Source organism: Physella acuta, unplaced genomic scaffold, assembly GCF_028476545.2.
Source record: "Physella acuta isolate Inbredline_101_S28 unplaced genomic scaffold, ASM2847654v3 ptg000519l, whole genome shotgun sequence".
Taxonomy (NCBI): domain Eukaryota; kingdom Metazoa; phylum Mollusca; class Gastropoda; family Physidae; genus Physella; species Physella acuta.
In genome coordinates, this window is record NW_026732038.1 from 476,481 (window position 1) to 589,480 (window position 113,000).

The 113,000-nt window shown below is 36.8% G+C and overlaps 5 protein-coding genes across 11 annotated transcripts; 2 read left to right on the forward strand and 3 right to left on the reverse strand.

The window, feature by feature from the left end:
- The first annotated feature begins 7,050 nt into the window (after window positions 1–7,050).
- On the forward strand, window positions 7,051–10,910 carry LOC131945027 (uncharacterized). The gene is made up of 8 exons (XM_059305993.1): window positions 7,051–7,080; window positions 7,299–7,664; window positions 8,831–8,997; window positions 9,170–9,351; window positions 9,527–9,662; window positions 10,007–10,136; window positions 10,308–10,414; window positions 10,617–10,910. Exons 2-7 carry the CDS (start codon window positions 7,310–7,312, stop codon window positions 10,403–10,405), a joined length of 1,068 nt encoding a protein of 355 aa, XP_059161976.1. The 5' UTR covers window positions 7,051–7,080; window positions 7,299–7,309; the 3' UTR covers window positions 10,406–10,414; window positions 10,617–10,910.
- A 77-nt stretch (window positions 10,911–10,987) lies between these two features.
- On the reverse strand, window positions 10,988–17,604 carry LOC131945030 (NEDD8-conjugating enzyme Ubc12). The gene is made up of 5 exons (XM_059306002.1): window positions 17,358–17,604; window positions 13,474–13,568; window positions 13,239–13,381; window positions 13,052–13,115; window positions 10,988–12,812 (listed from the first exon to the last, which is right to left on the reverse strand). Exons 1-5 carry the CDS (start codon window positions 17,455–17,457, stop codon window positions 12,672–12,674), a joined length of 543 nt encoding a protein of 180 aa, XP_059161985.1. The 5' UTR covers window positions 17,458–17,604; the 3' UTR covers window positions 10,988–12,671.
- A 916-nt stretch (window positions 17,605–18,520) lies between these two features.
- Window positions 18,521–30,295, reverse strand: LOC131945023 (xylosyl- and glucuronyltransferase LARGE1). Of its 2 annotated transcripts, XM_059305979.1 has the most exons (21): window positions 30,213–30,295; window positions 28,877–28,934; window positions 28,610–28,703; window positions 27,954–28,068; window positions 27,727–27,841; window positions 27,431–27,602; window positions 27,300–27,334; window positions 27,029–27,124; window positions 26,822–26,905; window positions 26,460–26,537; window positions 26,046–26,177; window positions 25,421–25,546; window positions 25,112–25,273; window positions 24,738–24,896; window positions 24,419–24,574; window positions 24,096–24,251; window positions 23,785–23,891; window positions 23,620–23,692; window positions 23,392–23,516; window positions 23,132–23,230; window positions 18,521–21,783 (listed from the first exon to the last, which is right to left on the reverse strand). In XM_059305979.1, the coding sequence occupies exons 2-21, from the start codon at window positions 28,886–28,888 to the stop codon at window positions 21,696–21,698; spliced, it is 2,184 nt and encodes a 727-aa protein (XP_059161962.1). In that variant the 5' UTR covers window positions 28,889–28,934; window positions 30,213–30,295; the 3' UTR covers window positions 18,521–21,695. The 2 variants fall into 2 exon arrangements, with proteins under 2 accessions (XP_059161962.1, XP_059161963.1); XM_059305980.1 differs by lacking the exon at window positions 30,213–30,295 and having other exon boundaries at window positions 28,877–28,999.
- Window positions 30,296–31,202: 907 nt separating this feature from the next.
- Window positions 31,203–39,774, forward strand: LOC131945026 (peroxisomal membrane protein PEX16). Its single transcript, XM_059305992.1, has 10 exons — window positions 31,203–31,317; window positions 34,899–35,011; window positions 35,217–35,350; window positions 35,471–35,600; window positions 36,738–36,846; window positions 37,185–37,331; window positions 37,476–37,548; window positions 37,750–37,869; window positions 37,973–38,037; window positions 38,744–39,774. The coding sequence occupies exons 1-10, from the start codon at window positions 31,203–31,205 to the stop codon at window positions 38,803–38,805; spliced, it is 1,068 nt and encodes a 355-aa protein (XP_059161975.1). The 3' UTR covers window positions 38,806–39,774.
- A 1,922-nt stretch (window positions 39,775–41,696) lies between these two features.
- Window positions 41,697–92,683, reverse strand: LOC131945020 (mucin-5AC). Of its 6 annotated transcripts, none has more exons than XM_059305970.1 (10): window positions 92,630–92,683; window positions 64,749–65,126; window positions 55,184–55,301; window positions 52,042–54,459; window positions 51,012–51,065; window positions 50,554–50,624; window positions 50,125–50,265; window positions 49,585–49,864; window positions 46,251–46,391; window positions 41,697–44,115 (listed from the first exon to the last, which is right to left on the reverse strand). In XM_059305970.1, exons 2-10 carry the CDS (start codon window positions 64,791–64,793, stop codon window positions 43,709–43,711), a joined length of 3,675 nt encoding a protein of 1,224 aa, XP_059161953.1. In that variant the 5' UTR covers window positions 64,794–65,126; window positions 92,630–92,683; the 3' UTR covers window positions 41,697–43,708. The 6 variants fall into 6 exon arrangements, with proteins under 6 accessions (XP_059161953.1, XP_059161949.1, XP_059161952.1 ...); XM_059305966.1 differs by lacking the exon at window positions 92,630–92,683 and adding an exon at window positions 81,483–81,604; XM_059305969.1 differs by lacking the exon at window positions 92,630–92,683 and adding an exon at window positions 69,397–69,417.
- Between the last annotated feature and the right edge of the window lie 20,317 nt (window positions 92,684–113,000).

Sequence of the window (113,000 nt, forward strand, 5' to 3'; positions counted from 1 at the left end):
TATATATTTTAATTGTTTTAATTGTAATACCAAGTGTGTTATTTATACTTGACAGGACCCATCAAACACGTGTTGTTAGTCAACACTTGACGTAACGTACCACCTTTATGTTAACCACCACTGGACTTACCTAGCGCGGGCCAACCCCAAAAAGACATCTCATCGCTGTCTCCAGCTGAAGTCGCTATAAATAGGACAAATGTCACTTGTGCTAGAATGTTCATGATTTTGAACTTTCACCTGGAATTATGCATCAGTATTAAATTATGTTAAATCAATATTTATGGTTATCTCCCTATAAGGCAGGGGTCTCCAAACTACGGCCCGCGGGCCGGATGTGGCCCGCGAAGTCCTCTCATCCGGCCCGCGGAGATCTTTTTGTCCAAGGAAAAATCGTCTGTTGGTGATGGCTGAGGAACTTTGCCCAGAAAAATCAAAGACATGCCTTGAAGAAACTGGCCCCCGAACTGAAATTTGATGGGTAATGCGGCCCTCGGACTGAAAAGTTTGGAGACCCCTGCTATAAGGCATAATCAATAGCGTTTACAAAATATTATGTAATTGTCTCCCTTTTAAGACTGATACATATTTATTTTTTGTTTGGACATCTAAAGCTCCCTTTTAATCTAACATACTTGCGCCCATAAAACTTGATAGAAATGCTTTATAAATAAAATTAACGTTGTTTTTTTTTTTTAAGTCGTGGTTAACAGAAAAACATAAATATTTAATTTTCATATTTTTAAAAACTAAGAAAATTATAAGCTTACCTTAAACTCCTTTATCGAATGGAAAAAAAATTTCAAAATAGGAAAAACTATGAAAAATATAGATCTCTGTATTTTTGTTTTAAATCTAAGAAATCTTTCTTCCTCTAAGAAACCACGTTATTTTAAAAGTTTCATTTAACGCGTTTATTTAAAAGTAAAATCTTGAATGAAAATGGATGTCGGTGTGTATAAAAAAAGTTGTCCTCTCCCGTCCAGCGGGGGGTAGCTGTCCTGTCGATTGACCGATATTGTCAGTCACGACTTCTTATAGACCTGTTCGAAACCGACAGGACTAGAATCGTCGAGGAATTCCCCGACCACGTGAGCTTGTCGTTGTCTGAATCTGTACTACCATCAGCTATCAGTAAATAGCGGAAAGTGTTTTAAAACATTTGAAGAGTTTTATTTATGGTTAGAATAACATTGTTTCGTTGTTTTACAACATGGGCTGCTTTAGATCTTCGTGGGCGAGGTTTTTAAGAGAGTAAAAGAAATGTGTATGACGTAACCGAGTTACACCAGACTTAAATTATTAGTAATTAATGGCTTTCTTCTGAAACAAAGGTTGTAGGTTAAGTTGTGACCCAAAGAAGCAGTGCGTCCTGAGTTTATTTTATCTATGGCTTCATCCAAAAATTACGTCACACTTCAGGGGTGGGGGGGACTTTTGTTATGATGTTTGGAGGAATTCGGGGAGGGAGGGAGTGAGCATTTTTTTTTTCAGGAACACTTCCAACCCACTTCCCAAACGCAATAGGGTTTTTTTTTTTTTTAAATTAAAAATCTTTAATTTAACCGGTGTCCCCTTCCCGGTAATTTAAATGTACCCTCCCCCTCCGAAATAAAATTTATTTTATACTAGAATACCCGTCATCCGTTGGATAACTGTGGGTTTCGGGGGTCATCCATCAAAAAACATCACGTCTGTCACTCAGAGGCATAGCGACCCTTCCCGGCGCCCGGGGACAAAGTTTTCGATTTGAACCCCCCCCCCCCCCCTCAAACTTTTGATGTGCACCCCCCCCACTCAAACTTTTGATTTGAACCCCCCTCAACCTATCAATTTATTTTTCCAAACCATTTTGGCGCCCCAACATATGTCCCCCCCCCTTCCCCCCTCGACCTCCCCACCCCCCCTTCCCCCCCCCCCCCCGCCTCCCCTCCCCACCCCCCGCCTCCCCTCCCCACCCCCCGCCTCCCCTCCCCACCCCCCGCCTCCCCTCCCCTACCGTCCCCCCCCCCCCTCCTCGGGACGCTACTGCAGTGTCACTTATCGTCACAAAAAACAGACCCCACATTCAAATATATGTTTTTTATCTTTTAAAAACACCGAAAACACCGATTTCGGACTATCCCTTCATAAACTGACGTCACAGGTGACCTACTCAACTCTACTTCACCTGCCCAGTGTCCTGCCAAGTCTCAGACAACATGTTTTTATCGTTTAAAAAACAATTCCAGCCGAGCATGTATCTGACCACACTATCCTTTCATATGCTTAGGACAAAGAAACAGATGAACTCTACTTCACCTGCCCTGTATCTTGCCAAGTTCAGATAGGCAACGTTATCATTCACATCTAAAAAAAAAAATTGAAAAAAAAAATTTCATTGACATATTGGTCTAGAACCCGTGCCTCCTGCATGAGAGCTGACTACGCTACCATTTTAGCTATTTACTCGTGACGTCACAAGTGAATTTTTATACTATACTATGTGTCTCCTTATGCAACTTGATTTACGCGTATAGATTCTAGATCTAGATCTAAAAATAAGTCTAGTAGTACTAACTTTCAAATTAAATTTTATCTTAAATAAGCCAAACAAAGATTTATATAAAATAATTAAGGCCTGAAATAGATTCTAGATGTAGAATTTACATTGAATCTAGTGACCTACATCTAGGCTAGATCTAGATCTAGGCTAGATTCATAAATTTCCTTCGATAGCTGATCTTTAGATCTAGAGAAATTTATCGTAAAACTAAATGAAAAAGACAGTTGAAAATTGATATAAGTGTTGGAACGTAATAAATACAGCAAACGGACGTATTGTTAAAGTTATGACCGACAGAGAATTAGATTTAGAACGCGTTAAACTTTTGAATGGGAACACAATTTTCTTCAATAGACGCCGCCATTTTATTGTACTAAAGAGTAAACAAAAACCTGTGACGTCACTATTCCCACAAAGTTTAGTCAAGGTTTTAACATTTAAAAAAAAAATGGGTTATTCTGCGTAGGAATAAATCAATAAATTAATTAACGTCTTTGAATAAATTGGTGATCAACAGTCTGTCTGCATTAAAAAATTATTCTCTACCTGCATACCATTTTACAGCTTTCCAGATAGAGTCGAACATATCACAATTTTCGATCAGGCAAACAAATAAATATTCAAACATGTAAACAAAGTTGAGTTTTAGTAGTATACTAGAATACCCGTCATCCCTTGGATAACTGTGGGTTTCGGGGGTCATCCATCAAAAAACATCACGTCTGTCACTCAGAGGCATAGCGAGCCTTCCCGGCGCCCGGGGACAAACTTTTCGATTTTAACCCCCCCCCCCCCCCCAAGATTTCGATTTTCAAACCCCCCCCCCTCAAACTTTTGATGTGCACCCCCTCCCCCCCCCCCCCCACTCAAACTTTCGATTTGAACCCCCCTCAACCTTTCAATTTATTTTTCCAAACCATTTTGGCGCCCCAACATACGTCCCCCCTCCCCCCCCCTTCACCTCCCCCCGCCTCCCCTCCCCCCCCCCCCGCCTCCCCTCCCCCCCCCCCCATCGCCTCCCCACCCGCCCCCCCCCCTCCTCGCTACGCTACTGCAGTGTCACTTATCGTCACAAAAACAGCCCACATTCAAAAATATGTTTCTTATCTTTTAAAAACACCGAAAACACCGATTTCGGACTATCCCTTCATATACTGACGTCACATGTGACCTACTCAACTCTACTTCACCTGCCCAGTGTCCCGCCAAGTCTCAGACAACATGTTTTTATCGTTTAAAAAACGATTCCAGCCGAGCATGTCTCTGACCACACTATCCTTTCATATGGTTAGGACAAAGAAACAGATGAACTCTACTTCACCTGCCCTGTATCCTGCCAAGTTCAGATAGGCAACTTTATCATTAACATCTAAAAAAAAAAAAATTGAAAAAAAAAATCATTTTTTATCATTAACATCTAAAAAAAAAAAAATTGAAAAAAAATATCATTGACATATTGGTCTAGAACCTGTACCACTCGCATGAGAGCGGACTACGCTACAAACTTAGCTATTTACTCCTGACGTCACAAATGAATTTTTATACTATACTTTGATGCAACTTGATTTCGAGCGTCTAGTCTAGAAGTAGTAACTTTCAAATTAAATTTTATCTTAAATTAGCCAAACAAAGATTTATATAAAATAATTAAGGCCTGAAATAGATTCTAGATGTATTAAGGCCTGAAATAGATTCTAGATGTAGAATTTACATTAAGTCTAGATTTAGAATTTACATTGAGTTTAGTGATCTAGATCGAGGCTAGATTCATAAATTTCCTTCGACAGCTGATCTTTAGATCTAGAGAAATTTATTGTAAAACTAAATGAAAAAAGACAGTTGAAAATTGATATAAGTGTTGGAACGTAATAAATACAGCAAACGGACGTATTGTTAAAGTTATGACCGACAGAAAATTAGATTTAGAACGCGTTAAACTTTGGAATGGGAACACAATTTTCTTCGATAGACGCCGCCATTTTATTGTACTAAAGAGTCAACAAAAAACTCTGACGTCACTATCAAGGGACGTCACTATCCCCACAAAGTTTATTCAAAGTATTAACATTTTTAAAAAAAATACGGTTAATTTAACAATGAATAAATCAATAAATTAATTAACGTCTTTAAATAAATTTGTGATTAACAGTCTGTCTGCATTAAAAAATTATTCTCTACCTACATACTATTTTACAGCTGTCCCGGTAGAGTCGAACATATCACAATAGTCAATCAGGCAAACAAACAAAAAAATAAATATTCAAACATGTAAACAAACTTGACTTTTAGTAGTATTAAGATAGATGTCTTAAAGAAACATTTGTGGTATTGGAGTGGGGCGGTTAAAAAGTGTGACGTTCCCGCTCGCATTTAAAAAAAGTGCTTCACTTGTTAGTTTGTATTCGCTGCTTATCTCTTTAGAAAATTTAATTTAATTCTTACATGTAGTGAAAATGTTTTTTATAATTATTATCTAATGTAATAATTCAATTCAGTTTGGGAGGAGGAGGGGGGGAAACAAACAAAAAACAACAACTCAAGACTCTTTAGTTACTCCTTGAGAGGAACGTCTTGTTGGGAAACCTGTAGGATTGGCTGTTCTGTTGCCGACATCACCTCGTGTCGTTTCAATCACAGGTGTTTACATCGACTTGACGGAGTTAGGGAAGGGGGATATCCAATGGGAGATAATCAAAAACCTTTTTTAAGGGGAGATAATTTAGTGGGAAATGAGGGGGGATTTCAATGCTATATTGTCATTACTATTGTCTTTATTATCAATTTCAAAGACTCGTGGATTTATTTCCCCCTGTATAAGATGGGTGTCGCACCAGTCGGTTTGAATACACCCCCCTCCCAGATTGTAGAAAGATCAACTTTTTAAAGACAAATCATTCACCATTAACTTCAAACTTCTGCTCAAGTTTATCATGATCTCGTGTTTTGACGAGTTGAACGTTTCGGACACTTCCATACAGTTGGCGATTGAACTTTGGACTTATTATTTCTAGAAAATTCTGCCTCTGATTTCATCCATTCGTCCCAGCACATAACAGATTTTGAAATTTTCAATTCATTTGTTGATGCTCGAATAAAATGCTGGGATGGTATTAGTAAACGATGGGGATTAGAATCTTAACCCACTTCTTACTTTCACCTACTGAGCAGGACCCAGCAGAATCCCCCCCCCCCCCCCCACACACACACTCACAGCATATGTAGCCCACAACTCATCGCATCAATGAGCACTGTACTTGTCACAGACTATCTCACGTTACAACACAACTCTATTTTTAGTCACAAATCTCTATTTTTAGTCTATCACTGCGAATCTGCTAAGGTATTTCCCCATAAAATACCATTCGAATTGCTTAGCAAACCTAACGAATAAGACGTAGCTGTATTGGGTTGCATTTCTCTGTCCCGTGCCACACCATCCGTGGGACGGCGCGGCCTAGAGGTAGAGCACAAGACTGCTAACCCGAAAGTCTCGAGTTCTAATCCGGGTTCAGATCAGTAGAACGTCTGATGGGCACCTAACTCACTTTTATGAAAGTGTAGGCAGCTGGACATAGTGCTGACCACAATATATCTGCATATGCCAAAGTCACAGAAACAGTTGAACTTGCCCCATGGACGGTCAGGTTCGAAAAGGGAACTTTACTTTTTACTACTTTTTTACCCACTAGAAATAAAAATAAAATAATCATTTTAAAATATTTCCTGAGTAACAAAAACCAATATTTACATTTACGTCTACATTTCTAGAGAATGACGCCACACTAATGCGTTTAAAGATGATTTTTTAAACTCATTCTAAATTTTTAAAGAAAGGAATTATTAGTTGCGTTTTTATAATGGTAATAAAAATGATCAAAGAATCCAATATTGATTCTGATTGGCTAAATGTTCTGTATTAAACATTGATAGTATGTTATCACCAACATCTCATAGCTCTCAGCAGCTTCGTACATTGATAATAAGTTTTTCATGTAAAGGGAAACTACTCATTTAATATTTGTTATAAAATAAACCTTACTTGGTTATATCCCATTAAACTAATTAAAGGGGAGTTTAAAGAGCTTGTGGATGGACTGAAGTGTTGCGAGATTCAATGATAGGCGATTGACTTTTTGTGACGATGTGTATGATGAAGATAGAAGAGAAGTAAATATAATCAAACTAAATGTGGCGTTATTGACGGGATGACCGCATAAATAACAACAACTGCACTTTTTCTACACTTTGAAGTAGGCATACTTCAGTTTTTTTTTTAATTGCACTTTGGGAGATGGCTCTAGGCTGAAGTGTGGCGTCAATTTATGGGGTGGGGCAGCGGGGGCTGTCTTTTTGCAATGGGATATGGACATGGGATATACCACAGAAATTAATTAAAATAGATAAAATAATGAATGCGAAACGAAAAATCTTTCCTAATTTCAACTTTTTTAAGATTGGAGTTAACCGGAAGTGTTAAGGTAAACAACATTAGGCATGATGTTTTTTTAAACACCATCTTCTTTCGTACTGGACTAGTCAGTCTTTTTTTTACTACTTTTTAGAGTACTCGATTAATTGATTTGCTCAACGGTTGGCTTATGTAGTTCAGATATCATTAATTGGTGTTTCAATAAAATGAATGAATTACAAGTTAGATCTAGATCTAAATCCAAAAGCCCCGATTCAATTGAATATCTTTTTGAAGATGTTGATGTGTTTTTTTCATTCTGTCAAACTCGAAAATTTTCCCAAGAAAAACTTGACATGATTATTGAAAAAGCATTGAAAAACGACCCAGATGCGCACAGTAAAGTTTTGAAAGAAGAAGATAAAAACAAAATACAACAGGCGAACTTGGAAAACAAACTTATGAATAAAAAAATTAAAAACAGCACAGGTGTGCTAGTTGTAGGACTGCTAGTTGTCTTCACAATTGGAATTGTATGTGCTGGTTGGGCTTTAAAAAACAGATCTATTTACGATTATGGCATAACTATTGAATCCAGAGTCAGTGCAAATGAGCTTTTTTTAGCAGGCCATGCCAATACATTTCTGTCTTGGATGCAATATATCTCAGAATACTGTGGTGTTTTTTATTGGTGGAGATTGCTTAAAAATGGTAAATAGAAGAAAATATTTCAGTAAAGTACTTGTTCCTGGTAAATCAGCATGTTATTTTCCCCCATATTACCAACTAATGTGTGCACCGTCAAAACGGCCCAGGACAAAACAGCCCCATCAATATGAATCAGTCAAATCAACCTCAGACAAAACGACCCACTCAAAATAGCCCCATCAAAAGGGCCCCAACATATTGGCTCCCGTCAAATGGACTGCTATCATATTGACTCGCGACATATAGGCTCCCGACATTTAGGCTCCCATCAAACGGTTTCCCCACAAATAGGCTCCCGACAAATAGGCTCAGGACATATTGGCTCCCGACAAAACGGCTCCTGACATAAGGGCTCGCAACATATGAGCTCCTGACATATCAGCTCCCGACAAATGGGCTCCGGACATATTGGCTCCCACAAAATGACTTCCGACATATCAGCTCCAGGTTTAATTTACAACAGTAAAAATCTGTTGCTTAAAAGTGAGCACAGAAATTTAAATGTATGATATACATGATGTTTACAGGACATTGGCATTTTGTTGTAATAACCTACAAGCATATTGCAGGTAGTAATGTACAGCTTGGACCTCTTTCCCCACTCACTAAGTTGGAGCAGCCCACAACCAACTTATTTGATGGAAGTCATACTTAGATGACCCTTAAATTTAAAACATTGTATTCATTATACTAGATAAAATAATACAAACATAAGGCTTGCTAAGCTAACTCTAAAGAGTATTGATGAAAGGGTCCCAGTGGCAGGTGTCATATTCAATGAGGATGTTTCGCCTGGATACTTAGTCTCTACGGAAACCGTATTGACAGGGGCCCTTTTGTCAGGAGCCTATTTGTTGGGAGTCGTAATGACAGGAGCTATTTTGTCTTGAGTCGTAATGACGGGGTTGTTTTGTCTGGGCCCAAAATGACGGGAGCCTATGTGATGGGGTCCATTTATCGCTGTCCCTTTTGTCTGGGCCATTTTGTCATTGGCCTATTTGACGCCACATGCACCTCATGTTATATGTATGTGTATAATTTTAATATAACATTTCTGATCAACATTTAGGCCTATTTATTTATGTATTTATGCATGATCACTTAAAGTTTTAAGCATGAACTAGAAAAAATACAGTTGTGAACATTTTATTTTTTAAATTGTATTCCAGGTGCTGATGAATGCACTGTCCCTAATCCTTTCTATTATTACACAAGATTTTACTATAGCTGTACGTCTTGTGAGAATATCACATCTGCACTAACACCTAAAGTTGGAATTGAGGCCCAACCAGTTTCCGTTAATATAGTTTTGGGGACTCAACCAATTATTTGTAAGGTATGAGCTTCTTACAGACATTACAACCTGCAAAATCCTAATATTATTTCTCATAAGAAATCTTTATTAAAATGTATCATATTTACATTTGCTTTTAAACCTCTATATCACTGTCATCAAATTGAATTTTTTAAATTTCTCTTTTATTTGTGACTTCTATCTTTTATTTTAGAAATGGGGAAGAAATGTCAGTCTTGAAGAGATGAGTGATGTCATTTCTCACAATCTGCATATTTTTAAGAGCAGCATTTACACCATGTCATGCAGTGCTAATTACATCACCAGAGTAGAAGATATAACAGATGAAAAGATAATGTCTAGAGTACAAGAGGACACACATATTCACTTATCTTGGTAGCTATATTTTTTTGTTATTATACAGATAACTGTAGCTAATTATATACTATAGTTTTTTAATGTATAAATATTAAATTGTTTAATTGTAACATTTATTTAGTCAGGGCTTTAAAAAATTATTATTTAAAGTTTAAAATTATTTATTTTAATACATTTTAAAAATATGTTTAAGGACCACAGATAGCTATATGTTGTCATATGTAATGCGACAGTTATTTCCTCGTCCTGCATTGATACCAAAAAGTGTAAACATTGGTCTAAAAAAAATACTGCTTATTGATGGAAAAAATGCTCCTTCCTATCCTCTGGTAAGTCATTCTTTTTGTTTCTGGTTGCACTAAACATTATTCCTAATGAAAAATCCACAATAGCAGTCTTTGATTAAAATAATTACAGTTCTGCTCTTAAGAAACAATGAACTATTGTTTTTAAAAAGATTTAAGCTCAGATAGAAAAGGTATGCTTGTGTGGTTTTAATAAACTTTTTAATTTGTTTTTATTAAGTTGTGGAATTAGTCAAATTTTAGCTGAAGTACTAATAATCAATACTAGAATTGATTTTAAAATAATTTATGATTACTTGTAAGTAGACAGGAAGCATAATTTCAATATTAAAGGTCAACAACATATATCTTGCATGTCTACTCACTAGCCTGTATACAAGCAAAACTCTATATGGTATGAACAAGGGGCTGGATCTAGAAAAATTGTAATTACTCCAAGAAAAGGTTGTATGCATATTTGCACTACTTTAACAGTGATTCTCAAGCCAAGTGATGTTAGTAAGTTACCAAGTTACTCTCCAGTAGTTATACTATTTTAATTCACCACATGCTGCAGTTGATAAACAGACAGATTTTTGGAAAATAGTAGTATTTAAGTAAAATCTTAACTTCACAAACATACTTTGATCTAAATTGGGAAAGGGTTAATTAATTTTCTTTTGCCACCAGTTGTTATCAATGTGGAAGTCTGGGATGTGCTTTCTTTACCTCATGGAAATCTTACAAGTTTAGCTTTTATTGGTCATTTTGATGATTCTCTATCATAAAACAAACAGGTGAAGCAATTTTAGTGATAATTTAAAATCAGTGCTCCTTTAAAGCTTACTCAGACTGGTTATAGTTATATTCTCCATATGAATGTTCAAAATTGGTTTCAAAAGTATAGAGGAATAAATAAATATATCATTAGCCCACCATTATTAAAATCAAATTATTGAATTTAACTTTAAAATTGGTTGAAATTTTTGTTTCCCACAGAAATGATGGTATCACAGTTTACAGAGATGAATCTGACATGATTGGAACTTGTCCTAAATTTCATTCCATGGAATTTGAAAGGATACAACTCTCACTAATTTCAATGAATTTAGGATGACTTAAAACAGAAATAAAAGCTCTTACAGCATCATTTACTGTAGTGATTATGGCATGTTTTTTGTTGCTTAATGCTTTGTTTAAAAAATGACCCATTTTCTAAAATTGTTCACTTAATTACACACTATACCAGTACATTGACTTTTTGGGAAAATTATAAAACATATTGCTTGTATACATTATCATATTAATAAGCAGAAATGTGTATTTTTCCAAAAATTGTACATTTTAAAAATAAATATAAAGAAGAAAGATGTAATTATAGCATTTATTGACAGAAAAAAATGGCTTTATAAATACAAACATAAAGAAACATAAATTTTATTTAAGTTTGGTAAATCTTTTCATTGCAACTGTAAGAACTGTCAGTCAGCACATTATCACATTCAAACAAGACATGTAAACAAAGTCTGGTGGTCACTGTTGGTAATGGATTGTTGTAGCTTTATTTGGTTTCTAATAATCAGTACACTTTCTCAGCTTTGAGTGTGGATTTTTTTAAGTTACATAATTTTAGGTTTCAAACCAGTGTCAGAAAATCTCACCCATGCATTTTACAAACATTTTCAATTTTTCTGGTCACTCAACATGTACAATATAATAGGTGGAACTTCAGTTCAAAGTTTTGTGTCAAAAATATAATCTGGATGAATATGTAACTAGACAATTAAGCAAATATACTATATTATATAGGTAGTTGCTTCCTCTCATTAATCACTTGCAACCAGTTGTATAATATTAGATAAAGGTCAGAGACTATGATTAAACTTGCAGACAAACATGAAGGTAAACTGGTGATAAGTTCATGTCAAGATTTACTTTAAAAACAAAAAAAAAAAAAAGGAAAACACAAATTTTCCTCTTTTCAAACTCAACAGTTTGTATGAAAACTTCATGAATAGAAGGCATGATAAAGAAATGACTTTACACAATGGAATATATTTCAACACCCACACACAGCGCACCAGTAAACATTAACTGTTTATGCTAGTATAAGTTTATATGGTACATCAAAATGTATACTTTACTATTTTATTTTTAAAAAATCTAAAAAGCTTATTAGATAGAAATGTCAATGAAACTAGTTAAGTAAATGTACACAGTAACTATTATCCCCCAAAATATTGCATTTACTAAACAATGATTTAAAAGTATGATTGGTTAAAAAAAGTGACAATTTCTTCAGTTTCTCTTAAATTTGATCATAGCTGTCACAAGCATGATCCAGTGTCTGTATATTTTTCTTGTGATGACACTCATTACATACAGCACAGATGTTTGGATAATAAATATGAGTCAATATTATTCACTGTTCATAAACATCACCATTTACACATATCTTATGAAAATAAAAATGCTATCACTTTAATACATTTATGTTTTATTAGCTTTAAAAATAGTTATTTTTATAAAGCATACATTTTTAAAAAGGCAATTATTTTATGCCTCTTCTAATGGTATCAAATAGCTTGTGGCACTGATGTAGTTGTTTTAAAGTCTATTAAGAGTATTTACCACTAGTGAAACAAAATGCATATTTAAATTAATTAAAGCAAACAAAATACTGATATTAAAAACTACTTGAAATATATTTTAATAAAACACTGCAAGAGATTCACAAAATAGAACAGTTAACCACATGATACCTTTTCTCAACAACTGAAATTATGCATCTTTTCTGAACTGATACACATACCCTATTTTAACAAATACATTGGGGAAGGAAATTTTTTTAGAAAGCCCAATGTGGCAGTCACAGCTTGAACGCTTACAGAATTCATTTGAGAAAGTGGTTTTGAAAACTGCAAAAATCACAAAGCATGGTTGAAACACACAGGTGACACCAACATAGGTAGCCTATCAAAACCATGTTCTCAAAGTTTAAAAATGTTTTTCGCATACTATCTTCAATCGAATTAAATTCCAGTTGGGTTATAATCATTTGAGACACCTTTCAAAGTAAACATTTCCTATATGACCACCTCTCATGGATTTGGCTACATTCTGTTCAAAAAGACGGCGGTTGGTCTGTAGGACTTCAGCTGCTTCTTTATTTAATGGGTCTTCTGGATTTGGCTCCTGAAAATAGAGTGTTTAATTTTATAAAACAGTTTTTATGACACAGAAAAAATCCCAACTGTTTGTATGTTTTCTATGACAAAACTAGGCCATTAATGATAACATATTCAACAAATGCTTTATGCAAATAAACCAAAATACATTAATAGTTTATAAACATGGAGTTTAAAATAAGATTAAAAGTGAACCAAGTTACATTAGAAACTTTTATTCTTCTTCATAAAGATTAAGTTACTCACCAAAAATAAATACTGCAAACCATAGACTATAGAATTAATTGTGAGAACAGGTTTCCAATCTTCCCTGGAAGAACAAATTTATTTAATATTAATTTTACTTCCAAAAATAAATTTAAAAAAACTGTAGTTTGCAAAATCAAAGTAATTTATAAATCAATGTTATTTGGTATTTAATAAATGCCTTTACCTGAGAATATTTAAACAAACATTGCCTTCAAGGTCAATGTTGGGATGATATACCATTGTTTCACATTTCACTTTGGGTGGATCATGGGGATAACCCTGACCTACTTTAAAACTAAATACAAAACGGCCACCTCTGTAGAACTCCTGAAAAAATAATGTCAATAAATAAAGGACACTCCCAGCAGTGCTCATAATCTTATGCAAAACTAAAACAACAAATCTGCTGTAGAAGTTACCTCATCGGGAGAAATGATAACTTTAAAGTTTAAAAGATCATCAGGGTCTGGGAAATCAACTTGACAAGTTTTGGGAAGATTAAGCTCATTGATATCTGAAAAGTAATCATGAAAGTTGAGTTTAAAGGGAATAAAATTTACCTTATGAATCTAAGTAGTTAAAGCTACTAATGTTGACAAGGCCTCTTTCTGTAATGTGAGGTAAAAAAAACTAAAAAATTTCTTCTGCCATTGACTGAAATTTTAAAACATCTGTCAGTGATGTATAAAATGTCTAAACAGGAGTTTCTGTAGCAAGCTTAGTAAATTTGTAGGCCTATATGGTTCATATTGATAAACTTAACATCAGGGCAGAGCAAACTTTAGGTTTCTGGTTGTTGTATTACCCATCTGTGAAAAATGTAGGCTATATGCTATTGTTAAAAGTTAGTATTAATAGTATTTAGAACCTACTAAAACATCTTAAGGATGTAAGCCCGATATATTCACTATTACTCATTTACTGTAGGTCTGTATATTTAAAAAAAGATATATTTTGGACACCACTATTATATATACCAAACTAACATCATACATTAATGTGTTAGGTCCAATATAAAAATTGTAAGTATGTTAGCAGCCTGCTACTTAAAACTCCACTAAAAAAACAAGTCTAAATCTGGTTCTTACAGGTGATGATAGATTTAATTTTATCCAACTATTAACCATTTTAGTACTTCTCACTAAATTTTCAGTTCCTGTTCAAATATGAGATGTAGGGCCTATAATATGTAGGCCTAGGTCTTACTTAGGCCTATATATTCACAGTTTATAATAGCCTAGCATATATTCACAGTTTTGGCCAGGTCTGAATAGACACAACCCTGATCTAATAGTCTAGAGAAGTCGACTCTAAGACTAGCTACAGTACAGGGCAGAGTATTAAATTAAGACAGTCGACAGTAGTATTCCCAGTCGACTGAGAAATAGTTACAACTAAGCTATTATTTATGGATGCATCTATTCGGACCCGGGTCCCAATAGCCTCGGCCGCTATTGGGACCAGCCAATAGAATTGTTAAGATTTAGTTAAACAAAAATTCTTTTAAGATACAGATTATATCTTTTCTGTTGTGATTTTTTCCTTGTAATTCTAAATGATATATTGAGATCTTGCTTTAAATACGCGATATCATTACTGACAAATGTTATGATGAGTGGGTGTCGTTAGGTCCATAATATAATTATGGCCTATGGTATAGCTTCTATGGCCGAGCGAATGTTGAGCGCGCATGTAAAAATTAGTTTTATTTTTTTCTTTTCTGTTAAACGTAATTTGATTTCATAGGATATATATATATATATATATATATATATATATATATATATATATATATATATATATAATTTGTATAAGATAGCTCATATAGGCTGCAGACTACAGCTCCCGGGCCCGTCTTCTTGAACACGAATATCTCGCATGCTTTGTAGTACGCTTTAATAGAAGCAATACGTAACATTTGAACTCACAATGCCCCCAAATCCGTTTTTCCCTCTTGCTGGGTTGGTAGGGGAGGGGGGGGGGGGGACTACGGCGACAACAAATCTCGATAAGCTAATGGTCTTGCTATGATGTATGCTTTACTATACGCCTACACTGTTCACATCTAAACCAATCTGAACTCAGTGACCCTGGCTAGACCGTGTCGGTATTTTTCTTGCGCTGACCAGAAAACGCGAGCGGGCGATCAATGGAGCAATGATGTTTTTATAGGGCCTAATTGGCGTGTTTAAAAACCTAAATCTAGAAAAAAAATATAATCTATTTTTAAAAAAAAACAATTACAAAAAGACACTTTTGCAAACAACTCAATGGAATGTTAGACTTAGATAAATACACTTTATTTCACGAAAAAACGAGAGCTTTGCTAGGTTCCGATCCCGTAACTGATCGAGAGGCGGGAGGTACGGCGTTCTCCACTCGACCACGACGTTTTACGATAATAGCTATATATTTAATGATTTTGTATATAGAACTAAATATAGGGTATTTAGTAATAGCAACACAAGAACTAACGCTAGATAATCCGCATAACTAATTATAATAAAAGACAACAAAATACGAGCAGATCCACAAGAAAAATCAAATAAACATAAAAGGTATAAATTTAATACAGGTTGTACAAGTGCTTAACGAACTTAATGCCGGGTCCCAATAGCGGCCGAGGCTATTAGGACCCGGGTCCCAATAGCGGCCGAGGCTATTAGGACCCGGGTCCCAATAGCCACTTTCATTATTTATTTGTATAACTTTAATTCCAGTTAAAAAAGAAAGCACATTAAAAAATATGTAAAATTGTTAGTTAAACCTACCAATTTTACATATTTTTACAGACTTAGGTTAGGTAAAACTCCATTTTAGCGTATTTCATTCGCCGCTTCACGTTCACCTCCGGTTGAGCGTATTTTATTATAAACACAACCAAAACACACAAAAGCGTTAGGAAAACATTGGGCTTATTTCTTTATCACACTTTATGAATTTTTGTTTTAGTTTTTGATAATTTATTTTACAGACTTAAACTTAATGACTAGGCTTTTTGATGAGAATTACAGAATGATTTTTTTTATTAAAAATGTATTAATAATAGCTAGAATACTAGTAAACTAAGCTAATTTAGCATATTTTAACTTTCTGTGCAAAGTCATTATTACTGAAAAAAATTCCAAAGTCAGGTCAGCCTGTGGCACCCTCCACTGAACTTGAAAGAAGGAAAAAAAACTTGACCCGTGACCTTCATTAAAACAGAATTTACTTATGTTTCTTTTTAACTATTAGTAAACATGTGCTTAATATTACCCAATAAGTAATAAAAATTTGACAATTAATTTTAATTACTGTTGTAAAGTGAGATAAACAGCTCAATAAACACGTGTTTTCTTGAGGGGGTGTGACCCGGGTGTGGCACATCGCATGTAACTTTTTATTTCTGTGTCTTATGACTATTTGTTCACAATCAGCATGCTATGCTTTTAAAATTGATAAAGGGTAAGTATACCAAGCTACAAAACCTAAAATCTAACTAATAATTCACACTTTCAGTTTAAAAAATAATAAAAACGATCATCAATGAAGAAAGCGTAAACATTCTATTTTTAGGTGTGACATAAAAAAACAGTCATAAACCTAGCCAAATGATTGGATTCTTGCGCGGCACACATTTTCCCGCGCCTCGTGTTCACCAAAAAAGATTATAATAAAATGGCATTATTACTTGCACGGACCACATCTCATTCCGACCATAAGTTATTACCAGTTAATTGTAATGTGTGTAAAATTGATACTTTCAAGTTTCATATACACATAGTTTGGTGTATTATACACGGGGTATTTTAGAGTTATTTGATTCGAAAGATGAGAATTATATAGAGCTACTTTCACTAAGGCGCCGCTTGCGAGACAAACAAAGAAATTAGGCCAAAAGTAGATCCGACAATTCTTAATTAATAGACTTAAATAGAAACGGATAGTTCCGATTTCTAAAATTAACGATGGCTTCGTAATCATTAGTTTTATCCCTCTACCCATTATTAGTGAAAGCGAAACTGGTCGCCATTTTTGGTAAGCGCATGAGCCGTGAGATGGCTTCAAAACAACAAACCCGGAAGCTGTGAATCGAACGGCCTACTTAATGACTTAACTAACTTATTCATGACAATTCATGTAGCATGATCATGTAGTTGTATTTGTAGGCCTAACTTGTTTTTCTTATTAAATAATTATTAATTAGGCCCTAACTGCTAGAATCTACTACTATCTACGTCATCTAGAATCTAGATCGATCTAGATTCTAGACTAGATCTAGAAATCTAAATCTACTGATCCAACGCCAACACTCACGGACCTTTCTGTATCCTCAACTGAGCAGCAGAAGCTCTCTTTCCTCGTTCGGGTGCATTTTCGCCGTCTTTCTTTTGTTGTTTAAGAGAAAACAGCTTAATCATTTTGATATATTATCAACACTGACAATAATGGTGGTGCTCTTTCAGTACTTTTTTTCACTGATGATTTAATATTCTTAGTGTTTAATATTAGGTATGACAGAAAACGGAAACAATGATCACTATCTTTTCCAATGACGGGGCTTGAAAAAAAAAAGAAGAAAATTTTACTAGAATAACTTCCGCCAACAAAGCTGTCAATGATGCTAGTTTCGAATACAGCAAGATGTAAACACCTGCTATAAATAGTAGGTGGCGCAGAGTCTAGTAATTTGTAAAACGATAGTTGTTTAGTATTTGGAGTTTATTATTCTTTATGAATATCTAGATGTATTATGATTCTATATTATTATGTTCAAAAACTGATTTCTTGTGTAGACCTTTTAGTCTGCGTTCTGATTTTTTTTAAAGAATTAGACATCTAGATTCTAGATCTATAGTCTAATCATGACTAAGGGTGAAAATATTAAAATAAGGAAAAGCTTTTTAAAAAGCCAGGCTTCCCCCTCCTCAATATGAAATAATACCTTGGCTACGACACTCATCCTCAAAAATGGAGTTTTTGTCTTTTAAACATCCATTTCTTTCTCGGGGGGGGGGGGGGGGGGGGGAATGGTGTCACACCTCTGTGGGGGGGGGGATATCTGTGACGAGGGGGAGGAGGCAGAAAGTGTGACGACATAATTTTGCACTTTAAAAAGTTTACTAAAACTTTTCTTAAGCCGTCCTTAAATAAGCCTGATCACAAGGTCTTGGTCTATGTCAACTATATTAATTGTATTACCTCTCGACCCACTGGGTTAATGGCATTAATCCTTAAAGTGGATGTGCGTAACAAGACTTGGAACAGGAGTATTAAATTGTCTTAGTTCAGTAGAATAAATAATGCTTGGATTAAATTATTGGCCAGGCTTTTCTCAGATAAATGGTAAACATGTCTATATAAAATAAGTAAAATATAATAAATGATAACTATTAGCTAAGATACATGTGAATGTCTCAATTTAAGGTGCATAATCTAAATCAACAACCAACCAGAATCTAGTGTTTTTCAGAATGTATTTGGACTTTCAGCTATTAACATTTATGTGAATAATTATATACACATGTATAAAAAAATTGTATTACAATTGCATATAATATATATGCAAGTTAGTTTTAAATGTATGCTAATTTAATGTGATAATGATAATACATTTTCACCTTTAGTCTACTGAGTTAAATATGAAAATATACAAAGTTATGAATAACATTAAATACAACTCAATGCTGCAAGTAAAATTTTCTCATTTATCAAAATTAATTAGATTTTTTTTTTAAGTTGGAAGATCATTAACATTAGTATAAAGAAGATATTGTTTTACAAAGTATTTCCACTTACTAGTAAATCAGAAGAGATTACTAGCATCATCAGAAATATTTGACATAAATTTCATGGCTTTTTTGTGTTCCCAAATATCTAAACATAACAAACATAATGATTGAAATTAAAAATACACAAAATATACAGAAAAATGATGAATTCATATAAATAAAACTCACATTTAAGACTAAAAGCAGTATACCATCAAAAACTTGTACAAATTCAACAAATAAAATACATAATCAGATAAAATAGTGTTTCATTTGATTTTCCCAGAAGAGCTCCAAGTCCTGACTTCTAATGAGCTTAATATTAGGCCTACTTTTGAGCTTGAGCCCTTTGGTCCCATCACTATAGTGATATTAAGCATCTGTTAAAACATCAAAGACCTGATTATAATATTAGTGTAAAGAGCATGAAAAAATAAAACCCCATAGTTGGTCATGTATTTAAAAACCTTTTCAGACACATAAAGTACAAATTATATTCCTCATTGAAAAATCAGGTGATAAATAAAAAATATCTTTTGTCTTTTTTTTTTTGGTAGATAAAAACACATTTGTAACAAGAATTAAAACAAAAAATAAGCAAACAAAGACTTCTAACTTATTTGTTATTCAACTCAAGTAAACCACAAGAAGTCATAAGTATGTACAAAAATCTTAAACTGTTAAGTATTTGTGTTAGCATATTCATATCAATCCTACACATTTAACTAAGCTACATACTTGTCTATAATTTTTTTAATGATTTTTTTTGTTCTATTGTGGGATTAAACAGTAAACGCAACCCTTTTTAGTCAGTCAGTATGAGTCATAAATTAATAAATTCAATCAGCAGTCACAACCTTACAGAACATTCTTATCATAGAAATAACTTTTTTCAACAAAATTATTACTCTAAACCAATTTTAAACCTTTTATCTTAATTTGCTTAAAAATTAAAAGAATAAGTTTACAGTGAATGAAACAAATTAAAATTGTTGTAATTAGATTTAGAAAAATGAGTTATTGATTTTTAGAATGTTTTAAAATTTTGAGGTAAAAATGTTCTTTTTAAGCAAATGCTTTGGGCCGAACTAAGAAATAACAATGTTATTAAATAAACATTGGAATATGAGAAAGAAAAATTAGCGCTGATTAAAATTTTTCTAATGGATTAAAAATTGTACATAAGAAAAATGTTCACAAGTTAAAAATGTCACCCATATATAAGTATTTTATGTCACAGACACCAGGACAAAACCAGTAAAAAGTTATTAGTGTAAAAATGTTCACCCAGTTCATCACAGATGAAAACATACAGCAAAACATTAAGATAATAAGTTACAACAATTTTAGCCTATTTTATGTGTGTGGCTATTGTGATCTGGAAGGCATCAGGGTTAAATCATTTTCACAAAATGTTTTAAATAGAATCAAAAGAACAAACTTTGAACACACAGATATTGTTTATCACACAATTTGCTTTGTTTTAAATATTAAATGCTTCTACGATTGAATAAATGTTTTCTTATTCAGATACCAATAATTTATTCAAATGAGTAAATTATTAAAGTCAAATATAACAGTAATTTGATAAAAGTACTACTTGATCCATTATTATCTTATAATGTGTAATCATCTAAAATAACATTTTAAACATTTCTGTATGAAAGACACCACTGCCTGTAAAATGAAAACTTATATACCTAATCAGAGTTTATCAAACATTGCTAATCTTATGGCAAGTGGTGAAAATGATAGTTAAAAGGTCTGTTTAAAAAAAATTAACCATGTTTGTTGAACAGAAAACAAAATGTAATGTAAATAAACTTTACATGTGAAACAGTGTACATTTTGCAACACCATTAGATTTGTTTAAAGACTGAAAATTGCAAAACCCAACACCTACAAATAAATAGGGTAACCTAAAATTGTTTAACAGACATGAATCAGGTTTTAGGAGATATGTTTTGAAATTCTCTAAATAATACTGTCAAAAAATATTCCTATCACAAACCATAATTTTTACTGAATAACTGCTAAACATTTACCCTGAAATTGTTTTCAAACACATATTTATTAGCAAAGAAAATTGTTTTCCTTATTAAAACAATAATTACATTACTGAACTTGTTTTCTGATATATAAAATTCTGAAAATTTCATTAGATTATTTATACTATTATCAGGCACAATTCAAATACATCACTAATGATAATCATACATTATTTTTTGTAATCATCACTTGCCAGAGGCTGCAACTGACATTTTAAGCAAAAAACTTGACTCAACACCACTGATCTAAACATTTATCTAAGATCATCTTATTGTTATAAAATATAATGCTAAGTGGGCATCTAATACCCTAATATGTATGTAAGTGTAAGGTAGATAGCAACACTTAAACATAACACAAATGCATTAATTGTTAAAATTTTAAAATGCTTAGTTAATTAAATAGACGTGTGTAACACATTAATAAAACTGGTTTTGTAGGAATATATTTTATACAGAGATTCTTAGCAAAGGTATGTTTAAAAATAATGAAAACTAAACTAATTGACTAATCCAATAATGGATGCTTCATTCAAGTCAATAAAACTTGATACAGTTAGTAAAAACAGTGGTAACAATACCAAAACAATCTTTCTGGACAGAAATGATACTGTGGGTGCAGTTAACGTCGTGGAGTATTACAAGAGGTTACCAGTAACATGACTAGGAATAAATTACTTAATCTCACATTAAAAGCAGTGTAAACTTAAAAGAAATATTACTTAAACAATTCTTAAAATGTTGAAGAACAACAACATATATTTAAAATAATAAAAGTAAAGACTTTTAGCTTGAATCAGACAGGGAACCTGGTAAGCCTCAAAACAGTGTAAGAAAATGTTATTCCACAGATAAATATTTTAATGCTCTGATTCCATATTTCTTGGAAAGATCTCTCTGGAATTCTCCTTTAAGCACCTTTAAACATCTGAAAATAGATATTTAAGTTGCACCCACTGATACATTTTTTCAATATGCTGAAATGTAACAACTAATAGCATTAACATTAAACATTTTATATCGAAGACTAATATTTTGGGAACAGTCAATCTACTTATCAATATTTGGAAAACATTTTCAAAATGTAGCCTTAAGTTACTTTGCAAAAAATACAGGCAACATCTTTATAGACTTTAAGAAGGCATTTGACAGCACATGGCATGCTACACTGTGGGCTACAATGCACAAATACAACAGACTTTGTAAAGAATTTGTACGAGAGAGCAACCAGCTCAGTAGTTTTCAACAACACAGGTGATTGGTTTAGAACTATGGTTAATGCTAAATAAGGCTGCTTGATCTCTCCCATACTTATCAACATCTTGATCTACAAGGTAAGGATTATGGCTGACACATTGGAATCATTGCAGACAGATTATTATCAATTTATTCTTTGCTGATGCCATTGTAGGCAGTGAAAGCAATTTGATAGAATTAGTAGACCAGTTAGAGGGAACAAATCATCTGGCATGAAAATCAGCATAGGGTCATGACAAACAACTAAAATGACAAATATACTGATAAGAAGGTCCATGTCTTCAAGTATCTTAGTGCCATCTTATCTTATGATGGAACCAAGCAAAAAGTGCTTGCAAGAATTGCCCAAATGACAATAGCACTTAGCAAGTTAAGGAGCATTTGGTGGACAGAAAGACTTCTCTTGGCCCTTATGTCAAACTTATGCATGAGTAACTAGTCATGTCCATCTACTTTTATGAATGCGAGATAAGGACATGTAATGCAGACCTCCAGAGGTGGATCCAGATCCTATAAATGAGCTGTTTGCACAGACTTTTAGGGATCTCAAGCACTCACACAGGTCATATAATTATAACAGATGAAGAGGTCAGAGGAAGAATCACACATTGATTCACTCAGTGATTGGTCCTTTGAGAACTTAACAATTATCATCAAAAGAAAGAAACAGTGACACCATCCACTGATCTATCAAAGCTAATTATACTGGGCACTGTGCTAGGGGAAGAAGATGGGGGATGGCGATATCAGGGAATTGACTGGCCTGCCTGTAGCAGAATTACTAAAAGTAGTAAAAGCAGAAGAGATGGCAAAAATCATTTAAAACTCAACAGTTGTACCCCAATGATTGGCTGATTGATCAGCTTTCAACAAAAGAGAAACAAATTGTAACAATTTGAATATTTTACTAGCAGTTTTAAAAAACTAGCTCACTTTTAATAAAAAGTTAAGTTACGTTTGGATATTAATTTTGCACTTGGTTTTTTAAAAAAAAAAAAACAGTTTTTTTTATTACTTACTTTCTATACAAAGAACTCGACCTAAATTTGGCAATGTCAAAACTTGGAGCATGAGGCATGTGAATGATAAATGCATTTGGTAACACAACAAATTCATATCTGCAATAAGAAACAATACACCTTACAGACTGCATATAAGTTGGCACTCATATTTTGGCTGACAAAATAAGGTTTTTATTTAACTTTAAAATTTGTATGCTAATACTATTGATACATTTTAAAAGAGGGAAACAAGATTAATGGAGTCAAATAAAACTAACCCTTGAGCATCCAGTTCCATAATGTGAGACACCTTATTCCAACCAAAGCCCAGGAACCTCTGATCATACATTGGAATGTCTTTTCTTACCACTACATATGGTTCAAAATCTTGTTTCCACGACACCTAAACAGATACAAATACAAACTTAATATAACAAAAAATGAATAACTTTTAAGAAAAGTGTGTAAATATGTAATAAAAACTGAAGTATAAACTTTTTGCTTACAGTGTAGGGTGTGGTAGCTGTTCTCCATTTAGCAAAATTGGTTGGTTCATGGCCTTTTGGCCAAACATGATACCTAAAACAGAAAGAAGTTGTAAGTTAGACTACATTACAAGTATGTTTTTATTTTATTTTAATAATCAAATAATTTTCTAAATCTATATGAACCTGAATGTAAACAAAGTCCCCATATCCAACATAGATAAAAGTTCAGTTTTGGACTTGGGAAACTGTAGGCGATAACGCTGTGTCTCAAAAGCTGGAATCACCAAGGCCTGGAGGAAAATTAAAAAATCAAAGTAATAACTAAACACTTTTTTTTAATATAATGTGTAAAAGCTTGACAAATTAAATTTGATAGCTTCAAATCTTAAATTTGAAATAAAAAATATGATGATAGTAAAATAAACAAACTTTGTTTAGACCCAAATTTAAAAAAAAAAATCACATCATCAGTCATCTTTTAGAATATTTTATACCTTTTTCTGAGAGTTAAGATCTGCCATAGGAATAGCTTTCTTCAAATACTCATACAGTCCATACATTGGTAAAAAGTCAATGTCAGAGAGAAACATGTACGGTGTTTTAACTTGTGACATGGCAACATTACGCAAATAATTCACAGGGTAGAATTGCTGAGGAAATATTCAATACAGATGCATTAGGTTATTCAATTTTCTTGGTAAAACATTGAATGGAAAAGAGCTATCCCTCCAGTAAACTAGGATATCGACTGTAAATCACGTTCCGTCTAGTAATCTTTCACAGAAATAACTGGAAAAATATCTTTAAAAAAACTCACTCCTTCTCTATAGACTATATGATAACCTATGTTCTTGCGTGACATTATAGTTTCTGAGCCCATGGCATAGCGTAGAAACTGTTGGGCTTCAGCATCTGACATATAGAGTGCAATAGCTATTGGCCCCTCCCAGTGTTTACAGATCATTTCAAGCATCTGAGGAAAATTATTTAATTGAAATAAAAAGGGCTAAAAGTAATAAGTTTGAAATATGTCCATTACAAAATACAGTACAAATTTCTAACAAATATTGAAATTGTAAACAAGTTTAAAATTTCAGGTTTTAAGAATTAATATTGTTTAGGGGGGGTATAGGCACCTGTAATCTATCCATAGAAAGTTGTAAAACTAGAGTGACATCATCCTCACTGATGCTGCTTGTCTCTTTGTAATCCAAGTAATAAAGATGGGTGCGATGAACCAGTTCCCGCTCTGATCGAAAGTCATAGCAGTCATCATCCTCAAGGCGATCACTTGACTTAAAATAAACAACAAAAAATAAAATCAATTTTGCCTCTACTACATTAACTTCTACATTAAAAGTATTACCTTGTTCCATGAGCTTAACTATATATAATGTATAATACTGAGTGGTTTAGTCATTTGTAAATTAGTAAATCTAAAAAATACTGTAATTCAATTATTAAAATACAATTTAAGTAGTCATGCTTAAGAATAAATTTTTAAACTGACCACAACATCCTGGGTCTGATTTGATGTACCATTTGAACAACCAAACAACTCTTTCCTCAGTAAATTCCCATCATATTCAAGGAATGTAAGGTACATGTTGCGGAAAAACTCCACATGTTTGTTTTTAACTTTTAATTTCATGGGTGAATTCCAGTGGATAATCTGATCACAAATAAGCAAAAGGTTTATAGTTTTAATATCTATAGTTTAAACCTACTTGATAGATTTGTAAGGATATAATCAACTGGAAAACAATGTGTCTGGAACACACAAAATAGAAAAATAAAATGAAATAGACTAAAAACTCACTTTAAGATCTGAAGCTTCACTGTAACACTGTTCACTCTGTGTGTTCATACTCAGCTGAACATTCCACTGACAAGGTAATCTATAAACTAAATAGTCATGTTGCTTGATAACTGCATTAAAAATATCCTAAAAAGATGAGAAATTTTTTTTTTTATTTATTTTTTTTTTTTTTACATATACAAACATTTATAAAAAATAAAAACATGTGATGTGAAACATTTTGCCAATTAGGGTACAGAATTATTAATACAAGTTTAAATGTAAATTTTAATCTTCAATTCATAGGAATAATTAATGTACACTATGGTTTGTTTGATTTTACAATCCAGACGAAAAAAATTTCAATTGAAATCCTATGTAAAATTGATTTTCTAAATGTGAGCTTAACCACAAGGTTGATTTAGATTTAGCTTAAATTATTGTACTACTCTATAAAAAAAATAGTGTTATATGCTCAGTGTTTCTTCCCGACCTTTTTCTCCGGGGGGAGGGGCACTTGAAATTTCCGGGGGGGGGGGGGGGGTAGACTTTCTTCAGGGGGGCGGACACTATTAAAAGTATATATTTTCTATATAAATTATATAAATTTCATTTCGTGGGGCTTTCTCTGTGTGCTAAAAGCTACCTGATCAGCTAGTGAAACTGAAAGTATGCTCATCAATTCTTTCTCTGCAATTAATCTCCACATCTGCATCCACCCTATCTCACGTAACATTTTCAAATCTAGAAGAATAACACCTGTGTTGAATCCTCTTCCCTAATACAATGGAAAAATGTTATCAAATATTAATGATCTTAATCTTTTGATATTATATACACAAAAGTATAACTTACAAATTAATAAGGAATAAAAAAGAATAATTATATCCAAATTTTTAACACAATAAATTAAGAGATACATGTAATTCATGTGCTTAATGGACAAAATAAAAACATGAACAGAATTCATTTAGATTTAAGAAAAAATTTTGATGTATAAAAAATCCTATTCAACACTCATTTTATAAGTAAATATATAATTTAAAATAATATAGCTTGCCAATGCTGGCCAAGGGCGATGATTTTTCCATAACTTTCCCAAGTACCAATCACTTTGATTTTCAACAAGACCAATTGCCTGTATTTGATAGAGTTAAATGAAAATTATTTAAAATATGAAAATAAATAGGTGTAAATAATATTAAACAACATAATTAAAAATAATATAAAAACATAGAAACTTTTATTTTCTTAAAATTATATAACCCAAATTCAAATAAAGTAAATCTGTTTACCACATATATCATTCAAAAGTTTATGCTATTCATTATTTTAAATAAAAGTAAGCAAAAACAACATTTGAGATGAGCAAAGTTGTGCACTAAATCCATTATGACTATTTAGAACAAATTTTATGCACACCTGTTTACCCCTGAGGACTCTAAATATCTTCCACAACTCAGCTATATCTGTGGCAAATGTAACATCAGTATCTAAAACTATGACCTGAAAGTATAAGCATTTGTCTTCGATAAGTTACTTGTTCCTTCTTAATAAAACATGATAAAAACATTCAAAAGAATGAAATGTTACATTACCTTTGAATTAAAAAAAACAACTTGTTCTTACCTTATTCATAGAAGCTGGCAAGGTTTTAGGGAGCGTGAGTTTCATAAGACCATAAACGCCAGAGTAGTGCCGGTTAGGTATCCAGGAAATGTCAGGCTTGAAAATTAAAATTTAAAACGTGAAATATAATTTGTTTGAAAAAGTAGTAGAAGTTAATAGTAAATGTAAATTTCCACCCTCAGATCAGTATCAGTTTATTTAATTAGGTAACCGTAATTATTTTTTGAAAAATAATTGATAGCAAAATAATTGAAGAATAAACTGCCTTTACCTTTACAGAGTCTGCAGGATAAAAACTCACTTGTACTGTGGATACAAATGGGTTTGTTTTATTTTGTTGATTTATATTTCACAGACAGAATCAAAGACAACTATTATGTTCAGGTTCAAGTTAAGTCTCACCTTCTGCAATACTCCATGTCTGAAATAATTTTCTTAGTATTATCTCAGCCACATCATCGGACAAAAAATGAAAATGTAATGGGTTCCTCCGATAAAATAAAACTGATTTAATTAAAGTCACAACATCTCTTGTTGAGTTATGGCCAGCACACACAATGGCCACATGAATAACCTGTATGAAAAAAATGGGGGAAAAAAGGAATTCAGAATTATATTATATATAAATTATAAATCTTTTTAAATGTATTTTGTTCTCTATTCAAAATTTTTTTAAAATTCTGAATGAAAAACATTACCTCACATTTAGGAACATCTGGTTCAGCATTGACACATTTAATTTTACCAGAATTTGTTGAATCATTTGTGGCAGCTAAAGTCATCTGAAGTCTGAGTAATTGATTTTGATTTTGGCTGAATAAAAAGCAAAATATAAATAAAATTGAAGAAAATATTGCACATATTATATTATAAGAAAGTCACTTTAATAATAACCCCGGAAAGCAAATTAAACAACAAAATATACCTCAACTGTTTACGTAGCATCACATTTTGTTCCTCTACCTCATGAACTCTTTCTAGAAATTTCATCTCTACTGGGCTAACAAGCAATTTTTCTCTGTATGATGATGAATATACATCTGGAGAAAATATTAGATCATGGACATATTTACTCAGTATTATTACCTTAAGAGTGGTATTTAAAAATTACAAAAATCATTATGGCAAACAATTTTCTATACAAAAATAATAAAAATGAAGTGATTGCTAAATCTATTGTCAGACGTAGCTAATATTTGGAACGAGCCGGCCCGCGGCACATCATACGCCGCTATTTAGTTGTTGTTTTTTCTACTTTTCAGTAATTCATAATTTGAGAATTTGACGGTACCAATGCTGCCACTGAAAATATTTCTTTAAAACACTATAAGTCGCACGTTAAGGACCATAACCCCCCCGTCCCGTCACCCCTCCCCCCTACGTTTAAAATCGCTTCAAACTAAATTATCTGCCCCTAATAGTCGTCACTAGACCCGACTCTGTTTATAAACATTTAGAGTGAACACAGCTCACTAAGACCATGTAGGGGTGGGGGTGGTAGGGAGCACGTTTACAGCTTGCTTTCTAGCGTCTCCCAGAAGAGAATTATATATATATAGATTTTTGTATTTTGTGACTTACTTTCTTCATTAGCCAGCATGTACAACATGAAGGTAACAGGAAACGCACCTAACACTAATATAGCTATAAGAACTTTCTTCCTTGGCCGAAACATCTGAAAAAGCATTTAAAGATTCAAAACCTTAGCTCTACATGTTTGATTCATAAGCTTTAAAGACTAAATATTTTTTTAAATTCTGAGGAGCTTACAGATGATTTACTCTGAAACTACAGTCTCCGCAAACATAAGCTATCCAATAGATTTATTGTTGAGAAGACAAAGCATACCTTTTGATTCATTGTTTTTCAGCTGTCAGTTAGGGACATCATTAAAATCTCAAAATTGCTCCAATTGAGAATATCCTTTGTTGTGAGTTCTATAAACATGAATAAGCTTACTATACAAGTAATATAGATTTAAAAAATTAAGTAATGTCATAAAAGAGTAAAAGAAAAATAGTAGTTTGGGTCAAGATCAGGCAGACAAATTATTTTAGTACAGCAATACCAGCAACATTTAAAACTGAATGTGTCATTTTAAAGCTAAGTAAATATTCTGATCCTAATCCTACCCTTGTAACTGCAATAGACTATCCCCCTGCCCTATAGGCCTATACTAACAGGCTGGACTAAGATTTGCTAAAACTTATGCATATTGCCATGCCCGATGCCTATAGGCCTAATTTAGTAATTACTAATTAGATCTAGATCTAGTATTAATTAATAATTACATTAGACATCAATTTTTAACTCACAGCAATAGGCTAGGTAGGTAAATAGGGTAATCTATCGTTTTGGGTACGTAAAATCGCCCGCGGCTAGTAATGTACGAAAAAGTTACCTCATTGTCAAGGCTTTTAAAAGTATATTTTCATATATTTGTGTCAAATATTATAGAAATGAATAATAAACCTAAATCAATAGCTAAGTATATCAATATAGGCAAGAAATTAACTTTTAACAGCAGTGTTTGTGAGCAGGATTTCCTATATACTATATAAACAGCAGCCATTTGTAAAATAGAGTTGCCTTCCCCTGAATCTCCCGCTATAAGTTAACGTAGAAAGAACTTAAACAAGATGGCTGCTATAGTAAATGAGCATGGTTGCATCTGTTGGAAACATCGCTCGTCTTCATTTATTACTGAAAAGTTTTAATTCAATTGTTTGAAAACAGGTACATAAATGAAACAAGGAAACATTTCTGTATTTTTCAAAACATAAATCCTCCTCAAAATGTGAAATAATTATTAAAATTTAAGGAGTCACCTGTTTTTCACATTACTAGTCGCGGGCGATTTTACGTACCTAAAACGATAGATTACCGTAAATAGTAACATTAGAGATTATTATCTTGAGATTTAAAAAAAAATGTCTGTTAGTGTTATATAATTTATAGTATAATATATATATATAGTGTTATTGCATCTGATGAAAACATTGCTAGTCTTTATTTTTTACTGAAAAGTGTTAGCCTAATAATAATTTGTAACTTTCAAAAATATAATTTATAAATCCTCCTAAAAATGTGAAGGGTGATCTATTTGGTTTTTGGTTAGATCCCTAGAAACTAGTCTAGATTTCTAGATCTAGATCTATATCTATTCCACAACCGATAGGCTTACCTTCGACAGCAGAAAACAGATAAGAACCAAGGTCTATAACTCAACATTACATTTAGAAGAGTTAAGAGTGACCTTTCTTAATTTTATTAAAGTTTCAGACTTTTGTTAAACCTACATTTAAATTTATAACAAAATCTTTACACGTGAATTTAATTTTAATAATAGGTCTAATTTGAAGCGATTGTAGGTGTATTATTATAATTATTTCTCATAATTTGAGCAAATATATAGATCTATAAACTATATAGATATAGATCTAGATCTAGGGCAATTCTAGGGCCTATAGAATATTGATACGGGTCTACTAGAAATCTTGGTAATCTATCGTTTTGGGTACGTAAAATCGTCCGCGATTTGTAATGTGAAAAACAGGTGACTCCTTAAATTTTAATAATTATTTCACATTTTGAGGAGGATTTATGTTTTAAAAAATTTAAAAATGTTTCCTTGATTCATTTATGTACCTGTTTTTAAACAATTGAATTAAAACTTTTCCGTAATAAATGAAGACTAGCGATGTTTCCAACAGATGCAACCATGCTCATTTACTATAGCAGCCATCTTGTCTAAGTTTTATTTTTATAAGCTTTTAGCGCCAGATTCAGGGGGAAGCCACTCTATTTTACAAATGGCTGCTGTTTATATAGCAAATCTTGCTCTCAGACACTGCTGTTTAAAGTTAATTTCTGGCATATATCGATATATTTAGCCATTGATTTAGGTTTATTATTCATTTATCTATAATATCTGACACAAAAGTATGACAATATACTTCTATTAAAGCCTTGACAATGAGGTAACGTTTTCGTACATAAATAGCCGCGGGCGATTTTACGTACCCAAAACGATAGATTACCGAAATCTTATGTATTGAAAAATACTTTTTCGTGTGCTAACATTTTTTTAGCCAATCGTTTTCTTAGAAAAGTAGATCTAGGGTAAGCTAGTTCATAGCCGTGGCCTATCTGCTATCTGGTGTATCACACTAAAATGACAGACATTCTACAAAACTTGTACCAAGAGTATAAAAATGCAATCAGCAATAACTATACTGCTATTGCCCAGTTTGAGTCAGCATTTCGACTGGTTTCTTATGTCATAGCAGGTAGCCTACATGATTTTACCTTAATACTAGTTAATAGTTAATGGTAATCTATCGTTTTGGGTACGTAAAATCGCCCGCGACTAGTAATGTGAAAAACAGGTGACTCCTTAAATTTTAATAATTATTTCACATTTTGAGGAGGATTTATGTTTTGAAAAATACAAAAATGTTTCCTTCTTTCATTTATGTACCTGTTTTTAAACAATTGAATTAAAACTTTTCAGTAATAAATGAAGACTAGCGATGTTTCCAACAGATGCAACCATGCTCATTTACTATAGCAGCCATCTTGTTTAAGTTTTTTTTATAGCGGATATAGCGCGAGACAGGCGGAAGTCACTCTATTTTACAAATGGCTGCTGTTTATATAGCAAATCTTGCTCGCAAACACTGCTGTTTAAGGATAGGCACCACGGATAAAAATTTTTTTTTTATTTAACACATTTCTGGATGTTTAATAAGTTCATATAATTATAGTTGTTAAACTATAGACAAAAATAATATATAGCCGTCAATAGCAGTACTGGTTGCCATGGAAACAGCGAAAAGGTGTGAAAACTAACACCTTTTCAAATCGCTAAGGCTTTGTTCCCATAAGAGATTTTTAAAAACGGATGAAAGATTTAGATTTCTCAAACCAAACTATACATTTCTACGTTTACTCATTGCGATAGCTTGTACTCAATTTTTTATACAAATTTTTACGTAAATTTATGTACAAAAATTAGGGGGTGGTGTTACAAAAATATCAATATTTCCTTAAGTATTGTAGTAAACTTAATGTACAAACGTAGTTTTGTAGATGGTATAATGCTGAACGCACGTGGAATGTTTTATTCTTGTATGACAAAGGGTTCCAAAGCCTTAGCGATTTGAATGTCGAATTTTGAGTAAAAATGCAAAGTTGAGAAAACGTGAAAAGAAGAGCGGGAAAAGGCGCGGTGCGTTTTCTCTTATAGAAAACAGAAAAAAATGTCTTGTTATGTGTGGAAGAACCATTTGTCTAATAAAATACGCTTTGATTTATGTTGTAAGCTTTAGATAGATTTTTTCTATGTAAGCAGAAAATATGTATACAACAGGTAATGAATGTATGACTATTAAGTATTACACATCCTATCAATCTAGCGGTATTCTCAGAACAGCTATCATCAAACCAGATAAAGTTTTGTTTGTTAGCCGGTCTTCTCACTTCAAAACAATGTCTTTCTCTACTCAAATTGTAGCTTACACAAGTTTATTTCCTTATGATAATAGCCTACAACACAACACTGGGTACAACGCTTGAGGCTAGACACGCCCCTCCACCCCATCCCACCGCTGGATAGTGCGTGAGGAACCGATGAGCCATAGATTACCAATGTTCATTCAACCGTGAATAACACATCTGTGTAGATAGGGTCAAGTACAGGGCCTAAGTGAATGCTTCCCAGCTATCCTATCTACTACTATCTAGTATTTACATTCGTTGCTAGCACACCCTATACGGAGAGATGGGCATACACATTAACACATGTGTCGTATACAGTCCGGTGTAAAGCCTGATGAACGCGTTCAAGCCTATCACAGCATGCCGTAACAAGATTATAAACCGGCCGTTGGTTGAATGGCGAGAAGGGAATGAAGGGGGTAAAGGGGATGGACAGTACATTCTTCAAACTGATAGTCATGTCCATGACGCATTGTTTTAGCTTAGTATAATTTTAAAGCGTACGCAACAGTGTTTAATATTGTTCCAGTGATAATCAACAGTACATTTCTAGGCAAAGTTTCAATTATTAAACTTAATGTTGTTGTATAACTTTAAAACAACAAATAGAAGAGTATACGCAAATGAGGTAAACAAACGAGACAGGCGATTGTTTTGTTTATCTAGAAACAAGATGGCTGCCTAGCACACGTGGTTAGTTGCAGCCTATCGTGAATTATTTTGATTTTCTGTACTATAATATGATTGGTCAAGCGTATCAATGAACCTCTTCCCATTCATAAATTTTACGCGCATGCCCTTATATGGAGTTTAATATAAAAATTTACTTTGTAGAAAACAACTTCTATCCTAATTATTTTTAGAACAAAAGAAAAGGTCACTACACCAGCGGGTACACGAGTGCTTGGCCCTTAGATTGATGTAAAGTTTATGGTGCCTCGCGGGCAATAAATGATGTAATACCCGCTCGAAGATAGCCGCTGTCCGCGTAGTAGTGTGAAAACTTGCCGGGGGGTACCATGTTTCACATCGCAATAAACGGATAACCGTAAGCTGTAGAAGTCCGAAATGTTCGGGTTAGATAGATAAAAGGTATTAGTATCGAATTAAGAAATAAAAATTTTGGGTAGCAAAATTAACATTTTATCGAAAACATGGGTATCTTGTTCCCTTAAAGTTAATTTCTGGCATATATTGATATATTTAGCCATTGATTTAGGTTTATTATTCATTTATCTATAATATTTGACACAAATATATCACAATATACTTCTACTAAAGCCTTGACAATGAGGTAACTTTTTCGTACATTAATAGCCGCGGGCGATTTTACGTACCCAAAACGATAGATTACCTAGTTAATACTTATTACTTTTCAGTACACGACAGCCTCTGCCCCCCCCCCCCCCCCCACTTTTTGCGATAACTTTTACTTTAGTGATTAATTAGGCCCTACTTAGTGTTTAACTGTCTAAAGTCTAAAGAAATCTAGACTAACTTTAGTTTCAGATCTAGATATCTTAATCCTAACACAGTAACAATTAAATAATATGTGAATATAGACTTAACAAAAAGGAGAGAGATAAGCCTACTGAATCACTACTGATAATCATACTTAACTAGATCTAGAATCTAGATCTACTATTCTAGTTCTAGAAATCTAGTACTACACTAGCTTAGACTACTAGATAGTAGAAGTACTACTCAACTAACTACTTACTTGAACTAAAACCAGTCCCCTAACAATCATGAATAAGTACTCTACAACTTATAAGTGGGCTGTGTGTAAGTTAATAGTTTACTCTTTAGATTTAGATGTAATTAGTATTCTAGTAATTAAATTAGATCTAGAATCTAGATTTCTAGACCCCAGATTAGATAAGTACTAATTAAGTTTCTAGTTAGTTATTAGAACTAGTAGCCTAACTGACTGTAACAACTAGATCACCTTTAGGCCCTGCCCTACCTACCCCAATTCTGTGTTTATTTTAATTTTATTTTAAAATTTTTGTGACATTGTATGCATTAATTAGGTGCATCCTATGTACTATGTATGCCTAGCCTATAAGATTTAAATGAGCCTTTAGTTGTTGGTTTCATTCATACCATCTATGCCAGGGGTCGGCAACCTGCGGCTCGCGAGCCGCATGCGGCTCTTTTGATATCAAGATGCGGCTCTCCAGCTCCTTGCACAAATACTGAGAATCTTAATAAAAAATAAAATATTTGAAATAAAAAAAATGTTAGTGGCTCTTTAAAACCAGGGAAATTTTGAAAATTGTAACTTTTGGCTCTTCCGCTTCAAAAGGTTGCCAACCCCTGATCTATGCCATTTCACTCTTAATTTTGACATAATTAATATATATTTTAGGTCGATTTGAAGATTCAACAATCCTCTCAGAACTTTTATATTCAGCTTCAAACCTTCTTATCTTATTTAATGATGCCATCATAAAGAAAGCTTCTGGTATACTTCCTAAAGTTGTAAGTCATAATCATTTGCTTTGTGAAAAGCTATTTACAAGAAACAATATTAACTTAGATTTTAAAAATTTCTTTTTGTGTGTGTGTGACTTGGATATTATAATAGTGTTGTTTTTTTAAATTACTTAGATCTAGATTTAGTGAGTGAAATGTTAAAATACACCCAGATTAAATTTCCTCACCAGTATTTTCTTTTATGTTGCAGTCAGCATCACAGGAGCGACTACAAAGTCTTGTGACAATCCTGGAATATGTTGGTGTATTTATTGAAATAACAGCCCAGAGATTGTATGGTGACATTGGCAAATGGGTAGCCATTACTGTCCTACAAATTGCAAAGTAATTATTTTATTGTCAAAAGTTTTTACCTTTTTTCTATTTATATAATACTCTTGCATGATAAATAAGAAAACTTTATTTTTCTCCTGGAATTAAGAAAGATTTTATGTTTCTCACTAGATCAGTATGCCGTTTTCTGTTGTTTGTTAAACATGAAGTAGGGATTCAAGCAGTGCCGCCTCTCTCGCCTATTGATAGAGAAGCTATTCTTAAAGAGGCTGTAGCGCAGAAACAGAATCAACCCACATTGGTAAATAGTTTATATTTTTAGTGTAAAATTGTACTGGGCTTAACCCTTTGAGCCCGCCAGGCCGGTAAACCGGCTTCAACATTAGGCATATATCTCAGAAAAGCCGGTTTTCCGGCCCGATGATCTAGCGTCATATTCCTAGCGGCCGGTATACCGTCTAATTAAATATAATTAGCGGAAGACTGACTAAAACTGCGCATATGTCTTTTGTGTGCGGGCGTATGATTTTAAAAATTGATTTTTAGGAAAAGTGAAAGTGAAAGTGTTTACATTTCGTAGCAATGCCGCCGAAACGAAAAGCTGAGCTACAGCCGTCGACTTCATCACATAAAGTTGGTGCAAAAGACCGAAATATCAACAAAAGAAGTAGAATGACTGCATCTCAGGCAATACAATTACTTATTGATTCTGATGAAGAAGATAATATTCCTGGTCTATATTGTGATGATAGTGACGGTGAATTTGAGACTGAACACAGTGACATTGAAATTGACTGTGACAATGAAACTGTTCAAGTACGTTCTGATGCACGTGGTGTCAAGGACAAAGACTTGCCGAAACGAAAAAAAAAAAAACATGCGAATTTTTTCTTTGCATCGGGTCCGGCAGTGATAACTGTTTTGAAAGTTATCACACAAAAGTGGACTTCTGGCGATGAACTAGTATGGCCAGGTATCAATAAAAACAAAACAATTACTAAATGTAAATTGATTTCTTCTATCTTTTATCAAAACAATAATTATGTGTTCGTTTTATATACACTGTTCTGTTCAAACATTGTAAAAAAAATAAAGTATTTCAGAATCTTGCTGCATTGTTGTTTGATCCTGAGTCTGGATACCAAATTTGGCTTGATTATCTCAAGCGGTTCAAAAGTTATAGGCAAAGTTAGAAGCAGATTAGTGAAAATCGGTTTGGGCCTGGGAGCTCAGGAAATAGGAGAAATTAGGTCAGGGAGGCCAGGGCTCAAAGGGTTAAACATAGCTGTATGCAAATAATGTAAAATATTTGTTGGATGTTTTTCATTTTTACGTATGTTATTACTGTAAAATTATTTGAGAAGAAAAGCACATAGCATTGCTATACTGTATTTAATTAATTAATTTCTAAAAGTAATTTATTATTTCTTGTTTCAAGGAAGATGAACCTGCCTTACAACAAACTAGTTCAGCAAAAAATGGCTCAGTTCCCTCTGTGACATTCACATTGAAAAGATCAGGAAAATATATGAGGTCATTGACAGCAGGTGTGTTGGTATTTTCTAATGTATTGCTGTGCTGATATGTGTTTCTATATATTCCAGATGTGATTGAATAAAACTGAAGAGGCATAAAACAAAATACTTGACCATACTTTACTTCAGAATATTCAGCTGAGCTTTAAATGAATTCTAATAATCCCAGTAAATTAAAATACTTAATGAGTAATGACAAAAATGAAATATGTTAAATTCATAGATTTAACTTGGAACATGTTATGTGTGATAGAAAAGTCATTGAATTTTTTTTTATGTAAGTAAATAACACTGCTGATTAAATTGTAAGAGATATTTATTTTCTTTTCTGTCAAAATATTTTTTGTTAGCACCTCCAATGAAATTACGAGATTGGAAATTACCAGAGCCTCCTCTTTGTACAACTAAAACCCTTAGAGAAAATCACAAGCCTACAAAGTTATCTCGTTCACAAGCATGGGGAGAATGCCTCTACATATTCAAACCACTTATTCATTGTATCCTTTACCATATCCAAATTAAATGTGTCAAAATCTTATAAATGCTGTTATTCAAGTCTAACAAACTTGTAACTCGTTTCTTGAGGTAAAACAATTCCACTTTTTCCATGTTTGTTCACTTAACACCTTGACCTATTATAGTAACAAGTTTATATCTCTGTGGGATTTCATCTTTCAAGCCATTGCTGCTCTCCTCTGGCCTTGATGTCACTAGGCAAGTTGATTACTCAGAGTATTTAATGCATTAATGTTTAATTTTAGTACAACATGTTTTCTTTTTCTTATATATATTCTTGATTAATGTGTGTTGATCAAATAAAATTTTTGACATATATAACTAAACAAAACGATAAAGTAATCATATTGTACTGTATAAATATATTTGTTCTAAAATTTATTTTGGATTATTCAACAGCTTATATTTGATAGGTGAATCTAGAGATCTTAATAAGCAGGAGCAGGCAGAGTTACGTAGGAGATCATTGATGCTAGTCATGTATTTACTGCGCTCACCTTTATATGACTGCTACACAAAGTAATTATTTAATATTTGAATAGCGCATTAATTTTTGTTGGTGTTAGGTCCTGTGATCTATGCATATACCTTAACTTAATGGATTAAAAATATCTTTTTTCAGAAAAAAACTATTGGGTTTGTTGAGAGGATTGGCCAACACAGTTCCTGGCATTTCCATCATTCTTGGTAAGTTAAACTGCTAGTAGCAAGATAATTATAACTTCTAAAAAACAGCAGTTTTTTTTTTTATTTCGATAATCATCAGAAAAAATATAGTACCTAGTTTCCTTCATTAATTGTACTCGTGGTTTACCTCTTTATTTGAAAATGTTATAATTTGTAGAATTGTTCTTCCCAATTATTTAATATGGTTGGATATTTGCACCCATCAGGGTTTTTTTTCCAGTATGGGTCATCCATTAATGACATCTACAAAATTCCACTTTAGTTGACACATGGGGAAGAGGGAGGGTTGTTTTGGGTCAGTGTGGTATATCTAACATCAAAATACTTATATGTTACAACACTTAAACACTTCTATGATTTACATTTTTTTAAAATTAGCACTGATTGTATTTATATAAATACAGTGAGTAGGTCTAAGTGATGAATGTAAGCATAAATAGAGGTTATGAACTCAATTTTGCCTTACAACATATTATAATGTGTGCTGCTTCATAAAATAATACTTTTGAAGCTTTCCTTTCCATGCAAAAATAAACAAGTTACATTCCAATATTTTGTGTAGATGTCATAAATGGATGCATTAACTTCCCCTGATTTTTAATCAAGTATTTTGCTGTAACATTTGAACTGACATAAAAATTACATTTGTAGTTTTCTTACTTTTAAACAAAAGATTGCTTAGTTTTATATCTTCATTTTAATTCAGTTCCACTGATGGAATATCTACCTGTATGGCAGAAGATCTACTTCTACACATGGTCAACATAACAGCATGCACTTTCAAAGTTTTAATTTTTTATTTTGAAATGAATGCACAAAGTTTTTAGGTATTTAATTAAGAACATAATTATGAAAACATAAATTAGGTTGGTTGGAAACATCTAATGCTTTGATTTTTATTGCATTTGTTAAATTCCAGTGAAAGTCCTTTACATTATATTAATGAATGTCTTGTTGGTGATATGTTTGTGATACCTTAAAGTGTTAAATTTATTTACATTTCATTTACTTACATTTATAAAATAAATATTTTCTTATTTTTTATAGCTATTAAAACCTCAGTACATCTCATCTATAACTAAAACAATAAATGTGCTATGAGATTCAGACATCTAAACTCTTTATGAAATGTAATATGTTTTTGTTTCTTAAACATTTTAAAAGATTTATGTTTCTTAAATATTTTGATCAATACTAATTCCAAAGCCATCTATAAAATTGATACTTTTGTCTTACAAATAATAATAATAAGGTTAATTACTTGGCTTGCAAAGTAATGAGTTTAACTTGTGTCTAAACTAGATAGGTTCAGTGATAAGAATTTTTTATTTATTTATGTGTTTGAATTATTTCTAAATTCTGATTTAAAATGATAAGTTTTTAACTTTGGAACAATCCACTAAATAAAATAGATTTAACTTTAAAAAGTTTGTATTCAGTGATGAAAAAAAAATAACTTTACAAAAACTTGAAATGTGTACATATTTTGTGCCTTTATGTTTTTGTCAGTGTCAAACCATGCTGCTTCAACTGTTGGATTCTGCTAAAGCATTTCAAGTAGAGATAACTGTTTCACTTAAATAAATCTCCATTTTTATGCATTGTAATTAGCTTTTTCTTCTGATATTCTTTCAAAACACTATTCAGAAAAAATTAATTTGTTTGTGTACATTTCTGTAATCATGTTACCATGTTATTTGAATAAAAGCAAATAAATTGTAATACATTTTAAATATGCATATATGTATTTGTGAAGTATATTTCATTTTTTATGTAAATGCAGCCGACTTAAAAAAATTATTTTATATGGAATAATAGTTTGTTTCTCATCCAACAGCACAAAAATTAATACAAAAATTGAATCAGGACTGCATAAAGTAATCACTATGAAATAACTGCTTGAAGAAACTCCAGATTCTCTGTTCGAACACTTGTTTGATAATCCTATTGTGCCACTCAACATTTGTATTTACTAAGTTAAGACTTATAAAACTATTTTATTTGTGAACTGAGTAAATCTAGCAATGGTTGATATAGCATTTACGCTCTTCCTTGTGAGTTACATCAGGGCCTGCTGCTAAATTTTACTACCTGTCACCATGACCCAATGTCACCAGCAGCCATGGGTCAGACTGCAGTTTGTAAACCATCCCTGCTCAGCAATTTAGTGTCCCTATGAGTACTTTGACACACTGCTCTTTTAGCTGAACTGTCAGTGCAGTAATTTCAGGGGAGATAACTGTCATTATCTGCTTTAGAGGAAATCTAAATTGAGGTGTTGTAGACACTGGCTTCATGTATTGTGATTGGAGTATAAAAATACAGTATAAAACTTTCACTATTAAACCATAAGATATATTTAGTGAGGCTTTAAATAGTTATGAAAAACAAACCACATTTAAAGGGTGCAAAAAAAAAACCTCTTGTTGTATTTCTGTTAGTAATAAATTGCTCTAACATTTATTAAAGTAAACCATGTTTTTCTCAAAGTGAGACTTAACACAGATCTAGATCTTTATATTAACTGTAGTATGAGAGCTTAAAATATTTACAGTGAAATTAGTTTTCAAAATGGATAGTAGGAAAATGTTTAGATAGGGCCTTCTCATCGTTACAAGTTTATAGGGTAATTTGATATCAATAAAAGTTGATGTTAAAACTTTGCTCGGATAACTTTCACAGTGATACCAGTACAATAAGATATCTTATATACAGATTACAAAGGAAAATTTTTAATGAATTTTTTCCAATTACCTAAAATGACTTTTAACCGACTTTTTGATTCTCCAAATAATCATTGTTCATGTCCATTTGAGCCTAGCATAGAGAAAAATCAACTTTCCACAATTACAAGGTAAAAAGATATCACTTAATTTTTTATTTATGTAACTAGTTAAAAAAAACAACTGCACATTAAAATCAATTTTATTTTGTAATCAGACAAATGTTTATACAATGCTATTTAATGACTCAAATTTCTTTGTACATATTTTACTATTTATTCAAATTGTTTACATGTTAATAATTAAAGATGATTGTTAATTTTAGTCTTAAACTGCTTAGTTTGACAAAACATCTAAGTTGACAGCAATTAAATGTTCAATGCAAAAATTTAATCAATTGATTTAAAAAATATAATAGTCTTGTTTATTTTGCTGTAGCATATTCATATAGAAAATGAAAGTTAAAATATACAAGAAATGTATACATAGAGCCAACAAAGATTAAATGGCCTCTAATAATAATTAAAGTAATCCTGTTTCATCTATAATTTTACCATAGAATAGCATCCTCACACGCATTTTACAAATTATTAAACATGTAATTATAAATCAACTTGTATCTAGGCACATGTTTTCAAAGCTAAAGAAATATTACTTTCTTTAAAAGGAATATAAACAATCTTTCTTACTATTACAATCCATCAGGATTTAAGAGGTGGAATGCATTCATTCTGGTATTCAGAAAAGTATAGAAAATTCTTACAACACACCCACATATTATATATATATACACATATGTATAGATCTATATATATGTATATATAGACATAAATATATATTTATATGAAAATATATTATAAAGCACAAGACACTATACACATATTTTTGTGGTATATTTAAAGTTGTGTATGTGCATTAAAACATACTTTTAAAAAAAAATTGTGGTCGGTCTCAGCTAAATTCTTTCCAAGCAGTGGCTGTATAAAGATTAATTTTCAACCATGCATATAAAATATAATGTGTATATGACTCCATTTTTGTCATAAACATTAAGTGTGTAGATTATTAGCTCTTTAAAAATATAATTTATAAAAAATACTGGTCCCTTAGAATATATATTTTAGTAACACTACAAAAGTACATGCATTTTAAGCAAAAGTGCATGTATGGCATATTTTAATTAAATAATTGTAATGCTACAAGTAGAATTAAGAACAATTTCCCATGGTAATTTTTGTATAACATTTCTTTACAAAGACAGTAGTAAACAAAGGCCAATAGCTAAAAATGGTTTTTATTAAATTAAGAAAAGATGAACTTACTATTTGAAAGACAATCCAGGCAGGTGGTAAAAATGATAGCTGCTAGGGTTTTTTTTTTTTAGATAGATTTTAAAATTTAAAAACAAAATACTTATTTTATAATTTTATGCTAACAATTGTTTTTTTCATCAAATAAATAAATGAAAACTGTTAAAAAGCATGATTTTTTTTTTCACCAAAAAAAATCACTACCTATCTAATTTTTAAAATAACTGTCATATAAAAAAAATGTTTAAGTTGTATTGCAGAAAATATTTAGCATTAAAATTTTCAGTATTTAATACTTGGCCTACATTTTTATTATGCAACATTACAATGAATTTTCAACAATAAGGCATTTGAGACATGAAGCAGCAAGTAAAAAAAACGTTTAGCATATTTGATTTAACATCAATGCAATGCTTTTGCAAACTATTAGATGTTGAAGTTGAATAAACAAAACATGTTTGGTCGATAAATAAAAATGTAAGCAATTTAAAAAAAAAATATTTTTAACAAAACCATGTTTACAAATATGTGGAAAAAAAACAATTCAGTATATTATAACAAAATTTGGGATACAAAAATGTTCTCAATTTTTTAAATTATTAAGTTTCAATTTTATATTATAAATGAAACCTAGCAACTATCTCAAATATCTTGTACAGCTGGCAAGTCACAAACAAGCCAATCCAGACTATAGATTAAATCTTGTAATGAATTAAATGACTATGATATGACTAGATATGGGTATGATACATTTCATTGGCAATAGTGAAGTTGATGAATAAATCACATAAAGATTAGCATCTCCAAACAAACAAAAAATAATTAACAACTCTTTTACTAAAACAATTATTTCCAATATTATTTCAATAAAACAAATATTTTTTTTAAAAAGCTACGTTTTGTATATTTTTTTAAATTAAAAAACATTATGAGGAATAAAACTAATGAAGAATTATGTATTAAATAAATAAAAAGATTAAAATTAGAGATAATATATTATGTTCTATGTTATAAAAACTTTGTAATACAGTTAGCCTCTATTTTAGCAAGTAAGCAGAAATTAAATAGTAATTAATAAATATTCACATTCAAACTTGTTTTGAAGAAAATAATGATTTGATAGCAATAATTTGTTTTGATTGACACAATGGAAGCACAGCAGATTTTTTTCTTCAAAATTAATAATTGATAATAATTACATGAACAAAATAAATTTTATGAAACTGTTCTAAATTAGTAAATTTACCACAACTAGAACCTAAGTCTTGCATATATAATTCATATGTTTGTTTTTATAAAGAAATTCTATTTGAAAGAAAATTCTTTGATTATGCAATAGAAGCACTATAACAACAAGCAAAACATCCGTATACCGAAATGGGACAAGCAATTTGATAATGGTTAATTACAAATGCAAACATTTTTTAAAATTCCTACTTGGTATTTTCTTTTCAAACACTGTCCTCATAGGGACCCTCAAGTTGTACACAGTTCAAACCAGTTGATAGTTGTATGAAATAAATGGTCTTATATGTTTTATGTGAGTTTTTTTGTTTAAATGATGATGTAGTGTATAATGTGATAAAAAGAAAGAAAAAGCTGAAGAAGGAACTGAGATTATAACACCACTGTATGCTACTAGCACTCTATGTCCTCATCTGTGTAAACAGGTCTTCTGTGCTGGCCCTTGTTATCACTTTTGCTATCATGGTTCTGGTCTGTCTGTTTGGGTAGTGAATTCAACAAGTCAGTTGTAAAAGATCCCTGGCTACTTGTAGAAACAGACCTGTTCGCATTTTGGGGGCTAGTGCCATTGGAATGACTATGAGGTGTCCCATTTCCATTGGCTTTGAAGCTTGGGGGAGTTAGGGGTGGTGACTGTGTAACTGCAGGTGTTGCAGGGGGTGTTTCCTCAGCAACATAACTCAGATTTGGGACAGTGGATTTTGCAGGCAGCAGCTTTTCTCTCACTGAACTGAATCCTTCATCATCTGTAGAGTCATCAATGTACTTGATTTTCTCTTTATGATTTTTCATAAGTGGCTCTGCATAAAAGATATTTGATAATTAAAATTTGCATAAGCATTTCAATTAAATTTTCAAAAATGAACATTTTAAAATTTTAAACGAGTTTTTGTAAACATGGAAGCAATTTAAAGAACATGAAATTGATTTCTAAATATAATTCACAGCAAGTGCATAAAAATGTAAGTTATACAAAAAGAATGATATTTAAAATACTTTACTTCATCTATGACTTTAAATTGTATGGACTTATTTGGTTTATTTAAAAATAAAAAATCTGTCTAGCTATATTTTAAAATTTCAATTATAATAAAATGGAAGATTTGTACTTTAGCCATAAGCTATTTTAGGAGGTCTATGATAGACAAAGAAAAGTATTTACATTTTACTCATCTGTCTTTAATTAAAAAATTATTAAGTTTTGTGCCAACAGGCTGTTGATTAGTCCTACTAAATATTCATCTAAACAATGTATAATCCAAACTTCAGATAATGTTCATAGCACAACTTAAAATTACTTAACAAGCTGTAAGAAAAAAATATTGGCCTTTACTATTTCCTAAAGCAAAACCTAAAAATGATGTATAAAAAAAATGCAAAAAAGGTGAAAAAGCTGATCTTGGCTTCCCAATCATTTTATTTAACACTCTCATAATATAGCTAAAACAAGTTCCTATTAACTAGATCTATATTTTTTCTTCTTTAGTTGTAGTTTGTTACCAATGTAAAAATGAATATATTATAATTGTAGTAAAAAATAAAACCCAACTAATCTGTCTGTTAGCTATAGAGAAATGCTATTCCAACCCCATAAAACACATAGATTGGGAACCCTGGAACGGAAGCTGATAATAAATGCAAACAGGGTCTGAGAATAAAACAAAAATTACACCATAGACCCAAACAATTAAAGACAGATCAGCATTAGGTCTACAAAATTAAAAAAGTATTATTGCAAACCTAAAAGTATGCACTTAAAACTTGGGGGCTTATATTTATTGTAACTAAACAATTGCAGATTAGGTGCAAGTAAATGTGAGACAGTGGATTAGGCAGGTTATAACACCAACAAAAAAAGAATGACATAAATTATATATATATATATATATCCCTATAAGTGACATTTTTTTGAAACCCAACCCCACCCCTCCATTTCATCCTGCCTATGCCACTGCTGTCAGTTAAAGCTAATGCAAGTGATGTATGCTGGAAATGTCTGATTATTGTGATGATTTGGTCTTAAAAATAGGTTGTTATCAGTGGTATCTCTTTGGGGTTGCACTAGAACCATATAGAAAATATATAGGCCTACTTCAACCAGTGTACACCAACACCCCCACCCCCTATCTCTGCATGAAAGTTTAGCGCAAAGAGAGAAAAGAAAGAAACACTGAAAGAAACACAGATCAATGTTTCCCTTCGTCGAACACCCCCCCCCCCCTCAAGGCTCAATATCTAATTAGATTTTAGACCTACTACTACTAACACATTTTTTTAAAGGTGCACATAATAGCTTAGCGCCTTAGTAAGAAGACGGTAGGCCTATATTAAAACTCTTATGCTCAGAGGCGTAGCGAGGGGGGCGGGGGGTGCTGACCGCACTATAGCAATATATATATATAGAGAGAAAAAATTGAGGAGGGGGGGCAAATTGTAAGTTTGAGGGAGGGGTGCAAATCGAAAGTTTGAGGGGGGGGGGGTGCAAATCGACAGTTTGAGGGGAGGGTGCAAATCGAAAGTTTGAGGGGGGGGGGGCTGACACCCTTAAGTGCGGCACCGGGTGATACCCGACCTCGCTACGCCACTGCTTATGCTACTAGTACTATTACAATATGTAATATGAGCCTAAATCTAGTCTTAACTGTAGCCTTTTCGTTATTTTATTCTTACATTACTTGTAATACTTTCATAAGCAACGATACCGACAGAAAAAAAAGATCATCAGAGCCGTTCTCCATCATCCTACCGTCTTTCCTATAAGCACAATTTTTATTTGCAAAAAAAGCCAAAACAAGCTTGACAATTTGTGAACATTTGTCATATTTCGTTACGTGAATATCAACCGTCAGAGTTGATGGTGATTATCTCGTAGAGAAGTGGCTGAAAGCAGGGACTGGGGTCGGGGTGAAGGCGAGAATGGCTGATAAAATAATACTTTGATGGGTTGACTGCAGCGGCAAAGTGGCTGCTGATTTTGTTGCATCGACTCTCACGGGGATCCTGCTAGCTTGATGAGACTTCCTGTGCTGACTCGCAGACGATGGTTCTAAATTTGGACTGACTGACCCATCAGAACCTAGTTTGTAGAGTTTATATTGTTTTGCATTTTAATGAAAGTGTTTGTGTGTTGCGAGGCTCTATTCTTTAATGATGTTATTTCACCACAACGAATGCATGGATCAGATGTGTGGAAATCTCGTCCACGTGAAGTGAAGGTCAGTGAAGTTGTTAAGGGACCATCAATTTATGACGTTCGCAAAAAGTTCGAGGAAAATTATTTAAATTAAAATATGTTTTAAAAAAAATAACTGCTATCTTGAGGGAGGTTGTAGGCCAGTAGCGTACGCAGGGGGGGAGCAGGGGGAGCGGCCGCTCCCCCTCTGGCCATTTTCAGCAAAGTGGCGCCTTTTTGGAAACTTTTTAAACTCAAAGTTTTAAACAATGATATTTGTTAAAAAAAAGTTTTGGTCGGCACATGTAAATCACAAGATTTCTTTTCATGAGGCAATTAAGCATTATTGTACTAGTCTAGTAGTGTCTACGTTTACAACACGTATTAACAGCTGCATCAGTTTTCCATTCTAAAAATAACCATTTCGATGCATTGCAATGTTTAAAAAACCTCTACGGTTAGTACCACTTGGCAAGAGAGGTGTAAAGTTTAAGGCAACTGTATAATGTATTTGCTTACGAATATTTGAATTAAAAAATGTTATACATAAAACTTCACACATAATTACTTTATATATACAGTTTGAATCGTGTTATTATTTTTTTTATTACAATACAGAAACAAATACAACTGATGTGGCACCTCTATTTAAATTTACTTATTGGCGAACTGCGTAACGTTGGGGAAATGTTGACAAGGTTAACAACGTCATCACGATGAAGTAGTAGTATTATGACAGTTTGGGCGATAGTGATTACGATTATAAATTATATGAAACAGTTACAACCCCCCTCCCCCATGGACCCCTCTGTAAAAACTATTGTCATAATACCACTGCTACTTATTTAAATCTATTTCTGAATCAGTATACATGTGTAATTTATATGTATGTTTAGAACAGTCATCTAAAAACGGATACTATGTTCACTCTGAGTTGGTTATCTCCCCCCCCCCCCCCACCTCACCACCACAATTGTGTAGAGCGACATTAATGTCACACCTAGGTATACACTGGTTTGGATAATTGACCTAAAGTGACCGGACAGTGGTGAATGAAGTTGAACCCACCCCCTCCCTCCCCACCCCCAACCCACCCCAAACTGATCTGTAAAGTACTTTTGGGAAAACGCGTAATGATGTACCAAAGTACCATGCCGCAAGAAAATTAGCTTTTAAAACGTAAAAAATATGTGAATATTGTTTTTGCAATTACCAGTAAAAGGGTGTGTGATCAATACAGTATTCTAACCCATACCTATCACTATGTTAAAAAATGATCTTTAAAGAACACAAAGAAGCAGTAGTTAATTAAAAACGTATGATCTGAACTAAAAGACCGGTATTTAGTTAAATGTAGGCTGTTATTCTAACTGCCTTATATTGAATCGAAAAGCGTGGTTTTATACCAACTCTGATTTCAAAAACTTTCATTATGCTGTAACACTTAAGCATTTATGATGACGATATATTTAATTCTGATTATAGACAAAAACATTTTGTAAACACGAATAGTGTTAAACAATTTCATTATATTCTAAAGTAATTATTTATCTGTTTTAACATTTATAATTAAATGTGTAGATATATACATATTGATATTAAGACATTGATTATTTCCCCTATTTCACTTGTCTTAAATAATTTCCCAGGAATTATAATTTAAGAATTTTTTTTACAAGAATTACAAAACCGATTGTGTTACGTTCATTGTTTTTGGTTGTGGTGTGTGTAAATTTTTTTTACATTTTTATTTGTTTAGATTGATACAATTTTTGTTTCGTCGGCCTACACTGTGTGTTTTTTCTTAATTCTTCAGAGTGCTACTTTCAATTTATCTTACATCATAGCGAAGTAATGACATACAGCTAGTAATTATATATATATATATATATATATATATATATATATATATATATATATATATATATATATATATATATATATATATATATATATATATATATAATACAATACACGTATATAGAACGTGTTAAAAATTCGGCGCCTTTTTTTATCTTTTCGCTCCCCCTACAACGAAAACCTGGATACGCCTCTGTTGTAGGCTGAGGTGTGACGTCATTGTAGAGAGGGAGGGGGTCTGGCTTTTTGTGACGGTGGGGAGGGGGAAGTAAAAATCGTCAAAAAAGCGTTATTTCATTTATGGAAGACCCCTCACAGGTAGTTAGACTACCTACCCCGCCCCCCCCCCCCTCCGAGAATCCCAAAATGACGTCTGCCTCACATTAAGTTACAGCTTATCGAGACGTTGCACCCGTGTTGCTCTCTATTACGCTCTTGACACCGTTAAGGAATATATACTTTAACAGCATCATCCCCCAATATGTCACCCCATCCCCTCTAACTCTCATCAACCAAACGCTGAGGAAGGGTATTCAACTTTTTAAAAATGGATTGAAAGGGTTTTTTTTTAAGTCTGTAGTCATGTTAGCTCACATCGAGACATCGAGTTCATTCCCTTTATTTCTGTTTTTATTCACTGCTCGCGTACCGAAGTTACAAAATTTGATATACAACTAGAAAATGTGATTTTATTACCATTTATACTCTTAAGGTGAGTATTTTTTTAAAAAAAAAACAAGGACACTACAAAATATATTTATACATTTATATCCAGGTTATATGTCTTGCGTTTTTTTTATGCATGTTGGTATTTTGATGTTAAATTTAAGTTCCGACGCCCATATGGATCTTGATCTAGACTTAGTTGACATAGTGACGTCAAACTAACGCATCATTGGTACTTGACCTATATGCAAATGAGCTATAGTTCGTCCAATGATTAGTTTTATAGCCTATTTTTCTCTACAAGTTCTTCGTGAACCATGAAACAGTAAAGTCGACCAGGGCATACTAATTTGAATTCTTCGTGGCTAAACGGCACGCATTTGTTTTATTATACCATAATATTTATTTATTGTACGTATTTTATGACACAAAATTTCACATATGCAAGTATTTTTGTTTTGTTTGTTAAAGTAAGACAAAAGTAGAAGAGGAGTTGAGTGGGGGGAGGGGGTATTACTGCACATAAATCACAATCTCTCTCTCAAGCCAAAGAGTTCTAAAAAATTATTACCATTAGCAGAAGGTGACTCAGACAGGCCCTGCTCTTCTGGTATCAAGGGCACTTCTAACTTCCCTCCCTTGATTTTGTTCGGCACAGCATACACGTCTTCAGGCTCAACACTTTCCTCCTTCTTCCGGTAGATGGGCGATTGTGCAGCGGTGTTTTTGCTCGGCCCCTGCGCGTACATGCCATTGGTTCGCTTGGCCACGATTGGTTCTTCGTATATATCGCTGGTGGGCAGAGGTCTGAATTCTATCTTTTCGTCACCATTGACATTTTTGTCCACTTTCTAGAAAGAAGATCATAAAAAATAATACTTTTAGAATGAAATAATTAGTTACTTTCCAAATCGATCCACAACCTTCGACCACCATTCTCATCCCGCCCCTGCTTTCGTTCAACATCCACTAATACCCTTACCTAACTTCTAGCCTAACCTTAAAGTAAATGAAATAAAAAGCTAAAAATTGTAATTATGCCTTAAGACGAAACAGAATTAATCAGTACCCCGTAATTTAAAATTACCACAAACTATTTTAAAACAATCACCTTCATGCCTTTGTATTGCTTTCTTTTCCTGCAATACTTTCTGGCGACGAAAAGTGAAAGCGCGAAAAGAGCCACGCCTCCAACGCTGACTCCAACAATGATGGCTGTCCGCTTTCTGCCCGCCTCTTCATCTTCTTTTTCCTGGCGAGCACAAATCAGAAGTATGTAACAGTGGTATAGCCTACACAGTAACAATAGTTCACCTGTCTACATTCAGTGTTTCTTCCAGACTTTTTTCTCCGGGGGGGGGGGGACGACTTGATATTTTCGGGAGGGGAAGGGGCGGTCAACATTTTCCGGGGGAGGGGTGGCAGACACGTGTAAAATTATATATTTTCTATATAAATTCCATTTCGTTCGGGGGGGGGGGGGGGGCTCCCCCGAAGAGATGCCTGGAAGAAACTCTGTCTACAGTGGTCAATGGCTTACCTTGCCCAGCGAGCCTGCGACTGATGGAGACGAGGTAGATTCTTCGGCTGCAGGGGGAGCCACTGTAGTGTCTGTGGCATAGAATTTGATGAAACGGTTTTTATACCAGCGCTAAACGTATAGACGGTATTCACTTAACTTAATACAATCTCACTAAAAACCACACATTTTAAAATACGCCCTTCCAGTGAACCCACGAACAAAAACTGAATGAGATGTAACGTATGTAATATCTTAGACCTAGAGTTGAAAACCACCCCTATCTTCATATCTTTGCTCGAGGTCCATACATTCAGACACAAACTGTGTTTTTTTTAACATTTTCCCAAATTTTGGGTTAAAGTGGCGTGTCTAATGGAAACAAATGAAGTCAGGCCTAACTTGTAAACAAAATGTCAGATAATAAACGCCACACATAGAAATAGGCTAAAAGTTTGTTTTTAAGTTCTAAAACTAACCATCGTGATCGATCCTGCTTCTGTTCCTAACAACAAAAGATCCTTGACCTGACCCTGAGGAATAAATTATGTACATAATATTTTATTTTCGTTAATTTTGCAGCAGACGGTAAACAAATGTTGACATGCAAAGCAATAAATCTGTGCTATCTAATACATTAGCATAGAGGAAGTACGTCATAGCGATTAAAATTTGTGACACAATTTTAAGACAGGGGTGAACATCATCAGACAATATACATTGCGAACTTTATGACAGAGGTCATGGAGTTAAAGTCACATGACACAATCTTCTTTAATGCTTATTAGCATAATGATACTAAAAAACGTAAGTGATTTTTAGTAATTCAATAAAACATAATTGTGTGAAGACCAGTTTTAGCGACGATTTGTAAATCCATCAAAAATCCAGTGGGCACCAATATTTCAGACACGCATTTAAAATAAACACACACAGACACACACACACATACACACACACATACACACACAGACATACGGACAAGATTGCAAAACTAAGTTTTAGGGAGCTGTAAAACGTCTAGATTTGCAAAAATCTCGATTTTTAAAATATTTGTTTTACACGATTACTTCGTATATAGTATATACGAGAAAGTAAAAAAACCCACAACGTTTACTGTGCTAAATTTAACAAAACAGTTTTGGCTATTAAAAATATTATTTTAAGTTAGATCGGGTTCAAAGAAACTGAATTTAAATTTTCAAAATGTGAGTCATTTTTTTTACTAAACTTTTCTCAAGTCGCAAAAAAAAAAAAAAAAAAAAAAAAAAAAAATTAAAAATTAATGAGATATTGGATAGTTTAATCGTGTCTTTTGGGAAAAGTCAGGTAATTACAAATGACTAATTATTCTGTCATTAATCCCTGATTAATCCCTGATTAGTCTATAATGTTGTACTTTTAAAATTGCATATCATCTGTTGCAAGAATTAAACGGTGTGTGTATGGGGGGGGGGGGGGATAGGGAGCTGACACATTCAAAGTTTGACTCTCTATATTTTTAATTACCTGAATCCGATGTCGACTCAAGATCAAACAAGTGTATGTATTTCTGTGTTGTGCTTGGAATGACAACTACTTCAACTGTGTATTCATTGTCCGCGGAGTTATCGCTCACTGGCGGCCCAGTCACTGTAGATGTCTCTTCAGTCGAGGGGGCAACAGATGGCGCTTCAGTCGAGGAGGCAACAGATGGCGTTTCAGTGGAGGGAGCTATGGTTGTTGTATCGTAATCACCCGTTGACGGCGGCTCAGTCGTACTCTCTTCAATCGCTGCACCAATTTTACTGCCAACCATGAAAGTATCATTCGAGTCTGTTGTGTTCTCTGGATTAGCTGTGGTCACGTGGTCCAGCTCGTGCACACCAGCTGCTAGTGGTAACTCAGTTTCGGTTGAATTCTCAGCACTATGAGTACTGGTGTCAGTATCCGGCTGGGCCGTCGTATCTAAATCAGTAGCATTGTCGGCTGTATGTAGACGTCCGATGTCGACCGCTTCACTTCCGGTTGTAGTGTCAGGGCTTGGGGTTGTTTTTTCTAGCTCTTGTACAACAGCTTCAACTGGTTCTGTCGTCTCCGCCACCGTTGTTTCCGCCTCTGGTGTAGTTGTTTCTAGCGGGTTGTCAGTGGCACCTGGTTCCGTTGTGGTGCTGGAAGGTGGTTCTGCTGTTGTTTCTGCTGCTGCAGGGAGGCCAATGTGAACTTCAGATTCACCTTCAGTTGTTGTGTCGTCTGGTGAGGGAGTGGATGTGACGTCTGCAGAAGCTGGGGCGTTTTCTTCTGTGGCGGTAGAGGATGTGACGGAATCAACGTCAGGAGATGTGGTTGGGGTTGAGTCATCTGAAGCAGGGGCTGCAGTGCTAAGGTTGGGTTCATGCTCATGTAATACTCCGGCGTCTGCTCCTGCATGTTCCTCTGCGGTAGAGCTTTCCGTTTCTTTTGGTGTAGTCGTCTGCTCCGTTGCTACCACCACAGCTTCCCCACCTTCTGGACCAGCGGTGGTATCTTCTTTGGTGTCTGCATCTTTTAAATGTGTTTCCTCGACCTGACTGCTGACTGTAGTTGTCGAAGACTTTTCATCTTCACTGGAAGCGGTTGTTGTTGTCTTCGTGTCCTCGCCGTCCTGACTTTCTAATACCTTTCCAACTTCTGGTATTAATTCCACATCGCCTTCTTCATCTCCGTCCACCATCCCAAGAGGAGCTGGAGATTCAGTTGTTTTGTGGGCGGTGTCTTTGTCCATCTCTGTATCTACTAAATTTTCACTTGCCTCGGGATCTTTGTTGTCATTGGCTGCTTCTTCGGCCACAGTGTTAGAGCTGTCTTTGTCATCTGTTTTATCAGGGTTCGTTGTGGTGGACTCAGCGTGGGATTTGTCATTAGAATTTGTGTTTGTTAGATCAGTATTTGCCTTCGCGTCATCTAAATCTTTTTCGTCATCGCTGGTTTCCTGCTTTTCTGCGTCACCAACCCCTGACTTTTCTGCGTCACCAACTTCGGGTTTGTCTGCGTCATCAGCATTCGTTTTTTCTGCGTCATCATCACCTTGTTTTTCTGAGTCAACTTCTGGCTTTCCTGCGTCATTATCATCTTGCTTTCCTGCGTCATCGTCAACTTGTTTTTCTGCGTCACCAGCATCTGGTTTTTCTGCGTCACCAGCATCTGGTTTTTCTGCGTCACCAGCATCTTGTTTTTCTGCGTCACCAGCATCTTGTTTTTCTGCGTCACCAGCATCTGGTTTTTCTGCGTCATCATCATCTTGCTTTCCTATGTCAATAACATCTGGTTTTTCTGCGTCACCGACTTCTGGTTTTTCTGCGTCACCGACTTCTGGTTTTTCTGCGTCACCAACTTCGGGTTTGTCTGCGTCACCAGCACCTGGTTTTTCTGCTTCATCATCACCTGGTTTTTCTGCGTCACCAACTTCTGTTTTTTCTGCGTCATCACCATTTTGCTTCTCTGCGTCATCCGCATTTTGTTTCTCAGCGTCATTAGCACCCTGCTTTTCACCATCAGCGTCAGACTTTACAGTTCCATCAACAGGTTTCCCTCCTGCAGCAGCTTCATGTTTATCTCCATCATGTTTTTCAGAGTCATCAGATTTGCTGGTTCCCCCTTCCTCAGTTCCCGAGTCCCCTTCTTCGTTTTTCCCCGCACCATCCTCTTGTTGGTTCTCCCCATCACTTGCAGGTTTCTCAGTCTGGTGCGAGGCGTCCTCCCCCTCACCAAACCCCACCGGCTCGTCCTTCTGCATAAGCTCGCCCCATTCATCTCCGCAGCTGAGAAGGAAGGACTCTGACTTTTTAGCTGGTGGTTTCGAACACGGCACACACACCGTGTCTTTAGAGGTCGAACATGGTAGGGCTGCGTACGTTTGCACTGGGCAAATGGAGCATATTGTACACTGTTGTTCTTTATTGGCGTTTTCTGAAAAATACAAAATCAAAAAACTTAACTATACCATCTAATTTTACACCTTCAATTATTTTCAATATATATATATATATATATATATATATATATATATATATATATATATATATATATATATATATATATATATATATATATATATATATATATATATATATATATATATAGGTAACTACTCTTTACAAGTTGTGGGGTTTTAAGATAGATTCTCACCAACACATATTTCAAAGTGAAATTGGCTTAATAAACATGGAAGCGTTCAGTAGAAAGTGAGGTGAAAGTGGCTGGAGCTTCATAGCAGAGGCGTAGCGGGGGGGGGGGGGGCGGGGGGGGGACATATTCCCCGGGCGCCGACCTTAGGGGGGGGGCAAATTGAAAGTTTGAGGGGGGTGCAAATAAAAAGTTCGAAGGGGGGGTGCAAATCTTAAGTTTGAGGGGGGGGTGCAAATGAAAAGTTCGAGGGGGGGGGGTGCAAATCGAAAGTTTGTCCCCGGGCGCCGGGAAGGGTCGCTACGCCTCTTCTGCTTCATAGACCCAGTTTAAGGGAATCACTTAAACCCGTGTCCACTTTATAGGCGTGGTTGTGTCCATATAAAATATAAATGACCCACGGTTAATCAAAGTGATGAAATAAAACTTGACTGAATGAAAATAAGTTTCCGATAATAATCCAACCAATGGCCTGCGCATGGGTTCAAGTAAAACGAACCCCACTCACCTGTAAATGTCCCAAAGCTGCACTGCTCACACTTAGGTTTAGCACCGGGGACGCAGTCCTCCTTCAGGTAAGACCCAGCATCACATATACAGGTATCGTAGGGGAAACTTGATACTGTCTGCAACATCAACACAATAGGTTAGCTAACAACACGTGCTTCTCTATACCACTGGACTGACAGTAAACACATTCAACAAAACGGACAACAAATGGTTGAGTTCGAGACAAACTACTGCAGTTGCCTCTTCCATACGACTGTGTACGACGTCTTTTAAAACCCACCCTCCATCCAGTAACTGAAATCAAAGCTAAAGAGTCGTACTTTTACAAGAAATCAGAACACAGTGTAGTCTGTATTGACGGGTGTTGCCAGTTTACTGTAAATTATGTCAGAAGTGTGATTTTAAAAACATTCAATTATTATTCTTTTAATCAAGGGGCAGCTAGAGAAATGACAGTTCTTCGGCATATTTTTGTTTATTGTTAGTTTCGAGTTAGGTATAGATCTTGATTATCACGTTTAAAAAAATCAAATGGCAACAGTATTTTCTTTTTCTCGTGTGTTTACTATTAACTCAGAAAAAAATATCAACGACAATGTCATAATGTAACACCAGGAACTGTTTTAATCGTTATGACGCCTCTTGCTGATCTCTACACAAACATTTTCAAATGTATTATTCCAGGCCTCATGCGGATGATACATTGCGACGCTCCGCAAATAAACACATCTGGAGCAGGAAGAAACATCTTGGCAACGTCTCTCTCCTGCCGCACGACATGTTCGGTAAACATCGGTAAACATCGGGCCGACTCTAGTAATGCTCACAATCACGTGCGGCGGGTAAAGTTTACACGCTAAAGTAAACTTGATGTAAGTGTAATTTATGTTGTTAGAGGAAGCATCACTTAGGGTTTACTGTTGTCTGTAATAAACAGCTCGGGGGTAGGTCAACGGATGGGGAATATTACAGAGGTGGATGTTAGAGATAGGAATATTTCTGTACAATTGAGCGATGTTGTAGATAAGGAATTTAACTGAATGTTACAGATAGGGAATATTACTGTACAATTGAGCGATGTTGTAGATAAGGAATTTAACTGAATGTTACAGATAGGGAATATTACTGTACAATTGAGCGATGTTACAGATGAGAGATTTTACAGAATGTTACAGATAGGGAATATTACTGTACAATTGAGCGATGTTACAGATGAGAGATTTTACAGAATGTTACAGATAGGGAATATTACAGACGGGGGAAGTTAAAGATTCCACAAAATGTGAGTTTTACTAATGAAGAGAAATTAGTATTTAAAGTGATGAGTGGATAGTGAAGTAAGGTCAGTAGCGTCACAAGGCGAGGGAGCGGTTCGTGGTGATACTTTTAATGGGGTGACACCATGTCGAAAAATCGTAAAAATTTACAGTTAGAACAATGTTTTATTTCATTAAAATAATAAAATATTTGGCGTGTGTGTGTGTGTAGTAGGGGGGGGGGGGTTAGAGCTACACCCAAACCAAAAATACAAAACTGTTGGAGGGGTGGGGTGACACCCTCCATTACGCACCGAGTAACACCATACCTAGTGACGCCAATGAGTAAGGTACACAGTTAGGGAAAGGGTAATCATGGAAATGGGTTGTTAGATAATGGGATAGAGAAAGAGGTGAGTAGACAAATAAAAGGCTGGGGAGATTAACGCTTGTCTCATGGCAGCATAAACTTCCGTTTCCGTTTCAGGTGGTAATTTAATCCGCATGCTAATATGGCGATGTTTATCTTTTAATTGTCTTTGTTATCTTAAAGTGCAAACAATATCTAATGGAAATAATATTCTTGATAATATTTTTCATAAACAAAAAAATAATTATCTTTAATTTAAACAACATTTAAACTTATCGACAGCATGAACCTTTAGAATAATTTTGGCCTCATTATTCGTGCGCGTATCTGGCCACACCGAAACAAGGGACACAATCTTTAGTTCCGAGGCCCCCCGTCACTGCTTGCCACTGAAAAACTTGCGTGAATATTGAGGTGGCTATTACCATTGTTTCGGTCTAGTTTTGAAAGATTGTGATGATAATGTATGCGGCCCCACATTCTGGCATATTTGTAGAAAGAAGAGTAATATAGAAACTATTTCAGGTTTTAAATCACTTACAGTGATCAGGCTCTGTTAGATCAAAACGAGATAATTTAGAGAACCAATCCTAGATTCTACTTCTTGTAATTAAGTTTTCTGTTTGATAATTTGGTTGAGTATAATGTTATTTGTGTTGGTCGCTTTTTGAAAGGTTTAGCAGCCAATTGACGTAAGATGATGCACTCATGTCTATCGCACTTTGACAAGTTTAGTACCTAGTGACGTAAGATGATGTACTTTTGTCGGTCGTACTGTACTTTATATATATATATATATATATATATATATATATATATATATATATATATATATATATTTACTATAACTGTTATTTTTTACATCGAGATTACTCGTTCGGTTATTAAAAATTTCCCATCTAAATATGTACATAACAGAGACGAAAAAAACCTCATATCGGTGTTTAGAAAAAAAACGAAATGGTTTATTTTTGTCTTGGGAGACAATGGATGCGCCCAGATAAGTGAAATCATCATGGCTTGTAGATGAAGAGTCAGGGGTTGCCCGTGCATCGTGATACCCCACTGGAACTTGATAGAGTCCAAACTACCGTTTTGTACCAACTTGGTTTGCAGAGGCTGCCTGAGGGAAACCAGGGTTGAGAATCCTAGTGCCTAAGGGACTCCACTCCTATTCAATATTTAAATTATCTCTCTTAGATGGTTTGCTGTCCCCAGCTAATGAGCCTGCTTTGCCCGGGGGTTTGAACCCGGGAATTTCAGGCTATCAACCATTCGCTCACCCACCCTCGCTTACTTTTAATTTTCCCCCTCCCCCATCCATTACTTAAATATTTTTAAAAATCGCCCATAGCTATTCCACTGAGGAAAAAACTTACCAAATCTCCCGACATGATAAATTATACATATCTCTATAGATTACACGTCATTATTGCTAAACCAGATGTTTTAATAACTGTATCACATTTTAACTGAGTAGTTTTATTCCCAATATCTCACAGCCTTAATCTATTCTGGCTAATTCTATTCTACAGTGGTCCAGTCCACAACCGACGTACAATCTATGCTGGCTAACTCTATCCAGTCCACAACCGACGTACAATCTATTCTGGCTAACTCTGCTCTACAGGGAGATGGAGGATCGACTAAGCCAATGTGGCGCTAATTTATTTGAAGTGATTATTTGGCGAGTTCAAAGGTTAAAATAACATTTACCTAGTCCGTTGGTAGGACAAGTAAGGGCAGTTTGGTACTATGTCTAGGCCAAGTGTTATTGACTAAACAGCTCCGGGGTGAGGGGGTGGGGGGGGGGGGGAATGAGTTCCGGTTCCTGTTCCATCTGTAAGGAAACACATCCCAGCATCCACTGCGCAGCTCAACTATACAACGTGTAACCGTTGCGTTACTTATGTCATACCTTACACAAAGTCTCAGTGGCGTAGCGAGGGCGGATGTCACCTGGTGCGGCACCTCATGGTGTCACCCCCCCCCCCGTAAGAATATATATATATATATATATATATATATATATATATATATATATATATATATATATATATATATATATATATATATATATATATTCCATATACACTTGTAAGTACGTGTATACGCATGTGTATATGCATTCAAAAAATAATTTCTATTGGATGTATATAATTTTTTTACCCTCCCCCCCCATACATGGATTAACATATAGCTTATTACGATTATCAGCCAAACCGTTTTCCTCAGGCACATATATATTGCATCGTTGAGTTGATGTAACTCTTCCCCCCCCCCCCCCATCGTCACCCCCGCGGAGATTGTTTTAAACTGTGCTCAGATAATACTAACGATTTGTATTGGGCTATAAATATATTTAGCTATTTTTGCCTTGGTGTCACCCCCCCCCCGAAAGGTGTCACCCGGTGCTGTAGGCACCCCCCCCCCCCTCGCTACGCCTCTGCAAAGTCTTGTTTAGATTTTAATTTGATTTATTGACTTGTTTAGAAAGTCTTAACGCGGAAAGATCGTGGCTTAATTTGTTACCCACTCCTGCATAAATTACAGTTGCTGAATGCAGGCTATTCACAAAACCCTATCAAACCTGAGCCTAAAACTAGATCAAAACCTGTCTCGTGTATTCAAACGGTGGCTATTAATCTTCATATATTATTTCTTCTTATACGACTTAAAAGCCTTGTGGTGGGGTGGGGTGGGTTTGAAAATTAAAATTTAAGCTATCTATCTCCTCTTGAGCTCCATGTTAAAAATCTCCATGTCAAGCTCCCTATGCCTAAAATCTCCATGTTACGCTCTCCATGCCTAAAATCTAAGAAACTCCGTGTCAAAAAAAGCTGAACCATCGCCAACTAGTTTTGGTGTTTTCTTTACACGTTTATTTCTGTCTCTTCACACACACTGCCACATAAAGCCATTCATGCTTAGACATCGAGTTATTTATGCTTGTAAATAGATAGACGATCCATTGTCACCTGGGGCTTTAAAGTATTTCAAGTGTAACAAAATACACTGTGATAAAGATATTACAGCGACGTGAAGTTCTTGAAGTGACAACATCTATCAGTTTTACAAGCGGAAGTGACGTGCAAGGCTGGAGTTTGGATAGAAGACACTGATTTTTTAATTGGAGATTCTGCATTTTGACAAGCTTAGAGGTTGGGATTGAGAAAGAGAAATATTTTTTTTTAAAGAATCACTTTACAGTGAGGGGTTGGGGGGGGGGGGTGTCATAATTGTAATATCGTTGTTTATATATATAAATTATATTTTAATATATTTATTCTCTCTAATGATGTTTTGGTAAACAAAATTTTTTCGCAGCACTTTATAGATCTATGCAGATAATTTTAATATTCCTTGCAGAGGCGTAGCGACCCTTCCCGGCGCACGGGGACAAACTTTTCGATTTGCACCCCCCCCCCCCCCCTCAAGATTTCGATAAGAGTCTATGAAGTCAACTACTCAACCATGTAAGATCTAATATTTTGGGAGGGGGGGGGGGGGTAAACAAAGTATTCCCGCCACTAGGCAAGTAGACTTAGATCTAGTGCCGCGTGTTTCTCATGAGATCTCGGATAAGTTACGACGCGAGTTGTTTCCCCTTCACTAATAAGGTAAACGAGGAATGTTGCCCTGCCCTAGACATTTGTCATAGGGTTAATTAGAAATTAATCAAAATCAAGTCCGTAATCTTTGTAATTGATGTACTGGTATCGCCTGACCCTGACAGCTTAATCCTGTCTTCGTCACCCTCAGCTGTAGTGTAAGTCAACTCTCTTTCTTTCCTTCTTTACGTCAGATTTCTTATCTTAACTGTCTTCTCTGCTTTAAGTCAGCTTTCTATTTTTCTTCTCTGCTGTAAGTCAGCTTTATTCTGTGCTGTAAGTCAGCTTTCTATTTTTCTTCTCTGCTTTAAATCAACTCGCTTACTTATTTTCTCCATTGGCAAGTCAACTCCTCTACCTTTTACCGCCCCTCTCCCAGTCATAAGTCAACTTTCCTACTTATCCCCACCCCCACCCAGTTGAACAACTTTCCTACTTATCCCCATCCCCACCCCCACCCAGCGGTACAACAACTTCCCGCCTCACCAGTAGCTTAGCGCTGGCTCATACGAGTTGCTAGTAGCTAGCTTTACACATCTGTAAAAATGAACTCAACAGGTAGCGAGAGACGGAAATGCAACTTCCTCCCCCCCCCTCCACTCCCCCCCCCCCTTCCCCTGGTCTACATGTCCCACTTCTCCCACGTCTCATGACCTCAAATTTTGCATTTTAAAATTAATTAGCTTATGGGGCAAAGCTCGGTGATAAGTGACCCTGTGACCTGCTGTAAGGTCAGAGGTTATAATATATCTTCATGCGTCAACGTGGTCTCATGGTATGACAACTTCCTGACAAATGTGCGATGTAGACCCTTTGAGTTCTAAAATCCATCAAAGCTCAACATGGGATAACTATTTTTGTTTCGCTTTTTTTTAAAAAAGAAAAATCACCGGAAACACTTTTTAATTATCCGGTTTGTGACCGACATCTGTGTACACTTTTAACAGGTTGTTTCTTTTAGTTCAAGTAATTAAAAAAAACAATGCTTTGGTAAGCAAACACATTACCTGTGAAAATTACTGTAGTCAAGCATTCGAAAAAAAGAATTCCCCTTTTTATACGACGTGGCAGTCAATAGAAGTGGACAGAGGGGCACACGTAAATTACAACACGCAGGTTTATTGTAGTTCAACTGTAGTTATAAATTATAACAAGTAACTATTAGAGCTGAGGGCCACATGCAAATGTCTGATACACACCAGAGCTGAGTTAGCACAGAGACGTTATTTGAACGCGCCGGGTACCCACGAGAGCTGAGTTAGCACAGAGACGTTATTTGAACGTGTCGGGTACCCACCAGAACTGACTGGGCTCTATAATTACAAGACGCAAGTGCCCGGTGGCTTTATACGGTTCCATGACAAATGATCTCAGGACAAATGATCTCAGACAAAATATCTCAGACAAAATATCTCACGGACAAATGATCTCAGGACAAATGATCTCAGGACAAATGATCTCAAGGACAAATGATCTCACGGACAAAAGATACCAGGACAAAATATATCAGGACAAATGATATCATGGACAAATGATCTCAGACAAAATATCTCAGACAAAATATCTCACTGGGAAATTTTAATAGTATGTACGATGATTTTAGTTAATTTGAACTTTTTTTAATTGACTGTTAATATCGGTTTGTTTACTCTTTTTATGCATAATAATTGTGAATAAAATGAATTTGTTAAACCTAACAAACCATCAAAAGATTTATTAAACTTTGTCGAAGCAATTGATTCGAAATAGTAATAATTATAACAAACTTACTCCTTTAGCCTGAAAGGTATAATAAATGATAATGTATAAAGCAAATAAAGTAATGGTTGTTATACAACATTAAGGTTCAAAACACGCGAAATAGTTTTCAAAAATGTGAATGGGTTTTCAGGTTCGTAATACTATGTTATAATCTATTGTGTGAACTCTTGCTAGACATGTCCTAATTTCACATTTCCAAATCTCTTTGCCTGCTTATTGCAAACATAAATTCACCAGAAACTAGTGTCCTAAAACCTTTCTGAAAGAGGCCATAACTTAGTAATCACCAATAATACTGCTTTGTTTGATGCACACTACGACAAACTTAGCTCCGCGGTGACCTGATCACTAAGGTGTGACCGTCGCATAGCTATTGACTGTTGATGCTAGTTGTATTGTCCATGGAGAGCGGAGGTTTTTCCCTCAAGGCATGTCTCTGCCATCAAAGAAGGCGGCCACCTTGATAAGAAGGTGTCTTTATTGTTATTTCATCCCCTTTGATATAGTTTCGTCCACCTGACGTGGTAGGATTGTCTCATGTTTGGCAAGCTAACCTACGCTGTCTATCGAAAAAATCTTTAATCTTCGTATACTATATTACTAATACTAACTTTAAAATGTTTAGTGCAATATGACACATTTATACGCCAAACTTTTCTTACAATTATTATAAAGGCCTATAAACAATATTAAAACATAATAAACAAAACCATATGACAATCAATAAAAAAAAAATATTTCAGATCAGCTAAAATCATCAACTACACTTTTAAAATTTAGGTATGAGATATTTTGTCTGAGATATTTTGTCTGGGATCAATTGTCTGTGGTATCATTTGTCCTGATATATTTTGTCCTGGTATCTTTTGTCCGTGAGATCATTTGTCCTTGAGATCATTTGTCCTGAGATCATTTGTCCTGAGATCATTTGTCCGTGAGATATTTTGTCTGAGATATTTTGTCTGAGATCATTTGTCCTGAGATCATTTGTCCTTTATACAATAAGTCATGTTGGACCTACCCATCACGGCTAATGGTCCCAGGACTTAATATTAAAATGCCAGGTATATTTATGCAGAGCTTATTAGTGTTTCATTCTGACATTTTTTCTCCTGAGGAGGTGGGGGGGGGGGGGGGGGTGGCGTGGCGGAAACAGGTTGAAGTATATATTTTAAATATTTTATTTTTATTCTATTTCGTCGTCCCCCCCCCCCCTCAAGAAATGCCTGAAATAAATGCTGCGCAAAAGTATTTTTAAAAAGAATTAAAAACAAACAAAACATAACAGTTATTGACGGACATGTTTACTAAGTTGTTAAGATCGGGTGTGTTTGGTGCGACAGACTCGCGTTTCCCCGTTATATAAGCATACACAAAAACTGGCCACAAGTCTCGCCAACCTGTGTTGGTCACTGTGTTCAGTCGACCCCCCCCCCCCCTCTACAACATCCCCCTCCCACTCCAAAATTATTATTTCTAGCGAGGAACTAAGTACCATTTAGTGCCTGTTTTCCACGCTTTCAATAATTTCTAAAGAAAAGGTCACGAGGTCAAAAGTTAAGGTCAGACCCACCAGTCACCAACGACCCGAAATGATATCTCGTTACACTACACGAGACTTAACATGGAAGCTCCCGGCTCTGTCTCTCGCATCTTTTAAATACTTTATGGGGTCATAAATTACTTTGAAGTCCCCCTTAAACCTAGCTAGTTTGCGTAACCCCAACCCCCACCCTATTTGACTTATCATACATCTTCATCCTCTTCTGATGCTTTTATATATATTCTAAAAATAACTTTTTTTCCGGAAGTAAAAGAAACAGTTTCCCGTTCATTATTTATTCGTTTAATAATTAATTTATGCGAACTAATAAATCTGTTTGACGTAATTTAAATAATAACGACGCTTGACGTCTTTCGACGTTTCGGAGTTTTAAAAAAACGTTAAACTAAAGTAGGTCACAGAACGAATTTCATGCAAATGTTATCTCTCAAATTTGTCCCCGTTATTTTTTTTAAAACACAAGAACTGGTCTAAAGTGAGTTTATCAGCAGACTGTTTAAATATAAAAAGATAGGAAAACGTGTCCTTAAATTCTTGTACAACTCTTATCGCGATAAGCGGAATTATGTGCCTTAATAGTGTCTGGTTGAATAAAATTATGAAAAAAAGTCCATTTCCTGTCACCGATCTTATTCGTTGTTTACTAGCAACTAGTCCCATGCCTGACCGGGATTTTGACAAGCACAATTTCCGGGTTTATTATTTGAATAATAATTTACAGCTGAAGTTAATTAGATTCCAGTTTGGAAATACTGACGTCGTTGAGTCATGGTGACTTGATTAATGACAGCTTTCTACAAACGATCCCGTTTTTTTTGCGGATGTGTAAATATAGGATTTTTTTTCTGACCAGCAATAACCTGTTAGCGTTATTACAATCTGGTTCGATGTAGACGAAATAATTAATTACAATTAAGTTTTAAAATATCTCGAAGTAACCTATGGGCATACACTAAGTGAAACGATTTAACGGTTAAAAATAATAGCATTACAAAACTTACCAAAATGAATGAAGAAACAACATAGAGAAAACACAGACTCTTCATTTTAAAAAATATTCTTCTGTAGCAGTTACTTCTCTCTCAATTATTATCACAGACTTCAGATTTCTTTTTAAATCATCCACATGAATTATTTCCAAATTTGCATTATTCACATTAATCCAGCTGTAAATTATCCACAAAAATACTATCCAACTTTGGATAAAATACAATCACTAAATCCGGCACTAGTCACACTTGACCGAAAATTCACTTTAAAAAATTGATCCTTGACTGAAAAATACTCCAATAATCCTTTCGTGTACGCACTAATTTCTCTGCCGGGTGGAGATCACTACAGCCCACTCTGTGTCTTTCAACTGCCGTTCTCCCGCATATCTAAAAAAAAAAAGAAACTTAAGATTAGTTATTTAAATAGTACATTTGAGTTTACATTTTCTCACTCGATGCTGACCAACATTGTCTGAAATCGTAACGAAGCACAACTCATCAAAATACTGACACAATGCTTAAACTCAAAATACGTTGGAATTATTTTTTAACTTTAAAAATGGACAATATGCTATTTATTTAACAGAAATAATTGTGGTATAATTCTCGTCTCTAACACAAAACCCACAATCGTAAAAAGTAAAAAATACTACCACATTCATTTGAAAGTTTCAGCTAGATCTAAATTCGAATGAAGAATTAATTCAGTAGCGATGTTCATGTTGCATGTGGAATAATATTATTTCGTTCGTTACAGCTTTACGGCAATTAGAATTAATGTTTTTAAAGAGCGACTATTGACTGGCTACCTTCCTCTCGTTTGGGCGTTAAGATACAAAGTACGTTTTTCCTGCAATACTAGAATCTTGTGTTTGTTAGCGCCCGGCTTTATAACAGATTTTGACGACTTATGACGACTTTAATACTTTAATCTGAATACAATTTTTGACGGCTTTATACTTTTACCATGAATGAAGTTACTGACGCGTGACCAAACTTTAGAACGGGACGATTGCTAGTCTTGTCGCCCTAAACAATTCCAGAAGAGTTCCATTGCTGTGTGCGGTTTGTCTTTCAAAAGGTTTCCCTTGCTAATCGTTGTTTGATTCGTTTCGCCACAAAGCTTCTAAATAGCAACACAGCGATATCGGTTAAATGATTTTTTTGTCATGCAAAATTAGCTGACGTCTGGTGGGTGGGGGTGTATGTGTATGTGTGAATTTGGTGTGTGCAAGGCTCGTGATCCTGTATGTGGCTATATGAACCATGATGTTTTATAAGAATTGTCTTTATGGCATATGGGCTTTATTGCCTGTCTGTAGCCCTTCAATAAATAGTTATCAAACAAAGTATAATACAAAAAACAAACATTGTCATGTTTGTAAAGTGCGAACATCCCTTTCGGTGTCCTTGAAATGACATTGAGAACAGCCCAGATATACGCGACCTGATATGAATGAAGTTATACAAGAGTTGCACATCTGACACTGCCTGAGGTTTCTCTTCCGTTAGACCTACGGCGATGGACATCCACGGATTCGTGTCGTCGTAAGGAGGGAGGCGAGCAGTGTACTTTAAAGTACCGGTTCATCTTATTCTTGTATTGTCTGAGTATCGTTTCATCTTATTCTGGTATTGTCTGACTATCGTGTTCATCTTACTCTTGTCACGGAGTCACATTTCCCCCAATGAGATAACTATACACACACACACACACACACACACACACACACATATATATATATATATATATATATATATATATATATATATATATATATATATATATATATATATATATATATATGTGTGTATTGAAAATGTGCTCCAGTGGTAGAAAATTTGGTCGCTAACGTGAGAATATCCAGCTCAAATTTGTGCTATATCTCTCACCATACAGCCAGATGTAACCTGCCAATATCTCGGTCCTCACACCCTCTGGCTAGAAACAGATTAACTCTACTCTCTCTACTCTTTTGTCACCTTATATTGTGTTGATAATAGTTTATGCCTGGTATTCGTGATTTCTATAATTGCCTTGAAGTATACACACATGTTGAAGACGTTTATTTAAAGTTTTAAAACATGACCCTGTGTAAAGAAGTTGACACCCAGACGTGTGTACTTTTTGACACCTGTGTCCCCGTTATAAAATTAGCATGACTGAGGTCGCGGTGTTTGACATGCAAATGTTCAATATTGAACTGCGAACTAAGCACCGTACTCGTGTGATATACTTGATGTAACATTTACACAACCCTGGCTTTGCTGAGATAATTCGCCAACGCTGAAATTTAATCACAGATCACATTAGAAATTAACGATTATTTAAGGAGTGTGTTACATAAAATTATATGTTTTGTATAGCAAATTGAGAACTCTCTTATCTATTAAAAGTGACACTTTTTTGTGTGTTAAATTCTATTCAATCTGTTTCAAAAATAGAAAAGTTGTGTTTCATTATTTTTTTTAAAAAGAATATTCTAGTGTATCCGTTTACATTTTTTTAAACGGTTATTCGATTTGTGTTTGTCAACTGTGAAATTAAAACATTAATTGGTAGAATAAAATCCCTGTCGGTTTCAAAAGAAATAACCACTCAATATATCGACGGTTAAAAAGCCGCACATACTATCTACTGAAAGCGAATGCGTGAAAGGGACGTAATACAGCTGACAAAGAGAGACAACTTCGTCTTTATCCTGCGTTTAAGAATTTAAGTCGTACACCAATACCTCTTGAAAAATATTGAATGATAAATTTTGAGTTGAAAGGGGAGAGTGTTGTCTACTGAATGGCTTGTCGGTTGATGTAATTTGTTGGCATGAGGGGGGCGGCTGAGCTGCGGGGTGTGTGAAACAGATTCATCTTTTGTCTGTGTGAATGTGGTGGAAACGTATTAGATTTATACACGTCACTCCATATTGAACCAGGCTTCTGAAGGCTGACTTTTAAAGATGTTATGTTAATACTGTAAGTAACTTACTTCTCGGTCACAATCAATTTCTTTGATATTTTAAATAGTAAACAAAGTAAAAGAGCTAATAAAGAAGAATTGTTAAGAAAGAAAACAAAATACAACACTACAATTTTACTACAAACACTGTAGGCAAGTGATTCAAACAAAAATACACAAATTCAGATCTCTGGATGTATGTGCCCCCAATTTTAAAAATTTGAGGGCAAGTTCAAATTAAGCTAAGGTCGTTTCGACCCCAACTGTAATAGGTCAGATGCCCCCCCCCCCCCCCCCAGTTGTAACAGGTCGGATGGCCCGTAGATATAACAGGTCAGGTGGCCCCTAATTCTAATAGGTGGCCCCTAATTGCAACAGGTTAGGTGGCCCTTAGCTGTAACAGGTTAGGTGGCCCTTAGCTGTAACAGGTTAGGTGGCCCTTAGCTGTAACAGGTCAGGTGCCCCCTAATTGTAACTGTTCAGGTGGCCCTAGCTGTAACCGGTTAGGTGGCCCTTAGCTGTAACAGGTCGAGTGCCCCCCTAATTGTAACAGCGTGTAACCTACCTTCAGAGTTGAACTTAACACAACACAAGAGCCGTGTCTAGACGACTTAAAACAACGAAGGTAATTAAAAGCATTTGCTAATCAATCTGATCTATTTATAGCACGTTTATGGATTAAATAAGTTCGTTTTGACGTTATTGAGAGCTATGCTATTAGATCTAGACCTTTTTAATTTTTTTTTAAACTTTTGTTTTTGAAATTTGAAATTCGTGATTTTTTTCCATAGGTCTTTATTTATTTCTGTTCATATGCCGAGGTCACAGAAACAAATGAACTCTACTTCACTTGCCCCATAGACCGTCAGGTTTGAAAGGGAAACTTACTTTACTTTACATATTTAAATACAACGTTTTGTCTGGTGACGTCGTCAACCCCCCCCCCCCCTCCCCCACCTAAACCGGAACCTCGCCCTCTATGGTAATGTAGAGACTGTCACCACTGTCAGTTAGCACGTCAACAATCCTCCACCCCCACTAGTCAACAGAACTAAACCATTAGAGGGGACATTGACCATTGTCCACCCACAACTACCCAGGTAGCAAAAAACTGGTCCTTCGTAATATTTTCTTTAATGTGTTAGAGAAGGAGGAGGGGGTAGCTTAACACAGTCATTTAAATTAATAATAACCGCCGCAGTTTTTCGAATCCCATAATCAATTTACATTATGCCACCGTTTATATCAAACCGTGAAATGTTTAATTACTATTCATAACTGAGTCTTAAGCGTAACGGCTGAAGTCGCTCCTATGAACCGGGGCCGTAATAAGCCATCCCTACCGCCCGCCACCACCAACCTCTACATCCTCTTAAACCCTCTACACAGCTGCAGCAGCTGGTATTGTATCCGACTATGTGGCAATAAAAAATTTGACATAAACCTCTGATCATTCTTTTATCTATAATAACACATCAATCATATTTTATCTTAATACAACAATCTAATTACACTTTTGCAATTTTTCAATTTGTCCTCGATAAATCCACCTCACGACGTAAATGAATAAATCACGCACTTTGAAAAAAAATTAATAACATAATCACCAGAAACTTTTTTCAAAATCTGAAGTTATATACAGATACACATCCTGTGTTTAATTATTTACATGCAAATTTGAAACCAGAAAACACCACCTACACATTAGTCCGTGCAACCGCCTATTCACACCGATAAAACCGGCCGCACAAGTCGGGGGAAAAAATACACGAATACTGTAAACCTTGTGATAGACACCTCGTTATAATTTGAATTGTCCCAGTCAGCTTGACGTTAAAATAACAAATAAATTACGGTACCCAGTGGCCTGCTAGGCGAGTGAACTGAAAACAATGGTAAGCTTAATTTTTATTTTATTTTTGGAAAAAAAAAATTAAAAAAATTGAGGGTGGGGGGGGGGGGGGTAATCATAAATGACGTCACACAGACACCTGGGGTAGATTGTGGCGAGAGTGATGCTGTGGGTTATTATGTTATTTCTAAATGACAAAAATTAATAAAAACATTTTTTGTTAGAATTATGGTTATCTGGGTGGGGAGTAGTAGAGCTTCGTGACGTTATTTAGATTGGTCTGACTTTTTGTATCGGGAAAAAAAAAAACGTGACATCAATAATGGACGAGCCACGAGAATTGATTGTGTAATACTACCTTTAAATTGTCATTTACACGCCAAAACTCCACACATTTTGTAACCCAAATCGATCACTTCGACCAAATGTATGAAATTAATACAGTATTATTATAGACGGTTTACAGTATGTGATCTTTAAAACTATTGACATGCAACGTTGAGATAGCAGACCAAACTAAGTCAAGATTTCAGTTTGTTTAGTTTAGATACACGCTGATCCGGTGTCTGGGTCAATTTGTTGCTGGGGCAAGTTTTCACGTTGCGCCTCGAACAGTTACCTTGCACGCCCGATCACCTTGGACTAGAGATATCTTATGACCGTGAAGGTAATAGATCTCATAACGGCGATAGCCACGCAAGAGAGCGCTGATATTAGCACGGCGGATAACCTTGGTACCAGGTACACGACACGCGTTAGAGAGACAATAGAGTTAGTGCCCATGTTAAAAAATCTTTGCACTTACACACTTGATGGTGTAAGTTTACGATACAAGCCATGTACCCAAGACTTAAGTGTTAAAGTCTTGGCATGGCATTCATCAATTGCCCTTGACAGTGACCGAAGCTACAAACTTACAGTTTCTTCCCGGTATCTTTTCGCCCCCCCCCCCCCCCCCCCCCCGCAAAATTATTGCACACGGTGCTGATCAGTTTAGCTAGTGTCATTACGACCGCCGGCCCAGAGGCGTAGCGACCCTTCCCGGGGTCCGGGGACAAACTTTTCGATTTGCACCCCCCCCCCCCTCAAGATTTCGATTTGCACCCCCCCCCCCCTCAAACTTTTCGATTTGCACCCCCCGTCAAGATTTCGATTTGCACCCCCCTCAAACTTTCGATTTGCACCCCCCTCAACCTTTCAATTTATTTTTCCAACCATTTGGCGCCCTCCAAGGTCGGCGCCCGGGGACATATGTCGTCCCCCCCCCTCGCTACGCTACTGCGCCGGCCCTAGCAGACATGGCTGACCTTGTGCCATTGAAAACAAATGCCTGGATAAATCCTCTTTATCCGCCATCTGAGACCTAATAATAGTAATATGTCCTAATTTTTTTTTTACAAAAGTAGCAATTAAACCTAGCACATTATTCGGCTCCAATTCAAAATACATACACCATACACTTTAAGAAGAGAATTTTTAAAAATTGGTTTATATCAGTTTATACTAGCCAGTTTACTCAAACATTTTGTATCAGTGAACTTTGAACCCATTCACTGATAATCTTCTTACAATGCGGTGACGAATGTTAGTATTAACTTTAAAGAGAGGGGCCGATTAACCTGTTCTGTTGTTTGAAAGACAGGCCTTTCATCCCATTAATGCGTGTATCACCTCGGTTTTTTTTTTCTTGAAACAAGAATCGGATACCTGATTGGTGAAGCCTTCAGGTGAGACAGGTAAATGGGGTGGTACAGCGTTATGGTGGGGTGGTAGAGCGTTATTGTAATACTGGTGGACTTCATTGGGTATTTTAAGTCATCGACGTCACCCCTCCCCACCCCAGGGGCGTAGCGACCCTCCCCGGCGCCCGGGACAAACTTTCAATTTGGCGCCCCACCCCCCACCCCCCCCCCCCCCCCCACCCCACCCCCATATATTTTTTTTGTATTTACAACGCAAAACTGCAGCTAAAATGAGCTTTTATTTTTTTTCTTACCCATTTTCGCGCCTCCTAAGGTCGGCGCCCGGGGACATATGTACCCCCCTCAGCCACCCCCTCGCTATATATGATTTCATCATATATATATATATATATATATAACTGAACTCTCCTTCTTCTTTCCAATGTACCGTCAATCACATAAAATAAAAGTGTCAAACATTGAATTCTTGTGACTCATTCCGTGGGAGCCAGACAAGTCTGGAGTCGGTGTGTAAAGAAAGGTATTTCAAGTTGTGTGTGTGTGTGTCTGTGTGTGTGTGTGTGACATAGGTTATCGGCGGTGACCTGTTTGATTCTAGCCTTGTGATAGACACGTGTCACGGTCAGCTTAACAAAAGGGACTTAACTCCAGTGACAGAAACAACAGAGTGATCTGTGTTTGCACATATGACATATACGTAAGGCGTATGTGGTCATGATATGGGCCACCAGAGAAATCTTTTTTTTTTAAATGATGTCATTGTTTCTTTCAGACTTTTTTCTGGGGGGGGGGGACGACTTGAACTTGAAATTTTGAAATCTCGGGGGGGGGGGGGGGGGGGGGATGGCGGACGCTGGTAAAAGTATATATTTTCTATATAAATTATATTTCCTTGAGGGGGGGGGAGGGGGCGGTAGATGTTTTTCGGGGCCACGAAGAGATGCCTGGCAGAAACTCTGATAAAGGGGCCATAAATCAAAAGCCGAACTTTTTGAATAGCAAAGCTTTAGCGGATTCGATGCGATTCACTTACACGTGTAGACACAGGCGGATCTAGGGGGTGCAGAGGGGAGCTTTGTACCCTGCCAAACGTTTAGTTGATCAAGCTAGGGGGAGCTTTGTACCCTGCCAAACGTTTAATTGATCAAGAGTGGCCCACTCACATGTGTAGGCATAGGCGGAGCTAGGGGGTGCACCACATGTCACCCCCCCCCCCCAAGTTTTGGGATATATACCCCCCCCTCCACCCACCATCTAAGAATGTAAACAGTAAGCCTGAGCCGCCAGAGAGTTTATGTACCCCAGTAGCCAGAGTTTATTAATATCTGCTTTTTGCCGATTATTATTTTTATCACACAATTTAAGTGAAATACTAACTACGACATTATCAATGATTGTAAATGATAACATTACACCGTAAAGTAAAGCATTTATCAGTCGGTGCGCTTTTTTTCTTTGTCCAATATCACCTCAGCAATGACACGACACCTTAATAATTTAGTACACACCAACGCGAAAGTTAACTATAAATAGCTTTGGTAAATGATCAGTTTATTATTAACTGTCAACACAAAGAGCTTAACAAAGACAACTCGGGCGCATACTGCCTTCTGTTATCATCGAGACCTTCTAGTGCGGATACAAAAGCTAGTTTGGCTTCCTGACCTCGAGTGAACCCGTGAACGAATCCACAACAATACGGTCCGTGTAATGCTCGAGGGAACACATTATCACCCAGACGCGCTGACTACAGCAAATGGTACCGAAACACACCGTTGGCTACTGAGCTTGAATCAACACGATAGGACGGCTAAAGCCTAGTCTTTGTGTTGCTAAAACATTGACCCTAGTGGCTAATGATCTTTTGAATGGCGAGTTAAATAGCTTTTTATAGCAACCATCAAAGAGATTGTCTGATACTTCACATGGTGAAGGCGAACAAACATGTATTTTAACTACTCGTGTGTGGGATGCAATATGCTCTCGTTTTGGGCTTCAGCAGATCTGAGTTCTAACTGAAACTATAAATAGAAGTATGTGGTTAATGTATTTTTTTTCTGGCTACCTTCTTCCAATTGATCCAACAGTCAATAACATAGAAGGACTCTACTTCATCTGCCCCGCATAACATTTGGCCTCGTTATGAAATGTGAATAGTTTGGGTTAAAAAAAATTAAATTAACTTAGTTTTTTATATCTGAGGTGGCTGGCTAGAAGTCTGTTGCCTACTGGTCAAAATACAACAATTAAGTCACGTGTACTCTAATATGGCCACGCGTACAATACTGTGGTCACGTAAACAATATTATCGTCACTCATACAATACTATTGTCGCCTATACCATTCTAACATCAAGTGTGATGTGGTGTACATAAGGTAACGGGGGTTACACGGGGTAATGTGGGGTACATGGGGTGATGTGGGGTACATGGGGTGATGTGGTGTACACGAGCGTATATGGCGAGGTAATATGGTGTACACGAAGTAATGTGGTGTACGTGGGTTGATATTATGTACATATGGTGTACATATGGTGATACGGTTTGCAAGAGTGGAAGTGGTGTACATGGGATGTGGTGTACACGAGGGTAATGTGGTGTACGAGGGGTGATGTGGTGTATATGGGGTGATGTGGTGTATATGGGGTGATGTGGTGTATATGGGGTGATGTGGTGTATATGGGGTGATGTGGTGTATATGGGGTGATGTGGTGTACATGGGTGATGTGGTGTATATGGGGTGATGTGGTGTATATGGGGTAATGTGGTGTATATGGGGTGATGTGGTGGTACGAGGGGTGATGTGGTGTATAAGGGGTGATGTGGTGTATATGGGGGTGATGTGTTGTTAATGGGGTGATGTGGTGTACATGGGGTGATGTGGTGTATATGGGGTGATGTGGTGTACGAGGGGTGATGTGGTGTATATGAGGGTATGTGGTGTACATGGAGTGATGTGGTGTACATGGGGTGATGTGGTGTACATGGGGCTATGTGGTGTACATGGGGTGATGTGGTGTATATGGGGTGATGTGGTGTATATAGGGTATGTGGTGTACGAGGGGTGATGTGATGTACAGAGCTAATGTGGTGTACATAAGGTGATTTGATGTACATGGGGTGATGTGGTGTACATGGGTGATGTGGTTTGCAAGAGTGGAAGTGGTGTACATAGGGTGATGTGATGTACGTGGGGTGATGTTGTATACATGGGGTGCTTTGGTTTACATGGGGTGATGTAGTCTGCGTGTGGTATTCCCACCCCACCGCTGCCATGTTCCCAAGTCTCAGCCTGTCCTGTTGCCTAATGTCAGTGCCCCCCCCCCCCTCTACCCCGTCTCCTGCGGTGAAAAGGTTATCCAACAGATTATCTGGCGAAGATTTCAGTACAACTCGTTTATCATTATTAGAGCTGGCTCAGGCAAAGTTGAAAGGTTACTCGCAAACTCTTCATGGCAAAAAATGTGTTCCTGGTATTAGTAACTCATACTTGGGAAATTTTCAAAAGTACGCTGGTTCAAGAATGGGATTTTTCCATATAGAATATGTTACTATGTGCGTGGTTCTGCCATTAAGCTAGTTTGTTTATTACATACACGTAGAATGAAATATACCAGTCGCATGCAATACTGCAGCAGAGGTTATATTTATAAAGTGTTTTGAGGTGGGACAGACAGTTCTTATCACGTGATATAGTCACGCGAATAACGTGATGACGTCACATGATACAACGTGATGCAATCACGTGATAGAATCTCTTGATGCAGTACGTGGCTAAGCGTGAAACAGTTTCTTAGATCTACATGTCACAATACAGTCACGCGTCCCCCACGTGATCATGTCACGGTATACATCTTGATTCAATAAGGCACTTGAAATTTTCGGGGGGGGGGGGGGGGCGGACACTGTTAAAAGTATATATTTTCTATATAAATTATATAAATTACATTTCGTTCGGGGGGGGGGCGGTAAATTTTTTTAGCCCTTCCCCCCCCCCCCCCCCCCCCCCCCCCCGAAGAGATGCCTGGAAGAAACTCTGCTTGGTTGACTAAATACATGCGCTTCATAAAGCTGAACAAAAGGCCAAGGAAAATACACGAATAAGCCTGGCAAAAATTGACCAATAAATGCCCATAAAAACTGAACGAATGTACATGAAAACATGAGAAAAAATGACCTAGAAACCTGACTGAATGTGCCAGGGAATAAAAGAGACCAAAAGTGCCCCTGAAGCACAACGTTTTTACCCCGGGTCGCCACGTGGCGTGTACTACCAACAACAGAAGCCTTCCATTAACGGCGAGAGTTAACCCCCTTGGTCCCGAGAATGTGCGAGAGGTCGTGTAACCTTTAGACCTCAGTGATGTGCGCGAGACTCGGGTAATGGGTGCAGCGGCGGCACAACATGAAAGCCGAACACCAACTTAGCACCCACAACATAGCCAGGTGGTCGGGGGGGGGGGTCACAAAACGGTGCAGCCGAGACCCCCTCAGTCAAGACTGACCCAGACGGTGTCTCAGAAAATGTGCTCACGTCTGTACAGTTTTTCAATAGTAAAATATGAAATATATCAGAATCTTTGACGTGCCCTTAATAAGACTTTTTAACTCTAATTAATCATCAATTAAGCTAGCAAAAAGCATTTCTCTACTATACATTTTTAAACTTTTGTCTTGGTGTCACCCCCCCCTCCCCCTAAATGTTGTCACCGGGTGCGGTCCGCAACCCACGCCCCCCGCCTCGCGACGCCTCTGTACATCACTATCAGCATCATTTCCCGTTCGTGCCCAAGAGACATGATGCAAATGAAGTAGAGTTCATCTGCTTCAGAGACCTCGGCAACTAAATGGATAGTTAGTGAGGTCAGCACTAAGCCCAGCCGCCTTTGTTTTCCTTAACAAGAGTTAGGTACCATAAGAGCTGGGTGGCCTCTACTTTTGGGTCAGCAGTCTAGCTCTCTCCCGCCGTATACATCATATATAAATATAAAATAAAAATTCATATATCCTTCGGACCTTACGTTCAATAAGGCAAGAGTTCACCTGTTTCAGTTACATCGGCATATAAAGGGCTAGTGTGGTCAGTTCTATGCCCAGCCGCCTTTACTTTCCCTAAAGTGAGTCAGGTATCTATTATAGCTGGGTGAACTCAGGAACGTCTTCGGACTGGACCCCGACTCGAACTTTCAGGTAGCAGTCCGACCCCCCCCCTCCCCCGTCCAGTATGTATATAACCATAGGTATGTGTAAATGGGGTGAGGGTGTGTGTAGGGGGGTATAATTTATCGTCATGTCCAATGACACGCTGAAAATGCTTCTTCTCTAATAGTTCTGTACTATCACAAACATATGCGTCTCATATAGTCTAATAAATATCCCAGTTAAGACCGGTCCGTCACCTCTAGGTTCACAGGTCAAAGGTCAAGCTTGCCAGATTATTATTCAAGTCGCTGGCCACAAGAAGAATGAGCTTTATGCAAATGTATGTGTCAGGTCTAGACATGTATGTCATATTACATGTACGGCGGATGGCGGTAATTACATCTGGTCACGTGTCCGCGTACCGGAAGTATGGCCTGGGGCTTTATATGGAAAAATTAGCTGACTCAGGAAATTTGAACCGGGTTATGATGAAGGTCAACCAGGGTCAAGATTGAAGTGCCTAAATGAATGTTCGAACATTCAGGTGAGATGTAAAATATGTGCCAAAATTTGCCCGATTGTCTGCAAATAATGAATGTAGCGCAATACAGGTAGATACAAGTGACGTGTGGGGGGTATTGTTTAAAAATGACGTCACGCAATTTTGGCAAACTTTTACCCCCCACCCTTTTTCACCACACTTAACGTCGTCATATTCCTAAAATTTAATATGTCCTACGGTTGTGAATGTCCTACAGCTTGAAATAGCCAACAACTGTGGGCGTGTTCTACGATGTCAATAGACTACAGCCGTGAGTGTCCACTACGTCTGTGACTAATCCCACAGGTGTGACACCCTGCGTGTGTGAATGTCCTACTGAGGTGAATGTCCTCTTGAGATCAATGCCCCACTGAATATCCTACGGACGAGAATGTCTAACCCATGGCCTAATCGTTCATTATTTAGCCTATGACATCATAATATTCCACATGGACCAACTGTAAACAACACATTACACAACTGATATGTTTTGACTATCTGGGATAGTGTATGGGTGCAAGTGTCAACGACTTTAATCAAATCTATAATTAACACCAACATAATTTTTCTTGACCAGAGGAATAAAAATCTAGACATGATTCTTAAATATATATCTTGGTGTCTATTACAAGATGGTTGGACACATGTACACACTAACGAACGGGTTGTTTATGACAAGATGGGTTGTACCGAACTTTAAAACTAGACTGCCACGGGAAAAGAAAGCTATTTCCACAAAATTAATTTATTTGACAAAAAATGGAATCCTCAAACTAAGAAAAAAAAACAACACGAAGCGAAAGAAATATTGAAATGACATTTCTAAAAATAGTAACAAGGGCTTTAACTCTTTGGGTATAATTATTTTTTTTCTGACTAAGACGTAACGCGGTCACCTCGCACCCCTGGGCTGTCGACTGGTCAAGGTGACCTTTGATTTTATTACGCCAGTCTCAACAAAAAAAAATTCTGTTTACATCTTTAGCGAGTAGGTGTCTAAACAAATTGGTGTCGTAATCTTAATTAAGGCAGCTTTCAGAGACGGTGACAGAGTACTGTTTGTTTAACCTAAAATTTGCTTGACCTAAAATTGTCCCTGACCTAAGATTTCACCTGACCTAAGATTTAGCCTGACCTAAGATTTAGCCTGAATTAAAATTGCCCATGACCTAAGATTTAGCCTGACCTAAAATTTTGCCTGAACTAAGATTTAGCCTGAACTAAAATTGCCCATGACCTAAGATTTAGCCTGACCTAAAATTTTGCCTGAACTAAGATTTAGCCTGAACTAAAATTGCCCATGACCTAAGATTTAGCCTGACCTAAGATTGTCCCTGACCTAAGATTTAGCCTGACCTAAGGTTTAGCCTGACCTAAGATTGTCCCTGACCTATGATTTAGCCTGACCTAAAATTGTCCCTGACCTATGATTTAGCCTGCCCTAACGTTGTGTCTGACCGAAGATTGTGACTTGTCCAATGTTACCGTGCGGTATTGAGCACACGTTATTCCCCACCATTGTGATCCCTACTGCTTAATTAAACGTCCGTCAATGTGGACAAATACAGCGGTGACAGGTCATGACCCCAGATGTTAGGGTCACAGCTAGGGTCACCATAAATCTACAGAATAATCAACAAAGAAGAAAAATCCGTTTAAATACTAAACCTTGCGGTATTGTCATAACGGTTAATCACACTTAATATGTGCATAATAAGCGATTTTCGGGAGCTCTGTCAGCTTTGGGAGGGGGGTATAAACAGTAGAGCTTTAAAATTCGGTCAATACTTTCAGAATGGTGCTAGTGTGAATATAATTGACAAACACACAACGTGTGGGGTAGTTAAACCAACATTACAATCTGAGGGCACCTTGTTAAAAAGATTTAGACGCAAATTTTTTAACAATGCTAAATGAACTTTTTTTTTCGGTTTGTTGACGTCATAAGCACATAGGCACAATGCGATGTTTGACCACCCTTGCTGTAAAAGGTCATTTGTAATGTAGTCGCTGCAACGGGTCAACATGCTTGTGACGTCATGTACCCTAACGTCATTTGTACATTTCAACTGTTGGGATTCACGGCAAAACTCCGTTCAAGCGAGATAGTGAGATAGCGAGATAGTGGGTAATGGAATTGTGTGAAGTTGTTAGAACGATAACAGTTGTTATCACGTGAAGTTGTTAGAACGATAACAGTTGTTATCATGTGAAGTTGTTAGAACGATAACAGTTGCTATCATGTGAAGTTGTTAGAACGATAACAGTTGTTATCATGTGAAGTTGTTAGAACGATAACAGTTGTTATCATGTGAAGTTGTTAGAACGATAACAATTGGTATCATCTGAAGTAGTTAGAACCATAACAATTTGTAGATATGTGACATATTAGAAATTTTTATCCTGAGCATATTCACCTCTTTCTCGCCCCATCGTCTTAGTTTAAATTAGATGCTCAAATGTTACGTACAATTTAAAAATAACGCTATCAAACATTACGTAAAATTTCAAGAAACTTACCAAATATTATGTAAGACGTCAAGTAAATTATCAAATATTATGTAAGTCGTCAAAAGAAAATTATCAAATAGTATGTAAGACGTCAAAGTAAATTATCAAATATCATGCAAAATGTCATTATCACCTTCACTCCTCCATTTCTCAACCCTCGATCGCAATTTTATTCTGCCGCCTTTATGGGGAAAATCTTCTTCCGTATGCGCATGACATCAATTACGGCAAGCCCCTATGTAAAAAGTAGACTCGCGGACACCACTGACGTCTACGGATCAAACCTCCAGTTGCCCGGAAAGAAAATGTTCACCAGTACTAATGTCACGTTAACCTACAGGATCCGCATCATTGAATTAACGTTTGCTTGAAGGAAATGATGTGTTTTTTCCTTAAAGCGGATAGGATATGTTGTGTGCGGGAGAAGGGGGGGGGGTTAAGTGCTTGGGATACGTATATATGTAGGGCTATATATATACATGTATGTACACACACACACACACACATATATATATATATATATATATATATATATATATATATATATATATATATATATATATATATATATATATATATATATATATATATATATATATATATATATATGTATATATATGTTTATATATGAATATATATATATATATATATGTATATATATGTATATATATATATATATATATATATATATATATATATATATATATATATATATATATGTATGTATATGTATATATATATGTATATATATGTATATATATATATATATATATATATATATATATATATATATATATATATATATATATATATATATATCCAATAAAGCATATATACCTATGAAGCTGGATAAGACATTTAAGTTTAAAACTACCCTCGCCTCAACCTTAAGCAACTGTCCACTAGATCTATATCCTGCCCTGACGTGATATGTTTTAACACTGAGATTAACTAGCGTGTCAACTGTAACGGAAATCCCAGACGGTGCATGCGTCGTCTTGCACAAGCAGCACGTGACATGCAGCTACACAGGTATTATAAAATAATCTCTAAACCTAATCTCGACCTGACGTAACGGTGGGTTTAGCTTAGCTTTAATAAAGGCGAAGATTACAATCGCCAAGAATAAAACTGGCTAATTATAAGCAATTATTTATTACGTGTAAGGTATCGTTCCATAATAAATCAGTAGACTGTTATTATGATTTTTCATTGTAATTTATTTATTTAATTTTAAAACATTAAATGCCACAAATTTAGCTTATGAATTTAAAAAGCGAAATTACTTTTTAAAAAAAACGCGTTTAACGCCGTTGGCTTTTGAAAAGGGAGATCATTTGAAGAGTTATATCATGAACAAAGCGATTGATCAACGTCCATTTAACCTTGTACATATACACCTGGTCACGTGATAGTCTGCACCGTAAGACAGATCTTAAGAGCAAGCTGTTTAGGGTGAGGGTTGAATATTGTATCGCCGGCTTGTTCCAAAGTCTAGTCATAACATTTATTGTGAGATGTATGTAACAATAAATAGTTTGACATAATAATATAGCAATCTGTCACCATTGCTACAAGTCGACTCTTGCTATTTAATATTCAAATTTAATTCTAAATTAAATCGTAAGCTCACACTAACAGTAGAAAAAAGCATATAGACCACGGTATTAGATACTACATCCTTATTATTGTATCCTTTATCCATGATGCTTTTATTCTATGTTCAGGATTAAATATACTTATCTAACCACACACATTGGTAAATATGATATAAATATAAATACATAGCTTTAAATACATAGACACACACACACACATATATATATATATATATATATATATATATATATATATATATATATATATATATATATATATATATATATACGTACATAACACATATACGTATAGATTTATATAAATAAAGATATAGGGAATAGGACGTAAATCTCAGAATTTCATTACCTACACCCTGTAATAATCGTATTATAAACCACTATTTGGCCCCTCTATAAAATATTTGAAAAGCTCCAGCATACCTGCAGGAATCACCAACAGAGATGTAGCCGACTAATCCGTCTTGGGATATCAATGAACACCAAACGTCAGTCGTTCGATCAATGAACACCAAACACCAGTCGTCTGACGCGGCGCCAGCGACTTAACGCATCAACCAGGTACGGCAGGTCCTGTCCGTTAGCGCCTCGCGGCTGGCGGATCGCGCGCGGCTACCGGTCTAAGACTGGTGTACCGAGGCGGCTGGGACGCGCTGGGCCCGTTGAGTAATAGATTCCCCCGTGTGTCTACTGGCCCCAGGGTAGGGGCTAATTAGGCAGGTATAACACTAATTAGATGCTTAATGCGTCGTGTCCAGAAATTGGTTATTTGATTGTATTTACGAGCCAAAAAAAAAAGATTTCATCCTTTCATACCTAATATTTACGTCAAAACACACACACACACACACACACACACACACGCGCACACACACACACACACACACACACACATATATATATATATATATATATATATATATATATATATATAGTCTACATGTGAAAGATAACAATTAAAATAATATATATATACACTAGTAAACACATTTTACTTTAGATCTTCGTTTAATTAATACAAAAAAGAATGTGGTGTACACATATATTTAATGTTTAATATTCATTACAGCCTCTACGGACGGTGTAACATGTAAGCATATAACTGACCTGCTATTTACATGTAAGCATATAACTGACCTGCTATTTACATGTAAGCATATAACTGACCTGCTATTTACATGTAAGCATATAACTGACCTGCTATTTACATGTAAGCATATAACTGACCTGCTATGTACATGTAAGCATATAACTGACCTGCTATTTACATGTAAGCATATAACTGACCTGCTTTTTACATGTAAGCATATAACTGACCTGCTATTTACATGGAAGCATATAACTGACCTGCTATGTACATGTAAGCATATAACTGACCTGTTATTTCCCCCTGGGTCGAAGTGAATGATGTCCAAGCAGTGTAGCACGAGCCGGGCTAGTGACGTCTGCGTCAATGAAGACGGTGAACTAGCGTGTAGCAGGTAGTGACAAATTTAGGTCAGTCACTTTTTGACAAGACGGAAATTAAATCCCCGGATTAGATAAGTCGTTTAAAGTTATCCCCCGTGTGTCGATACGACATTCATACAAAGATCCGGATTCGGTCTTTATTTTTTATTTTTTTTTTTTTTTAACTTTTACATTTTTTTCTCTGATAAATTTTTATTTTGGGGTTACACAAATTTTCACCGGATGAGGAGTGGGCGTGATTAGAGTAGCTCACGGGCGGAGAAAATGAAAGTAAATAATCTGATTACTTGGTAAGTAAGTTCAAATCATGCCAAGAACCCCAGTGTCTTAAGAGCTGTAACTAAAATAGGCTAGGTACGCACGCCCAAGCTGCTCAACAATCTTGTCGTGGTATTTGTTTTGTGTTGACAAAAATTATTCAATCATAATTCAATCGTCAATTTACTTTAGTGAAAATTAGTGAGTCATCTCGTTTTTAATACCTAATGAGCCAGGGTCTAATTAACTTTCTGACCTATGCTGGCTGATATCCACATACACCACGTTCTGCTAGCAATTACCTTGAGAGTTTTAATCATTGAGCACAATCTACAACTGAGTAATCATGTCTGCCTTAAGAGCTGCCTGTTTCTATGGTAACAGTAGTGTCATGTGACCAGGTCATTTCCCCCCGATTTCCTGTCAGAACCCAAACGACATCACAGTCAAGTTCTCAGGGTCGATCCACACACCTATACTAGACACTGATCGTCACCTGGATGGATTCGAACCTGAAACATCGTGTTCACCCGACCAGTGACCCATTCATCTTTGTCCCATATCGAGGCTCGGGTTTAGTAGCAGAGCGACGACAGACGTTTCATCTACTCGACACCCCATAGAACACAGCAAACGTTAACGGCTCTCTAATCCCCGGTGGGGCTCCAGCTATAGCCTGACTGATAGTGGGGTTAGTCACCCGTAACAATATCAAGATATGAGATAACAATCAACACCCTTTACCCGTAACAATATCAAAATAACAAAAAAAATTACCTTCCCCCTGTACACACATATATAACTTCAAATAACCAAGATGTAAGTGACAATAGCTACACATCCAGACATCCACTCCCCCACCCATCAACTCCCACCCTCCACATACACATCCCCGCCCTCTTTTCCACATACACATATCCCTTTTCACCAAAAACCTATAACGGCCCATAAACTGAATCACACATGGCAATGAAACTGTTAACAGCCAAGGGGGGTAACAACCGCCCTTCAAATGGCTACAAGGGCTAAATCGACAGTAAAGCGTCTCTATATTTTCCATGTGTCTACCTAGGTCTTTGTTAAGATAAAGCAGCAAGTCTTTTTGCAGTGAACGGCTAATGTAGGCTGGAATATGTCGATTTATTTCCTGTTCTAAGCTACCCAATACACATAAAAAATTTGGCAATGTGTAATAAAAGAAAGCAAAAAAAAAATGTGATGACGTCATGTTTGAACAAGATAACGGTCTTTATTATCTCGGATTAACGAGACGCCGAGTTGCTGTTTTAAAATAAATTAGAGGTCTACATTCTCTAAACGAATGTTCAAAGGTATTTTTTCTGTCTAAACTATTATTTTTGTCTGCCTAGTCAACTCCCTATAGCCAAACTTTTTGTCTGTCTACTCAACTCCTTATAGCCAAAATTTTTGTCTGTCTACTCAACTCCCTATAGCCAAAATTTTTGTCTGTCTACTCAACTCCCTATAGCCAAATTTTTTGTCTGTCTACTCAACTCCCTATAGCCAAAATTTTTGTCTGTCTACTCAACTCCCTATAGCCAAAATTTTTGTCTGTCTACTCAACTCCCTATAGCCAAAATTTTTGTCTGTCTACTCAACTCCCTATAGCCAAATTTTTTGTCTGTCTACTCAACTCCCTATAGCCAAAATTTTTGTCTGTCTACTCAACTCCCTATAGCCAAAATTTGTGTCTGCCTAGTCAACTCCCTATAGCCAAAATTTTTGCCTGTCTACTCAACTCACTATAGCCAAAATTTTTGTCTGTCTAGTCAACTCCCTATAGCCAAAATTTCTATCTGTCTGGTCAACTCCCTATAGCCAGATTTCACAAAATGCTGCATGCTTTTTTTCTGGAATTTGTACACTAACAGCACCACTTTCGAGAAAACCTGCTAAGTTTTCCCCCCTACCAAATACGAAAAGCCAAACTACAATAAAACAACTTCATATAATCACCCTATACAGCGCGTTATCTCGTGCTATAAAACCAACATACCGCCCTAAACAACTACCATATACTAGTTAGCAATCATCCAATACAACACGACAATATAACCACCCTATACAACTAGTTAGCAATCATCCAATACAACACGACAATATAACCACCCTATACAACTAGGTAGCAATCATCCAATACAACACGACAATATAACCACCCTATACAACTAGTTAGCAATCATCCAATACAACACGACAATATAACCACCCTATACAACTAGTTAGCAATCATCCAATACAACACGACGATACGACTGCTCAATAGAACTAAATAGAGGAAAAAAAAGATATCAGACCTGGTAAAGGACTGTAGAAAGTGAAGCAAGAGCCCTGGGGCTTACATGGGCTGAGCTGAAGAGAGCCGCCACAAACAGAGTTTGTTGTATATGTGTGGCTGCTGTCTATTGCTCGTCAAAGTCTTCACGTCAGATGACTACATTACAATCACCACCTACAACAATGCGATAGTATCATCTATACAACTACTTTGCAATAATTCAACACGACGCCCTAATTTACAACCACCCTCAGTCATGACAAACAGCAAGCTTACAAGACCACCCTATACAACTACCCCACCCCCCCACGCCCCATTTTTGTACCACCCCCCACATTGCCTCCCATGTCTGACATAACTTGCCCCTCCATTAACAACCCCCCCCCCCCCCCAGCTACACGCAGTTAACGGCCACCATGCAACAGGTTTATTATTTTAATTGTATTTCAGGGAAATGTCCTTTTGGTGACCTTTTCGTCTGTCCTGTAATTGAAAGGTCCCGACAACACACGCCGGCTTAAAAACACATCTACTGGGTACGTTTAAATTAGGCACAGCGGTCGGTTTAAATCTGACAACCCGTGCACTTTTGTACCGTTTAAATTAGGCACAGCGGCCGTTGTACATTTGACAACCCGTGCACTTTTGTACCGTTTTAGATTAGACACAACGGCCGGTGTACATTTTGACAACCGTACACTTTTGTAATGTTTTAAATTAGGGATCTTCAAAAAAGACACTACAATCATAGAGGAAGAGGGCTTCACGCCACACTTAGGCTTTTTTGCAAAAGTTTTGTTAAAAACTGAATTATAACTGCTTTTTAGTGTTTTTAAAGACTGCTTTCTAAATTGTAACATAAATCGATTTATATACTGAATGTTGACCGAGTTCAGTCACTACTTTACACAGAAATCGATATATTAAAAAACAAAAGTTCAATTTTGAAGAGGATGTAGGCTGGTGTATGGCGTCATTTTAGAGGGGGGGTGTCTGGCTTTTGGTGACGATGTAAAGGGAGGGTGGTAAAATCGTTCCTAAATATCGTGATGTAATTTATGGATAACCCCTTAGACACAGTGTGGGGGAGGGGGGATATTTTGATGTCTACTTTTAATGTCCTTACCCTCTTTAACCGACCCCCCCCCCATCACAGTGCCAAGTTCACCATGCCCTTCCCAAAAGTTGCAAACCCTACGTATACAATTCAACCATTTATTTATCCGTTTCTTTTTAAAAATCATTTTTAATTTTTACCTGACAAAATGCACACCGCGTAACATTTTCTAATATCTTTACCACAACACTTTACCACAGACCCCCCCCCCCTCCCCCCCACGGTCGTCCTACATGTATGACGTCATGTATGTAGGACGCCTTGCATTTTGTTCAATTTATGGCTAACGACCAGGGTTGATGCTCTCTAAATCCAGCAACCAACTTCTCTAATGTCTAGTAAAACTACTAGAGAAAATATTATCTTATATTCTTAAAGTCTTTCATCTCAGATCCACGTAAACAATATTGAAAAAAAAATAATATCAATTTAATGTAACAAAAACAGATTTCACAGCCGCATAAACATACAAAAATGTTACATATATAGCTATGTATTTATTGGTATAACACGAGCTCCCACCTTGTAACACACGAATAAAACTTTCTCAGAATTTAAATGTAGACATAAAATACATTTTATGGTTTTATTAAAGACTACTCTACACCGTCAGAAAAGTGGGTTGATGTGGGCTACAAACAATTGACGGGTTGTAGTGGGGAGAGAAGTGTTAAGATATTCAACATAGCGTATCGAAAGTTGACATTGTAGGACAAATCATTACCGTACCAAACCGGGTGGCGTTATAACTGTAGCTGTTAAACACCACATGACACCAAAAATAAACCGGGAGTGATCTCCCCTAAACTTTCTCGAATATTCTTATATAAAATAACAGGGGATGGGAACTCGGGCCATTTTAAATACTTAAAGTTTTAAAAATAGAATAAAATCTCGTAGACAAATTAATTGCACACCAAGTGAACGCGAAATAAAAAAGCGCATAATAGTGCGCAATATTATTATTACTTTTAAAATTTACATTAGTTTTTTGAGAAATCGGAAGTAGCGTAAAGTACTACTTCCAGTCAACGGAAATGACTCAAAATTTAATAGAAGGTAGAGAATTAGATCTTTTACTTACGTATGAAATTTCATTTATCTATCTGAAATAGTACTCAAGTTATAGGCTTTTGAAAAATTCAAAGTAGGAAAAGTACCACTTCCGGTTATCGGAAATCGCTCAAAAGTTGATACGGATCTACGATTTTGATAAAATACTTATATATGAAATTTCATCAACCTAGCTGTAACGGTACTCAAGTTATCGTGTTTACACACGGACACACACACACACAGACACACACACAGACACACAGACATACGGACAAGATTGCAAAATTATGTTTTTCCGTATCAGTGAGATGCAAAACGTCGAGATTTGCAAAAATCTCGATTTTTTTTTTTGCACGATTACAAGACTTTCTCTATACTTCGTATATACGAGAAAGTAAAAAGACAAAACCGAAAATTGTGAAGTTGAGCAATGTTTTAGAAACTAGATACATTAGTCACAAACAATCCCTTTGGTTGTGTGAGCCATGCATTAGAGACATTTCTCGAAACGAAATGAATCTTGTAATGTAAATGTTGAATAAAGGCCGTTGTTATCACAGGGTTGGGTCTTGTTCGCACGTCCAGGTATCTCGTGAAAAACAAAGGTCCTATTCTGTTGTACAACACGGGGGTTTGTGTGGATACACAGACTGTACATTACTCAGGTAAGTCCAGCTGTATGGGGGGGGGGGGGATTACTCAGGTAAGTCCAGCTGTATGGGGGGGGGGATTACTCAGGTAAGTCCAGCTGTATGGGGGGGGGGGGGGGGGGAGATTACTCAGGTAGTTCCAGTTGTATGGTGGGGGAGATTACTCAGGTAGTTACAGCTGTATGGGGGGGGGATTGCTCAGGTAAGTCCAGCTGTATGGGGGGGGGGGGGGAGATTACTCAGGTAGTTCCAGTTGTATGGGGGAAGATTACTTAGGTAGTTACAGCTGTATGGGGGGAGATTACTTAGGTAGTTACAGCTGTATGGGGGGAGATTACTTAGGTTGTTACAGCTGTATGAGGGGAGATTACTTAGGTAGTTACAGCTGTATGGGGGGGGAGATTACTTAGGTAGTTACAGCTGTATGGGGGGAGATTACTTAGGTAGTTACAGCTGTATGGGGGGAGATTACTTAGGTAGTTACAGCTGTATGGGGGGAGATTACTTAGGTAGTTACAGCTGTATGGGGGAGGGGGAGATTACTTAGGTAGTTACAGCTGTATGGGGGAGGGGGAGATTACTTAGGTAGTTACAGCTGTATGGGGGAAGATTACTTAGGTAGTTACAGCTGTATGGGGGGAGATTACTTAGGTAGTTACAGCTGTATCGGGGGGGGGGGGGGGGAGATTACTTAGGTAGTTACAGCTGTATGGGGGAAGATTACTTAGGTAGTTACAGCTGTATGGGGGGGAGATTACTTAGGTAGTTACAGCTGTATGGGGGAAGATTACTTAGGTAGTTACAGCTGTATGGGGGGGGAGATTACTTAGGTAGTTACAGCTGTATGGGGGGGGGGGATTGCTCAGGTAAGTCCAGCTGTATGGGGGGGGGGAGATTACTCAGGTAGTTCCAGTTGTATGGGGGAAGATTACTTAGGTAGTTACAGCTGTATGGGGGGAGATTACTTAGGTAGTTACAGCTGTATGGGGGGAGATTACTTAGGTTGTTACAGCTGTATGGGGGGGAGATTACTTAGGTAGTTACAGCTGTATGGGGGGGGAGATTACTTAGGTAGTTACAGCTGTATGGGGGGAGATTACTTAGGTAGTTACAGCTGTATGGGGGGGGGGAGATTACTTAGGTAGTTACAGCTGTATGGGGGGGGGAGATTACTTAGGTAGTTACAGCTGTATGGGGGGAGATTACTTAGGTAGTTACAGCTGTATGGGGGGAGATTACTTAGGTAGTTACAGCTGTATGGGGGGGGAGATTACTTAGGTAGTTCCAGCTGTATGGGGGGAGATTACTTAGGTAGTTACAGCTGTATGGGGGAAGATTACTTAGGTAGTTACAGCTGTATGGGGGGAGATTACTTAGGTAGTTACAGCTGTATCGGGGGGGGGGGGGGAGATTACTTAGGTAGTTACAGCTGTATGGGGGAAGATTACTTAGGTAGTTACAGCTGTATGGGGGGGGAGATTACTTAGGTAGTTACAGCTGTATGGGGGAAGATTACTTAGGTAGTTACAGCTGTATGGGGGGGGAGATTACTTAGGTAGTTCCAGTTGTATGGTGGGGGAGATTACTCAGGTAGTTACAGCTGTATGGGGGGGGGGGGGATTGCTCAGGTAAGTCCAGCTGATTGGGGGGGGGGGGGGAGATTACTCAGGTAGTTCCAGTTGTATGGGGGAAGATTACTTAGGTAGTTACAGCTGTATGGGGGGAGATTACTTAGGTAGTTACAGCTGTATGGGGGGAGATTACTTAGGTAGTTACAGCTGTATGGGGGGGGGGAGATTACTTAGGTAGTTACAGCTGTATGGGGGGGGGAGATTACTTAGGTAGTTACAGCTGTATGGGGGAGGGGGAGATTACTTAGGTAGTTACAGCTGTATGGGGGAGGGGGAGATTACTTAGGTAGTTACAGCTGTATGGGGGGAGATTACTTAGGTAGTTACAGCTGTATCGGGGGGGGGGGGGGAGATTACTTAGGTAGTTACAGCTGTATGGGGGAAGATTACTTAGGTAGTTACAGCTGTATGGGGGGGAGATTACTTAGGTAGTTACAGCTGTATGGGGGAAGATTACTTAGGTAGTTACAGCTGTATGGGGGGGGGAGATTACTTAGGTAGTTACAGCTGTATGGGGGAGGGGGAGATTACTTAGGTAGTTACAGCTGTATGGGGGAAGATTACTTAGGTAGTTACAGCTGTATGGGGGAAGATTACTTAGGTAGTTACAGCTGTATGGGGGAAGATTACTTAGGTAGTTACAGCTGTATCGGGGGGGGGGGGAGATTACTTAGGTAGTTACAGCTGTATGGGGGAAGATTACTTAGGTAGTTACAGCTGTATGGGGGAAGATTACTTAGGTAGTTACAGCTGTATGGGGGAAAATTACTTAGGTAGTTACAGCTGTATGGGGGAAGATTACTTAGGTAGTTACAGCTGTATGGGGGGAGATTACTTAGGTAGTTACAGCTGTATCGGGGGGGGGGGAGATTACTTAGGTAGTTACAGCTGTATGGGGGAAGATTACTTAGGTAGTTACAGCTGTATGGGGGGGGGAGATTACTTAGGTAGTTACAGCTGTATGGGGGGGGGAGATTACTCAGGTAGTTCCAGCTGTATGGGGGGGAGATTACTTAGGTAGTTACAGCTGTAAGGGGGAGATTACTTAGGTAGTTACAGCTGTATGGGGGAAGATTACTTAGGTAGTTACAGCTGTATGGGGGGGGAGATTACTTAGGTAGTTACAGCTGTATGGGGGAGGGGGAGATTACTTAGGTAGTTACAGCTGTATGGGGGGAGATTACTTAGGTAGTTACAGCTGTATGGGGGGGAGATTACTTAGGTAGTTCCAGCTGTATGGGGGGAGATTACTTAGGTAGTTACAGCTGTATGGGGGAAGATTACTTAGGTTGTTACAGCTGTATGGGGGGGGGAGATTACTTAGGTAGTTACAGCTGTATGGGGGGGGGGGAGATTACTTAGGTAGTTACAGCTGTATGGGGGAAGATTACTTAGGTAGTTACAGCTGTATGGGGGGGGAGATTACTTAGGTAGTTACAGCTGTATGGGGGGGGGGGGGAGATTACTTAGGTAGTTACAGCTGTATGGGGGGGGGGAGATTACTTAGGTAGTTACAGCTGTATAAGGGGAGATTACTTAGGTAGTTCCAGCTGTATGGGGGGAGATTACTTAGGTAGTTCCAGTTGTATGGGGGGGGAGATTACTTAGGTAGTTACAGCTGTATGGGGGGAGATTACTTAGGTAGTTACAGCTGTATCGGGGGGGAGATAACTTAGGTAGTTACAGCTGTATGGGGGGAGATTACTTAGGTAGTTACAGCTGTATGGGGGGGGAGATTACTTAGGTAGTTACAGCTGTATGGGGGGGAGATTACTTAGGTAGTTACAGCTGTATGGGGGAGATTACTTAGGTAGTTACAGCTGTATGGGGGGGAGATTACTTAGGTAGTTCCAGCTGTATGGGGGGGGGAGATTACTCAGGTAGTTACAGCTGTATAAGGGGAAGATTACTTAGGTAGTTACAGCTGTATGGGGGGAGATTACTTAGGTAGTTACAGCTGTATGGGGGGGAGATTACTTAGGTAGTTACAGCTGTATGGGGGAGATTACTTAGGTAGTTACAGCTGTATATGGGAGGGGGAGATTACTTAGGTAGTTACAGCTGTATGGGGGGGAGATTACTTAGGTAGTTACAGCTGTAAGGGGGGGAGATTACTTAGGTAGTTACAGCTGTAAGGGGGAGATTACTTAGGTAGTTACAGCTGTATGGGGGGGGGGGAGATTACTTAGATAGTTACAGCTGTATGGGGGGGAGATTACTTAGGTAGTTACAGCTGTATGGGGGAGATTACTTAGGTAGTTACAGCTGTATGGGGGAGGGGGAGATTACTTAGGTAGTTACAGCTGTATGGGGGGGGAGATTACTTAGGTAGTTACAGCTGTATGGGCGGGGGAGATTACTTAGGTAGTTACAGCTGTATGGGGGGGGGGAGATTACTCAGGTAGTTACAGCTGTATAAGGGGAGATTACTTAGGTAGTTACAGCTGTATGGGGGGGGAGATTACTTAGGTAGTTACAGCTGTATGGGGGGGAGATTACTTAGGTAGTTACAGCTGTATGGGCGGGGGAGATTACTTAGGTAGTTACAGCTGTATGGGGGGGGGAGATTACTCAGGTAGTTACAGCTGTATAAGGGGAGATTACTTAGGTAGTTACAGCTGTATGGGGGGGGAGATTACTTAGGTAGTTACAGCTGTATAAGGGGAGATTACTTAGGTAGTTACAGCTGTATGGGGAGATTACTTAGGTAGTTACAGCTGTATGGGGGGGGGAGATTACTCAGGTAGTTACAGCTGTATGGGGGGAGATTACTTAGGTAGTTACAGCTGTATGGGGGGAGATTACTTAGGTAGTTACAGCTGTATGGGGGGGGAGATTACTTAGGTAGTTACAGCTGTATAAGGGGAGATTACTTAGGTAGTTACAGCTATAGCTGTAATATTTAAACCGCTACATTGTAATTGCCCTATTTTGTTCTACACGAATATCATGCGGAATATCCGGAGAGTGGGCGACAAAAAAAATAATTTCCGTCATACACTAAAAATAAACATGTCTGAAAAGGTGCATTTTATAATTAATTAGATAAAAATATTAATTAGACATTTATCCGGGAAAAACGTACCCACCTGCGTGTCAACTAATTAAAAACAAATCCGTGAAAGGTTTGAAATGTTTTTTCTTATGGTATTTTTGTGTACTTTCATTAGCTGACTAGACAGCCATGCTGTGTCAATCCTATATGTGCAATTATGTCCCAATATGTTTAAACAAGTGCGATATTATTTCATGGACATACATGTATGGTGAACACCGTATTGTGATCACATTATAGAGCACGCAGTGTAAACATGACATATTTGATCAAGCAAAACTTGATCTGACCATAAGCTTGGGGCTCTAGAAACCGATGTAATTTATGTAGTGCTAGCTATTGTATGCCTCGATTTACGGCGTCTAAAAGAACTTTCAAATAAACACAAATCGATCTTAAACGTTCAGTCTAATAAACACATATAGATCATAAACTTACATTCAAATAATCAAATATCGATCATAAACTTACATTCAAATAATCAAATATCGATCATAAACTTACATTCAACTAAACACATATAGATCATAAACTAACATTCAAATAAACACATATCGATCACAAATTTACAAAAACAAAGCAAATAACACAAATACAGGCTAGCTGATCTGCATACAATTTGGACGAGTCATAGAATATCTCATCACAAACAAGTAGTAGACAGCAGTAAAAAAATGCACTTTTTAAACCTCTTATCGCATGCAATATCTAAAAGCTATACGGAAGGATAAGTGAAGCGAATGCATTTCAACTTAGATTACTTGGCATCTAGATCATTAAAGTGTCATTTTATGACTGACGTGCTATTTTTAGACAGTAAAACCAGACAATACAAATGATTGTTTACTTTATGTCAATCTTTCGCGCTCTTTCGGAATTATAATTCGTTGACCTACAGGCCTATGTCTAGAACAGGTCATTTATGTTTTTTGTCTGATACAACACATACACATATGACTTTACGACAGTGGCGTAGCGAGGTCGGGTGTCACCCGGTGCGGCACTTAATGGTGTCACCCCCCAGAGGCGTAGCGATCCTTCCCGGGGACAAACTTTCAAGTTTTCAATTTGCACCCCCACCCCTCAAGTTTTCGATTGGAACCCCCCCCCCCCCCCCTCAAACTTTCGATTTGCACCCCCCCCCCCCCCCATTAAGTTTTTCTCTATATATTTTGCTATTTTTTTGCCTTGCTGTCACCCCACTAAATGGAGTCACCCAGTGCGGTCCGCACCCCCCGCACCCCCCCCCCCTCGCTACGCCCCTGCTTTACGACATACACAAACACGTCTTAACGACAGATCTTAAGTCTTAACGTGGAACTTTTCACCAAACCCGTACAAGTTGTTAGAAAACAAGAAGCTTGCGAGAACCTGACGTGACATCAATATATCGTGTCCGTCTGGTGGTAATAAATGTGCTGGATCTGAATTTTTCCTGCCTTTCTGGCATGCTGATATATTTTGTGGCACGATTTGTCTCCAGGAAATAAAAGAGCTTACATGCGACAGTCTGGTAGCACGTAAAAACAATGACTGGATTAATGAGATAAAACGGGCTGGATTGATGAGATAAAAACATGGATTGGATAAAAGAGATATGGTTAAATCATTAAATCAATAATGTTATCCGTGTTACTACTTGAACTGTTTGTGTTCGATGTTTTCTTACGTTATTTGTTCGGTTTTTTTTTAAATTTAAAGAATAAAGAATGAAAAGGCTCACACCATGAAACAGATAGACGTCTAGGAGACCTTACATTACTAAATGTTGTTCTATTAGTACAATTGGTGTTTTATTAGTGCAACAAATCTCAGTATTTGTCGTCAACTATGACCCTAATAACTAATATGATCATGTTGTCCCACGTCTTTGTCCCTTTTGTCCAAACGTCTGGTCACGGAGTCCTTTCTTTATTTTGCTTACTGTCATATGTGTCATTTGCTTACTGTCATATGTGTCATTTGCTTACTGTCATTTTTGTCATTTGCTTACTGTCATATGTGTCATTTGCTTACTGTCATATGTGTCATTTGCCTACTGTCATATGTGTCATTTGCCTACTGTCATATGTGTTATTTGCCTACTGTCATATGTGTCATTTGCCTACTGTCATATGTGTCATTTGTCTACTGTCATATGTGTCATTTGCCTACTGTCATATGTGTCATTTGCCTACTGTCATATGTGTCATTTGCCTACTGTCATATGTGTCATTTGCTTACTGTCATATGTGTCATTTGCCTACTGTCATATGTGTCATTTGCTTTCTGTCATATGTGTCATTTGCCTACTGTCACATGTGTCGTTTGCCTATGTCTTATGTGTCGTTTGCCTATGTCTAATGTGTTTTTCCCATGGTCGTGTGTGTATTACCCCATAGAGCTTGTCCATATAGCCCACAGTCCTATGAGTCATTCACCCCTGGTGGTGTCCCATATGCCCCGAGTGGAACATTTCCGTTATCCCAGGTCCCTCCAGCTCTATGAACACCCATGGTATCAGCAGGCACAAGATCATCGCACCCGTGTTTTATCCACAAGATCATAAAGCCCTTGTTTTATCCACAAGATCATTGCACCCATGTTTTATCCACAAGATCATCGCACCCGTGTTTTATCCACGAGATCATAAAGCCCTTGTTTTTATCCACAAGATCATCGCACCCGTGTTATATCCACAAGATCATAAAGCCCTTGTTTTTATCCACAAGATCATCGCACCCGTGTTATATCCACAAGATCATAAAGCCCTTGTTTTATCCACAAGATCATTGCACCCATGTTTTATCCACAAGATCATCGCACCCGTGTTTTATCCACAAGATCATAAAGCCCTTGTTTTTATCCACAAGATCATCGCACACATGTTTTATCCACAAGATGATTATACCCGTGTTTTATCCACAAGATCATAAAGCCCTTGTTTTATCCACAAGAGCGTTGTGTCCGTGTTATATCCACAAGATCATAAAGCCCTTGTTTTATTCACAAGATCATTACACCCATGTTTTATCCACAAGATCATTGTGCCCGTGTTTATCCACAAGATCATTGTACCCGTGTTTTATCCACAAGATCATAAAGCCCTTGTTTTATCCACAAGATCATTGTACCCGTGTTTTATCCACAAGATCATAAAGCCCTTGTTTTATCCACAAGGTCATTATACCAATGTGTTATCCACAAGGTTATTGTACCCGTATTTATCTTAGATTTTTTTGCCAGCTAGTAGAAGTTATTTAAATACATCATGTGACATCAAGTGACCTAACCTATAGCTCAAATAATGAATGGAAATTTACACGCTAAAGCTGTGGGTCGGGGAGTTAACGTTGGGGGGTGGGGGGGGTGGGGGTTCAGGATATGCCCAGCCATGCGCGACACGTTAAAATAGTGTCGACTCTTCAGTTTAATAGCCGTGAAAAGTTTTCACATAATAGTTGACACACGATAATAAATTTGGCTTGTATTAAAAACTTGTCAGTGAATCGAAATAAAAAGATGCACCCCAGTATATTAAAGAAAATTGATGTGCTGATATATATATATATATATATATATATATATATATATATATATATATATATATATATATATATATATATATATATATATATATATATATATATATATGTTAAATAGATAACTACAGAGGCAGAGGGTGTTAGCCTACTTTAAATACTCAGTTATAATTTAGTCGATAGTTCAGATGTGGACCCCTTATGCCTGTCATATTACAGCCAATCTAATCTTCATCAACCTAACTCCCCCACCTCACCCACCCACACACCCACACCTGATCTGGCTGAACTAGTCATTGAGTTGGCACAGATCTGCTGCAGGTTCGAGTCTAGGTTAGAACATAAGTTGACCTTGCCGAAAACATCTGCCAAGAGTTCCGGGTTTAAAATAGATTTTAAAACACGGCGTTCAAAAGGAGTCGCCACAATGTATTCAAATTTTCTTTTTATCTTCACTATTAACACACGTATTTATATCTAGATCTAGATATTTATATCCTAAAGGGCATCAAGCAGTATACCCTAAGCTATCGTGCCATCTCTATATCAGTGACCCGAATACATTCAATTATATTTCCCGCCAACTTTGCTGTTTCTTGTGACCTTGGAACAAAAGTTCTAGAAACTTGTTGGACGTTTCTTGCTTTTTTATTTTTAAGGGGAGACAAAAAATGTTTCTTTGTAAACATCTGTCAAGCGTAAACCTAAATACAAATGGTAGCTGCAGTGAGGTTAATACAATCTCTATATATAATTCTCTTCTTGTAGACGATAGAAAACACCAAGCTGCAAGCGCGCTCCCTACCACCCCCACCCCTACATGGTCTGGTGAGCTGTGGTTCACGCTAAATGATTACAATCGTAGAGCCGGGTTTAGTGACGGCTATAATGGGCAGATAGGTTAGTTTGAAACGATTTTAAATTTAGGGGAGTTAACTAATAGGAGTTTACTTTCAGGGGGGGGGGGGTTGGGGAAAGGAGGGGGGGGGGGGGGGGGTTAGCGTCCTTAACGAGCGTCTGATAATGTTTTAAAGCAAATATTTTCAGTGGCAGCGTTGGTACTGTCGAATTCACAAATTATGAATTACTGAAAAGTAGAAAATAAAACAACTAAATAGCGGCGTATGATACGCCGGTACGGCTCGTAAGTAATAAAACAGAAGTTAAAGACGGTTACAAATACTGTTTAACTTGTGAGGTAACTAACACTATCTGTTTTATTACCAAGCGTAAACTTGTGTTCTGTGGACACGTATGAAAGCGTCGTCGCTTTTAATGATCTAACTTTAAGTCCAGGATTTGTATCACGATGAAAACTTTTGTTTTCCTTATTTATCTGATACACTGGAAAAAGTCTTGTTTTTTTTTTTTACGTAACAGTGAATAACCATTAACCATTATCACTAATTAGTGACTAGATTACTGTGTCAAAAATAAGTTTCGGCATTGGTTGGGTTTTATTTTTAATTTTTTTTTCTTTGTTTTACTTGGATTCGCTAGCTTGACCAGACCTACCTGACAAAAGGCCTCATATTTTTTTTATAATTTTCGTAATTGGCTAGTTGGACAGGCAAGTAATAAAACATTGTTAGCATTTACATGCGTTTCGTAACGCTCCTTTATTATGGTTGCAGTTTTTGAAATACTTGCAAAATTAGCTTTACCAGAGAGTAGAGTGACCTCTGAGCAGTGACCCAAAAGGTCAAGCACGTCTGACCTCCGTTGATCAACCCAGCACGTACTTCTGTGCCAAAAATAACAATGACGTAATCGAATTGGGGTCACGATCGCTTGACCTAACGAGATTAAGAACAGCTCGTGATTGAAATAAATTGATCGAACATTGCAGTCATTGTGCTAAAGCAAAACTTAGCTCGACAAATATTTTTTTTCTGAAACTAATATTTGGCTTTGCAATTCTAATTTTATTTCTTGAATATATTTCAATATATTCAGCATGTGTCACTCGGTTGTTGTTTGTCTAACATTGCACTCCACGTCTGCATTTCTCGCGGGGTTATTGCCCTTTCATCGGCGTATAATTTTAATTTGGGAAATATTCTCACGTTTGGCGTCGTTCAATGGAGGCAAAAGGTCAAGGTCGATCTCCGTTTCGGTGTGACAGTCGTGGCAGTTGAGAATTTTGGGCCGGTGTGGAACAGTGTGTGGGGTTTGTGTGAATCAATGTGTAGGCTTTGTGGGGTTGGTGTAGATCAGTGTGTGAGGTTTGTGTGGAACAGTGTGTGAGGTTTGTGTGAATCAATGTGTGGGCTTTGTGAGGTTGGTGTGGAACAGTGTGTGAGGTTTGTGTGGAACAGTGTGTGAGGTTTGTGTGAATCACAGATGGACCCCCCCCCCACAAGCCTCACAGACTGACCTACACAAAGCCCACAAACCCCACAGATTGAGGTTTGTGTGGATCAGTGCGTGAGGTTTGTGTGGGACAGTGCGTGAGGTTTGTGTGGAACAGTGCGTGAGGTTTGTGTGGGACAGTGTGTGAGGTTTGTGTGTGTCAGTGTGTGAGGTTTGTGTGGAACAGTGCGTGATGTTTGTGTGTGTCAGTGTGTGAGGTTTGTGTGTCAGTGTGTGAGGTTTGTGTGGAACAGTGCGTGAGGTTTGTGTGTGTCAGTGTGTGAGGTTTGTGTGTCAGTGTGTGAGGTTTGTGTGTCAGTGTGTGAGGTTTGTGTGGAACAGTGCGTGAGGTTTGTGTGGGACAGTGCGTGAGGTTTGTGTGTGTCAGTGTGTGAGGTTTGTGTGTGTCAGTGTGTGAGGTTTGTGTGTCAGTGCGTGAGGTTTGTGTGGAACAGTGCGTGATGTTTGTGTGTGTCAGTGTGTGAGGTTTGTGTGTCAGTGTGTGAGGTTTGTGTGGAACAGTGCGTGAGGTTTGTGTGGGACAGTGCGTGAGGTTTGTGTGTGTCAGTGTGTGAGGTTTGTGTGTGTCAGTGTGTGAGGTTTGTGTGTGTCAGTGTGTGAGGTTTGTGTGTGTCAGTGTGTGAGGTTTGTGTGTGTCAGTGTGTGAGGTTTGTGTGTGTCAGTGTGTGAGGTTTGTGTGTGTCAGTGTGTGAAGTTTGTGTGGATCAGTCTGTGAGGTTTGTGTGTGTCAGTCTGTGAAGTTTGTGTGTGTCAGTGTGTGAGGTTTGTGTGTGTCAGTGTGTGAAGTTTTTGTGGATACGTCTGTGAGGTTTGTGTGTGTCAGTGTGTGGGGTTTGTGACGAAACCATTGAGTACAGACACATCTAGATGGGAGCAAACCACTAACCCCGCCCCCTCAAGTTACCTGTCATCACAACATGCCACACTTCCACCAATATATTGTTACGTCACAAAATTCACCCCCCCTCCCCCATACACACACCTAGTAAAGTAACCATAATGACGTATTACAACACGATGCTTGTATTTTTTATTCTCAAAGAAAACACGATATTGACAACGTCACTTTTTCGGAACTCCGTACCTCCCATACATAGCTCATCATCACAAACAAATCCACCCCCAAACTTTTAGAACGTCATCTCGTGACTATCCCTTTCCTATAAAACTTGGGACTCAGGATCTTTCGGCAGGGGGGGGGGGGGGGGGGGGGGGCAGGCCACTATGTCATTTTGGGTTGGCAGGCGAAGTTGGAGGATTATTCCATTATATCTTTTTTTTTTAAAAACTGCCACCAATGAAACATTTTATTTTGCTTTAGAGCCAATGTATTGTATGTGTTGTAGCGTAATGTTTTCGTTGCTCTCTGCCAATCTACCAATTAGCCTTTTGGCCTTCCTTTTGTGTGTGTGTCGGGGGGGGGGGTTGACTTTCAGTCGGTTAAGCCTTTCTTTTCTTTTTGTTTTCTTTTTATTTATACTTGTTTGTTTTTTTTTTTTGTTTTTTTTTGTTGCTTTTTTTCTTGTTTTTTTTTTTAAGCTTAAACATGACTATGCTCTGTCGCTTGACATAACCATACCCTTAACGACGATTTCATTAAATTTATAACCAAATTATACCAGATCTATTAACACAGTTTCATTTAATGACAGTATCTTTCCTTTAACACCTGCACGTTAAATACATAATTAATGCAGTTTGGGGTACACCGCCCCGCTTATAAACGTTTTGTTCAAATATAAAATTTATAATACCTAGTAAGCCTGCCAATACAAGGTTAAGTTAAGGGGACATAATGCAGTTGGCAAGGACAAGGGGACGTCACCTACACGGCGCATTGTGTTGCGCAACGAGATATGAACAGGGCGGGGGCGCATGAGGTTAGGGGAGTTTTTCTTGATCGATAATCAGAAGCTTATAATAAACGTGTAATTTTAACGTGTTTCAAAGTTTCGTGTAAATTCGGGTTGGCTGTGTACACCATAAGGTGCTGAGTTTGGTGCTAGGTTGGGTGGTGTGTTTAAAGGTTGACCTCTGAACTGTGAGTTGGCTGTTTCGGAGGTCTTAACCTTAAGTCTAGGAGGGGTTTGATAGATGTTAGAGGGTGGCAATACTGTAGAGCTATCGTGTTTTCACCAATATTCAAAAGACTGGTGTAGTGAAGGTGACAAGTGTAGTGGTGATAAGTGTAGTGGTGAGTGTAGTGGTGACCCGTACTATAATGGTGACCAGTGTAGTGGTGACCAGTGTAGTGGTGACCAGTGTAGTGGTGATACGTGTAGTGGTGACCAGTGTAGTTGTGATAAGTGTAGTTGTGAGCTGTGTAGTGGTGGTAAGTGTAATGGTGACCCGTACTATAATGGTGACCAGTGTAGTGGTGACCAAAGCATTTTGGTGACCGGTGTAATGTTGTATGAGAGTGGTGTGTAGTGGCGGTGACCAGTCTAGTAAAGTTGTTGTAATGGTGACCAGTGTAGGTGTCTGTCATGCATTGATTAACTCATCCAGATCATCCGACTAGCCAAGTAAGTGACCTTTGACCCAGGTACGACCAGGTTCAATATAACCTAGTTTTATAACCAGGGGCGTAGCGAGGGGGGGGCGGGGGGTGCGGACCGCACCGGGTGACACCATTTAGGGGGGTGACACCAAGGCAAAAAATAGCAAAATATATTGAGAAAATCTTGAGGGGGGGGGTGCAAATCGAAAGTTTGAGGAGGGGGGCGCAAATCGAAAGTTTGAGGGGGTGTGCAAATCAGAAACTTGAAAGTTTGTCGCAACGCCTCTGGGGGGGGGTGACACCATTAAGTGCCGCACCGGGTGACACCCGACCTCGCTACGCCACTGTTTATAACTGACCGAGTTTTATTTATGACCAAGTCGGACGTAAGACCTAGTTTTATATTTGACCAAGTTTTCCTCTACCAAGTTGTACTTCCGTGTGAACCAGCTAGACCTGAACATTTTCTGTCATAACCACAATCTAATTCCCAACATGCGGCCTACAGGCCAATTTGAACCAAGGTCCACGGCGTTAGTTGACTTCCGGCAAGGGACGTAATTCACTGCTGCATTATGTCAGCGTAGATCTTTGCTGTGGGGTCATGGGCCAGTGGTTTGAGAAGCGCTGGTCATGTGACATGCTGAGGCTGAAAGGGAAATAACTCGGACAAAATTAGCATGTCTGCCCTGCATGGGCTTTTAGTACGCTGGAGGTCAGAGGTTAGGGGAGATAGGAAAATGTGGTGTCGGGTGATTACATGGAAGAGGTGTTTACTGGGGGTGTTTGGGGTGTTTAGGGTGTCATTGACTAGTAGAAACTTTTTAGCTGGTGCCTGTATGGTTTATATGGTAATGTGGGGGAAGGTGTGTAGGCCCCAGTACAGTGTGGTGTTCGTGTGGGGAAGGTGTGTAGGCCCTAGTACAATGTGGGGTTCGTGTGGGGGAAGGTGTGTAGGCCCTAGTACAATGTGGTGTTCGTGTGGGGAAGGTGTGTAGGTCCCAGTACAATGTGGTGTTCGTGTGGGGGAAGGTGTGTAGGCCCCAGTACAGTGTGGTGTTCGTGTAGGGGAAGGTGTGTAGGCACCAGTACAGTGTGGTGTTCGTGTAGGAAAGGTGTGTAGGTCCCAGTACAATGTGGTGTTCGTGTGGGGAAGGTGTGTAGGTCCCAGTACAATGTGGTGTTCGTGTAGGGGAAGGTGTGTAGGTCCCAGTACAATGTGGTGTTCGTGTAGGGGAAGGTGTGTAGGCCCCAGTACAATGTGGGGTTCGTGTGGGGGAAGATGTGTGTAAAATGTGGTACCTGTAGGCTACTGTGTACAGTGGTGTGTACACTGGGTTCTTGTAAACCACGTGATTGGTGGCGTGTTTACCTGGTCCATTCGTGCAGGTTTTACATGTCCAGGTATACAAGATTAGGTTAACCGTCCTAACTAACTTTAACCCCATTTAAAACAAGACCTGCCTTGAGTCATTAAACCAATGTCTGTTAACTGACCTTAACAAATCAGCAATACGTCACGTAATTACGTCATCGCATTACGTCACAGCGTTACCACACAGACGTGTGCTAAAGTCCATGAAAAATGTCTCTGTCGAGGTGTGTCTTTTTGTCTTGGATAGGACAATAAGTATTAAGTCAGGGCGGTAATTAGCAAGGTGCAGCTGTCATTAGTTGATTAGGATGACGTCAATGTGGTGTTTGGTGCGTTCTATTTGAACAGACATGGCGAACATTGACAACAAGAAAGAACATCTCAGTATGTTAAATATTCAGTTTATTCATTTTTACTTTCTCGTATATACGAAGTATAGAGAAAGTCTTGTAATCGTGCAAAAAAAAAAAATCGAGATTTTTGCAAATCTCGACGTTTTGCATCTCACTGATACGGAAAAACATAATTTTGCAATCTTGTCCGTATGTCTGTGTGTCTGTGTGTGTGTGTGTGTGTGTGTGTGTGTGTGTCCGTGTGTAAACACGATAACTTGAGTACCGTTACAGCTAGGTTGATGAAATTTCATATATAAGTATTTAATCAAAATCGTAGATCCGTATCAACTTTTGAGCGATTTCCGATAACCGGAAGTGGTACTTTTCCTACTTTGAATTTTTCAAAAGCCTATAACTTGAGTACTATTTCAGATAGATAAATGAAATTTCATACGTAAGTAAAAGATCTAATTCTCTACCTTCTATTAAATTTTGAGTCATTTCCGTTGACTGGAAGTAGTACTTTACGCTACTTCCGATTTCTCAAAAAACTAATGTAAATTTTAAAAGTAATAATAATATTGCGCACTATTATGCGCTTTTTTATTTCGCGTTCACTTGGTGTGCAATTAATTTGTCTACGAGATTTTATTCTATTTTTAAAACTTTAAGTATTTAACATGGATTAAAAATCATGTCTATAGCCCGAGTTCCCATCCCCTGTTATTTTATATAAGAATATTCGAGAAAGTTTAGGGGAGATCACTCCCGGTTTATTTACTTTCTCGTATATACGAAGTATAGAGAAAGTATTGTAATCGTGCAAAAAAATCTCTTGAAATTTTAACAATATTCACCGTATTACACCTCAGTCCTTCATCACATCCGAAGTATAGAGGACTTATTTTAATCGGGCAAAAATTATCAATCCAGATTTATCAAAATTAAGATGTTTTATGCGTAATCCATTCTGAAAAACAGGGCTTTGCAATTCTGTTCGTATGTATGTGTGTCTGTCTGTCTGTGTGTGTGTGTCTGTGTGTAAACACGATTACTTGAGTACCGTTACAGCTAGGTTGATTAAATTTCATATATAAGTATTTTATCGAAATCGTAGATCCGTATCAACTTTTGAGCGATTTCCGATAACCGGAAGTAGTACTTTTTCTACTTTGAATTTTTCAAAAGCCTATAACTTGAGTACTATTTAAGATAGATAAATGAAATTTCACATGTAAGTAAAAGATCTAATTTTCTACCTTCTGTTAAATTTTGAGTAATTTCCGTTGACCGGAAGTAGTAATTTACGCTACTTCCGATTTCTCAAAAATCTTATGTACATTTTTAAAGTACTAATAATATTGCGCACTATTATGCACTTTTTTATTTGGCGTTCACTTGGTGTGTAATTCTTTTGTCTACGAGATTTTATTCTATTTTTAGAATTTTAAGTATTTAAAATGGATTAAAAATCATGTCTATAGCCCGAGTTCCCATCCCCTGTTGTTTTATATAAGAATATTCGAGAAAGTTTAGGGGAGATCACTCCCGGTTTATATTACTTCTTAAATATGATTTCCCGAAACAAATCGCAACCGAAAAACGTTCAAATACAAACTCATTACGACATTATGCTAAAACAGTTTCATTTGGCCATGTTTCATGGGAAGATGTTTTGCTATGTTTCAATGTACCTATTACTTAACACAATGTGGTCACTCATTTATGACGTCTTTCAATTCTCGATTTAAAAATTACCACGTGCACTTTTTAACGCAACTTTCTGTTACGCATTTTTCTGGTAATCTATAATAAACAGTTTAAAATACTCTAAATTGGATACTTCAATAAATCATCAGAATATAAAGAGCTTCAATATGAATACTTCAGTTGTTATAATTATAAATGTAACAAATACTTCAAGATTAATTTTTCAAGTCTTACATTATTCACTGAAATAATCATATATTAATAGATCAGTATAAATTCGTCGCTATATAAATTATGTTCTATAAATGTTTCACTATATAAATTCTAATATTTACAAATTATTATTACTCAGCCTAAAAACTTTGGTTCAGACTGTTATAATGTTCAAACAATATGGCTGAGTCAAACATCACCACAGCTATCCCAAAGCTTTACCACCCCCCCCCCCCTTCCCCCCTCCCACGTTCCTGTTACCTATTCATAGTCTAATTACAAGCCTAGTGCTATCTCTTACACTAAAGATTACAAGACGACTCATAAATCTACATCCGGCCACATGCGTCCCTAGAGACTGGTACCTCCATAGACCGGAGAGCTCAAGTCAATAAATAAAAGCTTGTTTATTTTAATAAGTCTGGCAGTGAACGAAAGAAGTAAACCGCGATAACGACGGCTGGGGGGATCCTGTGCCTGGTGGCTTAATCCTAACGCGGGACAAGACATTTGATATACAGCCTTGACTGGGGTTCTGAAGTTTGGCTGTTCTTAGCCCCTCACGTAGTCAAATGTTATCTTAGCCCAACTCACGCAGTCAAATATGATCTTAGCCCAACTCACGCAGTCAAATGTGACCGTAGCCCAACTCACGCAGTCAAATATGACCTAAGCCCAACTCACGCAGTCAAATATGATCTTAGCCCAACTCACGCAGTCAAATGTGACCGTAGCCCAACTCACGCAGTCAAATATGACCTAAGCCCAACTCACGCAGTCAAATATGATCTTAGCCCAACTCACGCAGTCAAATGTGAACTTAGCCCAACTCACGAAGTCAAATGTGACCTTAGCCCAACTCACGCAGTCAAATGTGACCTTAGCCCCAGTCAAATGTGACCTTAGCCCAACTCACGCAGTCAAATGTGACATTAGCCCAACTCACGCAGTCAAATGTGACCTTAGCCCAACTCACGCAGTCAAATGTGACCTTAGCCCCAGTCAAATGTGACCTTAGCCCAACTCACGCAGTCAAATGTGACCTTAGCCCAACTCACGCAGTCAAATGTGACCTTAGCCCAACTCACGCAGTCAAATGTGACCTTAGCCCCAGTCAAATGTGACCTTAGCCCAACTCGCGCAGTCAAATGTGACCTTAGCCCAACTCGCGCAGTCAAATGTGACCTTAGCCCCAGTCAAATGTGACCTTAGCCCAACTCACGCAGTCAAATGTGATCTTAGCCCAACTCACGCAGTCAAATGTGACCTTAGCCCCAGTCAAATGTGTTCTTAGCCCAACTCACGCAGTCAAATGTGACCGTAGCCCAACTCACGCAGTCAAATATGACCTAAGCCCAACTCACGCAGTCAAATATGATCTTAGCCCAACTCACGCAGTCAAATGTGACCTTAGCCCAACTCACGCAGTCAAATGTTATCTTAGCCCAACTCACGCAGTCAAATGTTATCTTAGCCCAACTCACGCAGTCAAATGTGACCTTAGCCCAACTCACGCAGTCAAATGTTATCTTAGCCCAACTCACGCAGTCAAATGTTATCTTAGCCCAACTCACGCAGTCAAATGTGACCTTAGCCCAACTCACGCAGTCAAATGTTATCTTAGCCCAACTCACGCAGTCAAATGTGACATTAGCCCAACTCACGCAGTCAAATGTGACCTTAGCCAGCGATGAAGATTTAGAGCGAGGAGAGGGTGTTGGGGGGGGGGTTGCCATGTATACGAATAACTGGAGGGATACACCGACTTGGCAGAATAGGAAACATCAGAGACCGAACCTGATTCCAAAATTAAAAGCTACGCCGCTGTTATGTTAATGAGACGACAGAACTTCGCATGTCACCTGAACTATTCAAATCTTCCAAAAGGCAGATAAAGTAGAGTTTATCCGCTTCGCTGTCCTCGACATATTCTAAAAAAATACTAGCATAATCTGAAGAAACTTATAATAATAAATTTTTTATAAAAAACGTGTTTCCATCACTTTTGAAAACATGAGAACCGCAGTTATAAATATGTGTGAATACTATTTTTACATACACTGTTATAAATATGTTTGATCACTATTAAATCCAGTGGCGATATTTTTGTCTCACAAAGTTGACACGGTGCTAGTCACGATTATACGATGGAAGTGTTAAGTGTGAATGGTCTCCTTGTGAGCTTAATCTAAATTGTCTTTTTTTTGTAATATTATATAATGACTACAAAGTAATTTATCAAAGAGTTAGTTGCACTCCAAAAACAGGAGTTAGTTACGCCGGGGTGGATTTGGGGAGGTGTCCGTTAAGAGTGGCAGATACTTCTGTTTTATACAATGCGAATTTCTACAGCCCGTCTTATATAATAAATTGGGGAGTTGGAATAGAAGGCAATGATGCTACATATCCGAGGACTCGCCATTGTTATTGGTGGCGATGGTAGCCACTAACCTTATCGTGCTCTAGCAATGACATAAATGACACGGAGATAAAATATATGGATGCATTTTAATAGTATAATAATATCTATTGGGTTCGTGCGGGGGGGGGGGAGTCTTTTAAACGAAGGCCATGTTTGAAAGCGCACACATTTTTTTATGCAAATCGACCAGTCCAAATCTTAGCACGTATCTTGGTTTATCCGATGATGTAACCACGAGTTTAATCCAGCTGTAATAGTAAAGCCACGGTGTGTTACGTTGTTAACTAAACTAGTGCAGGGGTGGCCATAGTACAACTATCACACACTGTAAAAACTGTGTATTGGATATTAAAATAGATATTAGTATTTAGACTGTATATGAAATTAAAACCGTTCAAATAACGTCAGAATACTTGAATGACGAGGTAGGGTTTGATAGAATAAAAAAAAGCAGGCTGTCACAACTGGGACCACTTATCACGTAGGAGCTCTGCACTAGTGGAGACCTTCAATCGTTTTGTCTGTGAACATTGGCACAATATTGCTTAACATTGGTTCACTGCATGGTCGCTGGTTTAAAGATGAACGATCCGCCACCCCAACTCACTGCTATCTAGAGGACAATAGAACAAAACAATACAATCTGACAATAGAAGAATCCACACGACCTCTGCTCTCCTGTGTCTCTTGTAAACAAAGTTTGGCTGGTCCTGATTTTCTCTAGACCAAGTCTTGTCTCAAGATAGATGTGTTTTGCCCCGTTGTTTTTGTTTTTTTTTGTTTTTTGTTTTTTTGGGAAAGGAGAGGATGAGTCCACCCAGCTCTGATGAGTACATGACTCACGTTGGGGAAAGTAAGGGCGGCTGGGCATAGTGTCGACCACACCATTTCTTTGTATGCCGAGGTTAAGAAATATATTAACTCTACTTCATCTGCCCTACCGACCGTTAAGTCTGAAAGTGTTTTTTTTCTTTATATAAATATATACATATATAAATATATATATATATATATATATATATATATATATATATATATATATATATATATATATATATATATATATATATATATATATATATATATATATATATATATATATATATATATTGAGGAGGGGGGGCATTCTTGCGTGTGTGCGTGCTTGCGAGTGTGCGTGCTTGTGTGCGTTAACTGTCTGTGTATGTAGATGTGTGTAATTACTTTTTTAGTTTACTTTAGTCAATAAAATAAGATAGCAAAGGAGATGTCTGAGATGTTGTGGTAGGGAGGGGTGGGATAAGTATCTAAACCATCACGTGGCAGGTTTCTTTATACACCTCGGGTTAAAGGTTACTCTTGTAATGAAACACTGAGTGTCTGATGGAGCGGACTTGCCAGGAAGGGCTAATCTCAAGCGGCTAAAACCTGGCACATCCAGTCAGGCAGCAGCCACACCAAGACAGCCGATAACGGTCGCCGCACGGCTCCAACGACGGGAGCTACGCTACTGTGCAGTGTTTCTTTCAGCCTTTTTTCTACGGGCATTGGGGGGGGGGCACTTGATACTTTCGGGGGGTGGGGGGTGGGACTAAATTTTCTCTCGGGGGGAGGGGGAGTGGACACTGGTAAAAATATATATTTTCTATATAAATTCTACCCCCCCCCCCACACCGTTCAGGTGGGGGGGGGGGGTAGACTTTCTTCGAGGGGGGGGGGGGGTTCTCAGCTCATAGAGATCACTGGAAGAAACTCTGCTACTGTGGTAGTGTTTTTTGGTGTTGTTTTTTTTTTTAGCGCAATTTCCATACGGACAATTGCGATTATTAACTCGTCAAGGATGGATGTGTGTCCGATGTGTGTCCGCAGCTTTAAGTCGTATCTCCTCCTCAACGAAGCAATATCGAGGACTAGTTCCAAAAGCAAATATGTTAAGCAAGTTCCGAGGATGATTGTGGGCAAAAAAAATTCCGGAATTCCTTCCTGGATTTCCCGGAAAAGCCAAAAAAACCTCGAAAAAATGCAGTTTTTGGCCCATATCTCGGCAACCAGACAACTTAGCGACTTGAAACATTTACCAATCGATTCCTGCCATAATTTAGAACAATATTGCCGAAGAAAGTTTTCAAAAAATATCCTTTCGTTCGGTCACAAAAAATTAATTAAGGAAATTGCGCTTAAATTGTCACTAGACTTTTTATTAACTTGTCTTTTTTTCATGAGGTAAAAATGGGTACTTGTTAGCTAAACTATCTTCATCTAGTATCGTAAGTAACGACACACCAACTTTAAACCCAACCCAAACCTTATCATACACTACTATCTGAAGTCGTAACCATAAAAGTTACAAGTTACAGCACTAGATTTAAGCGAGTTAGGATTTTGGGTAAGGCTAATCTGCCCAAATACACAAAACAACTATAATTTGTTCTAAACCAATCTTAACGTTGCTCAACTTTAGGATTGATGGATTGTCTTTTCATCGCAAATAAAGATTGTATTGATAAGAATGGGTTCTTTAATTTCATGTATTGAGGGATCCTAGCTGACCTAGCAGAGGCGTAGCGACCCTTCCCGGCGCCCGGGGACAAACTTTCAATTTGGCGCCCCCCTCGGGAACAAATAATTGCACCCCCCCTCAAACTTTCGATTTGCACCCCCACCCCTCAAACTATTTATGATTTGTTTTTCCAACCCATTTTGGCGTCCCCTAATGTCGGCGCCCCATAAGGTCGGCGCCCGGGGACATATGTACCCCCCCCCGCCCCCCTCGCTATGCCTCTGCCCTATAGACATGTTTTGACTATTAGTGGGCATCATTTTTTATGCCCTCAATCACTGGGTGACATTGGTAAAATGAGAGGTCTGTAGTACTATTTATTGTTTTGGCAGAGTGGTAAGTTCAACCAACAGATACGTATACAGCGGAAGTTAGTCCTAAAATTAAATTATTTTCTATTTTTAAAACTTTCTTTGTAATCATGCTATCGTAATGAAACGTCTGCAAAAAAAAAAAAAATTCAAGTGACACACAAACAAAAATAACTCGCAGCGGAATCTTTTTCCGGTTTCAGCTATAAATAGCCAGACCTTGTGACTTGTCTTTGGATTACATGTCTTTCCGGTTATAATTTTTTTTATGGTTTTAAGAAGTCTAACACTCTTAAATTATAAAACACACATAAACGTCCAGTGGATTAAATATGTTAATCCACGCCCTGCTTTTGGATGGATCCCGCTTGGCCTATAATATGACGTCACCGCAACAAATGCTTTACGTGGCCATCAGACACTGAAGATGTTGTCAAAAATGTTTAGGAAACTTGGAGTCTGGTGAAACCACACCTTTCGCATACGGTCATAACCGGGTTAGCGAGCTGCGGTCTACCGCTAGACCACTCAGTCCCCGGCTAAATCACATAGGAGCTCCAGGTTTCAAGTATTTTTAAAAAACATTTCTTGGACAAAGTCGCATATCGCTAAGCATCAGCTGTTATTACCCAGGGGCCCTTCGTCTTTAAACTATATATATAGGCATATATATATATATATATATATATATATATATATATATATATATATATATATATATATATATATATATATATATACATACATAAGTGCAAGAACTTTTTGCCAAGACCTTCTATATATTCTTTAATCAAAATAAGTGATGCCCATGACTCCTACACTGCAGAGAAGCGCATCTGACTGCCCAACTTAAACATCACAGAGAAGCGCCCCTGACTGTCCAAGTTCACTGTTAGGATATCACGTATCATAACATGATCATGTCTGAGTTAGTAGGCTATATCGAAAAGGCGACATTGTTGAACTTCCTTGCTTTCATGGCTTTTTTTCGCAATTTAAAAGAGAATAAAGCTATATGGTTCAAAAACAAATATTATGTAGCCTACACATGTGTTAATTTCATCAACACGGTTGAAAACTAAACTAACGAAGTCACATGTGCTGAGTTATAGACCTCAGCAATATAACACACTTGACTGTAGCCTACACGTGTTAACTGCATCAACATCTGGTGTCATCTGGTGAAAATATTTGTGTTTGCACTGACATAATTGGCAATCTACTTGACGGTAAATTTTCAAAAGATCAAAGAGACTAGGTTGATATTGATAAATAATTATGTTTGTTGTATGTGAATTTTTTATAAAAATAATGTATGTTTGTTTGGGTGTTGTCAGTTATTGTTGCGGGCGCTTGGATGTATGTGTAGGTGTAGTTTGAGCGTTGAGTATTGTGTGATATGAGAATTGTGTGTTCTGTGTGTTGTGCCCATTGGCCTACAGGTGCTTAGTGTCCTTATTTCAAATGTATGCATCAATATTGTTCCATTTGTTGCGTAACATTTTAGTGTTGTAAACTGATTTTGAGTTTTAGTACTTTGATTGGCTGTTGTAGATGTTGAATGCATGTGCTTAGTTTTCACTTCTATTCGATAAACAAAAATAGTTGAAAGTAGTATTCCTGCTACATCTGTTTGAAGTTATTTGCATTGTGTTATTGGCCATCTGTGTAATGTGCAATCACGTGATTTTTGTGTTGTAGATTTGCTGTCCAGGTGTTCTCGGTACCATTTGATGTAAAGCATGGGCTGTTACATTTGACTAGAGTAGCTGCCCCTTGTTTGGTATTCTTTGACGTCAACGTGGCCATAATGTAAAATAAATTGCGATACACCATACAAGTACGGGTGAACTTTTTGAACTTGATAAACTTAAGAACGGCAGACGACAGCAACATGATGCCACGGGAAGCTGTAACCAACTGAGTGTTTAAGTCCTTTTTTGTCCTCTATAGGACATAGGCCTACTATATTCTATCTCATGCTGCAGACTCGCTTACCCTACGTCAACTTATTGTTTTCAGATTGGGTTCGTAAATTTCAAGTTTTGTTTTTTAACAGAAAATTCTATCTCACTCTAATTTCAGTGTGAAGGGAAGTAAGCGAAGAAGAGAATTGCCCCCCCCCCCCCCCAGCAGAAAAGGGAAATAACTTTGAAACCTTGACTCATTTTGTGTGCCCGAATTTATAAAAAGATCATCACACAAGTTAACAGGCAAGATATACCATGTTAACAGGCTCAAATTTAATCAAAACCCTAACATACAAAAATGATCTTTCTGCTAATGCCTCACAGCTTTTGATTAGTGGAGACTTTAATCCATATTAACCAGCTAACCTAATGTTGGAAAAATTTAGTCCTCACCATGACACACATTCAGCTCTCAGTCTCCAACATACATTAAAATACTAAATAAATCTATCTAAGTAAGTCGACCTGAGACTTGATACAGTTAAGTTTTAATTTACACATACATCTTTTTAAAAGACCAAGGTATAAAGCAATTGTGTGAGAAAAAAATAAAACAAAGAATATATTTTGACTTTGTTTAATTCATACAAAAAAAAATTATTCTGAAGATCTTGACTGCATTATCACAGAGAAGAAAAACTCGAAGACTTTTTCCTGTAATAATTTCAAGTTGTCTACACTTTCTTCCTGCATAATTTACATATACAACTTTCAAAAATGGTAGCTTAAGTGCTTTTAATAAAAAAAAAAGTAGACAAAAAAAAAACAAGGATAAAATGATTTCCAAAAGAGCAACTTTTTTGACATTCTGCTACAAGCAATGTAAATTTGTAAAGATTTACAAATACACCAGAACAATTTGGTCAGATTTATTTTAAATGGGAGAAGCTGAGGACATTTTTTTACAAAGTATATCTGCCATAAAGGCAATGTTACAAAGTTAAAAAAAACTTGGATAAAATGTTTTAGAGATGTACTGAGACAGTGACAGTAGAGGACACAGGTTGGAAATATTGATGCAAATGTGTCAGCAGTCTGTGAAACCATGACTTAAAATATTCTTTGTGACTTAACTAAATTTGATATTTATATATATTTATTTATGTATATATATATATATATATATATTGCTATAC

Excerpts from the sequence above, each read along its gene's own strand:
- LOC131945027 (XM_059305993.1), top strand. The coding sequence starts at position 7,310 with ATGATTATTGAAAAAGCATTGAAAAACGACCCAGATGCGCACAGTAAA. Across the intron at positions 7,665-8,830 it reads GTGGAGATTGCTTAAAAATG|GTGCTGATGAATGCACTGTC; the intron begins GTAAATAGAAGA and ends ATTGTATTCCAG. Across the intron at positions 9,663-10,006 it reads ATGCTCCTTCCTATCCTCTG|CCTGTATACAAGCAAAACTC; the intron begins GTAAGTCATTCT and ends TCTACTCACTAG.
- LOC131945030 (XM_059306002.1), bottom strand. The coding sequence starts at position 17,457 with ATGATTAAGCTGTTTTCTCTTAAACAACAAAAGAAAGACGGCGAAAAT. Across the intron at positions 13,382-13,473 it reads TTATCATTTCTCCCGATGAG|GAGTTCTACAGAGGTGGCCG; the intron begins GTAACTTCTACA and ends TTATTTTTTCAG. Across the intron at positions 13,116-13,238 it reads GTTTGTTTAAATATTCTCAG|GGAAGATTGGAAACCTGTTC; the intron begins GTAAAGGCATTT and ends TTGTTCTTCCAG.
- LOC131945023 (XM_059305979.1), bottom strand. Across the intron at positions 26,178-26,459 it reads ATCGCCCTTGGCCAGCATTG|GGAAGAGGATTCAACACAGG; the intron begins GCAAGCTATATT and ends CCATTGTATTAG. Across the intron at positions 23,892-24,095 it reads ATCTTAACTCTCAGAAAAAG|GCCTTGGTGATTCCAGCTTT; the intron begins GTATAAAATATT and ends ATTTTCCTCCAG.
- LOC131945026 (XM_059305992.1), top strand. The coding sequence starts at position 31,203 with ATGACAGACATTCTACAAAACTTGTACCAAGAGTATAAAAATGCAATC. Across the intron at positions 35,012-35,216 it reads CTGGTATACTTCCTAAAGTT|TCAGCATCACAGGAGCGACT; the intron begins GTAAGTCATAAT and ends TTTATGTTGCAG. Across the intron at positions 37,332-37,475 it reads ATTCAAACCACTTATTCATT|TAACAAGTTTATATCTCTGT; the intron begins GTATCCTTTACC and ends GACCTATTATAG.
- LOC131945020 (XM_059305970.1), bottom strand. The coding sequence starts at position 64,793 with ATGAAGAGTCTGTGTTTTCTCTATGTTGTTTCTTCATTCATTTTG. Across the intron at positions 55,302-64,748 it reads TTGTTTCTTCATTCATTTTG|ACAGTATCAAGTTTCCCCTA; the intron begins GTAAGTTTTGTA and ends TTGATGTTGCAG. Across the intron at positions 46,392-49,584 it reads TGAGTCACCTTCTGCTAATG|GTTCTGATGGGTCAGTCAGT; the intron begins GTAATAATTTTT and ends TCTACAAACTAG.